The 144,179-nt window shown below is 43.5% G+C and overlaps 6 protein-coding genes and 1 long non-coding RNA gene across 13 annotated transcripts in view; 3 read left to right on the top strand and 4 right to left on the bottom strand.

Annotated features, from left to right (window-relative positions):
• cdh4 (cadherin 4, type 1, R-cadherin (retinal)) overlaps positions 1-23,238 on the bottom strand; it is a 116,949-nt gene extending 93,711 nt beyond the window's left edge. The window contains exons 1-2 of the mRNA XM_047025488.1: positions 23,072-23,238; positions 21,999-22,110 (exon numbers count right to left, since the gene is read on the bottom strand). Coding sequence (XP_046881444.1) covers positions 21,999-22,110; positions 23,072-23,128 — 169 coding nt within the window. The 5' untranslated portion in view covers positions 23,129-23,238. The remainder of the gene's footprint in view (positions 1-21,998; positions 22,111-23,071) is intronic.
• A 22,679-nt stretch (positions 23,239-45,917) lies between these two features.
• On the top strand, positions 45,918-65,091 carry LOC124470693. Its single transcript, XR_006956446.1, has 3 exons — positions 45,918-45,929; positions 49,442-49,445; positions 65,015-65,091. It is a non-coding gene; the product is annotated as an uncharacterized LOC124470693 (long non-coding RNA).
• A 2,894-nt stretch (positions 65,092-67,985) lies between these two features.
• On the top strand, positions 67,986-70,750 carry LOC124471163 (opioid growth factor receptor-like protein 1). Its single transcript, XM_047025533.1, has 8 exons — positions 67,986-68,426; positions 68,534-68,599; positions 68,763-68,789; positions 68,935-68,992; positions 69,076-69,154; positions 69,276-69,342; positions 69,446-69,594; positions 69,685-70,750. Exons 1-8 carry the CDS (start codon positions 68,091-68,093, stop codon positions 70,682-70,684), a joined length of 1,782 nt encoding a protein of 593 aa, XP_046881489.1. The 5' UTR covers positions 67,986-68,090; the 3' UTR covers positions 70,685-70,750.
• A 248-nt stretch (positions 70,751-70,998) lies between these two features.
• Positions 70,999-89,338, bottom strand: LOC124471160 (death-inducer obliterator 1-like). The gene is given in 18 exon segments (XM_047025525.1): positions 70,999-74,773; positions 74,776-75,111; positions 76,219-76,414; positions 76,516-76,605; positions 76,799-76,946; positions 77,157-77,646; positions 77,788-77,947; positions 78,280-78,435; positions 78,624-78,740; positions 79,194-79,353; positions 79,479-80,055; positions 82,442-82,643; positions 83,862-84,128; positions 84,359-84,725; positions 85,087-86,104; positions 86,433-86,548; positions 86,940-87,009; positions 89,217-89,338. Coding segments are annotated over 16 exon segments (7,563 nt in total). The 5' UTR covers positions 86,515-86,548; positions 86,940-87,009; positions 89,217-89,338; the 3' UTR covers positions 70,999-71,576.
• Positions 89,339-89,462: 124 nt separating this feature from the next.
• zmynd8 (zinc finger, MYND-type containing 8) lies at positions 89,463-103,034 on the bottom strand. 7 transcript variants are annotated; one of them, XM_047025526.1, is made up of 21 exons: positions 102,899-103,032; positions 98,605-98,675; positions 98,092-98,246; positions 97,322-97,543; positions 97,030-97,143; positions 96,527-96,592; positions 96,190-96,282; positions 96,012-96,099; positions 95,866-95,921; positions 95,707-95,784; positions 95,488-95,603; positions 94,874-95,370; positions 93,718-93,861; positions 93,348-93,509; positions 92,670-93,200; positions 91,876-92,406; positions 91,560-91,762; positions 91,386-91,466; positions 91,217-91,295; positions 90,895-91,134; positions 89,463-90,761 (listed from the first exon to the last, which is right to left on the bottom strand). In XM_047025526.1, the coding sequence occupies exons 1-21, from the start codon at positions 102,910-102,912 to the stop codon at positions 90,589-90,591; spliced, it is 3,714 nt and encodes a 1,237-aa protein (XP_046881482.1). In that variant the 5' UTR covers positions 102,913-103,032; the 3' UTR covers positions 89,463-90,588. The 7 variants fall into 7 exon arrangements, with proteins under 7 accessions (XP_046881482.1, XP_046881484.1, XP_046881486.1 ...); XM_047025528.1 differs by having other exon boundaries at positions 97,322-97,465; XM_047025530.1 differs by having other exon boundaries at positions 97,327-97,543; positions 102,899-103,020.
• A 3,604-nt stretch (positions 103,035-106,638) lies between these two features.
• ncoa3 (nuclear receptor coactivator 3) lies at positions 106,639-127,984 on the top strand. Its single transcript, XM_047024968.1, has 22 exons — positions 106,639-106,743; positions 118,489-118,593; positions 118,803-118,963; positions 120,401-120,501; positions 120,699-120,873; positions 120,988-121,179; positions 121,310-121,396; positions 121,504-121,647; positions 121,840-121,987; positions 122,443-122,981; positions 123,206-124,242; positions 124,334-124,460; positions 124,546-124,773; positions 124,917-125,129; positions 125,253-125,370; positions 125,465-125,636; positions 125,738-126,067; positions 126,222-126,407; positions 126,543-126,777; positions 126,903-127,092; positions 127,205-127,388; positions 127,550-127,984. Exons 2-22 carry the CDS (start codon positions 118,508-118,510, stop codon positions 127,559-127,561), a joined length of 4,665 nt encoding a protein of 1,554 aa, XP_046880924.1. The 5' UTR covers positions 106,639-106,743; positions 118,489-118,507; the 3' UTR covers positions 127,562-127,984.
• A 3,138-nt stretch (positions 127,985-131,122) lies between these two features.
• On the bottom strand, positions 131,123-132,384 carry id1 (inhibitor of DNA binding 1, HLH protein). The gene is made up of 2 exons (XM_047025226.1): positions 131,873-132,384; positions 131,123-131,653 (listed from the first exon to the last, which is right to left on the bottom strand). Exons 1-2 carry the CDS (start codon positions 132,230-132,232, stop codon positions 131,618-131,620), a joined length of 396 nt encoding a protein of 131 aa, XP_046881182.1. The 5' UTR covers positions 132,233-132,384; the 3' UTR covers positions 131,123-131,617.
• Positions 132,385-144,179: the final 11,795 nt, after the last annotated feature.

The raw sequence follows: 144,179 nt of genomic DNA, 5'->3' as shown, positions 1-144,179 counted from the left end.
TAGAAGACAGGATGATTAATTCCTGTTCGTCATCTCCACTCAACCAGCACATGGGCAATAATGCTCTTCATTTGGCTCGCAGAAATTACAGTGAGCCCAAGTGAGACATTGTCTCTGTATATGGCCATGCCTGGCCAGAGCGCAGCACACTACAGTACATCATTAAATCACTCATTACCAGCAGAGAGGGAGCATCATTTGATCCGAAACCCAGTACTATCCCTCCAAGCAAACAGGTAAGTAGCACAAACACAATTACACAGCGACAATGACTTCAGGGAGGAGGAAATAGGTTTCCACATAGATGACTCATGTGAAACAATCTTGACTACCTGTAGGCTCTACTGTAGCATGATCAACCATGTGTTCCATGGTGCTGTGTAGAGCTGAATGCTTATTGACATTTGAGGAGCAATTAATTGACATTCATTGAATCTATACCTTTCCATTAGGTATAGCATATTGCCCATACATTGAATTAGCACTAGACAAGGAGCAACACTGAGATGGATAAGGACACAAATAGACAGGACTGCTAAATGGTCTTTGTAAACAAATATACTGTCAAACAAGTGAGAGGAATCACTAATATGAGTGGAATGCAGGTGCATCTGTGAGACTCTCTAACTCTGCTCCGAGTGTGTTACATTTTCTCACAGCTCTTCCGAAAAGCTATTTGCCAGAGACGGTGAGATCAAAGAAGAGGGAGCTGATCTCACAGGCACCAGTAGCCATGACAGAGCGGATGAGAGCAGGGGAGTGGGAGAGAGAGAGAGTTACAGAGAACGAGGGAGCGAGCGAGAGCGTAAGGACACTGAGAGGAGGGTTTGACATGCTTAAAGGATTCTATTGTCAAAAAGATGCAGCATGTGTATATAAACATGTCACTTAGCATGATGTGCAAAGGATCAGTGTAATCTACTGGCTTGTCTATGTGTTGAATATATGTCTTATGTGTATACGTCACAGTATTTCATCCACCACTTAGATGAACTGAGACCTTTTAGATTTCAACATTCTAAGCTATGTCAAGCATTTTCATTTGAATTGCATTTACTCTTTAGGGCACATGCTTCCCTGGTTGTTTTTTAGGAATGTTGTCCACTCAAGCAAGGTTAATGCAACACTGTAAGAATTTTGACTCTAAAAGAGTCTATGATGCCCAATAAACTATCCCAACAAACAGAAACACATGCACACACAAAGACACACACACACACACACCAAGGCAAGCCTGCAGAAGTTATTTGTACCTGTATTTCATCCTGTCCTATGGGGCGTTCCCTATCCCTCTATGTAAACAAAACTGACATCCTTTATAAAAGATTTATGAGGCGAAGATGCAAACGATCGAGTGTGAAGTCCCACAGGAACAAGCACTTCCATCTGTGAAGGATCACCTGTTCTTAGGTGGGCTTAAGCACTAGTTCCCTGACAGCGTGCAAACAGGCAAGCAGGCCAGGGGGACACAATAGATGGCTAGATTGGACAATTCAAGAATTGACCCCGTTCTACTGTCATACAGTGGCCGAGTGGCATGAGATACCATGACGTTTCCAGCGAGCCATTGGAGTAGCTGTGGTGTTGGTGAAACATGTGACCCAAGGCTATTGAAAAGTAATTGATAAAAATGCTCTTTGAAGTCGAGGGTTGGGATGGAATAATTCATATATTTCAAATAGGTTTTAACCACGTACCCCCCCCCCCCCCCCCCCCCCCCCCTGGGGTTTTAAATGTGCTTTAAAGATGCTTTGAAAGGAGGTTTCAAAGCAAATGCTACAAATCATCTGAAAAAAACCTTCTGATAAAGGTCACAGGCTAACCTAAAGATACATAGATATTACGTTATTCCCAGTACCACAAGGTAATAGACCCTCACAGTCTACAGTACGTGTTTTGTACTGTTATTGTCATGTGGTAAAAGTACAGTAATTAAGGGTGTAAGCAAGGATGCTATCTAAAAGGATGCTATCCTTTTGGAGACTGCCAAAGTAGTAGGTGAGAGAAGTTTGCAGAGCTGCAGAGGCTTGTAAAGGAGATGGAGGCCAGAGGGATGCTGGCCGAGCCAAAAGCCCGGAACAACCCGCTACATCACCAGGATCTCTGCTGCTGGAACATGAGAATGTTTTACATCAAATCCCAAGGAGTCACCACAGGATCACCCTTCTATGCTCCTTACCCACTGTTCAACTGCAGGTCTGCACTGTTGCACTTGCTAACATGCTCCTCATCGGCCCAGTGGTAGTTAATCAATATGTAGGCTTTTGCTGTGAAAAGTCCCTGAGAGTTACACTGAATTGTATGAAAGACTGAAAGTAAATATTTGATTTGTTGAGATAACTTAAAATCAGTTTTATTTGTGTCACCTATTCAATGTGTTGCATGTGTGTGCGTGTCTGGTATTCAGTACGGGCTTCATAATGAGGTGAGGCTATGTACGATTTACAGAGACATGCTCCTTTTCTGTGATGATTCAGTGTTTTTTTTGTCTCCCATTCACATGTTATTCAAATACTGAACAGAGTTGCCTTGATTGAGCGTGCTCCTGGAGAGGCTCAGTCTCAGCTCCCACAGGAGAGAGGGACTGGAATAATGGGGGGCTTTGTGCAAGAGCCCCCCTCAACCCTTCTCACCCTGCCTCTCTTTCTCCCCCTCCACGCTCCCAGCCTCTCAGGGACCCTCTCATCACCTTCTCCCATCAACCCAGGAGAGAAACACACCCAGGTTCAAAGAGGGGTCACACTTGTCGCGATTATCACATTTTCTATTTGTCTGTATAAAACCTCACATTCACTATCGCCTCTCTCCCCCAGGCTCCTCTGAGCAGACACAATGCCTGCCACTGTCTCCTAGGACAACACATTAACAGAGGCCATGCTGCAATGTAGTCACACACACAGAACAGTCCAGGGGGGTGACAATTCGAATATCAGGGCACATAGTTTCAAACTGCAATTTCTTGCAGTTTCTTATCAGGATTTATTGGAAATCCTATTTTCTCAAGAAGACTGAAGTGACCTGTATCTGAGTAACAATACTGTACTTAAAATACCTAAAAGATCAGACAGAAAAGAAACACAACGTTGAAAGAGCTACAATTATCTTCGTCAGACAAATTGAATTATTTCCAGTGCCAAAATGAAACCTTTATCATTATAAGTCATTACCATCATGGCCCTGCAACAAATGAGAGGGGCTGGGAAGAGACCATTACTGTTCTGTTAATTGATTCATTCAGTCATTTGTCTGTCAAACCTTTGGCCTAACTAGTTTCTGTGGAAGAATTGACAGAAAAAAGAAATCAGACAGGAGAATGGAGAAAAGCTAAGCTTTAAGTAATCACCTGTCAACTCATGTCACATGTGATCTCATGTTCCATATTTGGCCTCATCTGCTTTATCCTCTCCTCCATCTCTCCAATACATCTTTTTCTTCTTTTTTTTGCGTTCAACCCAAACTGCCCCTCCTTATGCCACCAAACTCTTTCACCTCAATCTCCTTTCATACATTGGTACTCCAGCGTCTCTTGTCTTCCTTCGCCTGAAGCTTGTCTTTCTGTTCCCTCCACCCAGCCCCCTTGTATCTGACGGGATCGGAGAGAGACAGAGGGGATATAGTGCAGAGTAATAGCCCTGATGAGTAATAGGCTGAGCCATTGAAACATCGTCTCTCAGTCTAGCTCTCGTTCCCTCGGTTCCACTGGAGCTGCTGACTCAACAGGCCTGGTCACCAATCTCTTAGCCCGCGTCCCGGGGCCCACCCTAAGGTGCTACACTTCCTCAAAAATATCAAATTAAGATGTCGCCATGCATCACAGCTTCTGTTCAAGAGACACTCTCTCACTCGTGCGCTCCCGCTCTCCCTGCTCGCTCGCCCAGACCCCCCCGCAACCCCATTCCACACACACCATACCCAAAGACAAACACACACATTGTTCCTCACCTCATCAGAGAAGCAGAGCTCTGTGAAGGGCAGCCAAGGGGCCTATTTGAGCTCTTTTAAGAATTTGTGTGAGTGCGTGAGCTGTATGTGTATGGATGCTGACTGTTGTATGTGCAAGGGAGAATTTATCAGTATTTCCATTAATCTATGAACATGTTGAACATCTCTCTCAGTTTCTCTGTCCATGTATCTCCTTTTTTTTCATCCTTTGTTTTCGCTAACAGTGTCTTCTTGGTGACATAAACCACCCCATACTGTGAGGGTGGGAGACTGGGGAAGGGCTGTATATAAAGGGAACCATGCAGTGGGAGAACAGGTGCTGCTGCGTAATTACAAACACAGCAAGCTTTTAATTACTCTCCACTATAAACTGTTAATGAACGTGAACCCAATGAAAACGGCACTGTGCTCCCGATGTGTGAATAGCACACACACACACACAGAGTACACAACCTGAAGATGGCTCAGGGTGAGGTTGACTTGTTACTAAGGACGGCTATAAGCTCTTCTTAATGTCCACACACATAACACGAGCTGAACAACCCCATTACACCTTATCCACCCAACCTTCCCTGCAACACCCAACAGGCCCTAAGAGGGCTTGAAATTTAGCTCTTAAAGCAAACGGTTAACAAAAGAACACAGAATATGGTTTCATCAGTTCTTCAGTGGTTCTTTAGTTCATCACGGTCCTCTGTTCAGAGAGGTCAGCTTTCTTTTGCCTCTGTCCGTTTCTACGTTGCAGCCTCTAACCAATACATCAGTGTGTTCCTTCTCCAGACCTGCCATTGCAGGATTGTGCCATGCTGATAGTAGATTTCAAAAGAAAACCCTTGCTATGTTTCTGTTGTGTGTGGTATTGCTTGTTGGTATGTACATATTTATCTTGGTGGAAAGGGAGATAGAATTATCAACAGAGCCAAACTAACCAGCTTATCTTAGGGGGATAATACAGCTGAAAGTATGCCTGCAGAGCCTATCAGCCTGTCTGCCATTCTCTTGTTCTTTCTTTCTTTTCTTTCTTTCTTTTTTTTATCAAAGGCTGTAAATTAGATGAAAGTGGTTATTCATTGTTTTACCTGTGTGAAGATTGTGTGGGACAGAAAACATGTTTGGTCGCCTAGACTGAGAAGATAAGAGTGTCTACGTTAAGGAAAAGTATTTCAGTCTGAGACTTACATTTAGTCATTTAGCAGACGCTCTTATCCAGAGCGACTTACAGTAAGTACAGGGACACCCCCCCCGAGGCAAGTACAGTAGGGTGAAGTGCCTTGCCCAAGGACACAACGTCATTTGGCACGGCGGGGAATTGATCCGGCAACCTTCTGATTACTAGCCCAACTCCCTCACCGCTCAGCCATCTGACTCCGACTTAAATGAACAAATAACTGGACATAGCTTAAACTATATAAAAAGTAATCAGCAAAATGCTGTATGATAAGCGAGACACTGTAGTGAGGAAGACAAGATCATTGTGTCCCAGACAGTCATTCAGTCTGTGAGATGAGAGGATGAGAGGCTGGGATTGGGTCTGTTTCTCTGGGTCTAAACTGCAGGTGCCCGGGGATACAATAGAACCATGCTGTGTTCCACACATTCCTTATGAAGCGGCTGTGAAAGGCCCCCTGCAGCCTGCGTCTCAGTCTGTGTCCTCCTGCTCTGTGTCCTCCTGCTCTGTGTCCTCCTGCTCTGCGTCCTCCTGCTCTGTGTCCTCCTGCTCTGTGTCCTGCTCTGTGTCCTCCTGCTCTGTGTCCTCCTGCTCTGTGTCCTCCTGCTCTGTGTCCTCCTGCTCTGTGTCCTGCTCTGTGTCCTCCTGCTCTGTGTCCTCCTGCTCTGTGTCCTCCTGTGTCCTCTCTGTGTCCTCCTGCTCTGTGTCCTGCTCTGTGTCCTCCTGCTCTGTGTCCTCCTGCTCTGTGTCCTCCTGCTCTGCATCCTGCTCTGTGTCCTCCTGCTCTGTGTCCTCCTGCTCTGTGTCCTCCTGCTCTGTGTCCTCCTGCTCTGTGTCCTCCTGCTCTGTGTCCTCCTGCTCTGCATCCTGCTCTGTGTCCTCCTGCTCTGTGTCCTCCTGCTCTGTGTCCTCCTGCTCTGTGTCCTCCTGCTCTGTGTCCTCCTGCTCTGTGTCCTCCTGCTCTGTGTCCTCCTGCTCTGTGTCCTCCTGCTCTGTGTCCTCCTGCTCTGTGTCCTGCTCTGTGTCCTGCTCTGTGTCCTCCTGCTCTGTGTCCTCCTGCTCTGTGTCCTGCTCTGTGTCCTGCTCTGTCTCCTCCTGCTCTGTGTCCTGCTCTGTGTCCTCCTGCTCTGTGTCCTCCTGCTCTGTGTCCTGCTCTGTCTCCTCCTGCTCTGTGTCCTGCTCTGTGTCCTCCTGCTCTGTGTCCTCCTGCTCTGTGTCCTCCTGCTCTGTGTCCTGCTCTGTGTCCTCCTGCTCTGTCTCCTCCTGCTCTGTGTCCTGCTCTGTGTCCTCCTGCTCTGTCTCCTCCTGCTCTGTGTCCTCCTGCTCTGTCTCCTCCTGCTCTGTGTCCTGCTCTGTGTCCTCCTGCTCTGTGTCCTCCTGCTCTGTGTCCTCCTGCTCTGTGTCCTGCTCTGTGTCCTGCTCTGTGTCCTCCTGCTCTGTGTCCTCCTGCTCTGTGTCCTGCTCTGTGTCCTGCTCTGTCTCCTCCTGCTCTGTGTCCTGCTCTGTCTCCTCCTGCTCTGTGTCCTTGGGGTTCAGTGGTCAGTCATACAGCACAAACAGGCAGGGCATAATGCTGTACAACATCACTGCATCAGAACTGGCCAAACTACAGCAAAGTCTATAGCAATCATATATTTGGGTGCTTTCCGTAGAGAAAAAAGCTATGATTCAGATTTTGGCCACAAATTATTATTATTATTCATTGTAATTGTTTTTGTTCATTGCACCACTGTAGCAAAACAGGACCTCGGTATGGAAACAGGACTGGAATAATATGATTTTTGGAGATGAACTGTATTACCATGACAATGATAACAGAAGGTCCAGTTACTGTAGTGGTTGATGATTGTGGTTGATACAGATTGTGGCAAGTCTTTAAAAGTTTCCCAATTGTTTTTCTCTATTGTTGTAACATGTCTCCATGGCTGGGAAAGCATCATTGCACTTTTGAAGTTGAGAAGACTATATCGGACAATTATGGGCTCTCAATGGAGGAAGTCTGAGAGATGGAGCAGATGGCACAGACAGCACATAGTGGTATTTCACTGTGAATGCTTTCGCTGAAAAAGGAACGCTCTACTGAATGCCAAGCTTAGCGGCAGAGATGGCAGATTGAAGGCCTCCTGCTCTGTGCTTGTCTGGGACAAGCCATTGTTGTGTGTGTGCCCCAATTCCACAGTGACGGGCAAATTCCACTCATTCATTAACGTTGCAAGTGGAGGGACAAGTAACGCTGGAATTCCATTCACTCACTCAGTCACTCGCTTGTGCGCTGCCTGACGTTCCCAAGTTAATGAGAAGTGATTCTGTTGTTCCAGAAAATAAGCAAGAAGAATAGTACAACTGCAGCTAAATTAAATAGTAATGATTTAGAGTTGCATTTACAGAGCCTGTCTAGTTTCAATCGGAATCAACCTTCTTCTCAGAGCAGTGGTGGCTGGATGCGATGGCAGGAGACTTAGCTTGGAATAATATACAAGGGCCAAACAAAAAGCTGGGAGAGTGATGAGCTACTGCGGTGGAATCTAAGCAGAAAATGTGTTGTTTTTGGCCATACAAAAACGGGTTTTAAAATGACAGTTTTGTTTAATCTCAATAAAAAGCTATTCAAAGCAATTGAAATTACACACGTGACTGTAACTACAAATATCGGTAGTAGTGGAATAAGGGCACTGAAAATGTATATACTGTTATTTACACACACATGCCTTTAGTTCTATGGAGGAATTATTATGTAAGATACAGAGAGGAATAGAGAGAGTGGTGTGGGGCACTTAGTGGTGTGTGTACACTTTGGTAGGGTGAGCAGTCATATAGTATGTACCAATAGAATACACTGTAAATGAGAACTGGCTACTGGCTACCCTTGATGCTGCCAAAATTGCACACAGGTTGCATCTCTTGGTTTTTTATTGCCACGACCCCCCCCCCCCCCTCCCTGTGTAGTGGGGGACTGTGTCAGTCCAAAACTAACAGGTCCAGTCCATGGCTTACATTTAGGTGTGTCACTCCACTGTTTGATGATGGTGACTCTCTGAGAGCTCATTGTGACTTTACCCCTCAGGCCAGATGGAGAGTGGCTTAAGTTCGTAATGGGTTTTGACATGCATGTGTTGGAGATTATGCACTCTATAACAACAGTGCTTACTGTAATATCTTAATAATTTAGACCTCTATTCATACTGTAGTTTGAGAACAGACCAATGTGTGGTTGCGTTGAAGAAAGAGTAGGCCGAGTACTGAAAGTGAAAGAGTAGGCTAAGTACTCATCTAAGCATGGTTAGATTAGGACAGTGATGCCATCTGAGGTCCAGGGTGCAGCCCTAGTCTGTGGACCACCTCTGTCTTGGCTCCAGGCTGGCATAAATAATGAAATTGGATGCCAAGACTAGAGTTTCAGCCAAGAGGCCACAACATTCACGCTAATTGACTGATGGAGGCTAATCTAACTAAGTCTATGGATATTTTTTTTGGACTGTGAGTGTCCAAATTCAAGTCATGGGCACGGACTGAAAAGTGCTCCATTTTATCAAACTATGGAGAAGAGAATTGTAATTAATGTGGTTCTCTCTTTGTGTATAGAACCTCTACTCTGCATCTGAGTATGTATGTATGTATGTATGTATGTATGTATGTATGTGTGTGTGTGTGTGTGTGTGCACATGTGTGGGAATGTGCATTAGCATGTGCCTGTGTGTGTGTACCCTGTATTGTGTACATGTTTGTTTTGGAATCCTAAGCCTCCTTGAAGCTAAAACAAGCCAACTGAGCACATCTGAGATCAATCACTAGACCAAGCATGATGGAGAGCCCTGTCAGCAAAAGCTGCTGTGGCCTTGATTCAATAAAGCAAATAAAACTAAGAGGCAGACACATTGCATGGAGGCCCTGGAAAGCCTTGACACACGTAGAATGCCACACAATTGTTTCTTTGAGGAAGGTCCACAGTTAAAAACAAAGAAACGAAAGTGTCTAGAAGACAAAGACAGTTGGCACAAGAAAGGGGCTGAAAGAAGTTTAGGGAGGCTGACAGAAGATGAATTTAGGTTGAGGGAAATAGATAGAGAAAAACGAGAGGGAAGCCAGTGAGGCACGGTGCGACTCCGTTGTTGAACGGCTGAAAGAGAACTCAGTTCTGCCTGGTGCTGTTTCATCGCCGCTCTGTCAGCAGAGCGGCCATATCCTGGTTAGATTGCTGCATGGTCCAACCCTGAGAGAACGGACGGGCCACTAAGTGAACTGCAGCATATTGCAGCACACTGTACACATGATCCAGACACACATATTTTCCTCCACACCATAATCAAGGGAAACCATTACAACACTCCTGTCAGCACTTAACCTTCCTCTCCACTTCAAAGAGCACCCTGCTCTGAGACACTAGGCCTCAGGGGGCCTGTGCCAAGCCCTTGCCCACATCCATCACAAAGAGCACGGTGGGCCAGGGGACCGATTGAGCCAAGTAAGAACTTCCCAGGGTTTCATTTTACTTTATGAACTAGACTAAGTGTACATATGTAAGAGGTGATGAATGGCACATATGCTGTGATGGCTGAAGACAGGACGAGGGCAAAGGTTTGCAGCCCTGAAGTTGCTGGAGGCCCCCGAATCGTGTGAAACATATGCTTCAACTAAGACACAGCCTGAGAAGAGTTATCTCAAGCACAGCCAGGGCATCCTGTCTTCGTGCTTTCCTTTTATGTGGGAGGACATCCTTGACTTCTGCCTTTTCTCTCCTCCGGAAACGTATCTGTGTTATATTCATTTTTTGACCTGAGAAAGCAATTTGCACTTAGCGACCACTATCACGGTTAACATTTGGTGCAGCAAATATATTCCATGACCACCACTATCGTGATGTGTAATCTTTCTTTGCAATTTAACCTTCGGGCCATGGTTGCGAGCAGAATTTTCCTCTCAGGGGCCGGCATGTTGCAAGTTTACATTTCTATTTGTATGATCAAATGGATACATATTCAAGTGAAATAAGAATACATCAGTGTATTCAATGAGCATCGGGACAAATGCTGAATCATTAACACTCAGTGATATTGACGTCATTTGCTGCCACCAATGTATAAGAATAGGTTTCAAGAAAAAACACAAAGCACTACTGTAGGGTGTAGAACCATAGCCTGCAGCCTCACTACCTCTGAAAAGCAAGATCCATCCCCCACTCATAAATCCTTGAGGAATGGAGGCTGCCTGCTCCTCTATGGCAGTATTTACAGAGACAACCTGTATAACCCAGCAGAGTAATAACACTTAATGTGCATTTATTACCCCGCAGGGATGCATTCATTTGCAGATGGAGGTGTAATGCCGACATGCTCACATCCCCCAGGTCTGACCAGGTTTGACCAGGTTTGATCCCATATTTGCAGCTTCCCAATGGCACTTTCATCAGATTCTGTGTATTGCAATTGGTCCTCGCATCCCACCTCACTGACCTGTCACTCAACCTCTTGTCTCTCCTAAGAGCAGAGACAAATGGCACAGCACAGTCATTTGATTGCAAATTTTGGCTAGTTATGGTAGGTAGGTAGAACATCATATAAGTGATCTTGTGAATGTTATGAAAGTTATTTTCTCTATTGGGATCTCTTAAGGTCTAGTCTTTCAAATGCTGTATGTTTACTGCAAAATTTATTTTATTTGAAGAACGTTATTATTTATGAGTCTGTCATGAAAAATAAGAAATTGCGTTAGCTGTCTGGCTGCCATTGTTGTATTGTATTAAGGCAGCGAGATTCAGTGCAGAAAAAAATCTGTTCTGTGTAACGCATTATTTAGTGGATTTTTTTTAAAAGACTTTCTGGGTCCACATACGACCACAGTCACATAATACATACTCTTAGCAACCTGCTCCCAATGCTAGCACCTCATCCCCAGCATAGAGCTGCATGTGAATGGATCCTTGGCCTCATCTGCAGTGCGCCTGAGTCCTGTGGGCTGGCAGGGTTCCAGCCCTCTTCTCTCATTCAGACAATACATAGTCACACATCTCAACGCCTCAACACCACATACAATGTACAATATCATCAATCACTGACCCATCACATAAAGATGATCCAGACACAGCAAAAAAACAAACATTTTTAAAATCTCTTTCAACATTAAAAGTAGCATCCCTGATTTCCATTGGATAAACATCAATGATTACACAAGGTTTCATGATGAAAAGTAAGAAGCAAAGACCAAAGAAAATATTTTGCGAGTTGACTAAATTATATTTCAAAATGTGCTTGAAGTTCACAAAATGCAATGTAAATTTGCCAGTTAGGTGATTTAGGGTGCAAAGGGAAGTAAATAAATAATCCTGATTAATAATTCATCAAAATTCATGTTGCGTTGCCTCTGGCCCTGAGAGGGTTTAGAATGCACATTACTGTACGAAGTCTTTGTGGCAGCTGAGGTAAAACTCTTAAAATCATACATGCATATAACCACAAAAACACACACACACTTCTACACAAATAAGTGACAAAAATATAAAATAAAAATATAGCAAACAGCCACTACCATCGTTTCCACATTTCTCACAGCAGATAAAGTCTATCGAGTGTGAAAAGAAGTTCACACACAGCCACAGGCTGGAAGACCCACAGAGGGAGAGACCAAGAGAGAGGAGGGCTGAGGACTGCAAATTGGATCTAAAAGTCTTCCAAGAAAAAAAGGGGAGGATGGGAGGGAACCCAGAGGGCTGGGAAGAAGGCAGCATGGTACTGGGGAGAGAGGAAGAGAGCAGAGGCAGCATGGTACTGGGGAGAGAGGAAGAGAGCAGAGGCAGCATGGTACTGGGGAGAGAGGAAGAGAGCAGAGGCAGCATGGTACTGGGGAGAGAGGAAGAGAGCAGAGGCAGCTCAAGGCCAGTGGTCCGTGTGACCCGTCCTGATGATGTTTTCCTTTATAGCATTACACCAACAAATGAAATGATCTCCCCTGCTCCATCGAATACACCTCTGTGACACACTGTCCACAGCACAGGGCTGTCGGCACCCGTGCCTGTGTGTGTGTGTTGTGAATTCACGAGACTATAAATTGGAATAATTCAAAAGTTCTTCACGTTGACAGCGCCTTACTACATTTTGAGCAACCATATGAGACATCAGTAATTCATATTTTTTGGAATACAGTAAGTTCACACAATTGAACAACAATAGTTATTGGTAGTGGCATCTTGAGAGATGAACATCTGTACTGCCAGAGGGTAGACAGGCAGTTGAAGACAATACCATGCAACATTTAATAGTGCAGCTGTGAACACAGGACACATTTACTTTCAGTGTGGAGTTCATTCAGTGTTTAATATACATCATCTTTTCTACACATGGCTTCAAGGTTACGAGTCTAAAGCACAAAGGCACAGACGCAAAATCATATACATTATGTAAACAGCACTTCAGCATAATCTACAGCAATTTGATCTGTGCTATACCTCGTCTGCTTCATAATGATGTTGATTATTGGTCATTCACAAAACTGAAATGACCAATCCATGTCCTGTACAGTAACGACTAAGGACTGTATGCATTACACTGCTATGAATAGATTGTACCTTATAGAATGAAGCAATCACCCTTTCTCAAATCCACTCAAATCTTATACTGTACTCCGTTTGAACTGATGTGGAAAGCCATAATGGTGCCTTGTCAGTCACAATCACAAATGTGAGAACATGCTTTTTATCCACCTCCACACATTGTTCCAAACGCACCAGAACCCTGAGGTTTGAGCTGTGTTTGTACGCTGACCAAGAAGCACCTCAGCACAGTAATAATGAGCAACAGGCCTCGTCACGCAACAGCACCAGCACAAGACATGGAGCTGGGGTCAGGGGAGAAGGCTGCTTCAACAGACTTTGAGGTGCTGCAGAAATACGAGAAATGCAAATAAGTTGTGAATCAACATTTAAAATCACAAAGCCCACTGGATGCTCATGGAGGAGGTGATGTTTATTCATAGCAGATGAAAGGTGCTCAAACAGGCCGATAGGGCTGCAGGGCAGCCAGCTCACCTCCTCGCTCCATAATGATGGACTGTTCCAGAGCTGCTGTGAGACATCCCACCTCTTTCTCTTTTATTTGACTAAGGGTCTGTGCTATAGAAGTGACTCCCTGAAAAGAACTACCTGTGGAGTCCTATCAAAAACACAGGGTACAATGTGAAGAGCTCAGTTCCAGCATCTGTTAGGTGTCGCTAAATGATTGCAAACCCAGAGAATACTACAGGTGCTGTCTCTTTGATATAAACCATGTTTCACCTACCTAAGGGGCCTTGTTGACATAATACTCATTTAAAATAGGCACTAAACAATACGATGGCTCTCATCCCCAGCATGCTGCTGTAGCTATTGAAAGCACCTCGGAACATAACCATCCCTCACTTCACCACAGCCCTATTGTAGCTGTAATCATGAAGACACAGGACTATAAGAGTGCCAGTGGGTTTCTTTCAGAGATCAAGTTGCTGTTTATGGCTGTAAGAAGCCTTGTTTATTCCACAGGCGGACTGACTTTCATTGTCTTATTGTTGGGTTGTGGTACAGAGTGCAAACGCTGCCCCCACCCCCTCTGTCGCCCCATAGCTATTACTTTTATCTAAGATTGTATACAGCTAGAAAGAAGAAGAGGGAGAATTATTGGGGGGAGGGGGGGGGGTTATATGGAGAGAGACAGCGATTGAGGGGAAGCAAGCTTCAGGCAGAAAATAAAAACATATGTTATGACTCATCTGAAGGTGTGATCGATGCTACTAGTTTGTGTACGAAATATTGAGGACTTTATTGATTTCTTCCCTCTTTCAAACCTAAGTTAGGTACAGTCTCCCAGAAATGTTTGTTTGCCCATGTGACTCTACGATCTAAAGCGTACGGATGTCAAAAGTCAAATGCAGTAAGCAGGAATGAACAAACAACCAAAACACAAACCACTCTATTTAGTGAGACTGGGGCATGGTAATGATGTTTGTATGTGGTTTCTGTTTGAATGTAGCCCATGGCTATTATAGGCTCATGGGTGATTGCTCTTCCTGTTGCATACCAAACACTTCATCTTCAGGGGGCCAAAGTCCCACACTAAGACACAAAAATAGATTCCATTATCTGCTTTAATTTCTATGTTAGCAGGCTGACTGGGACAATATGGAGGTCAACAAACAGATGATCACACAGAGGAAACCCATTTGGAGGTCAAGGCTAACAGTGTAATGGCAGCATTTAACATTTGCACAGTAATCCACAGGGACCTCTGAGTCTATGTGGAACCGTATGTGTGTATGTGTGTGTCTTTGTGTGTGTTTGTGTGTGCGTGTGTAGGTGTGTGTGTGTGTGTTTGTGTTTGGGACAAATTAATCTTAAAATTGCTAAATGTTTATCAAGTAAACACATCAGTCAGTCGCGCTTTGTTTGGTTGCCATTCTTTCAAGGAAAAAGCTTCACATGGCAGCCAATGTTAGAAGGATGGGGTCGAATGAATCTTAAACTAAACAAACAATGAGAGAATTAATGAGAAATGTATTATCAGTTCCCCATCCTGTGGATATATATTGAGTGTATGTGTTTATATGTGTGTTTGAGGCTGGGGCCAGAATGGGAGAATAGGGCTCGGTGGCTCATTGGGTACAGCGGTGCTATTTGGGCTGAGGTCTTAATGCAGTCGACTGGGTTTGATTGTGATCCAAGCCAATTCCTGCATGTCTTCCCTCTCTTTACCCCTGCCTTTCCTGTCACTCTTTTACTGTCTATGAAAGGAATAAACAGGTTTTTTTAAGTTATGTGAGAACTCTTGACTGAGTTTTGAAATGGATACAAAAGAACATAGGAGTGAAGATGGTCAAGTATGACATAATTTTATGGACAGTGTTGCATTCTAAGCACTCATGGCAATATCTGGTCCCTGAAGAAACTCTTTATTACAACAGCTCAGATCACTGGCACATTGGTATTCTTTGGTTATTGAATGCTGACACATGTACATTTATAAATGGTCTTTCTGTGGAACGATTTAGGAAATATACTTTTCAGTGGATCATATTAAATCTTTCTACAAGCCAGCAATAAACATGTCTGGGGAGGCAAAAGTTTCCTTTCAAACCAAATTTTATTGTAAGAAAGAGCAACAAAAATGTTTCCACCATGAGACCAAAACAAGATTAAATGCACCGGCTCCCCCTAAATTCAAATCGGAGCTTCATAGAGGAACATAAACCCCTAACCAAACAGAACCCATCAATGGGTGGACCGGTGCTCATGCATAATGCAAAAGAGAGGGGTGAGATTCAAATTAAATAGCTAGCAATGAGGAGGCAAGGAAATAGTTCTCAGTGGTAGGGATCCACACACTGCATATATATGTGTGAGTAAATTACACACAGCAAGCTTTAAATATCAAAATATACAGCAAATTGATACAATCAAATTCAAAAACAGCACAGCCATGGGAGGTGCAATTTCTCTTCTCTTATGGCACGCTGAAACCTTGCACCTTTTCCAAGAACCAAAAACCTTTGCCAAGGCCAATCAAAACTGTTGTGAAACCAACTGGTTTCTTTTTTAACCTTGTACATTGCTAAATGTTACTGAAGATGCTTTGGTTGCTTGGCAAACAGTAAACAAGTCCTCAAGGCAAATCATTTGAAAGCAAAATGTGGAAGTAAAGTACTTTGGTTTAGACTAACAAAACAGATGGTCAGGTTGAGTAAAGCAAAGGAGAAGATAATGCTCTGAAAAGAACAATCTAACAAAACGGAGACAGCAATTGTATCTATCCACCACAACCGGCAAAGCCCAAAAAGTGGTATTGATATGAAAAACACAAATACCTTCTAGTTGTAGGCATTGGAAATACTGAATGAAGATGGTAAAATACTTCCCCTCTTTATAGGTATTGTATTTGATGAACACGTCTGTAAGTTCTCCCTCACGTGGAGCTCAGAAAGTACACTAAGAGGTCTGCCCAGAGCCCCCCTCTCATCAGAACCCCTCTCTCCCATGCCTATCCTTTACTCGCTAATGAGGCATGAGATTGACAGCTGGATTACAGGGATGGTTTGTAATCCTTTAATTTCTCCATTTAAGATAAGGAGCGCTGCCTCCTCTTCCTGTGGCTCATGTCAGTCTCTTTCTTTTTCTTTCTTTCTACATCCTCCTTTTTCTCTCATTCATTCTCCGTCTCTGTCCCCCTCATGCATATGCTAAGATAAAAAGCAATTGATGACAACATGATTACAAGCACACAAACACTGTGGTGCAGAAGACACAGAAGTCACAAAACAGTGTGACACACTACAGTATGCCCACAGACCCCAATGGTGAGTACACACAAACACACATGCAGTACCTAACCGAAATAAATACCCAAACTATAAAAAACTATAGATGACTAACTGCAAATTATAATAGATCAGAGATGAACAAGACCATGATGAGACCAGCGACAAAAGACCGGCAGTTCTGTGATTAGGGACAGTCAGGGCACTTTGTTATGTTAAAAGGCAATTTGAAAGTTTAGTATTTTAATTAATGAGAAACAAAACCCTATGGTTAGAGAAATGCATACTACACACACTGGCTCTCCAGAGATGTATCTAGCACTGGCTCAGAGAAGTAAATGTGTTGAGCACAGCAAGACGTAAATCATTTTGATTGGGCGATGTTTTCAGCTCCTCCAGATCTGGTGACTGGGGATATGAGTGCTGGGAAACACGGGGGTAAAGTGGCAGTACAAGGTCAAAACGCCTCCACCATAACTCACCAATAAAGCGAGACGGCATGGAACCTCGAATCCCTGACTCGGTATGGAGAAGGAATCAACCCTGCTGTATCTCCAGGTCCATATGTCTCTTTAGGGTACAGTTCAGTGTCTCTTAAACTGTATGGTAAGACCACAGCACAGCTCACAAACCAGTAGCTGTTAAAATGTCAATAGTTATGAATTTGTCAATAGTTCAATAGTCATTCGTAACTAATGTCCTTCCAACCAACCTGCTGACTGGAGCTTCAGGAAGTCAGGGTTGAGAGACTACTGTAAAGTAAGCAAGTAAGTAAATGTTATTTATAAAGTACACTCTCAACACATCGAGGCTGACCGAGGTGCCGAACAAAAGTACTATATATTATAGTCGTGCCAAACTCACCGGTGGCACTACCACCCGTGAGTTTTCAAGTGAAGGCATTGAAGGCCTGAAAGAAGAAAGCGTGTCTCCTTTCAGCTCCTTTTATAACCAAAAAAGTACAAGGTGATGTAACTGTAATCGGTTTAATAATCCATAACATTACATGAAAGCATAGATAATAGACACATTGTGAATAAACAGTCTAAGTCAGTGTAACTTCCACCCTTTCACATGGAGCCTCAATTTGTATTCAGATGCATGTAAATCCTGGGGCTTAAGGAAGGGTAGCACGTTAGTAATGAACTGGTTGATTCAGGTTTACACACTGTTAAGAGGTGAAACAGAGGTGAAACAGAGGTTTCCAAGCAGTAAAATGATTCATTTCTGGATCACAAAAAAAGCGAGTCTTTCAGGACTTAAACTGGACCTGCGATCATTAGAGTGCACCCAGATGTAACATTCTCACACACATTGATTGTGAGAGGATAGTCAATTAAGAAAAGGTTTTCATCAACATTGCAAATAGCATTCATGGATTACAAGCTTCAACAACCAACAAACACTTTAAAGGAAGAAATCTAAAGTTGTCAGCACTGGTGACTGTATATAGACAAGCATTGACAGTTGTAATAAATTGTTAACTTGTAGGCATCTGAATACTCACAATATTGGGTTCAATTCAGGGCAGTTAATCATACCATTAGACAACTATCTATGTGAGCATGTCTGTGTAAAACATGGGCAAGTAACCACTTTGATCAAGCACATCCTCTTCATCACAAATAACAACATATTAACAGTTGTGTGTGAACTTTTTTAAAGGATTTCAAAAGCATTCTTTTAGGTTGTCATTTGTATTTTTTTGAGTGGGGCTTTTGAGGCTCTTCACACAATCGTACAACTAAATACAAAAATACTATTTGTTTATAAATCTTTCTAAAAGTCAGCACAGCCATGTGGATATCTAGAGGTATACAGTGAGTGAGTGATCTGATTTCCCTGTATAGTCGGACCTCACTGTGGCTATTATGTTAGGTATGGTGGTGTTACATAGCGTAGACATTCAATGGGCCCTTCAATGTTTTTGCTGACAGCTATGGCCCCCTAACTTCTCTACCTCTAGAGAAAGAAAATAAGTGAGAAACCATTGTGTGTACTGTGTATGCATCTTGGGTGGCTCGGATGATGGAATAGGCTCACAGTGGATGTCATGTTGTAGGGAGTTTGAGGCATATAGGGCCGAGTCTAGCGTTTGTATGGAGAGGAGATAAAGAGAAATGAGGTGGCTCATCATCAGTACCTGTATTCTATCAGCTCCCCACAGACAGCCAGTCCTGGGTGGAGAGATGAAAGGCTCTCCGGAGGACAAGAGAAACAGAGTGAGTCGAAGGGAAAATGGCATCCTGCTTATCAAACGCCTAGAATCGTAATCCCCTTTTCCCAGGGTTTTGGACATACTTATAAGAGAGCCGCTGCCTTGGAGAGAGAGGAGGAGTCTGAGATTCTGTACAGTACAGCACACACCAGCGAGGCTGTTTAAACAAGATAGGACTTTCTGTTGGATATTTTCTAATATGATTGGGTCAGTTGGGTCTGAACTGCTAAGTCAGGTGCTCGATGACTGATGAATCTTACCGGACTTATACCAAATCAGATAACATCAGCATTTGAGTGTAAATCACTGTATGGTCATCTGTACAAGGAACAAACCAAGGAGACCGTGCTCTCTGACAACCCTAAGCAGTAAAGGGGCAATTATATGAAATAAAAGCCTTAAGGGGATGGATTGAAATAAAATATAGAATAGATACTGTATCTACTGTAAAAAGAGAGCCAATCCTGTTTTTCCACAGGGTATGGACACTAAGAGGTCAGCTCCTTCAAAGAAACACAAGAAAAACACAAAGTTTGGATATCAAAACAAGAGTATTCTGTTTGAAAGGATTGAGAAATGCATGTTGAAGTTCACAAAGCACTGGCTTCAATAAAAAAGTACGCTTGTCCACAGAACTGACACTTCACTTGCGGTGCTGTCACTAAAACCAAGTTGTCATGGCCTCTTTCTTGTCACCCATCATGTAGAAGACTTCTATTCCTTTCTTTGGGTCCTGTTATGTCCAAGAATCTAAGGCAATCAACACAACTTTTGAATTCCATATAAAAGTTACCCCTAACTTTAACATGAAATAGCATGGAGCCACAAGCACTAACCTAACGTGTCACATAAAATGTATGTTGCCCATCTCTGGCTCACCTCTCTAGCTCTAACATGTGAGGGGCAAAGGGTAAAACTCTTCACCAAAGTCTTTTTGAATACCAGCTGACAGCTACTTTTAGAGCAGCTATCCTGAAGGAACTACAGTTCAATCTCTTTGTGCTCTACCCCCTTCTCCTGCCCACGTTCCTGGGTGTCTGTTCCAGCTCTTAGACCGAGGTGATGGTTTACACAGCGATGTGCAATCACCGGAATATCCCTTTTCATGGCCTATCTGGCCACAACAGGGATCTGCACGGAATGGGGGCTATGTCTCAGGCCGCCTGCTTGCCAGCCTGCTAAAGATTTTGCTCCAACTCCCTGCTAACACAGAGAGAATCCTCTCCATAGAAGCATGAACTAATTCATCCTGTTAAACTTCGGGCGGCCCAGGGATTTGCTAAACATTAGCTAAACAAAGGCCTTTTATTGCGACCATAAACTTGCAGCGTAACAGCCTATTTAACCTATAAGGCAATAGATATGACCTACAGAATTGAATAATCAATCCAATAAAGCGTAAGGATGACCTTCTGATGCTTTCAGATACGTATCTGAAAATATAACTAGACAAATCAGGTCTGAGGCCATTATGTTCTAAACAGGAAGTGAGGTCAGGAATAATAGGATCAAATCCATTGAGGCAGAGGTAAGGTCCAACACCTACGCATAACCCGTAACACAGTAGTGTATGCAGCCAAATCTGACTTCCATCTCATTATCCTACCCGTCAGAACCTTAGGACCATAAAAGGCAAACACTATAAGTCCACTGATTGCTATCCACATGAACGACCGCCACACTGCACCTGCTACAGCAGTGCTCAGTAGTGCTCTTAGACAGCTTTGCTGTGTGACTTGGGCTTCAGTGGTCAAACAAATATCTAGCACTTTTGCAACAATTCTCCCTCATCTCTCTGGCTTTCATTTGTTTCCTTGACAATGACGGTTCTGGGTTATGCACTCTGTGTTGTTAGTATGAAAGGGTTTCTCCCCTCCCTCTGTCAGGCCGGCCACTGCACATTAATCATGGCATGACGACTTAAGCTGCTGATGCTGATATCCCTCAGAGTGGCCAGTAGGGAGGACAGCACAGCACACAGATTGATTTTCAGAAAAAGCACACAGACAAGCATAGGAGGATCCAATGTAACATTAATATCACAGCAATGGTTGCTGGACAATGTTGACCAAATCAAAAGTATAGAGTGGTGAAAAGAAATACTACTGTAGCTTGAAGAGATGGGAGCCTCACCTTGCACAAGCGCTCATACACAGTAGCACACGTACACCAAACACACACACACACATACACACACATTCCCCCGCCCAAACACACATATGCACACGTGTCACACATATACACATCAAACACACCGACACAAACACATACACAAACACCAAGGCTCGGTAGATGGCCTATCTGCCCAGATGCATCACATTCTGTCAACATTGTTTTTGGCTTGGGTCACTGAGGACACCATAGCCAATTTCCAGACAGGCAGAAATCTTCAACCCCATGCCTTCAGGCAAAGTAGCTCCCTATTGACTGCATGTGCATCCTTGTCTGCCTCCTAAGTAACAAAATAACCACCAGAATAATACACTTGTTTTGCTTTCAGCCTAAATCTTTTTTGAAAAGCACAATGATAGAATCATTCCCTCAGAAAATAATTTTCACAACAGCAAAGAGAGACTGAGTTTTGGGGCCACTAACAATTTACTGATCGAGAGTATAACCTGTGTTCACAACCTTTGTCACATTTTCTTTCAGCATTTTCAATTATAAGAATTTGAACATTGACATGTAATATTCAGTGTGGTTTGATGTATCAAGAAGTCAAAAAAAGCAGTTTGTGTTTTTTCACAAATCCCTATTAGATTTCCAGACTATGCTGAGGTTTGTTGGAAAACAGCATCATTTGACATTGCTGAAGAGCGGCCACACAATAGACATGCTGGCTGCACTGAAAAGAAATGGAGCGAATGAAAAGAGAATTGAATTCTCAGAAAAATATAGAGAATAAAGAGGAAAAACGTATTAAGGAAGATATTGGGAATAAAATAAAAGCTTTCGGCTCCTGGTCGCAAACACACAGAGCAGGAGATACACAGACCATTTAAATTACTCTGCTTTGGTGAGCCTCCTGCTTAAAGAACCATTTATTGAAGAAGAAAAAGAAAAATAATTCTGCATAAGCCGCTAAATAGGGGAGCTATGATTGAAAAAGGAATTCATTCGATGGACCTCTTTCATGTTGTTTAGATGAAAGTATTACATGGTATCCCAGGTGATCCGAGTTATCATAGATGGAACCCATTACATCACACATCACCTCATATGCTCTAATCTTATACTTAAGTTTTTTTCTGTCACAATGCATGCTCTGACCTTCTTAAATGGTGATAGAGTTCTGATCTATAATATCTCAGCCCCTCCACACACACGCTCTGGTTGGCTTGCGTCTATGGAAGTAGAGAAGCCTGGTCAATAGATGAGCCCCGCAGCCTCTGTGCTTACCTTTGAGAATGCTGTGGCCTCGCAGTACATCCCTAGAGACAATCACTGTGTAGAAGCTCTCAGAGAAGCCTGGTCTGCAAAGGGGTTTGGGCGGCTGGCCTGCCTTCATCCCCTGAGGAAATACAAGCAGGGCTGTTAAGCATTGGCAAATTGACTTCGGCCACAGGGCAACAGGATGATCTTGCAGGCTTCCAGACTGTTATTGAACCTGGGAGTCCTGAGAAGTGACGGGAGTAGACGATTTGCTTTCGATAAAAACTGGTGCAAATGGGTTATAGTATTTTCTAGTGCATCACACAGAGATAGCTGCTCCAGTGGCTACTAGTTTATTGTAGTGGAGTGTTGTTTGCATAGATGCACTTATACTTTTCTACATGGATGATGATGATAATGTTGATGATGGGAGTGATGAAATGATAGGATCGTAATTTTGCAAGAATCAAGGAGGATCACCATCACAACCAACTTTTGTTGCGTGAAAAATGTAAGAATTAATCTTTTATCTCAGCGTTTCTCTTAGTCTGCATAAGATTGTGCAATCGGGTAAGCTATTATTTGCAACAACAACAAAAAGATAACCTCTCGAAATAAACAAGAAGTTTATGGTTTTGTTAGAATCCAGTGTCTGAAGCGTGCATAGGTGCTTCAGGTGAAATGTACAATAATCTGAAGAAATAACATCTAAACGTTCGTTAAATTCGTAGTGACCAACTGAAAGAATGTCTTGAAACCTTTGACTAAATCCTCTGCAATATTAGAACGCATAGGACAGCTGCACATCAGTCATTATAATACCGTTCAAAACGTTTATTGTTGAGTTCATTTCCTTGTTCACTGACTACAATAATAATAGTCATACGTCTTATTAAAATGTAATGATAGATCAATCCTTGTTTAATTTTATGTAAAATGTTACAATGCTCTCATGTTGCCTATAGCGCATTGCCACTGCAGGGTAAAGTCATCACCGCCACATTTCAGCACCATACACAGCACAGCAAAGCCCATGTAACGACCACACTTGAGTAGCCTACTACCAGTTTTCAATTAACAAAATTAATAACTGATCTTACCAAAGATGTGCCCATAAGTAAGGCAAAAGCCAATATAACAACGCAGCCAACATTCATTTTTGCAACCCGTCAGGATAAGGGACGGAGACTGAACCAACTCGCCTTCCACGCCAAATAGTTATTCCAGGAGCCCTCTTTTTCTACAAGCAGATTAAGCGCAGCGAATCTACACCGTCCCCACTTGTCTAGCGCAGAAGTGCCGCTGAACTGGGGGTGCTGTACTCTGTACTAAGAAGCCGGTGCTTATGGGGTGTCAGCGTCATTACAACTCCTCCTACTGCACGGAGGAGAATGCGTATGTAGTCACTATAGCTCTCTCCCAAGCTCGTGTAGCTCTCCATCAACTTCGGTTAAGATCATGCTTCAAAAGCATGGAAGAATAACATGTCAGACAGAAGACGTTGGAGTTCTATTTCCATTTTAGAAGGTGTTTAGCATTGTTTTTCTTAACGAGTCTTACCTCGGTTACGTTTCTTGTACCACTGATCTGACGTAGACGACAAAAAATGTAATTACTGCTGCAGTTTTGGATTAATGGATTAAACAGTATTTAACTTTTGTAGATGTAATATAGGTATAGTAGTTCTAAGTAGGACTCAAAATGTTACATTTGCACAAGAACATTTATTACTAGTAAGCAATGTCTCACTGGCAATAAGAATTGAATCCCATCAATCAGGAAATGACAGTACAAGAGCAGCCATCATTTTACAGCACAGCTTTCTGTTACATAGCTTCTATCTTAGCCATTCCATTTGTTCATTCATACACTAAACATACAGTCCAATAGACACCTTACAGCATGTTCTCTAGCAATGAATCAATGGTCCTATGTCATTCATTTATCTTATGATAGCTATGTTCATTAGATTTAGCCGGATATGATGGTCTTGAATGACTGTTCAAACTCCACAACAGGAAGTCTTGATTGATGCCCAGCTTTTTAAATAAAAGCCACATGTTTTGGTCCATGTTATTCTATTCCAATGTGAGAATAAAACTGTCCGCAGGGGCAGCAGTGTGCTTCAATCTTCCTACTGTCCTTCAGGCCTGGCAGGATGCCCATTCTGATGAAAGATAATCAGTACCTGAATAATAACACTGGCCTGTAAAGTCACATCCTAGCTTTATACAGTTCCTTACTGGGTTCCACATCCTTTATGGAGATAGACTGTGTACAATTAGCAGGACCTGAGAGGGAGAGAGTTCCATCAACTTCCATCAACAGGTAAGGTGCAGGAGACAATATAATACTGCAATGTTCAACTCTAAAACTGTAGACAGACTGATCTAAAAGGTGTTTTCAGATATACGTACAGCAATAACAACAACAAAATGAAAGCAGGAGCACATGTCTGGTTATAACAAATAATGATGCCAAAAGTAGTTTTTATCTCTTAAGTCATAAAGGTTTTAAAGTGACTTTGGAAAGATGGTTAAGGGCCCATCTTGTTTAGCCTATGTACACATCAGGGACTTCTCGGTCTGCTGCTGTTCCATTCGCAAAAGGAATGTTCCAGAGCACAGGCCTATTGAACAGAACAAAACTGAAATACTAGTCTTCCTCTGCAGAACAAATACAATGATATTCATGAAATTATTGTTTTGCTGAATTACAACCCAAAGCACAGCCAGACTGAATCACTGCTCAATAGATTCTGTTGCTGCGAGGTACTCTGTCTGTTTCGGAACGCAAGTAAATTATTCCACTCGAGCATTGAGCATTTGCCTAATAAAAATACCATCTGGACACTTGAAGTGAATTGGTTGAAGGCCATGTTGAATTATTAAACAAATCTCACCAAATGGGTCCCAGTTCACTTTTTAAAAAGGGAAATAAGTTATGGGCACCATACCTTAGAGTGAAAATGTTTTTTCTCTTTCAAACCGTTTGATTGCCAAGTAGTTTTTTTTGCAGAACTATTTTTCTCTCAATTTTATTGCAGTAAGTTGGACACCAGGCTGTTGTTATGGCCATCTTCTGAGAGTGCACAATACATGATAAAGCAGCAATCATTCAAATGCCTGAGGCTTGTTCAAAGGTAGAAGTAGACTCAAACACTTCAATGAAGGTAGTCTTTAAAATCTTCACGTTACACAAACTAAATATTTACCACATACAGTACATAGGCTCCCACTTATCTATTTTGTCTGTAGCCACAGCATATGGTACAAAAATGTACTGGCTCTTTATGTAGTTTTGAAAAGTGGGTTTCTGTATTGATTGTCGATATGAAAGCTTAAGGTGCTAACCTCCCCTATGTAGCTTACTCAGATGTCAGCAATACATAAAACCAAACAGATAACCACTATAAACATCATTCAGTAAATATTGATACAGTAGTAGGGGATTTATCATTGACAGACATTCTCAAAAAACATGTTCATGCTTGAGAAGAAATATTGACAATTATAATGAAATAATTTCTCATTTATTGTTTACTCTGGTGCTGATTAAGTGATATGGTAAGTATAGGTAATATACTGTAAGTGATAATGTCCAGTGTTCTACTATGTTTAATACTACACTATACAGTAGAGCAACACAATGCTTTTACACAATATTTTACACTGTGCCCAAAGCAATCTTTGAAATCTCAAACAGCAAGAAGAAAAGGATTTGGTAGTAGGTCAACTTTTAAGTGTGGATAACCATGGCTATCAGCCATAAGTAACATTGCAAGTCAGCAGGATGTTCTCCATTCAGGGGAGAAAGAGCATCATTCTCCCCAGCCTTTTGACTACAGTTTCAATATACAATAATTGCTTGATAGCCCTATGAGGGACTGACAGTGATGTATGATGTCGTTTGATTTTCATTTGAACCATAACATTAGAATCTACTCCGCTTAATTAACCTTTCTGTCTGTTTCCACTTGGTGGGGTTTCTTTGGCGCATGAAGGAAAAGGCAAGCACTGCCACTGCCTCAACTTATTAAACATACAATTTACACTCTCTGAGGTAATCTTCGCACAACTTGACATTTGTTTTATAGAGGTGTGGAGATATGAGAGAGAACACACAGTATATGTCCAACTGCACATTTTTTGAGTCATGAATAAACATTTATTTTCAAGTTTATTTTTGCCTTTTGAATGGGCTGTTGAATGCAGCCTTAGCCAAGTGTGACCACGGACTGTAAGTACCGTACGTGTGTTAGTTGTTGTGTCCAACAAAGTATGCATTTGAAAGCACTCTTTGGACTTGAGGCATTGCACATGCTATTCTGAATGGGAAACTGATTCAGGAATAATACAGCTTACTTTTTTAAATGAAAATGCAAACACAGCATTTACATGACTGCATAGTATACTTGGATATGGGGAGGATTAATTAATAAAAGATGCAGTCTTGAGGGGGGTTCTGTTCAATAACAGCAATGGCACAAGTTCTGTCTTACAAAAAATGCAATAACGCACAAAACTGTCATGTGAATAATTCAGAGGCAGAATGCATAAATAGTGGATTAAGCTTGATTTAATTATGTCTGTGTGAAAGCCAAGCGTGGCATTAAACAAACAAACGCAGGCAACCGGAATGAAATGCCACCGTGCCCAAGTGGAGAGAGCAGGCAGAGGAGCCAGGAGCAGGTTTCTACTGAGATCAAACAGCACACACAGGCAGACCCACACCAGCGGCTCAGCACTGGTCACCCTGCAGTACTAGTTCAGGAAGCTCCAGGTGTAGCATTGTACTCTTCATTATTTCATCAAATATGTCAGCAGCGGACTAACATCTCCTGGAGTTTGTCAGCAGTGTAGCAATGTGGCCTGTATTGATTTTTGATGGTCTAATTTTAGAGAGGGAATAAAGCACATAGCATGTACAGAATAATAGTCCTGCCACCCAAATCCTGCTTTGAAAATTGAGGAGTAAAGGGGGCCTTACACTTTCTTAAAATCTATCATGGACACATACCAGTATCCCTGAATAGGGTGTCCATTGTTTAGGCTAGGTCTTTTTACTAATCCTTTATTTTGACAGACTTGTTTATTGGGTCATGAAAACAAATGTAGTCTCATTTAGCAAGAAACAGTAACAAATTAACTGAATACAGAGCTATTCTCCTGGCTATGGAATTCAATAAAAAGAATGAACAATAATCTCAGTCCCTAATGTACCTCCTCTAAATCACAGGTCGTGAGTCCAGGCCGCATGCAGACTTGGCAGCCAGACTAGAAACACCCTTTGAATCCTGAGCCATCATCTTTCACCACAACAGACTTCTGAAAGCAAACTGGTGTTCTCACACCTGAAACCTTGGAGAGAAAAATCGATGCTTTTCACAAGCAACAAACGTTGAGCGAAAGCAGTGTGATGGGCATAATGCCTTCAAAGATGGGATTCAGACAATAGGATTCATGCTAACGTAGATTTTGTTTGATGGTTAGACATTTGTGGATTATAGTCATATTATTATCCAAAGGGCCGCTGTTGCCTTCCTTGATGCAGTGTTCAACGTGGTAATCTGGAAATTGATGGCTTCGTGTCCCGAGAGCAGCCATCATCTCCTTGTTCTCAGGCAGCATGTCTCATTGGCTAGACTGTTAAAACTCTATCTGTGGCTGGGTGTCATACATCTTGGCCTATTTGAATTAGCACTGCCCTCTGTGTCTCCTTCCAGGTATAGATATGAAATATTGACTGCTCTCATCTGGGGGGGCCCCTTCAGCTATTTCATGACCAAAGTGCTGGCACAGCAAAGTGGAAAGGGAAGGAAGGAAGGATAGAAAGAGAGAGAGAGCAGCTGGGAGAAACAGAGAAATAAAGGGCAGCAGGCAGAGAAAGAGATTGTGTCATATGAGATATTGGGTAGGCGAGGTTGTGGAACATGGTATAGAGGTTGAATTAATGAAAATGTTACGGAGAAGGTAATGAATGATTCAACTACAGACAAATAAAAGTTGAGAGAAAACAGAAAGAGACTCTAGCTGGTGATTTTAATTAGAAAGTGAACAAGGCAGTTAATTGTCTACAGTAATTACACTGCGGTCCTTGTGTGTATGAGGGAAAAATAGCACAGCATCAAGTCTCAACATCCCAAACACAAACAGGAAGCACAGTGGCTGTGTAACAATTCTGGGAAAACATACACCTCTGTCATTAAGATCTTAAGGCTATGAATAACTGTGTAGGACACTTTCTTTTTCCCATTGCACATTGCATGACATAAAGGGTATACCATGATATACTCCCCACAATGGTGGGAGAATAAAACATGAAAACACAGTATGTTTCTATGCAAAAAGATGGACTACAATGGAGGAAGAAATAGAAAGAAATAGATATTGATGTGACTCATTTATCCGAGAAGATGCAAATCATATAGAGTAAACGACGGAGAGTAAACAATATCCCTTAAATAGGACGGAATCATTTCACTGTTATCGGTTTAACGTTTGATGGAAGGTGCTCATTTTGCAGTAGCTTCAAGACAAATGGACAGAATATTGTTTGGGATTTGGATGATCAAATTCAAAGCATATCAGATTCAGTATAGAAGTATTTGCACATCAAATATGCAAAGAAAACTTCTCTCACACTTAGTCCTCTCTGGGGTTTACTGATAGAATCCCTCCTGTTTCCAAATATGGTGTTGGTTAATGTAGCAGTAAAAAACAGTTTCTCTCTGGTGGCAGGCAGATGAGACAGGAGGGTTTACTTCACATGTTGGAGGGTCCATGTGAAGAGCTGTAATGGTATCATTGCTCTAATTCTGTGACAAGTGTTTTATGAAAAACAGATTTAAATCTAAGCTGGGAGACATTCACAGGGCAGATGGACTCCGGCTGAAAGTTCAAGTAGGATCAACACTGAAGATTCTCTTGGTGTCGCTGTGAATTGCACAAGAAATCGTGTGGATGGGATATGTTCAATATCCCATGTCCTTGCGTTATTAGTTAGCCACAGATTTGTGTAGAATATACCAACAGTCACCCAACTGCAGTCTCCAACCAAAGAGGAAATAGGATGCAGAGATTGCCAGCTCACCATATGGTAACTGTCATGTCCAGTCGATGTTGATATTTGTGTGTGTGTGTGTATATGTATGTGTGAGTGTGTCGGTGTGTGTGTGTGTGAGCGTATGTAAGCAGTGTGCATCTCTGCTTTCAAGTATGCACAAGTTGCTCCCTGTAAAATATGGAGTGCCGGTGTGAGGCATGTTTGAAAGCTGTGCTGTTCTGTTCTGTGCTGTGTTTAGCTGTGCAGGTGGAGCAGCATGGGAACAGTGAGAGGGGAGCATTCATTACCTGTCCCTCCTGAGGGCTGCCCGCTGCAGCCAGGGCTTGTCCCTTTCAAGGCTGCTCTGGCCTGACCCGCTGTCTGCTGTTTATGGAGACATCACTTCATTAGCTCTGGACTGTGCTGGACACACATAAGGCCGCACCATCTGCTCCCTGTGCCTGTCCAAGGTTAAATATCCTCCCAGCTAGGAAGAAAGGAAGGGGGGAAATAGATTACATTAGCAGGCCACGGAAGAAGAAAGAGGACAGTGCATTTTCTTTGTTTATTTTATTCATTTTTATTTTATACAAGGTCAAGTTGAAAATAGTTTAAAGACCACAAATGTTTTGCCAACAGTCTAACAGAGATAACTTTTAAGTACAATATGCTAGAGTACATGAAAGCATCACTTTGGATTTTCCGAGGGGGCCTATTCGCGTGTCTCTGCATGTGTGTTGGACAGATGTGTGTGTGTGAGTGCCTGTGGAAACACATTAAATACACGGAAAAAACATTAAAAGATTTACACTGATGTGTTTAATGCACCACTTAGTCAAAACAATTTACCTTGTTTTTGAAAAGACCACCTTCTCTGCCAATGATGTTTGGGAGTAAGTCAGCTTTAAAGCCAAGGCGGGCGTGCCCTCCTTGGCATGGGTAATTGAGATCAACTCATATCCTGCCTGCCTCTGACTACCACCCTTGTACCCAGGTCACCTCAGAGACGAGGGGATTGGCTAACGCAACTAATTGCCTTCCTTGGCGCTGATGACTGGTTCCATTAGTGGGGGCATGATCCCTCCCAGGAGCCCTGATGCAGAGGAGCAATTAAAAATGGCAGAGAAATCCAACTCAACAAATGGTGCTTTGGTGAAAGCAGTGCATTAGTGGAGATAATAGGGGGACAGTAAGATATCCTTTACGAAGATGATTTGGCTTAGAAATAACAGCTGTACTTCAACGTTTACGAAACATTCATACACTTTTCGTCCCGGCACATCTCAGTAGTTTTCTTCTCGACAACAGACAGTTGAGCTGAGAGAGAATGTGTTCTATTTCTTGCTGCGTGAACAGCCGTCCTAACACCTCATATTTGTACAGCATCAAGGAACCTTCACTGTAATCACATGTTCTCAATGGAAAGCATCACATATTCATGGCCATTCCCCAGAAGGGGTGTGAGAGATCAAACATCACATTTAGTCTGATTGAGGGTCATTTAACTGTCTCGGTTGGACTCAAAGGAGTTGAGGGTTATGTCCCGAGAGACAAAGCCTTTAGCCTGCTTCTCCAGTGCCATGCATCATAATGTCTGGATATCCTCTGTCATCCCAGGCCTCATTAGAAAGACATCCATGACAACTGTCTAATCACTATTGACTAGAGTGCATGTGCCATGACATGCATGTGTTAGTGTGTGTGTGTGTGTGTGTGCTCACATTTGGGGGATATGTGTGAATGTGGGTGCATGTGTTAAAAGGATAGCACTTTTCCAACCTCTTACATTCTCACAGCAATCGCAGATCTCCCAACCAATCTCCATTTACATGCAAAGCAATTACAAGAAGGCTGAGGGAGGTGTTTCATTCCAGAGCAGAAACAAAGGAAGGCAGAGTAATGTTTCCCTGTGAACGGGAGGCGTTGAATGGAAGTGCACTGAGGCAGAGCACAATAGGAGTGTCGTAGGCTTGCCCTCTTAGATAATACAAACCATTTCCTATACAGGACATGCACCATACAGACTGGCACCTGCCACAGCAGTCATGCTGCAATAGTAAAGGACAGTAGCCCTAGTCCTAGTATAAACACAATCTGAAACACCACCTTCTGTCTACTCCTACACCTGTGTCAATGCTGAAAAATACATAATTGGTATAGCTCAGAACGCTATTCAAAGACAGAAAACAAAAGTCAACAATTTGATCAATCCACGTCATTTTGTGCTGAAAATGTAATCTTATTTGTCTCCTGCATTTCTCCACACCCAGCACTACCACCAACCTACACGTAAAGAGAGAAATGTCTCCTTCAATAAAAAAAATGCAGGCAGGATGTCTGACATATATTGGGGTAGCAGCAGCGATGGATTTGGACGGTGGAGGCAGGGGTTCAGGTCAGGGAGCAGTCTGGAGGAAATGAGCAGAGACAGGAGTTGCACTGTGGTGAGCCCGTGACACCGCCTGGCCGCCTGTCAGTACGGGTCTGCTGCCTGTCAACCAGCACCAGGAGATGGGACAGGCAGGGGGTGGGAGTGAAGGTGAGGGATGGAGTTGAGAGGGGAAGGTTTGTGTGTGAATGTGTTTGTGTGCGTGAGGGGGAGGGGGAGGGGGGGGAGGGGGGGATGGGCATGAGCCACCCCAGAGGGTTTAAAACACAGCCATGCAGTCCAATGTTTTACACACATCGAAAAACATGATTTATTTTGTGCCATTACCATACAATACAACAGTGGATGAAGGCTGAAAGCTGACCTAAGTTGCATGTCAGTCAAACATCAAACAGCCCAGCCTTTCCCTCTGTCTAGATGAATATGCTGACAGCGTGTTCAGTATGCCTGAACTTAACTGGAGAGGCAGCCTAGTTGGAAAGGTGAGGAAACTTGGCATGTCCTGTATCCTGTTTGAGGCTTCCACGAATCCAAGCTCTTAAATCACTTTCAGCTGCATAACGCACACACGCATTAATATTAATACCGGATATTTGCAGCACACGCAAGAGGAAGACCAAACATGTTTGCAACTGAAACACACATGCACATACACAAGCATGCAGTAAATCGTCGAAGCAAAAACTCCCACACGTGTCACGTGCTGGATCTCTGAGTGGGGGCTGAGGTCATGGCTGCTTTACAGGAAGGTGAGACAGGGGACACCCTGTCAGAGTCCTGTAACACCACAACCCTGACAGCACCACAAGCTCAGATGGAAGACGTCACCCCCCCCCCCCCCCCCCACCCCACCCCCCCACACTCACACCGCCTCTCACACATACGATCCCTGACCTCTGCAGTGTGACTGGGGGGAGATGGCTGGTATTGCTGAGCCAGGCAAGAGCTGTCGGAGGGATGCATCCACAAACACTTGACAGGAAAATAGTTGAGATGTGAGCCCCATGATGCAACCAGAGCGCTGGGGTGAACATTTCAATTCATGTGATTCAGCGGACCGAGCAGAAACAAAGACTTGTTGAAGAAAGAAGACCCTCAATATGTCCAAAACTCTCTGCTCTGTTACAGTACTGCTTCACTGCATTCTACTGTGCTGCCATACTTTATTGTCATGCTGGTATCTTACAAACACTTCTTAGACCTTGGAGCTGTATTTTTTAAGATGAACCTGAACACTTTTTATACAAAGCTGTGTGTAGCAATTGGTCAATAAGAGCAATGAAACTCATGCTATCCATTCCCACATCCACAGTTGGGTGAAGGTGGTCCATCCATACAAACTAGAGTAGGATGCAGTGTAATCACTGCTAGTTAAGCATTGATTGATGAGGTGCAATCAGATTCCCACGCTGCAGTGTGGACCACCCCAAGGTGAATGTGGAAATCATTTTCATATTGTGAAATGTATACCCACTCCCATCTCTGAATGCCTTTTCCTTTACAGCAGACATAATCAAATTGACCTGATGAATCAGTGGTTGTCATGTAACTAGGTCTTGATGGTGTTTACCCTCTCTGTCTGCGGAACAGAGAATTGGTAATGGGCAGTGAGTTATGGCGATAATAACCCAGACTCCCTATAATAAGGTAATCAATTCAATCTGCTGTCAATTGGCCTGGATTATCGCTCCATCTTCGTTCCCTATAGGGTGCGCCATAATTGAAGGTTTCTGCGATTATTGACTTAGGTTGAGTAAACATCTGTTTGGTAATATTTTTTGCTGAGTGCGTCCATTCATTATGGTTGGGGCCGATTAACAGAGTGCGCATTCAAAGAAATATATCGGAATCCACTTTGTTTTCAGAGCTCAGATGAGTAATGACAAGTCCACTGCCTCTCAACAACAAGGTTGATTCACTTCCATTTCAACTCACTTGCTCTGTGCGTCCGTATCCGGTTATTTGAACTCTCGGAAATGCTGGAATCAACCGTCTGCCCTTTCTCATACATTGCATAAAACAAACACAGGAGCACACACAGCTCAGTCAATTGATTATCAGTGTTTGAGAGGGAATGGTTCACAGTCTGACACAGAGGATGGAGGCAGGCAATGAACATGAATCCAGCTGGGCCATTAGGGACCAGAGCTGCCTCCCTTGTCAGTGTAAATACTGTACAGCTCAGCCGGAGGAGAGCAAGTGGAGTGATTCACTGTCAGAGAAAGCTTTGTGGACATGAACATTTTCCAGAGAAAGAAAAGGGAGACAGAGAGAGTGTGATATTCTCTCCAACTTCCCAGTGGGGTAATGTATCTCTCTGTGAGGAGTAGGAAAGTAGAAGCCAGTGAATAGGTCCAGGCCAGGCTATTGATCAGCGTCTTGAGTAGCCTGATTTTCAGGATATCGATGCCGACATGTAGCCTCAGAATTAAATTTAAAGTGCTGTCAGCCATTGGTTCTTCATGCTATCAACTCTGTAATTATTTGGCCTTCAAAATATTTCAAAAAGAAAAATCCATACTATACATATTGATATAAATACTCTGGATTATACTTTCCTTTCAAAATCATTCTGCGAGTAGGGCATGAGGCCCTATTAACATCACAAGGTCAAACTGAACTTTTTCATCATAACTCTGCAGAAATGAATGCTCAGTTTAAGAATTCTCGATGAGTTTGAAAAGGGCAGAGTGTATTTTTTGGAGCCCGAACATGGCAGGAGTTTTCTTTAACATCATTATAAAAACTGTCTGTAGCTGTTACATCACACCATTCTTCCCCTCTTGAATAATACAGTGTCTCACAGTTAAAAAATGGTCCGGATAACATAATTATGTTCCTATAGACCCAAGGCTGTGAGTTCAACACAAGGTGCCTCTGGTTAAGAGGTGATTTAAAAGTACCGACCCAGAATGAATGGACCAACTTCTACCTTTTAATGAAGCGGGGGACTTTGCCATGTGGCATACAAACCCTTAACTAATGACAGCCTACTGCTCAGTTTGTATTTGTCAAAACAAATGATCTGGATGGAATAATGGAAACAAAGGGCTAGGCTAATGACAAGGCCCTTCATCTCCCCAACGCAATGATTGTCCATTTTGTTGCTCCACACTATTGTGCTGTAGGGTTGCTAAGAGCAGGGTTATCCATATTCATATCAAGTCTGAATAAAAGCATGAACTTATCTGCCTTCAAGCATTTGAATATTGAGTAGCCTTCTCTCATTTCTTTCTGGGACAGGCTCTTGAGATGAAAGGTAAGAGAAGGACCAGGCCTGGCCTGGTCAACTGATTTTAAAATGCTGATATGCATCCCTTGCCTTTGAAAATCAATGTTTAGCTCTCATGAGGAGCTCCTTTAAAAAAAGAATTCTTCTATTTGTCACCAAGCACTGAACCTTCAACAATATTTATTATTAGGATATGGGGCAATATTGTCGACAACTTAACCTATTTACATTTTATAATTGATCACGAGAGGCACAGATGAGAGGACAAATTCTCACAGCACAGATGGAGTGAGAAAGCCTTTAGCCTTTGCAAAAGATACAAGACGGAACATTTAGAGAACATGAACATGTTGTAAAATGGGTAGAGTTTCCTTAAAAAACGACAAACCAAATCTGTGTACGGTGTATGAAGAGGTGTATGAAGAGAACTGTTTTGTGAGAGGATGAAGATGAGTAGAAGTCGAGTGAAGGAAGGTGATTAGAACCCCTGCTGAAGACGCTGGCTGTACAGTGTGTTCAGTGAGTCCACTCTGCACCATTCTGAGAATGCAGCTGCGAGAACGTTTTTAGCATGGATGCCTGGCATTCTGGCGCCTCTGAATAATCCATCCCTCAGCAGCAAGTAAGACTGAGAGCCTGGTTCATCTATTGCTTGGAAGGGAGAGAACCTCCAATCTGGGATTTCCTTAAAGACCATGCTGGCAGGCAGGGTGGTGCAGAGCCAGGCTGCCTGTATACCAGGGCATAGGGTCAGAAGAGGCCTCACAGTGTTGGTCCAGATAATTAACACATGCTGTCTTCCCCCTCAGGCTAGGACCACACCTAGCCTTGGTTATTCTCCCTGATGAAAGTGGTTCGTGTGTGTGTACAGTCCTTAATAAGGTCACATTTTGACCTCCTTTACAGGTGCTTAGCAACAGCCAACCCTGACCCATTGAGTCCGACACCCTGTACTCCCTCCTGGGAACAGCAGATGAGACGAAACACAGGGCTGTTCTGACACACCAGACCACCACCAGTCTGTTCATGTTCCCCAAGCACATTTGTAGAAGCACACATATTCTGGACATTCTTCCAAGAAGTGGGTTTTACCCATTCATCTTCCACAACAGCAATATGGCAGAACAATAACATGGGTGAATTGGGGACTCACAGTGACCCTGAGGGCTGTTTATTAAGAAAGGAAAAACCAAGGTAAACAAAGGCACTTTGAGCTAACTCTGTGTCCTCAAAGTCTCAGGCTTCCAGTCATCAGTCACATGTTATCCAAAAGGGCTCCACTATGCAGCTTGTTAGGTCTTGATGGGGATACACAAGTGCATGGGCTGTGTTCGACTAGGGTTCTGTGGGAGCCGTTCTATGGTGCTGAGAGGCCCGTGGGCTGGCCCTCCTCTGCAGCAGGAGCTGGTGACGCTGACTGTGGTACTGAGACGACCACAGATTGGGCATGCTCCACGTTGTGCTTTGGTGGGCTGCAGACCGGTGGCCGAGATGTCAACTCCAAACATTTGAGTGTTCTCTGTTCCCTTGGTGCCTTGCGTCAAAACGTCCATCCTTCGTTCAGAGATCCAGCCTGGCAGGTCAATCTCTTTGCCCTCCAGAATCCAGTCCAAAGAGACTTGATCACCTTGCATTGCTACAGCTTAAGATGCTTTGAGTTCTCAGCAACATTAACATTACAGTTAATCATCTGATTTAGCATGGTTCTAAGTTCAAGAATGAAGTCTACTGTGTATTGTCTTATTAAGAATCAATGAATAATTCATCACAATTTTTTTTACTGTATTTCCTATTCTCAGAAGTAATTTAAACATTTTGAGTGACTTTAAGACCTTAAGTATTAATCTGCCTTTCTAAGATTTATTTGTCGAGTTTCTGACAGCTAGATTAGATTAACGACATGTTTTAGGCGAATAAATACAATTGTGCGTACTCTGGCAAACTTTGGAACACTTCATCAATTTATATCCCTTTTAAAGTTGTATGTGGATGTTTTATTATAATTTGAGGGAACATTGTGTTATGAGTCATTTTCAGTGTGTCTTTATCTGACTGAACTCTGAGAAACAGTTTAGTTCCTCATTTGATTGGGGGAAGAGAATAATTAATCTCCTTTAGGGCTAAAGAGTCTGGATACTCCCAACATCTTTCCAGAGCTCCAGACTATCATCAGATAAATAATGGAAAGCGTTCTCAAGGAAGATAGAAAACGAAAGCCCTTTGATTTCCAGAATGACCAGACTGAGGTACGTTACATACAGTTTAGGAAGGTCTTCTGTAAGTCACAGCAACACAATCTCATTGTATTATATTGAATAGACTATATCAAGTCATCCATCATTCTCTCTGTCTGAAGAATAGTTTTAATGCCCTGTGTCAGTGTCTAGTTGCCAAGGGTGATCTTATTCTTCACTATGAGCAGTTACTGTGGTGAACATTAATTTACCACAATTCTTCTGAATTAAGGAGGAACCCTCTCTCTGCCACTAGTGTTGTTGTGAACATGAGAGTCTGTCTGAGTGAACTGATTAAAGGAAATGGATGGGAGGGGGCTTCACCTCAGGAATTGCTCTGGAGTTGGGGAGTGTGACTGAGTTTATAGTTTTCCGTTCCATTATGAATTGGGAGGCAGAGAATACATGCATTGAAGTTTAAGAGAGTTTTACTGTAACTCATTTAAACCAAACTGTTATAGGTGAATCTAACAGGCCTGTCTCTCTCTTTCTCTCTCTCTCTCTCTCTCTCTCTCTCTCTCTCTCTCTCTCTCTCTCTCTCTCTCTCTCACACACACACACACACACACACACACACACACACACACACACACACACACACACACACACATACTCTTACACACACACCTGCAATTGCATTAATGATCAAGCACTGCATGAACAAATGTGTCTCTTCTGGGTATCACCAGGAAGTCCCAGGTGTATTTGTGACAAGGCATTCAAACTCAGTAAAGTCCCTACGTAGGTAACTGTGCTCTAGGTCAAATATAGACAAAAGATCTCAACTCTTTTGAGATGGACAGTATCTAACAGACCTAACAGGCAAGCCCAATGGTGCTATGTGCACCAATTACAGGCTGCACTGACAGCTGCCATCTGACACCGTTTCACCTGGACAAGGAACACTGACGTACCAAGCACCACACATGTTGGGGTCATGTAATCTCTATGGTAGATGGATGTTTCTCTAATCAGACTGATTTATAATACGTGATGAAACTGCAAATAGATTGTACTGTCCCTGACAGCAAACACATTTTTCTAACGTTGTGTTGAAGCATGGCAAACAAAGTCCTAGTTGATATTTTTCAAACTTTTTACAAAACATACCTCTTTTTCCTAAATGGGCCATCAGTGGACTTAGTCATTTATTACAGATGTCATTTCTGTGCCCTCAGAAAGGCAACTGTAGAGCCAAGACTCGACAGGAGGGATGGATCACTGGTTATTATTTTTTCACAATATTAATTGTGTCGCTCTGCACCCCACCAGAATCAATCCATCTGTGAGGAGTACATTAAATAAAGAGTAGGTTATACCTTGGAACCAACCCGGCTAATGTTCCCCAGTATTATGCACAGACATTAGTCTTCTCAGCAGACAGCTTGTCCTGCCAGTGAATGGCTCTCCGGAGTTCAACAGCGCTTAAAAAACATTCATTCACTCATGGCTAGAGCTGCATGTCTGCTTCCACTCTTTCTAAATGGCCATATCATTATCAGGGATGAGGGATATTTTTCCACACCTCTGTTGGCAAGTGTTTTGTTTATGTGCAGAGTTGAAAATGCTAGCTCCGCATTTTTGGTGATGGATTAAAGCTTGCAATGGAGAGAGTGACATTTCTGACACTCAATGACAAATGACTCATTTAATAAGAAGTGTTCGTTAGAGGTTGTTAGGACTTCTGGTGTCATTCCATTTCTCTGTTAGAAATGTATCAAATGAAAATGGGCCTATCACCTTTACAGCACAGCATCGTGAAGACAAAGATGGTGACACAATGTTTGGAATAGTGCGAGTTCTTCATATGGAGTGTGCATGCCTTCCCTCTGATGTGTCATGGCTCCTTGTTATGGCTCCATAATATACCCTCTGTTCACTTTTTAAAATAAAGCAACATCTACTTCAAGCTCAAGGCTAATTCCAGGTTTGTTGACCCTCCACCCTCACCTCAATATTTATACCACAACTGACTTCCAGTATGCCAATTACCCAATAGATGATGTCAGAGGCAGAGATGGAACTGCGCTAGCTTATGACCACATTGAACCTGAACTGACATCAGCCTCTCACAGGTAAGGTTATAAGCATACTCAATATTTCATTTAAACAGGCTGACCTCAGCTGCTATGGTTTAACATGCAGGCCCTGTGCTCCACGAGGGCTCCACTGGTCTATTACAGGAGCCAGTCGGTCACTGAAACAACAGACATTGTTCTCATATTAAACAGTGATCCACCCCTGCACACCAGGTGAGTGCATTTGTTATTCGGAGGACTGCCACATGGCAGGCATGGCAGACCACCAAAACAACAACACCCAAATGGTGAATTGAGCTTGCAGAATGTTGGAAATATTTCGTCTATAAAAGCTCTTGTTGGTGGTGTGACTGAGTCACAAACATCAGAGAGCCAGAGTACCTTCTGGTCTTGCCCCAGAAATGCCCTGGAGAGGGAACAGATATAGCGCTTTCTGATCTCCCTCTATGGAAACTAATGTACTACTACATAAACATGAGGGGACTATCTATCCACAATGCATAAACCTGGTCTGACGTGAAGAAAAATAGACTTGCATTTCTCTCTCCTACCCTCACCCTCACGCCCCAAACTGTGTCTGGTTTATTAGTAGACTGCAGAAGTCAATTTCCATGTCATTTAGGGCATGGCTTAGGGACGAGTGGCAGACTGGCAGTCAAAGGTGTAAAATCTGTCCTTATCTCCCCACCACACACACAGTTCATCTTCCCGCATATTTATAACCCACTCTGCTGCCATTTACTGCAAAATTCAGACCATAAGATTGGCACACTGTATTTCAAAAATATTGAACAAACAAAGATCCTTTTTATGTTGTTGGCTTACATTAAGAGTCAAACTGCAGACTGCATGGAGGTGCAAGAGAGCAGAAGTTAGGTGTATATTGAAATGTCTCCATTAATGTACCGAACATAATGTAAAGTCATTATCATAGCAAGCAGCAACACATTTCAAAGCTTCATGTGCCTATCTACGGATATTAAAAGAAGTGAGTAGGATGATTATGTTCATCATCATAATGACTCTTGGTTAGATGAAAACCCAGGAGATGAGTGGGCTGTACCATTCAATTGACCAAAAGCAAACATACAGTCACTGCCAATCATTTTTTGTAATAGCAAGGGAATTCAAAACACTGGAAAAAGAGTTGTAGAGGGCGGGAACCATTTAGGTACTCTACTGGACGTCAAAGAATCGGAAGTCGTATTTCATGGTTTTTATACCGACACACATTTAATAGCCTGAAACACATAAGCCCACATCTTGTTAATTTGGACTAAAGGGATCTGAAGCTGAGAGGGTTTAGAGAATTGTATAGAGGGTGTGTTTCATCGCCAACACATGATGGGGACAATTTTAACTTGTGGGGACATTTTCATGGTAATCACAACTTCAAGTTGTGGTGTCAAATGGCTGAGCGGTGAGGGAGTCGGACTAGTAATCCGAAGGTTGCCGGATAGATTCCCCGCCGTGCCAAATGACATTGTGTCCTTGGGCAAGGCACTTCAATATGTTGCCTCGGGGGGAATGTCCCTGTACTTACTGTAAGTCGCTCTGGATAAGAGCGTCTGCTAAATGTAAATGTAAGTTGTTTTTCTAAGTGGTTTTAGGTGGTTGTAGGTGGTTGTAGGTGGTTTAGGGTTAGTGTTAGAATTACATTAAAGGTTGGGGTGAAGAGTTCATTATCTCACTTGCTTTCTCACTCCAAAAAATACATGTCTGCTTGGCCCTCTGGGCTTCCGTAGTATACAGCCGATTGCAAAAAATAGATAAGAACAATTGCCTTTGCAGGACACAACTGTAAGAGCACACATCTCCAGCTACACTACATGCAAATGCAAAACTTCAAAATCATATATTTTGCACATCACAAGGGGCTTCGGCAGTGCGTTTGTAATGGCATTACACAGATAGCAGCAAGGTGAAATTAGCTGACAGTCAATCAAAGAGAAGACAGAGGTGTTTTTAATCACTTAAAACCCTGCATTGCAACAGACAGGATGAGAAGGAATTTAATTTATCCTCTTTATCTCTGATTAGCTTTTCCTCTTGTCTATTTTTATAAGGCAATTACATGTATATGTTTGTCAGATACATACAGTAGGTATATAGATATACTCTATGTATAAAATAAATATTTCAACATTTACTACAGTATCTCCTTATACCCTTCCACCCTGTCTCCCACCCCAGCCTTTGCCTGAGGTGTGAGAAACAAGATCCAGAGCATTTTCAAGGTCACTGTCACATAAGATACACTTCACACAGTCTGAAGAGTCTTACGTTTCTCTGGGAGTGCAGAGATACAAGGGCAAGATTTAACTATGTTCGAGTCCTACTATAAACAACATATCAAATGGTGAAGAAAGTCGAAGATATTGATAGCTTGGCCTTCTGGGGCTTTGTGCTTGCAGCCAGCAGCAGCAGTTTTCAGAGACCATGGTCTCTCCTTTCAGTTGGAGAGTGAAGCAACTCTGATTGCAACTCTGTGCAATGTTCACAAAAAACAAAATGAAAAATGCAGACAATTAAATCAGAGTCAAGAGTCACTAAGCACAGAAGTACAACATATTAACCATAACTTTACAGGACAGAAGTTAGGATAATGCCATGCCCATTTTTCACATCAAAATATGTCAATATCAAATTGCTACTCTACTCAGAATATTGCAAATGTAGAAGCACTTAAAAACTACATTAATAAGACCTTAACCTAAGATAATGGTGATCTATTAAACAAATGACAAGACCTCAATTAGGATATCTTATTCGTAGACTTAATACTTCTTTCCTTAATTAAAGCCTTTTGTGCAGAAGGAGGAATGGTTTTGGGCAAGAAGAGGCATACGTCAGAAGGAGGATTATGAAGATCTAACATGGGAGAGGTAAAGGTGCTTAACTGTGGAATTATAGCTGAAATTAGTTTTTAATCTTTCAGTTAATGTTGGGGAAATGTGAGGACCTTAGATGGCTGACAGAGCAAATTACTTAAACACTTGGGAAAGAATAAGACACCTGCTGGAAAGGCTCCCAGAGAGATCTACATCAGGTCTCACATGAGTTTTTGTTCAACAAGAAATTGATCAGAAAATGTATCTCATTCTGAAAACCAAACTTTTTTGGTTAAACATGGATGAGGTCTTTGTGTTACAATAGAGACAGTTTCAGATAATGTCACAGAAACATGCTGTCAAATTCAAGACCTTCCAAAGACCGGACCAGCACAATCCCCATTACGCTGACACCAGTATCCTTTACAATAGTTTATACCTTACGCAATTAATTCTATAAGCTGTTCACATTCACTCCGGAACATTTACGTTTTTGTATTATATCACATAAAAGTGCTATGTTCAAACGTGTCATTAAAAGCTGAACTTCTAATGTATACTAAACACCTTACTGCTCATTGTGTGATTGCGGTTGCAAAGACATGAATGTTACTGGGAGAAACAAGTCAAATGGATTGTGTCCTTTTAACTCAATGGAGACTTTCAGAAAGAGGGATCCTACAATTGCAACTCCCCATGGTATTTCTTTATTACAGTGAGTCTGATAGCATCTTTAATTCCATTTAAAAAGGTTTATGTGTCCATCATAAAGTGTTCTCTTGTGGGTTTAATTATTGCGGAAGATAAGGAATGTTATTCGCAAGAGAGCAGGGACAAAGGCCCCAGAGAAATTCATTTTTTTAAACACTAGCAGTGGCCTTTGTCAGATAAAGTCATTTTTATTACTAATCTCTGGTGACATCACTTCCTGAAACATGTATAGATTTGCTTTATCTGTGGTCATCTACCCACAAGTTACAACAGAGCTCCAGCATCTTGTGTGATCCCAACACAATGGATTATTAAGGAGGAAATGGAATCCAGTGACATTGCATGTTATGGTGGTGGTTGGGACAGTAGTCATTTTTACAGTTCTGGATCATTGTTTCACATTGATGTCCAAATGTGGAAAAGGTCAAGGTTAACTGATTGTAGTTGCATGGTTGACCAACCAGGACCAAGCCTCTCACTTCTCAATTACATTTGGAGACCTCCCCTACTTAATTCTTCAACTAGCATAAAAACGTCTACCACTCAAACCTTAGGCTATGTAATTAAATTTCTTTTTGGTTTTAGTGGGGAAGTTATTGCACTAGAGTGGTTGTAGTTTCTATTTATCTATGCAGAGCACATGTATGTATTGTAATGTTACAGAGCAATTAATGTCAACATATGTCAACACTTGTTGAAGTGAAACGCTGTAAGGCCTTTCAGCTGTATGAAAAGAGTACTGTTCTTTCATTCTTTGTTGATGTCCAGATGGCATTTTCAAACCCACTCTACCTTTACATGGTCAGAGAACTTGGTCCCCTCTCTATGTCCCTCAGGCACAGTCACCTTTTGACTATATTGAACCAGGCCACAAATTGCTTTGTCAACCATAAAATTACTCTCCATTCATATTCAGTTCAGTTAGTTGGAAATGTCCCCCATAGCCAACACATTTGAGTTATATAGTTAATATCTTCTTTAAATAAGTCTTCTTTGTATCTTTCCATTCTTCTCTTTTAAGGAGTGTGTTAGTTTAAGAAAGAAAAATAAAGTTTTTAAACTTGAAATGTGTTTTGTTATCCATCCTCATCTCCAAGGTAACCTTTCTCACTGTCACACAATCGCTGTGTCATGTAAACTATGATTGCATATTTTCCCCATACAATACATACAGCACAATTAACTATGTTAGCTGAGCATGGCATCAGTCATAGCTACAAATACTGACAGTAACTTTATTACTCCACTCAATGAACAATGTTTCATTAATGGCCTTGTAATAAGATTACTTTTATCTCCATTAAGCCCATCCATCTTTGCCCTCCCATGTGAGTCAGTGTGAGCCGTCATTGGGTGTGTGGATTCTGCTCTCAGAAACATGTCCAAGCATGCGTGCAGGAACTTCCCACCAACACTGCTCATTTGGAAAAATCATCCCCAGGATCAAAGATTTGTTTGGTGTGCGGAGCTTTATAGATGTCTTTGATTTAAAGAGGTACTTGCAAGCCCTAAAACATCTCAGAACAAAATATGTTCGTTTTTAAAGAGGGACAACAATGTCTGCACAGTTTGTCTAGACAGAGCCATGACCCTTGCGTGTCCAATCATAGAGTATGTGGAGGGTTACTTCAGATGTACAAGGTTAGTGAATTCCCTGCTTTCTTGACTACTCCAGAGCTCATGCTGTGGCTCTGGCCTGGATTGGAGGCGTAGATGTCCGTCCGTCCTCCAGAGGTTTCCTTCGGCATCAATTCAGGCAGTTTGACTGTGGCTCAGTGGGATACTGGACTCTGTCTCCAAGGTAAAACCATTAAAAACAATGACAGACCCCTCCCCTTCTTTCTCTGCATCAGTCAGCATCCTGACACTGGTACCACAGATTGATCTTTTTTTCATGTGGGCCTGACAGCAGCAGGGCGCACTTGTTTAACAAGGGGCATCCTGGCCACCAATAAAAAACATATTTTTCTGCCTCAAGACGCCTCAAGGGAGAGAGCTGTGGTATATATTAGCTATAATGTGTTTTTAAAGGCCCAATTTGTAGACCCCAGTGTGGGGATTTATAGAAGACTCCTGGCATTAATTATTCCAAAACAATTTGATAGATCTGATTATTCATTCTGGGACATGAGCTTGCTTACTGCAGAGACGTCTTGTAAAGGTTGGATTTATCATGTTGACATTTGGCTATAGCTCTCCTCTTCTCTCTCCTCCGGTCGTCTCTCTTTCTTTTTGTCTCTATCACTCTCTTTCTCTGCCTTGTTTGCTGTCTTTCTCTCTCTTTCTATACAGTTGTTCAAATCTCTACTCTTTTGGGGCTTTCTGGCTTTGAAAGAGACAGAATACACAAATGCCCTTTCCGTCTGTCCTCCATCTATTTCCCATTGAGCAAAAAAAAAAAAAAAAAATTGGATTTTGTAAGAGATCACACAAACATGCTTTACGTCCACACACAAGTACAGGCATTGCCTGTCAGCCAGAATCAGCCACAGTGGGTTCTCTCAGCTGATGTACTTTGCACGGCGTACCACGCAAATGAAAGGTCAGGCTCATCAACATCCATCTCTTACTCCAACAGAAGAGCTTTTTCCCAGTGTGTGCAGAAGAAGAGAGAGAGGAAGAGCTCAAACCGATTAACGGTCCAACACATTAAAGAAGGTTCAACCCCTCAATCTGTCCAATTCATTGCAATTTTATGAACTGTCAGTTGGGTTATAAATACATGGCTCACATACATCCATACATCTGCCAGATCTGACTACTTCTGCCAAGGCTCCTCACAGAACTTTCCATGAAACTGTGGAGCAGCGCAGCAGCTAGCTGTGCAGCTGGATCCCTATGAACCTGCAGTTTGAAGTGTGCTCTAGATGCTGAGCCATCAGAAATGAAGAGTTGATACATTACTACTTAACCCTTGACATTGTGTAAGAAACCCCGGTCTGACTCCAGTTTATTAAACCTGAAGCCTGAATCTCAGTATGACTTTAATTGAGTTGACCGGTCACTCAAAAATACCCCATAAAGTACCATAAAAATGCTGCCTTTATACAGTATGGACAGCATATGTTGTGACAAGTAACCTTGAGTATGAATTTAGTTCTACCTCTGCTGTCCTCAAGAACCTCTATGAGGCTCTGTCTTGGGTTGGTGTCGTTTATGAACCTAGCTAGTAGACAGAATATCCCCCAGGGTGCCTCATTACTGTTGTTCCAGAGATGCAGAAACTAAAAACCCCTCGGAGGTGGTTTATTAATCCCACGCACGCCTCTACATCAAGTCCTATGTGTTTTGTTCAGTCAGATAAACAAAAAGAAATGGAATCAAGTCATCATACAGTAGATATCTTTAATGCCTTAGGCTCTCTGTAGGGGTATTCCAAAAGCATTTTCATCAAGAAATCCTTTCAAAGACAGGGGATCAGGACAGATGATAATCACCAAAGAATTATGGGAAAAGAAACAATGGTACCCACGTTTTAGTCAAAGTCAAGGAGCGATTAAACTGGCTGATGGAAAGCGTCCCACATGAGCGGACGTGTCAGAACCTGAGAAAGTTTGCTATCAGAGTAATGGGCCAGATATTCCTCTCCCTCGCTCCTCTCCTCCGCACCGCTAAGCTCTGCTCAATTAATCCAGCAGCTCTTAATGACCCTCGAAGGTGACTGGCTAGATAAGTACAATTACACTGGAAACAGGGGTGTTGCCAATTAGGCTTCAAGGCTCCCTCCCTCTCCTGCAGAGTGGCTGGCTGCATCCCACAGGGTCAGCCTGTTTGTGACTTCATTAGCCAGTGTCTAAAAATGGGAGAAGAACGCAGGCTGGCCCAGCTAGCCCCTCTGGTACAGTGTTCATGATCAAAAAGAGAGGTTTGGGCTTTGATGAGAGCACATCTTGGAAGTATGTGACAGAAGTCACTGTTTAGAAAGGGGTAAGACAGTATGTGTTGTTGTTTTGGGCTGTATGATTCACATACTAATCTAATTAGGTTCCTGTTTTGTTCTACATGTATGGCATAATAATAATGTTTGTCCCATGGGAAATCCCTTAATCTCTTCTTCACACCTGTACAGTAGATGATGATTATGGCTATCAGGATGATGATAAGAATGAAAAGGATGATAACGATGATGATGAGCATGATAATGATGGGGATGAGTATAGCTCAGCATAGAGCATTTGTCTGACAGAGCCAGAGGTCACAGGTTTAACTCCTCCTCTGCATGTTGTCTTGCTATCTCTCTCTCACCTTTGGCATGCTGTCCAATGCTGGTTGTTAGTTTGAGGATTTTTAATGGGAGTTCCTACTAAACTGCTAGCATTACATGCTTAATGACAACCCCCTCGATGAAGACGTCTGAGTCACTTGTTGTCAGCCAGGACAGGCGATGTGAGTAATGGGTGTAACTAATGCTGGTTGGCATCTCCCACTTTGGTCCCTCCCTGCCATCTGTCCCCTGCCACCCCTTGGGTGCACCGGGGCGCTCACAGCAGGTCTCGGTAATCACACATGCACTCCCTGGCAGCCAAACAACAGAATCCACACACTTCTCTAGTGATGCTGCCACAGCTGTGCTGTATACCGTGGTGCCACTGCCACTGAACGGAATGAAAGACAGTAATCTGAATGTGGTCACCTTCAGAGTCCAGGTTAGTGACTGAGTTTGGTAATGATAGAATGCTGAGTTCCAATGCAGAAAATGACTAGGAGCTGAAGTTTGCTCGTGTTCCCTGAATCAAAAATTCGAAATTTAATTCTGTAACAATTCTCAATTTGTGCTCTGAGCTGCAGGAGAAGGGAAGAACAACATGTATCTGTGGTCAGTGTGTTATGGGCTGGCTTTAGATAAGGTGGAGCATCCTGAAACTCATTACTGGTGCCTTAAAATGGCCCCTTAAGCCAAGTGAATACCTCAAAGTGTCTTCACAAGTGGGTTTACATACAGTAGAAGTATATCCATATTCCTTATGTTTTTTGTGTAGTTTGGATACTTTCTTTGTTGCCACTGTCCATGAGGGTTTTAGGTGTGTAGTTCTTAATGGATGGTTTCATGAGATAAGTAATGGGAAAGATAGAAAAGCAAACTGTCCCAAGTATGTACATGGTGACCTTTTTGTGTAAATTGCTAATTTGAATACATTTGAAACCACATTCATACAAGATTTGTTAGATATCATTATTTTGAAGCAATTGAGGTGCTCTTCTTCATACTTATCAGTAATGGAACTGTTTCATATTTTTAAATCCAATACACCCAAATTCTGACAGAATGTGTCAATAACTTGACTACACATAGTTGTTTGTCTGACAGTAAAGCATAAAACGTACCCATGGATCTCTACATGGAGAGACACAGGATCATCGTGTTTTTCCTTTAAGGAGGTCCTAGATTTGTATAACAGGCATAATTCCAAAAAATGTATGTGTATTATTGATGCCTCTTAAGCCTTTATCGTGTAAATCATGAGAAGCAATTCTACAAATTGCACAACAGAGGGGTTCCCAAATATCTATGAGAATCTTGGCTTTTTGGTATGCTCATCAGTCAATGTATGTGAAATGGGGTAACTCTATGTCTGCCCCATTCAATGTAAGCAATGGAGTTAGGCAGGGAAGCATGTTATCTCCCTTTCTTTGAAATATTCATGTGGATGATCTATCAAAGCTGCTAAACAACTGTGGAACAGGCTGTATGGTTGGGAACACCATTATCAACCACCTGACGTACGCTGATGATCTGGTGATTCTTTGTCCATATAATGCTGGCCTTCAACAGTTACTAAGGGTCTGCTCCCAATATGGCTCAGACTTTGACATTAAGTACAATTCTCAGAAGAGTAATATTATGATTGCTAGAAGCACAGAGGACAATAAACTGTCATTTCTTGCTTTCTTTCTGTCTGGTATTGTCCTCAATGTGGCATATAATGATGGCATGAGGCTCCTGCTTAAAATGCCACGATGGAGCAGTGCAAGCCAAATGTCTGTAAGTGTTGATGTATCTACCTGTCCTGCTGTACTCAGGAATCTCATGTACAGATGTACTGTATGTGTAGGTTAACTGAGTCATTCAACAGCATCATTGCAACACTAGTGAACCCCGCAATGAGTGCGGTTAGGTTCATTTCGAGATTGTGGAACTATTGGCGTTTTAGTCTATACGCTAATATCTAAACATTCATTTTGTGTATTTTTGAACTCTGACTGTTGTAGTCAATTCTTATTGTATTTGTTGTATCTTGTATTTGTATGTCTTTTGCTATGTTTTGTATTGTGCTATGGACCGTTTTTTGTGTGTCTGGAATAAATAATTAATAATCCCTACATTACTGTAAGTGGATCCTCGATTATTCCTAGTTGAAAATGTATTAGGTGTGTTGTTCTCAGAGAGTCATTTGAAACCATCTAGGTGGGTATGTTGTTAACCATCAGATTTGCCAGGGACGGCTGCATCAGCGTCAGCCTGCCTCCTGGTCATTAGTGGAGATTTGGCAGTAGCCTTTCTGATGGAGTTACTATTCATTGTCTCTTATACCGTTTAAACAGGCCTGGATCAAGCATGGTTGGAAGAAAGAAACGTGAAAGTGAACCTTACTCTTGGGATTCATTTGAACTGTTGTCTTTGATAAGTAGATCTGTTTTACCCATGTGATTATCTTGTTATAATGGCATTGTCTGTGGGTGGGATATACTGTATATATTAGGCATGAAAGTGGACATTTTGTACTCAAAGTTGATGTGTTAGAAGCAGCGACCAACAGGGCCACATTGTGATGGCTCGGCTGACTCAGGGCATCTCCAGAACTGCAGCACTTGGGTTGCTCCCGGTCTGCAGTGGTCCGAGGAAAAGCGGGGAACCGGCGACTGGGTCATGGTTCACTGATGCACGTGGGGAGCAAAGACTGGCCCGTGTGGATCTGATCCAACAGATGTGTTACTGTCGCTCAAATGAATGAAAAAGTTAATGCTGGTTCTGGTAGAAAGGTGTCAAAGCACAGTGCATTGCAGTTTGTTGCGTATGGAGCTGCGTAACCGCAGACTAGTCAGGTTGCCCATGCTTACCCCTGTCCACTGCTGAAAGTGCCTACAATGGGCATGTGAGCATCAGAAATGGACCAAGGAGCAATAGAAGAGGGTGGCCTGGTCTGATGATTCACGTTTCCTTTAACATCACGTGGATGGCCAAGTGGATGTGCGTCGTTTACCTGGGGAGCACATGGCACCAGGATGCACTACAGAAAAATACAAGCCGGTGGAGGCAGAGTGATGCTTTGGCCAATGTTCTGCTGGAAAACTTCAGGTCTTGCCATTCATGTGGATGTTACTTTGACACATATCACCTACCTGGGCAATGTTGCAGACCATGTACACTCTTTCATGGAAATGGTATTCCCTAATGGCAGTGGCATCTTTCAGCAGGATAAAGCATCCTACCACAAAGTACATATCTTTCAAGAATGGTTTGAGGAGCAGATCAACTAGTTCCAGGTGTTGACTTGGCTTCCATATTTCCCAGATCTCAATTCAATTGAGCACATGTGGGATGTGCTGGACGAACAAGTCTGATCCATGGAGGCTCCACCCTGCAACTTACAGTCATAGTGCCAGATACCACCTTCAGATGTCTAGAGGATTCCATGCCTCAATGGGTCAGGGCTGTTTTGGCTGCAAAAGGGGGAACTACACAATATTAAGCAAGTGGTCATAATGTGATGGCTGATCTGTGTTTTCTGGATCACCTTGGACTTGAAGGTCATTATTTATGTCATGACATTTGGTTTTGCCCATGCCCAAGGCAGGTATGAAAGGCCTTATCCGATGTTTTGGCCAAGGCCATCAAAGACCAACTTTTAAACATATCCTCGTCTCATGGTCCATATGCAGGTCATGTCTGTCAAGCCAGAAATAAGCATTTTTGGGCACATTCAATTGTATCCATAACTGTTAAAGAAATACTTCACCTCTATTATGAAAACGACATTTGTGTTTATGGTTACCTTTAAGAAACCTCTCAACATGTGTCAGAAATATTAATCTATCAAGCATTGCACAGTCAGTCGGTGAACAAGTTTAAGAAAGCTTTATTGCTTGTGGCCGGCCCACAAGGAGACAAAAACATCACACGCCATTGTGCTACAAAGTTTGTCTGGTTCACAAGTCTTCAAGTAAGACTATATATTGGTGAGAAGTCTCCTCCCCTGCATATCAGCTGTCAATATGATCGATCCCAGAAACAGAGTGCGCGTGCACGTGGAAACTTACAGAGTTCTCTGACCCTAGGCTTGACCATATGATTCACTCAGCACAGATAAGGTTAACACATTTATTTCACTTCTAGCATACTAATGGTCAACCTAGGTCAGTTTGTCTGTGTAAGCCTCGTGTCATCTATAGATCATGTGGGGAGAGGGTTCTCTGCTGGCAAGGAATGCTGAACACAGAATCATTCTTATTACAGGATAACAGTTACATCTTCAATTTTTCCAACAACATGACCCACATAATCATGTTCGTATCTGAAAATGTCCATAATAATTCTGCTTTCAACGCATTCCGCTTGCTACATATATTAGCTTAATTAATTAGACGAATTAGTCCCATGAAAGCATCAAAGAAACGTGTGATTCAGTGAAATGTACAAATCAGATTAACCAAAATGTATTCCTTTATAATCTAATAAATGGAGTACTTGGATTGTGCAATTTGCTTATCAAATCATTGAATCACTTGATACTTCATACTATATCTTGATGAACATATAAGCTCTGGAGAAAAAACATGTTATGCACTTTTTATAGGGACTGCCACTGTATCATTGTGACGCATGACATTCAAGTGGGTGGTCTTGTCTCTTTGGCTCCCCCTACTGACTGTGTATTTTAAAAAGCCATGCTAAGCATATTAAATTATACAGAAGTGACAGTGTTGCAACAGGCTTGATCTAAGTAAAATGCTACTGATACACTCATTCTGAAATACAAGGATAGGATTTCATGTAGAACTTACCCTTCCATGGACCAATTTAAACAAGGCGGGACATGAAGTCATGAATGATTGATCCAGCTCAGACCCTAGGTTCAGCCAAAGTTTAACTGAAGGGAATAATTGAGTCCTGTTAAACATGATTTAAACAGTGGGCATGCTTGGTAGAAGTGTTTGGGCCCTGAAGCTGCATCCACAGCTATCATTGGTGTGTTTTTTCAGTAACACTAACCCTATCCCTCCAGTCAAGGGCTGCTGCTGGTGATAAGGAGATTGCAGGGCCAGACCTTATGACTGACATCCTCCCTCCATCACCACTTGCATTTCCCTGCTTTACGAAGAGACATCAGGATGCACTGGCCTAAGGCAGGTAGCTCCTCTCCACTTCATTCCACCTCAACGATTCTCTCATCTATGAGCTCTCTCCTCTTATCCCCCCTTCTCGCTCTCTTTCGCTGTCTAGCCCTTTTTTTGTCTGTCTTTCTGTAATTCTCTCTTTCAATCTTTCTTTTTCTCTCCATAACTTATCTGTTCTTCCATTCCCACTTTTGAACGTAAGTTTGGACGTTGAGGGTGATGGCTGTCCTTCCCCACATCTACCAAATAAAATGTTATCGAACTTAATTAATAAAGTTAATGAATTGCAAATTGTAAAAATACAGTGGAAAATACAGCAATACAACATCAATTAAAAAAATATACATTAATAAATTATACTTAAAATAAATACATTTAGAAGGATTACTGTAAGAGAAAGCTATGGTAAAAAGGACTAAGCTAAAAAAAACTGACAGGCAACAAATGAAGGGCCTTTGGGAAAGGTGAGATGTGTGCTCTCCTTCTGGTTTTAGTTAGCTCATGTGCTGCCACTTCATCTGTAGCATTAAAGCTGACATGAATTCAATCAATTCATTGAACTAGCGTTTCAAAATAAGAGTATATCATTGGGAGATAAATAGTTGTCCAGTTGTGTGTCATTGGCATTGCTATGAAAATGAAGCTCATGTTTTCTGATATTTCCCAGTGGCAGCAGAAGACTCAACACTGGTACCAGAATGAAACCTTAAAGAACCTCACACATTATGCTATAGATTTAGCCAAGGAGTGATCACCTATGCAGACAAAATAGTCTCGGCTGAACAGCTAACATTTCGGTGTTTGAATACTAAATACTCAATAATTTTACTTTTGTACTGTACCAAGTTTTCAATTGGCCTGAAACTGTTTAGCACTGGAGGATACATGATACTTTTATTTTGAAGAGGTTTCATAATAGTTTTCAGTGCCAGGGAGAAAAAACCCGTCAGCAGGGAGTGATTTATAATGTGTTTACAAACCACCAGACCCCTGGTCTAGGGAGACAGCCATTGTTGTGGTTTGAGAAAAGAAAGTTCTTCAGTTTCCTGTCTACATTCTTTTCTAGATTTTCAATATATTTTCAGCATTATGGTATTTTTCAACTGCATGTCATAACAGCAAAAATATACAATCAAATTGACTTTTCTTCAGTAACGTGATTCAAATTTGAATCACTCTGAATTGCTACCTAGTCAAAATGAAATGAAAAATGTAATATTGTGTCACATTGTGTGCCCCCAAAGAGGTGCCAGACTTGAATTGAATACAAGCTGTTGCAGACCACTCTGAGCTTTAACTTGTCCCATCATGTGTCCTCTCCAACATTACCTGCCATTTTTGTAAATTCACCTGCGCTGCATGAGTCACAGCTCACTAGCCACTTGTTGAATTGTGTGCAGTTTACATAAGGACCAGAAATCTTTTACAGCCCTAAGAAAACAATGAGAGTGCTAATTGAGCACCACCTTGTCAGCACACTGAATTAATGAGCCATTCTTACAGGGGTTGAGATGCTAAACACTGTCAACAAGATTATGCGTGAGAATGTACTGTAACTCATAGAGACTCTAGCTTTCTGTTCTACGTAACAGGACAGGCACGGTCAGAAGAGAGAGAAAGACAGGTACACATGAAGGCTATTCTCATTCTGCTTAAATTGATGCAAGAAGCTGAACGTTGCTTACTAATTAGCCTAATCATCCCCAAGGCCCCCTGAGGACTAATTGTGCCTTAATGAGGAAATTATGTTAAGGAACAGGTCTTTACATAAGTATTAAGTCGAACACAAGATGCACTCAATTTAGAAATGTGTATGTCTTTGTTTTTGTAGTTGTGTTTTGAGTCTTTTGTTACTCATAACTAGTCTGCAAAGAGCCTAGCTGTGGTTACAGTAGAGAAGTAAGTGTCTGTGGTGAGGGAGGGGTGGGTGGGGTCACATTTAATTGTTTTCCGAGTTCGGCACGTGGGGTTTATTATGCATACACCAGTTCCTGGTGACAATAAACAAAAAATCTGAAAGCTGATTCATGAAAAATATATGCAATACAACACACAATCTATATGACTATGATATATGACTATGCAATACAACACATGACTTATATGACTATAATATATGACCATGCAATACAACACATGATTTAAAAATGGTATTGATTAGTTTAAAGCAAAGATTTATTCAAGAAAATAAATCTTTGCACACACATTTGTTATATATACATTACACAGTAACAGTAATTACATTCTGAATTACTCAAAATGATAGATATTTGAACCATTAGGCTTTTAACTGCTTTAATTAAGTTTTTCTATTAACTCCTCAATCCATCACTAAACTATTTACAGTATGAGCAATATGCCATAATACAAATAGAAAGCTAATGCTGTTAGAATATAATAATTTCTTAAATCACTATTGGCCTCAATTACTTTTCACTGTAATCACCATCGTGTGTTTCAACCACACTTTCACAAGCGTGTTTCACTTCTCAGATTGGGTTTTTGTTGCTTAAATCTACACTTTACTGACAAAATGCGCGAAATAATGGACCATAGGGCACAATGAAAAAATCTGGTCTGCCAAAGACTTAGATACTCAAAACCATGGACACACAAAGACACCACACACACACACATGCCCACACACACACGCCCACACACACACCACTATCAGTGTTTACCAGGTTTAGGCAGCCAGTGTCACTAATAAGATTCATCGGAGCTGAATAGCCTAATGGGCAGCTTCTCATTATAGCCAGATATAATAAGGAACAGTCACCAGCAGACTGGGCATCATTAGACCTGTGGGTGGAAAACTAGTCTTGGGTCATAACCTCTCCATTTTTACACAGCTCACCACCTCGGTGCTGCTTTCAAATGATCTGATAACTACCTGAATTTCTCTATTTTGAAGCGCACTACTGTAAACTAACATGCCTGTGCATTTTAGGAGAATTTTTCTTTTTCAAACTAAATACTGAATACCACTAATGGGATTGTTGTCCAAAGCAGATTCAGATGACTGTAAGCAGATTCAGACCCTTAGTGTACTGATTAAAAGCCAATGGCTCATTTTAATGTATTTTCGGTTGGATGAGCTCAGAATGTCATTTAAACAAACCTTTTGCACTAGAGACTGACAGTATTTTTGTATGCAGCATAATTAATGAATGTTGACTGATATTAAAGTCTCTCCTGTTTTTTCCTTGACAAAGCTGTGTTCCAGTCTTACAGGTAGCAGACATGGTTGTTATGGTGTTTACAGTCTCCTGTTGGTTCTCTACCATGGCTAAATAAACTGCTTCTGTGTCCTCACTCTCAATCACTTATAAATCTACCCTTCAAGATGTCCCAAAAGTATTATCATAGACATTTTTACTAATTTAAAATAAACTTAGCTACTTGTGGTATTAGTTTTATAGCTCAACAATTGTCACAGTGCCCAAGGAGACATCAGTTACTATATAACTATGTAAAATATGTAGTAACAGCATTGTAATCATATAGGTACATTGGCTCATTGCCCCCAGACAAAAAAACAACAACATTCAATTATATAGTTATTAGGAGATCATGTCTATTTATAACGACACCTTTTCTCTTGCATTCGAAATGTTTTCTTTCAGTTTAGCAATCTAGCAATTCTTTAATTTAATCTTTCATCCCCAACATGTTTCACATATACTAAATGCCATATCAATGGCTCTAACGTTTTTACCCTAAATAGACATTGCCATTATGTAAACAAGAAACTGCTAAATGATAATACAAAGAGCATTTGTACATGTCCTGGGGCTGGTGCTCCTGGGTAGCTGATAGCATCCCTGAATGGGCTGAAATGGATGTGGCCAGGCTGGCTCCGGTGCTGCTCCTTCTCCATGCCAAATAACTGAGCTCGTACAGTGAAGTTTGTCTCATAACAAATTGGAGTAAAAGCCGGATTCTGGATTGTAGCTAGTAGGAGCCATGGCTGCTGCCCCATTCAGCTGTGCCATAGACTTGTGAACAGGGCAGCAGATGGCCCACTCCTCTCCCTAATGTCCCCCTCGTGTCTAACAGAGCTGCTGTCTTACAAATCTATCCATGAACTTTTTATTGGTCCTTTCATTGTTTCCTATTCCTGCTCAGTCTGGCCCTCTGGTTGAGATCGATTAAGGAAAAAGCCACGCTCAATTTATTATTATTCCCTTTTTTCCCCTTGACAGCTCAAAGAAATAGACTTTTCCCAACCACTAAAGCCAATTCATGTCCAAACAGATGTGCCATGTCGTGAGCTAAGCTTTGCCGCAGGGTTGAGCAGGCTAAATCTAATCTCCTCAACAGAATTACATTTTCATCATCAAGGCCCCATACCTGTTCACCTACTCAGCCCACAGGGAGAACGCAATTTTGGTTAATTTTACATTGACAATGCAGTGCATTGTTTCCAAACACTACTTGAACACCTGAGCCTGGAGAACAGCAGGACATTTGCCACGTACAGCTAAATTATTCTTACAAACAAACAATGAAATCCAGTTTGAATTGACTCTCAACATGAAATACCAACATGCAAATCAGCCTCTTCGTCTTGTCTTGGCCTATAAATACTGTGTTGTCAAACCATCAGAAGATATCTTGGAGTGCTTGGTGTTTCCACTCCACGCTCCCTGTTGTAATGTGTTTATGTAAAATGGCGGTGGAGATACAAACACAGGGGACTAATATACCTGAGGCAAAAGTAAGACTTTACACTTGAAAGTGAACTGCATTACTTATGCATTAGGTATGCCAGCCTCTCTTTGAAGAATCAAAAACATTCATATTTTTCCACCAAGTTGGTAAAATATAATATACAGATAAAATCAATTATTAATGTGTAAATGTTTATTTGACTTCAGAAACTAGCATAGCAAAGGTTTTAATGTGATGAAAATGTTCCTGCAAAAGCCATGCAAAAACAATAAACTACTATAAGAGACATTATTTTCAAGTTAAGAACAATATTTTCAAGTTTTGTTAACCCTGGTTGACTCCATGGCATTTTGGAATAACAAGTCGGGCCTCTGTATTGTGCATGCATGTCTAAGCTGTAAGGATTACTGATGCTCTGTTGTCCATTCTTGGTGCAAACCATTGGTAGGAAAGATAAGGGAGTGTATAATGCAACTAAATACCAATGATGGAAGTTTGCAGATAGAGTGACCCAGTTGGCCATAACAAGGCTATTTCAGTCAGCTAGAGAGTTCAATTTTTCCGTAATGTTTCGTTCCACAATTCATCTCTGACACATAAATTGTATTTGAGCCGGATCTTTTAAGGGCTAAAGTGAAGTCCCTCCTCTGCGATGTCAAATGACCTCTGGAACAATTTGATTATGATGTTCAGCTGACAGACAGATTTATCATGGAAGTGGTGCCGTGTAATGGATACAGTATGAGCACTTCTCTGGCGACATTGTAGGAAGGGGGATATAGCAAGGGACGGGCGGGGTAGGGAAACGGAACCAATGATCGACATGAAGGCTCGAAGGCTCTGGTAAGTAATCCATTTACAGCTTGGCAAATGCTAACGGGTGACTGATCATACACTCACTGAGACACTTGTGAAGGTAAACATGAAGGATGCCTTTAGAATCATTATGATATCTTTACTGCACTAATGGTAAATCTTTCTCTGAAGTGTGAAGTTTACCTACATTAGGTAACTCAACAGTCATTAAAAGACTAGGGGTTTTTTTCTTCCAGAATGACTGTTGGGTTGAAATGCAACCCCTACTATTTTACAGATAATCAGATGACTTTCCTAAGCATTACCTAGGTATGGAAACACCAATGCCCTGTCAAACGAGTGGCAGGATATGCATATTCCCAGGAGCTCATTTCCAGCCATTTAGAATTAAATGAGACTTGGTGGAGTTGAATCGAGGCTACATCCTTCAGCCATCTCTCCTGACAGTTATTTTATTATGTGTTGCAGGGATTGACGTGGTCGTTTGAAATAGTGACGGACACCTCTGATGTTTGTTGGGAGACCACTGTAAATACTTTTAGGGTTAGGGTTATTGGATAGGGTTAGATTCAAAGATTTAGCTGAGGTAAACAATAAAGACTAGGGTTTGAATGAAAAACAAACAGCATGGATTTAATATTTATTTATATCCTTATATGTGCCAAACCAAACAGTTGGCGAAAATAAATAGTTTTCTTTTGTTAACATCTGGTAATTCTGTAAGAAGATTATCCAGTATCATAGTGTACATGCTTGAAAGGTAATTTATGACTCAAGATGACCTTTCGGCAAATGATCAATTAATGTCTTTCCATGCTTGTATTCAGCCCTTTCAATAATATTGGATCAATACAAACTGAATTATGTTCCCAGATTGTAATTTTATTTACAAAAAGAAAAGAACAGGCAATAAGAGAGGATCCATGTCTGTGTCCATCAGACTTTGCAGACATTGGATGTCAACAAGTAGAATAGGAACACTGATTGGCTGGCTTGAAATATTCATGGTGTCCTTTGCAAATTATGTAGAGAGGCTGTTAAAATTCTTAAGAATTCCTGTCCATAAGGACTAAGATAAGAACCGCTTGCACTTCTGAACCAAATCTTTGAGGGCATCAATTACATAACATATGACAGAGAGTGCCACTCTTAACTAGTGTGTAATTTGGTTTGAAATCCCGATTGTATCTTAATGATTCATAAAAGGATTCCCCAGTGAATAGACAATCGTAATATTTCTTTATCTAATGAGCGTATTCCTAAGTTGCGCACAGGAGTGGGGGGTTTTCAGATGTCAGTAACATTCAACTTGGAAATCCTCTTACACGACTGTGTTGTTATTTTAAGATATCCTCATCATGAATCTTATAATAAGAGAGATTGCACTCTGCATTTGAGAATATGTCTTTAGATAATTAAAATGGTATTCATGAAGAAAGATATTCTGTCTGTGAGCATGCTTTCATAAAATGAAGCTGCCATTACGTTTTACAGATTTGACAACTATGCAAATCAATACCAGTCCATAATCTAAAACATATTTCATAGTTGAAATACGTCAGCCATCTACAGATGAATCATTACCCTGTTTGAAATAATTTTACAGTTGACATTTCAGCGGGTGTCATAAAGAGGACCTTCATTACATTCATCATCAACATTCTGTTATCAAAGCTGTCCACCTGTGGATTGTTTACATTCACAAATGTATCATAGATTTGTCATAGATCACGGCAAACATGGTGCAAATAATTGAAGTCATAAACATTACCGTTTTTATTTCCAAAGATCTTATTATCTTACAGTACTTTCAGCGAAGAGTGCGAAGAGTACGAAGAGTACCGTGAAACGTATTTCAAATGTAGGATAAACGGTACTTTAATATAAATCATAAAATTGTGAGCTCAGTTTGGAAAACTATATTTGTAAACATACACATGTACATACAGTCTCTTTGAATCTGGAATAAAATGATTACTCTAAATCTGATTGCGGATGTTTGTGAGAACCATGCTCCTGTTTCTTGTACCCCACCAGTCTGTCTCCCCCTCTGTTGTAGTGCTGACACGGTAGCCGCAGATTTGAGTCCCAGTGTAGCAGAGTGATCAATACATTGGGACTCATTCGGACCTGCAAACAGCAGTGTGAAACAGGCCCTGTTCAAACTCCACAGAATTGCCTGTTCAGGGTAAAATCAGTCAATTAAGTCCAACAGAAAATGTTCAAGATATTGATTTAACAAGCTGAAATGTGTCCTTTCAGCAATACTATGGGTCAAATATGCACTGAACTCATGTTTTTGAATCAATAGAATAGGATTGCAGCAATATCTGTAGTCCTTCTCAAGGACCTTGGAGATGGAGTGTGACTATTAGAGCCTCAGTGCATGGTTGTCTGTGCCTGTGTTTGTGCATGCATGGGTACATGTGTAGGCTTCTGAATGTGTGTAAGAAGAGACCATGCTCTTGATGTCTCACTCCATTTTCAAACATACCCAAATAAGCACAACCAATAGTAGTAGAGATAGCGGTATCCAGAAACATCCATGGGTATACATGCCTGACACTGACAATGATGCCAATGCAATAAACTGCAAATTGCGCAAACTGCAAAAAGCACTTGATTCATACTGACCCTGGAAAATTGCTAATTTATTTAAGAGAGCAGGACTTGAGGGTGGACAAGCAGAGCATATGATTAAGTGATTTATGCACTGCTGTTTACTCTCTTCCAAGCCTACTACATACCACACAGACTTGTGCTAATGAGCATCTCTGTCAGTGTGAGACAGATCTAAGCCTGTGCAAACTTTAATGTTAAAGTTTATCTGTCTCAGACAATGCTCCAGGCCGCTACCCAAGCTCAGACTGAGGTGTTCATTCAGGAGGGAATTCTGCCCCTTATCTCTCGTCAGAGGGCTATCATACGATAGTTTATATCTCACAGTTGTACCATGACACGGTAGATAATTCCATTTTACTTACAAACACTGGCTTTTTTTGTCCATCTGGAAAAAGGAACATTTGTTTGCACCTTACCAGATCTTCAGTCCAATGTATTTGTGGTACTCATACAGGATGCAAAAAGGCTAACCGTTAGCATGTATGTGAATCCCCATCAATCACGTTATTTGATGTTCTACCCAAAGTTAGTTCAGACCATTGTTTATATGAAGGAGGCCTGTGTGTGTAAAAAAAAGCCCTTTCCTTTGTCTTGCCCGCTCTGTAATTGATCAAATGGGATCTGATTCTGGAAGATTACTGCCTAGGGGCAGCTCTGTAGACCAGTTGGGGAGGCTTTGTGGTGAAAAGGTCAGCAGATTGCTGGAGTTAGAGCATGAAAGAAGGATTCCACTATGTTTACTGGAGGACAACAGAACCCCGGCTCCCTGGTGGGCAGTACTCAACTGTGTGAGATGAAAGAATGTGAGCATATATTTTTATTTTGTCACATGTATGAGGCAGTTTCCAAATCCTTAGGATATTCTGCAGAGCTCAAAACAATATCTTGTGTTTTCCAGTAGTCTCAGTAGTTTTTTGTGTTTGAGAGGAAAACAGATTCACATTTATATTTTCTCTCTCACCCCCATATTTATATTACAGTTATCTCTATTCCACTCTATCCCTCATCCTCATTACAGTAATAGTAAATACCAAACCACTTCCTTACCTTGTGAATTAGTAAGACGTTCATTGTTAAGATTTCTTTTTACATTTGAATGACTTTTCTTCATTCAGTACTGTACATGACTGGGTAAACTCACATACTGTAAATTCAATTGACCACTACGTCTGTCTGTTATTTTTATTTTTCAATTAAATAATATGAAGTAATGGCCCAAGAGACTGAAAAAGAACAATTGAGGCCTAGACTTATCAATGACATACAGTTCATATGTTTTGTGACATCTCTAAATGAAATGATAAATTACTTACTTGGGTTCAAGTATGTGTATGTGGGTTTTTGTGTTATAGCCTTGTGATTCATGCACATAGACAATTTAAAGATTGTGGTTCCTGTTGGTGTATCAGCTAAAACACCATACCCAAAACACACAACATGGAATACAATGCAACAATAAGTAAAATAAATGTTTCCCTTTTATACAGAGCATTTATGAACCCAAATGCAATTCTACATATGATGAGCAAGTTAATAATGATGTGGCAGCAGTATCATATTCATCACACACACGTCACTCAGTTCATCGTTGAGCTGAAAGAATGAAGAAGGGTAAGAAAAACAATAATGTTCCTGAGGTCTAAATTGTGTTTGCTGATAGCGCTATCGCTTGACTGGATGTTGATGGATATTACTTTCCATGCCATTCCCCAGGCAAGCACAGCCTTTTGAAATGAGCGATTGTGTGATGCTCCTCTTAAACTAGTTCAGCATGGCATCATTCATCATCCGCTCCTCTGCCAGTAGGGAGCTGTGAAGTCCCCAAGTCTGTAAGTCGCTATGGGGTTACATGGAGAGACGTTTCTAATGAATCTTACAGTGCCACAGTTTTCATCCAATACCACTCTGATCCATATCTGAAACATTCTCTCAAACTTCAGACAACATGAAAAATCAAATTTGCTTTTGTATTTTGAAAAATGCATTAATAAACAGTACTGGTGCAGAGCTTACTGCACTACTGATTGTATGTGGCACAAAGGAGAATACAAGTATGTATTTAATATGTACAGTGTTTTTAGATGTGTTTGGATCATCCCTGGTATGTCATATTGTTATTTTGATGTACAGAGAGGTGCTCTAAGCGTGCAAGAGAGGTTAGGACAACCAGTCACCACACAAGGACAACTCCAGGGTAATGACTTTTTATTTAATCACATCTCCAAGGGTTCCACAACCAGGCTTTTTCTAGGGATGGCACATTTACACATACAAGATTTGTAGAGAAGGTCTGAAACCTTACGACAAAGAGTGGTACAGAGCATGTGTAAAATCTGTGATTTACATACAATCATGGCCAAAAGTATTGTCAATGACAAACATTTTGTGTTTCGCTACGTTTTGTGCTTCAGTTGTTGTGGTGTTGATTCATACTGTTTCAGGATTATTGTGCAGATTGATCAAATGCATTTGGAATAAGAAATTTGGCTCCAATCATGATAGTATACTAAATGATATACTATAGGCAAGTGTTGGTGAGATGCTGAAGCCTTTCCTCTGAGAATAAGTAAAGAAACAAGAATCACATGTGTATTACTTCTCTGGTACCTTAAAAAAAATGTGTCTTAAATGACTGCAAATGACGATGTGACATCAAAAGTGTTCTTTTTGTCTCTTTGTTGTTGCGCCCTCTTTTTCCCAAAGTGTTATTGCTAATGAGCACGACCCTGTGGAAAGCTTGCTCTGCTATCGAACAGAACAGCAGCAACGTGGGATCCTGACAGTTGACAGAGAGAGAAAGATAAATGGAATAGAACAGAACTGCAGTATGCTGAATAATTTAGTGCAGAGTCCCCAGCAAAGATCTGACTACTCCCTCGTTTAGGAAGATTAACAGAGGCGACAAATCATTCTGGTGTCAATCTTTTCACACTTTCCTATGAAGTAAAACTATGAATAATTCTCCTTTCATATCTCCAACAGCAGTCATTCTTTATGTGGGCCCCTTCTTTCTCATCCCTCTGCTTTATTTTTCAAAAAATAAAAAAGAGAGAACTGCATTTGTTATCCTATGGACTGAGGGCCTGTGCTTTCATTAATTGTATCTCTAAGCTGTTCTTATCTCCCTCATTCAAATTCTGCCAACGCAGCAACTTTGGAAACAGTTATTTAGAGAACATAATTTGTACTGGCCCTTGATCTACATATGATGATAAAACATGGAGCTTACAAGGCAGAAGATGAGTGTCTTTACCAGTGTTGAGTAAAATAAGAGTTGAAATTATACCATGACCTCACAGAAACCACTGACACTCTCTTAAAGGGTGTCTTAAAAGAAGTTACAAGTCCTAGACTTCCCTAAAACAATGGGGTATTGTCCTCTGTAACATCCTTTTAGAGAGCATATCTTGACTTAATGTGTAAATCAAGCACACACCACCTCCATGATGGCACTGTACTGGTGCAGTCCTAGTATCCTTAGGAGGCCATAGATCTCTGTAAAGATAGCACAGCATCAATCTTTATGGGCTGCTGTCCTCCATCATGGCCACAATTACACATCCAAGGCTAAAGATCAAAGTTTTTTTTCTGAGCATAACTTCACCTCTTTCTCCTCCCTCCATCTCCTGGCCTCTCACTGCTGTGAGATATGATGTGAGGCCGCTGTGTGTACAGAGAGGCTGGCTAATTGCGGAGCAGTGCACCTGAGGAGTTGAGGGATAAACATCGAGCCCTCTAATTCCACCTCCTTTCGTTTCCTCTCTCTCATAGGAGAGGCTGGTGTGCTGAAAATGATTTGCCTGGAAGCCTTGTTTTTATCCATGCTCATCAGCAGTCATGGCACTATTTACAGTTTTACTCCTTAGCTTAAATAATAATATGTAATAATCCACTGTATGTACATTTACATGCAAAGCGGTTGTGTATTTGTTGTCTAATCATGTTGTACACATAAATTAATTTAAATATGTTTACAAATAACATGTTCAAACAGCGATTTCAAAAGCAGATGCTTTCCTTTGTACTTTCTCCTCTTAGATAACAATGGACACTCTTGTAACACATGCTATGTAAATTCCTTAGATAAGGTTTTTACTAGCAGTTGCTTTTGAAAGGAAAAACATTTGTTTGCTTTATTGTTATTAAGCTTTAGTCAGTTTAATTATATCTCCTATTTGTCTTTACAAAATATTTTTCGAATAATGTACCTTGATTAAGGAATAATTGGAGATAGCATTAAGGACATTATTTAATTCACTACAATTATCCAAGCAGAGTGGTCTTTTTGACACGCATTCATTACAGGAACCTGTGACTGATTGAAGAAGACATCTACATAGAAAAAAGAATGCACTCTGTGCTCCTAGAAAGAAGCTCCAAATTACCCAGCACGGAAAACTAATAAGTAATTACCCCATGAACTTGTATTAACACCAGTTTTTCCCCCCCTCAATTAAACACTTTTAAAGAGTAAGTTTACCCACCATTTGTAACAAGTACAGCTACATTGTCTTCTCTGGACTGTTTTCTTGACTCCCAGTCTTACAAACAATACATAATAAATGCAAATATTACATTAAATAATCCTGTAAAGCCTAGATTAAATTCAAAATGTAACTACGTTAATGTTAAGTCCAGTGCTGTGACTAGTGTCCAGATGAGAAAAGTGACATGGGTATTAATCACAGCATTGGAGCTGATTGCTTGTTAAGAGGACCACTGGAAAGATTACATGAAATGTCTTCTTGAAAACACAGCGTGGTTTTCTGTTAAGGGATCATTCATGTATTGATTACAGTTTTTCTCGATTGGTTACACACATTTTCTGAAGGCATACCTCGTACTCTCAGAACTCTACACACAAATCAAAAAACACACACACAATTAGCAAAACTCCTCACTTCTCCTGCAAAATGAAACTTTACATTCAAAAAAATGTTATTTCATCTCAAAATTGTATTTTGTTTTCAAATGACACACACAAACCATCATAGGTATAGACATTCATAAGAACCAGTTGAACACCAATGTGCTCAATGTAAAACACTTCTCCTCCATTCATCATGAAAACAGGGCTCACTTTGTCAAAACACAACACACAATTCACAGAACTAGACACACAAGTAGCAGAACACCTCCAATCTTTTGCAAAATGAAACACTTTGTTCAAAACTATACAATCATGTATAAAAAACAGTTTCTGTCACCGTATGCGACCCACATGGTTCATAAAATTGGACTCTGTTTGAACCAGTTACACACAAAATTTATGTTAAACACTTTTACACTAACTATTATTTTCCAATGATATAACCTGCTTGATTTTGTCAGAGATATTGTTCCAGTATAGTACGTACAAGTACATGAATGTTGACCAAAATACAAGTACATGAATATGTTGACCAAACACAACACACAAGACCAGTCCTGCACACTGCTGAAAACATTGACTGTATTTTTCCACATTGTCTACGTAAAGGTTGCATTTTCTGCCGAAAATCAGAACATATTTCAAATCAAATACTATAGTAGGTTACATAGTAGACAGTACAGAATTGTAGTTTTCACCTGTGCTCCTGTCAAAATGTCAAAATTACTGTTGCAACAGTATATCTGCTGAGGTTGGGCTGAACTCTCTGCCCAGCCTCTTTCAATGTTGCCCTATGGTTCACAACATGGTCAACCAATGTTCAATGTTGTTTGAATTTCATTAGATACTGTAAATGTGTCCTTATTCTTCCACGGCCTCCAGGTCTACCTCTCCCTCTCCCTACCTTCTTCCACGGGCTACCCCTCTCATCCTACCTCTCCCTATTCCTCTTCCTGCAACATTGTCTTTCATTTTTGATGAGAAACAGTTACACTGACCTGTTGCCTTTTCTTAGTGCTTACACCTGATTTAGCAGAATTGGTTCAGGGGGTCGGTGCATAAGTTACATGTTGTGGTCATTGTGTCTCAAGTACCAGTATTTGCGTGTAAACAATTGAGAAAAACTGTAATAGATTGTATGTGCACACAAGAGCCAGGTGAAATAAGCTAGCACCTTTTCAATGCAACAGGGTTTTTAGAAGTGCACTGTCTCTACCTGCTGGGTTCAGTCTGCAACTGCACTTTGTGTTGAATGAATAATATAATCTCTTTATCTTGCTTTTGTTCATACCTGCACACATGCAAACACACATACGCGCACATAATGTGACACACCTGTTAGCGTCACAGAAGAACAAACTGTTGGTCTTTAAGTACTGTAAAGCTGCTAATTCTGCACGACAACTTCATTTTATACCATCATTACCCTTGTTCACTGGTAAGGCATTTGATCTCTTTGAGATGATAGCCATGGAGCATTTGCAATATCAATTGAGTACTTATTGAAATGAGTTCATAGCTGTCATCCACAACAAATACTGCACTTATTGTATGCCACCCACTGGTGCATCGGAATTTTTTTGTTGCATCATTTACCACAGCTCATTGTTTTTGTTCAAAAATATCCACTTAAATTGGTGTTACTGTAAACTGTAGGTATATGTATTTGACAAAAATATGTTTATTTTCTATTTCCAGCACTTCTGACATGATGCAATGATTAGCTTTGATTCAAGAATATTTTCATACATCAGATGAACCATTTAGAAGTTTCAGCTCCTATCTTACATTTTATGCTGGTTGAACTGGCTTCCAAGATATATTTCATGAGGCATATTAAATAATCTGTCTTGTAGAGAATGCAAAAGTTAAAAATGTCTAGTCTTGGTTCTACGCTTTGCATCTGCTTCAAGAGATCACTGTTGGGTGAGACATGAGAAACACAGCAGTGTCATAAGATGGTCATTATATGGAAGAAAATAATTCAAGGACGTGTCATTCAAACTCTTAGGCCTCCCTGACTCAACTGTTTGATCTAATATTACGTAACAAGAAAAAAGCACCAGTCAACTCAACTCAACTCAAAAGACTTGGTAGACAAAAGAAAACCACTGAAGTGTGTGACCAAAGAATATGTTTTATTTTGAAACAACCTGACCACGGCACACCAGATGAATAACATGTTCCAGTATGTAGACATAAATTTGTCGAAGCATAAGTTATACAGCCACAATACGACCTACACAAAGAAGAAACCTAAAACTGTTTGTTGCTAATGGTGGGGTCTGCAACTCAATGTAACAATTGGTGTTCTAAAAAGTACACAAAGCAATGGAACAAATGCCTCTTTTGGCTCAATTGACCATTTTCACCTTCCTGTTTTTGCCTGTGTTTCTCTTTTGTAGCATGCAAGCAAGGTGTGTCATCATTGCTTGATTCTTAGAGCAACGATGCCCTCTGCTGTAAGAAAAAGAAGGAACCTTTCTAAATGGAATAGTCTGAGCCCCGGCCCCCAGCACAGTAGCAATGCATTAACACAAAGCAGTCAGTCTGGCAACAAGGGGCTTACCTAGGAAGGGGTCAGATGGCTGAGCAGTGTGGGAATCAGGCTATTAATCAGAAGGTTGCCGGTTCGAATCGCTGGCGGGGCCGTGTGTCCTTGGGCAAGGCACTTCACCCTACTTGGCTCGGGGGGATTGTCCCTGTACTCACTGTAAGTCGCTCTGGATAAGAGTGTCTGCTAAATGACTAAATGTAAATGAAATGTAGGTACCTGCAGATGAAAGTCACTGTGCTCCTTCGCTGGGGAGGGCAGAAGGTTGGTGCAACTCCATTGACAGGGAAAGAATAAAACGGCTATTTTACCCATGGAGGCCTTGACCCTGGCTCCTCTATTTCTATTGTACCTCAGACCTCCTAACAGTCTCTTCAGAGAACAACACAGTAACCCCTGCTCTGGCGAGCGTTCATCTTCTGCAGGTCCACAAAGTCCCAAAAATCGATGGCAGTGTGGGGGATGAAACAGTAGTACTAGGCATGGAAGAATGTGTACCCATCCAAGTGAGAGAAGGCAGATGCTCCAACACAATGGGTGTTCAGGCAGGACAGGAGACCCACTGCGACCAAGTAGCTTACTGCTTGTTGTCGCAACACAACGATGGGTCGTTGTGACCCGAGACAGCACAGGGGTTGAGTCAGCTATTCTTGTAACGCTCTTTTTCAGGGAAGCGAAAGTGAAACCGCTGTAGCCTACCTTTTTAACGCCCCTGTGAGAAACCGCCAGAAGAACTCAAAACTATTACCGACGTAGTCTTTACATTCATGCTTAGGAAACTTTATCAAAAAATGCCGCTAAAAACAATTGGTAAAATGCTTCAATGGATTTACCGTCGTACATTTCCTTATGTGAATGTAATCTGGATTTGTTTACTATTTGTCCCAAGACGTTTGTTTGAGGCCATCACCGGGGCTTTATCAGAGGACACTGACCATGATTGCAAAGAAACAAACGATCAGCTTGACGTCGCATGCTCTACAACAAGAAATGACAATTACCAAATCGAAGAAACTGATGAGTTCTACTGTGAGTATGACTCAACTTGGGAGACAAACTCAAGCGGAACCATAGAGACCAGTCGTCAAATAAGGCATCACCGAGTACGTATGCTCTGTTTTTCTATAGCCAATAGGCCTAATACAAATAAAAAAAATAAAGATGGTATGCCAGGCTAGGCCTGTAGCCTAACCCATGTTGTGTGCTTCAGTCATTTAGGTTTAACCGTTTCAGAGCGGCATCTAGAGATATGCAAAACTACAGACATGATTATCCAGTAAGTAAAAATCACCAAGATAATGTGTTCCAAGCCTAGTCTGTTTAATGATAGCTGTCTGACAATTTACCAGGGATAGGGTTCTGCTTCCAGATTATATTTTACTCATTAGGCCTGCAACTTCCATTCATGACACTGGTGTATGATTTTTGCATTTCATTAGGAACAGAACACAGGGAATCATCAACAAGTAGGCAAATCCTCTTTTCTTGCATTTGATTGGTCACTACTATTGGTTAATAAGAAGTCAATGACATTATTATATTTTGTAAAGGCAGGATCACAATTATATTGACTCTGATAGCCTTACTGATTTTTATTAATTTTTTTACCAGGAGAATGCGACTCCAAATTTAGATTTCTACCTGGGAAAGAGGTGTTCCCTCCCAGATGGTATGCTTTAATAATTTATTGATATTGTTGAATCCAAATTTCAGTTACAATTTGATAAGGCTGTGAACTTTTGACCTTTCCAGAATTTACCATCGAGGAGGTTCATAACTACTGGTTTGGAGATTACCAACGACTGGAAAGAGTTCACTCCTTCATTCAATGGTAAGCTTTTTTTGTTCAAATTTGCATGCAAAACCATGAATCACAAAAGGAACCAAACATTCACTTTAATCCTCTGCTAATAATAAGGCATATTAATAAAAATAACATTTTCTTGATTTAGGTTGTTTCCACTTCAAGAACCAGGGATGAATTGGCAAGCCATTGAACTTACCAAGAAGGAAATTCAGGTGAGTTTGAGAATGTTTCTGTTAAGAAGTAAAGTAACAAATCTTTGAAAAAGAACTTCAGGATTTGCCAATGTTAATAATTTATAATGTGTTCCCCTGTCAGGCTTTTAGGAAAAATCCGAAAGCAAAGAAAAATCTACTTGAATCGTACAAGCTTATGTTGGATTTCTATGGTTTAGAACTATCAAATGAGACAACCGGGGAGGTCAAGAAATCACTCAAGTGGCAAGAGAGATTCAAAAACCTTAACAGGTAACAATGCTTACAATCGCTTATGACAATTAATTCAATGTTTACACAGATAAAAGATAATGGATGCTTCCTGTGTCATTGTCCTGACAGAAACACACACAACAACCTGCGCATTACCAGAATCCTCAAGTGTCTGGGTACTCTGGGGTACAGCCACTACCAGGCTCCTCTCGTCCACTTCTTCCTGAAGGAGACACTGGTCCATCATCATCTTCCTGATGTCAAGGAGAGTGTGCTAAGCTACTTCCTGTTCACAGTCCTCGATAAGTTCAAGCGTAGGGAATTAATTCAGTATGCTTATGAACACTTTGATGAAAGTGAGTTTGTTTGGTGCCCCAAAAAGATCCAGATGGAATGGAGTAAGGGAAAGGAAAACAGATCTGTTGCCGTGTGTAATCAAAAGACTGAAGAAAGTAGACAACCAGAAGCTGACTATTCAGATGATGACAAGACAGACCATGTGACCCAAGCAAGTACAGTTTATCAAAAAAGTCACCCAAGCAGACAGCCAGCATTGGACTATTCAGCTGATGAGGAAGAGAATAATGAAGATCAAGCTAATGTAAACTTCAAGCAAGCAAGTACCGTTTATCAAACAAGTCACCCAAGCAGACAGCCAGCAGGGGACTATTTAAGTGATGACAAAGAGAATAATGAAGATCAAGCTAAGGGAGACCATGGACATTCACCTAACAACACAGACAGACCAGGTACCAAAGTGATTTTAAGTGCCTCATCTACCGACAACAATGGCCAAAACACTGCTGGTAAATATACAGACTTGTCAACCAATTTGGATGCAAAACAAGCAAGTAAATATGAACATAGTAGTGGACAGGAGCATTCACCTGGGAACCACTCAATAGATCCATCAGACTTCAATGTGAATCCAAGTGCCTCATCTACCATCAACAGTGGCCAGAAGACTGAGGGTGAAAAGCCAGATGAGTCACATGCTGACATACTGAACCACGTACAGACGATCCAGAGTAACCCAAGCGTCCAAGATTCAAATATAGAGAGGAGCAATTCTGAAATGCAGTTGATCACGGCTTCTAGTCAGCCTGATGAGAGAGGTGAGCTGCACTAAAGGATCTGCTGAGACTCTCACTGTCGAGATCTCCCACTGAAGAAAACATGTTCTACGAGGTCTGTCTCTGCAGCCCAGTCAGGATACTAGAGCAACATGATTTACATTGAATAATTCTTCATCTGAATAGTTTGTATTGCTTTAAAAGTTGTAATGTTATAGGCAACTGATTCTGCTATTTTTTGCCATTGTAATAGTCAATGTATAGTAATCATTTCAAATGTCTGGCACAGTTACCTTGATTTCACAACCTCTCAGTTTTGTAATTCAATAGAAATGTATACAAAAATAAACTGACTTCAGGTGACAAAATGTTCATGGTATTTTCATGAAGGTTTATTAATAAGCAAGATTTCAACAAAATTAGGACAGACTTCAATGACAACGGCCAATGATTTATTCTGACTATACAACTTTTTTGTAGTTAACTGCTGAACACGCACATACACTGTATTGTCTGATGACAGAATAGATTACTCCATTTCCTATATACTCACATAATCCAAACCCTATGGCTTATAATTTCTACACTTAGAAAAGTCATTAAAACATAGCAGTATATACACAAATACATTCATATTACATTTGTGATGGTAAGACGGTCAACGGTTACTTTGATGCTATTCTTATAAAAGAGTTGTAACGTGAGAACAGTATATGTAATATTAACAGTATCACATCCTAAACTTAAATTACATCTGAACAGTTTCTTCAAAATGGAGAATTCATAAAATATTAGTGGAAAAAAAGATACAAAACTTAGACCTTTCAACTACAGTTGAAGGGTCTCAAGTTATACAATAATATCTTGTAGAAAAAAGGGGTTAATTTACAGTTATGAATGAAGTGGACATCGAATACCTTTAATTTACAGTCCAGGGGAAAAAACAGATTAGTTTTTGTCATTCTCCATTTCCACAGATTTCTCACTTGCTTTTGTGGTATCGTGTTTAACATCTTTTTTATCTTCTCTCTTTTCTTTGCTTCTGCTCCTATCCCGGCGGTCCCGGTCTTTGTCCCTGTCCCGGTCCCTGTCCCTGTCCCTGTCCCTAGCTCGGTCTTTCCCACGCTCTCGGTCTCTGCTCCTGGAGCGCTCCCTTCTCCGCTCCCTGGGGTCTTTGTCTCGTTCCCGCTCTCGGTCCCTGATGTCTTTGTCTTTGTCTCGTTCCCGCTCTCTTTCCTTGTCTCTCTCACGGTCTCTGATCCTCGCTCTGTCTCGGTCGTGGTCTCTCCTGTCAGGTTCCCTCTCCCTCCCTCTGTCCCTGTCCCTTTCACGGTCTCGGTCTCTTTCTCTGTCACGCCTCTTTTCAGGCTCTGACTCCCGGTGACGGTCTCCGTCTGGTTCCCTGTGTCTGTCTCCATCTCGACCTTTGCTGCGCTCTCTTTCCCGATCTCTATCCTTGCTTTTATCCCACTCTCGCTCACGGCTCCAGCGCTTCCCCTGGCTTCGGTCCCACGGCCTGCCTCCATGTGGGCCAGACTCTCTGTCCCTTCTCCGGTCCTCTGAGACATCCCTCTGTCTTTCTTCAGACAGTCGCGAGGATGCAGTGATAGGCTCCCGCTCTCGATGGCCACCCTCAAAGCGGCTGGACCTTTCGCCACTGCGAGGCTCTGAGCCCTCTCTGGCTGAGGCGCTCCTCCTCCTCAGGCTAGGCGAGTGTCTGCGCCAGTGTTCATCCCTGTGGGGATCTGGACTGTGGCCTCCCATGCGACTTGGTAGAGGTATCGGACCCTCTGAAGGTGTAGGGAGCAGAGGCCCACTATGACGTCCTGGTCTCAAGTCATCTGGATGACTGTCAAGGCGGTACCGCTGGGGCCCAGCAAAATGCTGGGGGGGTGGGCCCCTGTTGTCCTGAGGAGGACCACCCCGCGGGTCATCGTAAGACCCTCTGTGAGTTGGGGGTGGTGGAGAGGGTGCTCTATACTGGCCATGCTGCTGGAAGCGCTGTCCACTGATTTCTGCAAGGGGTGGTGGACCTCTTCTTCCCTCATACTGGTTGGGTGGAGGCCCCCTGTAAGGTGGGCCTGGTGGAGGGGCCTGGTTATCTTTGTATGATCCCTGGTGGTGGTCCATGCCCTGTTTATAAGATCCTGCACCATCTTTGTTGTACTGATCCATAGCCCCTCTGGGTGGATCCATCATGGGAGCCTGGGACACCTGCTCTCCAAATTGAGAGGGTGGAACACCCCTGGGTCCAGAGAAGTGAGGAGGTGGCACTCTACTGTCAAAGTGGCCAAGTGGTGGCCCTGTGAAGGGGGGAGGGGGGCCTCCAGGTCCAGGGTAATTAAATCTTGGAGGTGGTCCACTAAATCTTGGTGGGGGTAATGCATTTTGTCCGTCATAATTGGGTGGGGGTAGGCCAGGAGGGGGACCTTGTTGTCCAATGTGTTGGGGGGGCATGGAGCCCATAGGGGGATCAAATATCTGAGAGCGAGGTCTCGGCCCCACTGGAGGGAATGGATGTGGGAGTCCTCTTGGTGGCATTATGTTCTGAGGATGAGGCCCAGGATGTGGTGGCTGCTGTGACCCACCCCACTGGTTTGGATAGAGAGGATAACCTCCTGGAGGTGGGCCATACTGAGACTGGCTGCCTTCACCTTGCATGGGTGGAGGACCATGAATTTGAGGAACCTGTATGGGTGGTGGAAGACCCTGCATAGGGGGTGGGCCGCACATTGGATGGAGTCCCTGCATGGGTGGAGGAACAGACATGGGTGGAGGCCCAAGCATACGAGGTGGTCCCTGCAAGTGCGGGGGTCCAAGCTGAGGAGGGAAACTGTTTGGCGACAGAGTGTCGGGGGCACCTCTATAGTCACTGTGAAAGCTTGATGTTGTTACATGTGACATGTGGGAAGAATGACTGTCACCCAGACCACTACTAACATGGCTCATGTTTTGACTGAGTACGGGAATTTTGGATGCCGTGGTAGATGTGTCATTAGTAGATGCATCATAGTAGGAAATAGAGTTGGACTCTTGACTGTTCTGCTCATAATTAGAGATCTCGCCTACTTTTAGGATGCTGGCAGCATTCGGCCAAATACTGTACTTGTCCATCTCGTTCTCCACCTTGGTCGGCTCAATTTCTTCGGTTTTCAGTTTTCGATCTTCCATGTAGTTGACTTCCATGTCAGGTTCCATCTGCTCTCCTAATAAGGGAATGGAAACCTCGGTTTCGTCTGACTCCAAGAAGGGGAGCTCCTCTGTCATCCCTTCCTCTTGTGACAGAGGTGTTTCGGACTGTTGGACAGCAGGCGGTGGCGGCGGCGGCGGCGGCGGTGGTGGTGAGGGGGTCTCTGAGACGTGAGCTGGCATTTCTTCCTTCTCTCCAGAGTCTGTCGTGTGTCTCCTGCTGGCTGCTGCCTGTCGAGGATCACGGCTCTGTCGGGGGTCCCTTTTCTGGTTGATCAAAGGGGTGACTGACGATTTCACCAACTCTTCAACCTTTTTACCCAGCTGCAAAAGCTGGCTGTTGGCCAGTAAGGAGGGCTGTGCCATTAAGGAATCCGAGACGGAGGTGCCAGCTGGCCCTGCGGTCGATCTTTGTTGGCGAATTGATTCTTCCTGCTCCTCAAGCTGTCTTTTCTGTTCTTCAATCTGTTTATTGAGATTGTCCAACATTTTCTGCGGATTCGTCCCACCTGTGGTTTCAATTTCAGGTGTGGCCTTAGCTTGACCAGGCGCCTCCGTCTTAACTTCCTCAAATATAGTGTCATCTTCTGGGTCATATGCGACATCATCCACCTCAGTGAACGGCCCCTCAGAGTTCTTGCTGACCACTTTGGCTGTGTCAACAGTTCTCTTCGATGCTGTGTAGCCCATGCTGGGGTCATACTCCTCTTCTGGGTCATACGGCCGGTCATCCTCGTCTTTCTCTCTAGGCTTCTCTTTAAAAATCTGTCCAAACTGCTGAACAATAGGATCTAGGAGTGTAGCAGGGGCAACTGAACCCTCTCCCCCTTGATCAGGAGAGAGGGAGGCCTCAGAGTCCTGCTTTTTCTTTCCAAAGAGAGTCTTGAGAATGGTCTGCAGTGGGGTGGCAGTAGCAGAGGAGGCTGCAGAACTAGTGGAGGATGGGGAGTCTTTGCTGTTGGGGTGGCTACAGCAGGAGCTTTGACAGAGGAGAGGAAAGACAAAACTGATGAGGTGGCTTGAGAAGTGGAGAAAGTCTCTGAGGAACTCGGAGCAGGTGGGGATCTTGGAGGGGTTGTACTGAAGGGAATCTCCTGGCTGAAGCGTGCACCTTTCTCTACTTTAGCCTCTGCTTTGACAGAGGTGGTTACTTTTGGAAGGCCGCCATCATCCTGACTTCTGGTTTGGATCTTCGAACGTTTCTCTTCACCCTCCAAGGAAGCTCCAGGGCGCTTCCTGTCCTTCTGGCAAATCACAAGGCCAAGGAGGAGGTTGGGGCGGGCTGGCTCCAGTCCTACAAGACAGGAAAACACAGAGGCATATGGATATAATTAATATTTGTGTGAATTGTGCAACTGGTCTGCATTTCAATTGTAATATTTTTTTATATAGTTAAATGAGAGCTTGTTTCAAAGAGTGAACATCAAATCATTTAAATGACAATAGCTTTCACTGAAGGTATTCACAGTAGCAATCCACTGAAATATCAGTTTCACTGAACAAAAATGATCAAAGGCTTTGCAGGTTAAGTTAAGAGTGTTCTATAAAGAAATATTTATCTGAGTATGCACTGGTCACTATACAAACAAGAACCTGTAGAAAACAACAATCAAGTTCGAACAAATATTTGGGATCCCCAGTTTTACAATGTTCTTTTTATTTGGTTTTGTAATAGTGTTTCTGTTTTTCATATGGAGTATTGTTTAATTGCTGATGTGTAAAAGGTAAATAACACTGATAAGAGATTGTAATGCTGCAACATGGTTAGGTCCATCTTCATTGCCAAGGCTTTCAGGACCGGCCTCTCCGATGATGACTTACCACTTCCCTCCAAGCAAACAGCACTTGACAAATAAGGGCCAGGTTGGGGGCTGATCCTGTACCTTCAAGTCACGTAGACTGCTCTACTAGTAAAGCGCCTCCGGTTGCAGTGTGAAACTTCTTTGGTGTGGTAAATAATCCCCCCTACTCATGTAACATTCAAGTCCACCACACTGGTTACAAAGTTGAGCATAAAAACAATAAACTGAGACTAGCAACTAAGGCTGCACCAACCTGCGATGCACAACATCCTTTATTAAAAAACGGACATGTGATACAAGATCAGAACACAGAGAATATACAGTGGGCACAATATGAATACAGAGGGGTATTACAGGTAAGATCATTAAGGTATATGAGCGCCCCCTATAGTGCACACTACAGATCACATTCCTGAAACAAGCTCTCATTTCACATATAAAAAGTGGTTTCAACCATATCCCACAAACCCCCTGGGAATACTTACCATGTTGGAAAATCACTTGCTTACTTTAAATGTTTTCTTAGTGACAGATTAAACCAGAATTCACTGTGCAAGTGTGGCCGTGAGTCATCCTATAGTCTCCCTACAAATTCTTACCTGGCCCATCGAAGGGTAAAAGTTTGGAGGGGAGCGGGTCCTTGGAGCTCAGGGGGATGAGGTAGAGGTCTTTGATGCGGCGGTTGTTGTTGGCGACCACTCCAAAGCGTTTCCTACTGCTAAAATAAGAGAACAGAGAGACATAGGCCACCTCCTCTTCCTCTGTAGCGGGGTGGAAACGAATCAGGCACAACTCCTGTGAAAGAGAGAGGGAAAGAGCAGGAGGAAAGAGGTGACTTTGGTGTATTAGGAGAGGGGAGTAAGGATTTCAGAATGACAGAAATTGGTCAAACATACCTTGGACAGAGACGTCTTGAGTTTCCCAACGTAGTCCCACACTGTGGTGGGGGATATCCGGCCCCCAATGTGGATGGTGTCTGGCAGATCCTACAGCGGTTTGACTATGTTACTAATCAAAAGTCTCAATGAAGTAAGCGTTGGAATACCAATGTGTTCTGCATAACTCCAAACATGTGACACTCTAACATGGGTTTGAGACCAATCATAAACTGTCCTAGAGATTTTGTTCTCAGACTTCATTCCAAAAATTCAATTTTTGACAACAGTGTGAATAACCAACCTCCTTCAGGTACTCGAAGGATCCAGAGACCAGGTAAGCCTTGGTGACAAACTTAGCAACAGTATGCATGTTGATAAATCCTTTCCATATCATCTCCTGGCCAGACAGGAAGAGAGCAGTCTCTCCCTCTGGAGGAGCCTCCGATGCACTGAATGGAACAAAACAATATTCTTCACCTAAAGGTCACTTAAACATTTAATCAAAGGAATGTCTTTGCATCTTACAGTGACAGGGATAACAATAATAATCTAAAACCTGTTCAAGAGCACCTCGTAGTTTATGAATAGAACATCTTATAAAATCTAGGACGGCTAATCAATTTGACCATACTATATTAATGAAGTTTGTGATTAAACACCTTGTTTCAGCTGAACCATATATCCTGGTGTCCCCTGAGGCAGTGGCTTTTTGCAGGACAGCTTTGGTGATGGAGGGCGGGGGAGCTGGGGGCATGGGCAGAGGCCCTTTTAGGACCACCTCTACAGCCAGAGGCACCGCAGCAACAGGTAGCTCTTCTGAGATGGGGGCCGCCATGGAGAAGTCCTGTGCAGTGTGGGTGACGGTCACAGCAGAGCTGTGCCTGGCCATGCGGGGGTCTCTGCGGGTGATGCTGACAGAGGAAATGGTGGGCGTGGTGCTGAGAGGTGTTTGAGGGGGAGGAGCCAGGCTATGCATGTCCTCCTGAGGGGGCGGGGGCTCAGGCACGGGGGGCTCAGCGCTGGGGTAGAGGGTTGGAGTGACTTCACCTGAGGAGGACCTGGAGGAACGTAGTTCCTGTCTGGGCCTAACCTCTGGCTTCTTGGAAAGCTTGGCTTTCTTTGCTGCTGGCTCATCCTCAGCTTTCTGGCCTGGACGGTACAAAAAGGTTATGAACAAAAGAGTTGAGTACAATTACAGCAATTTTACATTGCATGAAACTGAAAAGGTTTCAGGTACACAAAGATTTGAAATGTATGCGATTCACAAACATACAAAAAAAATAACATTACCTGTGCAGATCTTACAGTTGAGGTCAAATAAGTGGGCTCTGTGCTCAGCTGTCGTATCTTTAAGCATGCTGCTAAAGATATCTGGCATTGCACTGCCACTGGTGGCAACACTGGAGTCCTGAGCAGAGCCTGAGGGAACGGAACTAGACTCCTCCTGTTCCTGAGAACGGATGAACCAGTTAAATGACTGCCCTTCATAGGACTCCCAATCAGAGTCCATTCATCACAATCTCACTGTTTACAACAACAAGAAACCTGATCTGGTTTCTGACCAATTATAAATTGTGTGAAATTGTGCGGATTAAAGCATTGCAGTAGGCTTCAGTAGCAAAATGGGACATAAGCGAATAGGAAAGTTTGGCAAAAGTGTTAATCTGGAAATTGCACATTGTTGTTCTGAATTCTACGTCTGATCTTGCAAAAGTTAAAGCTCCAGGAAAAAGTGCCTTGAGAGGGAAAAAGAAACGGAGAGAAAGAAGAGCCACCACTTACTGCAGCAGAAGCCATGCGAGGAGACGGGGAGGTGGCAGGGATACATACATCTCCGTCAGACATTGGTGGGGCATCCTCCGTGTCCACATAAGGATGAGCCGTCTCATTCCTGTGGCCTGCTCTGGCATGCCCAGCCTGGGGCCGGGCGTTAGGAGTCTGTATAGGCAGAAACAATATCCATGTTAGAGAATTCTACAGGAGACCCCAGTACAAAATTGTACTGAGGAATGTGTTGATTATGTTGAACAGGAATGGAATACAAGTCAATGATCCATATTTGTTTGCTTTAACAGAGACACTCACAAATGACTGAATGCCTTCATGCAGAGCAGGAACATAGTTACCTCTGAGTTGTCAGGCTTTCGCCACTCTGAGATCTCCTTGGAAAGAAGCTCCTCAGCACTCAGTCTCACTAGTCTAAAGGGACTGACCTCCCCCCAGACCACCCTGTAGAACAGACCCTATGGAGATACATGGCATGTGTTCATTTGTCCTATTAAAACAGGGTTCATTTACTGAATACATTTTCAAGTATTACAATTTAACACAGCATTTTACTGCAACCAATATTACATTCTCCTGAGCTAGCAGCAAGTTTAAAAAATGTGCTCTCTACACAGAGCTTTTACATACAAAAATACTCATAGTATGGTTTCAGTAGGCTTTATTGCACTTAAGTGCATTACAGCATGTCAAATCATACATGTTTTGTTAAGTCTGCCTCCACGCCAGAGTAATTAGCTTTCCTAATGACGCAGCACTCTGAAAAAAGCTCACCGGCCAGGAAACATGCAAAATCAAAAGTCACATTAGCCTGTGGTAGGTAGATGCATTGACAGCATTTACTCAACAGATAAATGATGAACAAATATATTTACATATTAACACAGATTGCAAAAACTTTGTGGACTGACCTTGTTTTTGGGGTCTTTCAGATTGAACATGAGGGACCTATACTTGTTCTTGTACTTGCTGTCAGTGTTAAGGCACAGGTTGAACATCTCCTTTTCAATGGTAACAGCCAGTTTCCCCACCTCGCTCTCAGACATATTCAAATCATCACTGTCACTCACCCTGAAAGGGAACAACAATTAACAATTAAATCATGGCAGAGCTCATTTTTAGTTGAAGTGACCGGCATTATAATTAGCATTAGCACGTTGTTCCCTTCACCATCATCATCATCATCATCAGCTCACCTCTTAAAGAGGATGTCTGTGAGTGAGCGGCGGATGTTCTGTCTCATCTGGTTGTTGGGTGGAGGCAGAGAGGGCATGGAGGGCAGGGTGGGGGCTGAAGCAGCAGGCTGGGGAGGCCTGGGGGAGGACGACTGGGTCTGACTGGAGGGGGCTGAGGAGCTAGATGTCTGGGCTCTGGAAGAAGAGGAGTGGTTGGAGGCCAGGGTGTCCTTCTGCTGTGGTTGCTTCTTAGGGATGGTGAAGGTGGACTTTGTGACTCTCAAAGCTCCTGTGATGTGAACAGGACCGGGGGATGAGGTAGACGGAGCAGGGCCAGTTGAAGAGCCAGGTTTCTTGGACTTTAACGTTTTACTAGGGGGAGTCAATCGTTTCTTGGATGACTTGGTACTGCTGATTGGAGATGAAGCCCTCTTGCCCTTGGTGGCCATCTTGGATTCTTTAGGACGGGGGGACTTTTTGGTTCCTTTGGGTGGTGTGGTGGATTCACTGGGTTTCTTCTCCAGAGGAGCAGGATCCTTTTTGTTCTGTTCCTCATCACTCTCCTGTCCCTCATCACTCTCCTGGTCCTCTTTGGAACCTGGGTAAACAAGATACAAGTACATATGAATACCACAAGCGGTGGACCTTCAAAAGCAGTCAAGTGAACAAGTTACAAATGCATATCTTCAACTTGGAGTATAAGGCATACAAGCACATGTAATGGGAAAGTTAGACTAAATTCACATTTACTTCACACACAGGATCAAAGACGAAGGAGCATTGGACACCTTGTTGGATGAGGAAATGTGTTTCATGTTTTGATATTTTTACACAAATCTATACGTTCAGTGAGCTAATCATATACACAAAGGATCAGAGCAACATCAAAAAAGGACAACTTAACTTTCCATTTATTTTGGAGATGTGAATAAACCATGTGATAAGGAGCCATCATCCCACCACTGTAGCTCCTCTGTGTTCTTCAACATTTAAACAGTTTTGCACCACATATTATCAAATGCAACAGGCTTTCTGTCAATCCCTGCAGGCTGTCAATTTCATGGACTGTGCTTGGAGGATAATGGGAGGGGCAACTCATTCTCCATAATGCCTTAAGGATGGACCAAATATTCCATTTTTTCCTACAACACTAGACCACCAAATAATTTTAAGGCTTCACTGATTTATCTTAAAAGCAAGATAATGAGTGCAACACAACTTTGTGAAGTGCACCTTGAGACAAATGCAGAATAATAAGATGTACATTTTAAAAGCTTTTAAAAACTCTTAAACTGACACATGGACCGAATCAAACTCTTCTCTACACTGCAGATAATAAAACTGCATTGTATCTCACCACAGATGTTTTCACTTAATTTCAACAGAATTAATTGAATCTGCAGTAACACCCATCAAAACAGAAATGTTTATCAAAACATTGCATGAGGACTTCCCATGCAAGTCAACTACAACCAATACGTCACAGCTGTTGGATCACTGAAATGGCCATAATTCCGTAGGTGTACAACTTGCATACACCTCAATAAAGGCAAACAAGATGAACCTTTAAACAAAAGTGGAATACAAGTTATATGACAGAGCCGGCACCTGGATCCTCTCTGCACACCTCGACAGAACTCAACCTGCTCTTACCCACACTATGGTTGAATCCACTGATGTGTTGGACAGGCTTAATGAAGATATAGCATGAATATTCATGTAGCTCAAAACAAAGACAACACAATTACTATTGCCTTAAACCTTTGTTGTCCTGAATAATAACAGGAAACACATTTTCCTCTTTGTTCAAAAACACAAGCAAGTTTTCCTGCCAAGTACAACTGGATCTGTTATGTGTCACTACTGTCAATCTTCCTTGCTCTGAATTTGTGTGCATTTTAGTCTTCAACTCCAGTCTTTCAATCTTCTCCCGACGTCTTCCTACACTTCCTTGTAGCTGCTTCAGCTGGTCTCAATTTCCTAAAGTGTGGACTCCCTGTCCCAGATGGTCACCGTCTGTGGGCTTCAGGGTCTTGCATCCTTTTGGACCGTGTAGAGAAGTGGCATATGCATCCTGATATTCAGTGACCAGGATAACCCCAGTTGTCACAATGTGAACACCCCTCACATAATTAATCAAGGCATACAACAATCAGTCATATCACCTTTTATTTTATCGTAAGAGGTAATTTCCCAGGATGTGGGATTCATGACATTCAATATGAATAAGGATGATCAAAACTCCAGCTTGTTTTTCACAAAGCTAGCAGTTAATGCTTTGCATTTTATGCTGAACAGGTTTACACCTGAATTTGTCAGCACAATGCGAGCTATATTGCTTCATAGGCTCATGTAAATCCATGGATAAAAAGTCACAGAGACCTACCTGCTGGTGAGAGATGGCACGGTCTTCAGACCAACGGCTGAGTTTGAGATCAGGATGTGGACAGACCCCCCCCCCTCCCCCCTCCACATGGGCACAGACACTGAATCCTCTCAGTGACAGGATACACTCATATGGCATAGCCACAGCAAACTAGCAAGGATGCATCTTTCAGCCATGAATGACCTCTTCCTTCTGATCCTGCATCCATTAGCAGCTCAATATTTCAAATCGAAGGCATTTCAACTGATTTGTATTGTACTTACCTTTATATAGCTATGATCATACCATACTTACCCACTCAGTAGCCTAAATACAACTTCTGATCATTACTGAATCAAGTTCAAACTTTTGCTGACCTGACAGCCTGAATACACATTTTCCACACCACGTCTTTTTCATAAGAGCCCTTCTCACAGATTATTTAACTATGGCATGTGTTGGCCTGGCAAGGCCACATTCATAACATAAAAAACAATGTAATTTCGTACACAAAGCCCAATGCATATAATGGTCACCTTGCTTGCTTGACAATGCCCTATAGTGCGAAAAGAAGTCATGGTTAAGCTTGGATTATCAAGACCTTCAAAGAGATACATACACGCTTTGTTTAAAACTGTTGATATGGGTGTAGTCTTTTCTGGCGTTACTGCATTGTAATTATGGTCGCTGGACCAGGAAGATGTGGCAGGTGGTGGTGGATGCTCCTCTGCAAGCTCATCTTCATCAGAGTCTTCATCCTTACTTTCAGACTCCTCTTCAGTTGTCTTCTTGCTGGCCTTCTTTCCTGTGGCACCACTCTTCTGGGCAGACAAAGCACACATACATTCAATTAGAGCCATTTGAGAAGTGGTTTGATATTAACATTAGGGGTCATGATTAATTAATGATACATTGGTTTGACAAAACATCATATTAAGCTTAACATGCTGATATAATTAGGCTTATGTTAAAGGGTGAGGGGGTGGGGAGTAATACTTTGCCATATTTAGATAGTTTCTTTCATTTTGGTTTATATTGACCACCCAATAAACTTTTCAGTTGTGACTTATCTTACACAGTCAAAGGCGATATTTGTCAACGTCTCATTCATTATTGTATTGGCAAGATAAAAAATACATGTTATGACAAAGAATGTTAACAGAGCAATGATTGTTAATTTAAATTACAATAAATTAAGAACATTTACGAAAACAACCCTAATCCATCAAGGTGTTAATGGATACATATCCCTTTAGAATGTTAAGGTATAAAAGCTATGGATAAGAGTTATCTATGTTATTTGAAGGATCAAACGAGAAGTTAGTTCAAGTTGCTAAGGTTCAACTTAATATTCAAGTTAATTTCAAGTTAAGATCATTCATGTCCCAAAGTCACTTCTCTTGCATGATGTGGTCTCCTTTACAAACCATAACCATCAGTAAACTACTATGCACTACTGACAAATTCTAAACCCTTCATAAAAAATGGGAATTGACTCAGCCAAACAAATTCCAACATGCAAAAACATTTCAGTAGTTCAGACAAAATATGTTCACCAACAGTCAACAACTATCGTGCCATAGACTCCTAATTAATCTTTGCTATACGTGGACCATTTGTCAATTGCTGGCTTGCCATCATTCTTATTTTAACTATTAATCCTAAGGATGTGACACAATGGAAGGACAAGCGTCAATAAAATGAGATTTTATATTTTAAGCACAGTTGAGCCTTAGATTTCCTTGGTCCTTTGCACTATAGGCAAAGTATCTCCCCTCTGCACTCCTGATGTTCTTTGTTGACGATGGGTCGCTGAGATGCTGGACCGTCAATATGACTAACTGTCCTTCTTGCAGAGGCACAACATGACAACACAAAATCATGCTACAATACAATCAATATCAATTGAGATGTAATGACTTGAGAACAGATTCCACTTTGACACATTTCTGAAGGGGGGGGTTCAGTTTAGTGACCTTAATGTAGATGGTGTACATAATTTACACAAGTTAGACTGATCTGCAAGATCCCTATAGTACCTTAGGCGTTGACTTGCAAGGCTTCTCCTTCTGGGCTTTCGGTTTGTCCTTGTCTTTCTGCTTTGGCTCCTTCACATCTGTGATGGACTTCATGGCTGCAGCTGCATGCCTCAGGATACAGTCATTGCCACAATAGACAGAGTCTGGCTGGGCATTCTTCTCACAGCCAGGTCCAATGCATTTAGGCAGAGAAGAACCGTCCTCGGCCTTCACCACCGTCAAAGCAGGTGTCTCTGGAGCCGCCTTCACAGTGGGCTGCAGTGCGGCCTACTCGCAAAAGGTTTCAAAAAGATAATTGAAAGTACAGATGAAGACTAAGTTTGACATTCTGGGTCAGAGGTCGCTAGTGATAGGAATGAATTATATTCTCTAAAACTTGTGTAGGATTTGATTTGTCGCAAAAAAACTTGACCAATTCTTATACCACTTACAATACCTTCAGACGTTAATGAAACTGTGTGCATAAAACCCTACTGGGGGGCGAAAACACAACGTACCGGCTGAAAGATCTTGATCTTCTTTTTCCCACTAGGGTTTGTGGCTTTCTCTATCCTCCCTTTGATCCCCATGTCATCCCCAGCTTTCTCTTCTGTCCCAGCCGCGCTGGCGGATGAGGGGGCAGCCACAGTAGGGCTCAAGGATGAGCTGTTCTCTTCTTTACAGGTCCCAGCTCCCGCAGAGGCTTTCAGTTTCCCGTTCTCGGTGGCGGGGACAGCAGCCTTGGCAGTGTGGCTCTTCTTGGCACTGCAGTTGGGGCAGACGTAGTCCTCCCCATTCCGCTCCATCAGACGCCCGCGAGCCTCGGTGATACCCACACAGTCACCGTGGAACCACTCTTCACAGCGGTCGCAGCAGATCATGAACCTGGGCACAGAAAAGGGCACAGGGTAATACAGTGGAGTGGCAGACAAGACAGACCCACCAACTTCAATAGAAGGTGCTGGAGGTTTCAAAGCCAAGTCACTGATATCTGCATTGGTACAACAGACTTGTTGAGCCTTTGTTTAAAGACAATTTTATACCTGAGGATGGACATTAAGTAACACGTTTTTTTCATTGAATTTGACCAGCTGGCTAATCCTTCCATTTCAAATCAACCAGCAAGTCATAGATGTCATTTCAATCAGTGAATCAGCAGTCAACATCAAAGCCTTTCCCAAAAGCTGAGGAGCCAATTTACGCAACTTAATGACATATCAAATTGTGAATAAATGAAAGTGCCAACCGTTTGTTGTGTTTCTGTCGACAGATGCAGTAAAGTGCATTAGGGTCATATCCTCCTTCTTCATCCGAGTCACTGGATGACGACGACGAGGAGGTGGTGGTGGTATCCTCATCTTCCTCTTCAGAGTCATCTTCCTCCTGGGGCTTTAGGGACTTTGGACCAGGTTTGGCTTTCGCTTCTCTCTTGATTGAAGTCGAACTTTGACTGGCTGCCATCACAGGAGATCTGCTTGATGTACGCTTTCCGCTAGTCACTGTGGGCTTCTTGTTCTCCTCTTCGTCCGTTTTCTCTTTATTCTCAACCTCCACTTCAATCTCTTTCTGGCCCAATTCCTGATTTTTCGGAGCCTCCGCTTGATCCTCTACGTCTCCATCTCCCTCTGTGGGACTAGGCTTCTCAGGTTCCATCTCCTCATTCTCATCTTGGTCTTTTAGCTGACCCGGAGTCTTGGACTGAGGCTTCTTTGGGGTATCTCCACCGCCACCCTCTTCATTGTCATTCTCTGAGCTGGCGTCATCTTTGACTAAGCCGCCTCCCCCCTTCTTACCTCGACCCCCTTTGGCCTTCCCAGTGACTTTCTTCCTGCTTCCGCTCCTCGTCCTCACTTCGGGGGACTCGCACTTGTCGTCCACGGACTTCACGTCAGCGCTGCCGTCAAAGCTGGCCTCCGACGCAGTCTCTGCATCAGTGGGAGTTTGTGAAGGGGGGTCCCCACCCTCGAGGCTGGCAGGCCCACTCCTCCTCCCAGCTCTCTTTGTGGTGAGCAGGAACTCCTCCAGCTTGTCCGTGCGTTTGGCCTGCCTCCCACTGCGGCGTACAGGCCCTCGGCCCTCCTGGCTCTCGGGGGCCGCCTCTGCCGGCATGTCTCGCTTGGCGATGGTAGTCCGTCTGAAACCCCAGGTCTTCCTAAACTCACTTGAGGCCTTGACAGATTTCTCTGTTTCCTCTAGCTGTACCTCAGGAACATGATCACTCTCCTGCTCTCCTTTTATCTGTTTGTTATGCTCCTCTGTGGTTGCTGTTGATAAAATCAACACCATGTTAACAGAAATGGAATGGTTTAGTGGAGATAACAGTTATACAAATGTTATATCATACGCAACACCAATAAACACAAAAACATTTAAACCCCTTCTTCTAGACACTAGGCTTACGGTCAGGGCTACACTGTAATCCTGGATGCAAGTAGAACAAAGTGATTCTCGTTTGTATTGATCATTTTGCTCCTACTTTAAGCACAACCAAATGAACTTTAGGTAGCCAAGGATCCATTGGTGCAGTTTTGTCTGCAAAACGTGAGTCGAAGCAGCACCTCTGATTAGTGAAATGAAACTTGTCTGAGGTACCTTGAGAGCTGTTATCCAAAGGATCCTGACTCTGCTCTGGCTCGGGAGCTACAGAGAGCTCAGGGCTCACACTCTCCTCCATAGATGGAGTCACTCACTACTTTGAAACAGAATATCTACAGTTAAGAGAAGAGCACACGAGACAAGCTGGGAGTTACGCTTGCGGTTTTAACAGACATGAAGTATGCCATTACAAATGAGTTCTCCAAATTACGTGAAAGTTACTTGGAGTGCAAAGAAATCCCATTTTAAATTCTACACTATGTCTGTGGTAGCAAATGCTCCCTCTTCCTTATACCATTGCCCATTAGATGTTGCCAGTTTAAGAAGGCATTCCGTGTTACACAATTATTATTATATTTGAGCACTTCAGACTCCAGCCCAGATCATGTAAACATCAAACTCCTGAATCCATGTCAAATTATTGCAATAATACTGACTTTGGGAAATTGATACAGAACATACAATTACTAAAAATTTTACTTAAAATAAACATGACATTTGTACCTGCAGCTCTAATGGTGGATTGCTTAGATGAGAAATGGCTTGGTCTCCTCTAGATACTAGGATACCGGACCTACAAATTAGACAATGCAACAGGTCAGAGCAAGGGCTGAGGAGTGCAGGTTTTACTTCTAACAAGCAAGGGTACCAAGCTCTTGGCGCCATGAATGTGAAAATGATTAGCAAAATGTGTCACCATAAGAAATAACTACATACGTTTATTCAATAGCACTTCCAGCAAACTCATTTTGGATAACCTGTTAAGTAAAGAGGCTTTCACTTGGTTTATTTGATTATTAGTTTGTATATACTGCTATGTTCACACTGCAAACCTTAGTGCTCAATTCAGATTAACGGCTCAGATTTGTTTTGGGATATTCACACGTGTGGCCAATATAAGATTCCAGTGCGAACTGGTCACGGTCCTGACCCAGCGGCGCAAAAGAATAACAATGAGGTCACACGCAGCTCGCTGGCCATTTCTTCATATACGCTTTCAGAAAAGGGGGGGGAAACGGCTCCGAGTCATATGAGTACATATAAATAAATAAGCCCCTTTTACGTGTGTCCTAAAAATGGTTACGCCTGGGCTCCAAACTTAACTTGAGCTTTTCTTTTGCGTCCGTCTTTCCGCGGAGTAAAATCTGTAAACAGTCTATGGTCAAATCCGCCAGCGGCCATTTTGAAAATGTACGGAGTCAAACAAACACACAGGATTGCATAAAACGATAGGCATAGTCCAAACACGCATCAGTGTGAACCAGTAGTGTCCGTTTTATTTCGTAAATCCCTTTCGAAACAATCCCTTTACAAGTCATGCGTATACACATTGACTTGGAGCACAACAATCAATTTAATTACCGAAAAGTTACAAGCTACAGTACTGGAATTGCATGGCACCGTTTCGTCAATGCTTGAGTGATACAGTAAACATCGAAATGCAAAAAGCCCAAAAAGCCATGCAGGTGGAGGATTACGTTTCAGAATATATAGTTCAGTAGGCATATGTCCGTTAAGCGAGTTTATGACAAACATAACTAACTCATTGTGCTAGGACAATCTAACATGACTTGCGTCAGCCAAACTAGCTCAACTAACTGGTCGCGACGTTCGTTTAAGGATGGCTTGTTTGCACTTACTTAGCTAGGCCTGCATAACAGTGTTGACTTAGAGGATATGCTAGCTTTAATAAGCTAGAATCACAGTAGGTGTGTAACTGAGCATTATTAATACAATGTGTAGCGTATCCATGTACGCAAGGTTGTCGGCCCACTTCGTTAGCCAGTAAGCTCCACACGGCGGACTGGATGCGGCCTTAACAGTACATCGTAGTAGTAGTAGTGATGTGTCCCACAAAGGCGATACATACAAGTAGATATTTAGCTTGCAAGTAATGGTCAAATGGTCACGGGATGGTTAGCTGCATGATACTGCAAGCAATCTTCTCATGTGTTCATCGTCGATCCGTTTACAATGCTAGCTATAATTAGTGCTATGTGGTTGAAGACATGGCAAATGAGCCACAAGAAAGCGTTTTGCTAGACTGCAATAATGCAGGGTTGAATAGTTACTGCTTTCTTGCTAGCTAGCTTCTACAGTACTTGAAAATAGTTGAAAACAAAATTGAGTACGCTGCCAAACTACTCGGATTAACATAGTTATATGATGCTGTAACCACTATTTTACACGTGCAATGAAGATTGGCTGTACGGGAGGATGATCAATCACGTAGCTAAACTCACAAAACTTGGTTTGAACGCTAACCAAGTAGTTAGTACTAGGTTAATCATGTCAAGTGTCCAGTACTGTACAGTAACACGAAATGTGTGGCTGGCCTTTCTAACGTTTCAAGTTTACGTCGTTAGCTCTTAAGACGTCGTTGGATTCTTCTCAAAGCTAGCTAGCTCTAGCACTATGCCTGACGTCGACTGACTTGCTCAAAAAAAGACATCTGGTTTCAAACTTCGTCAATTACTCACGAGTGATTCTTAATAGCATGGTCAGTTATTTACACTACGTAGGTTAACTACATTTGCATCGCATTTCATTTCGAAGGACTAACACGAGCTTCCAGCAAAACGGGTAATAGTACTGTGGGGTTATTTGCTACGCCGTGCCACGCTTCGCGACTGCCATTTCTAGGTGCTGTCTGCAGCCTAGCTACCGATTCGTGTCTTAACAGCTAGCAAGCAATCTATTGTAGGTAACATTCAAAACTTTAATGCAAAGTATCAATTATTATTGAAAAACATTTATTCTGGAAAATATAAACTCGCCCACCTTATATAAAAATCGACGGTATTTTGCGTTCTTGACAGTCGGTCAATCCTCCATGTTCATGGCCTTGCGTTTTCGTTGTTGGGCTAACCTTTTGCGCGAGCTTCAAGAACAAATGGCTGACCCGTTCGCGTCACCTAGTTACGCGAGAGTTGTAATGCGCTCCCGTGCCTATAGCGCCCATGCAGGCGAGGAAGGGAAAAGCAATGCGTTTTCGACAATTCGGCAGGGTAACGAAGAAACGGTTTGTTGGTTACAAGACCAAAACGTTTTATTTTTGTTCAGAATATAGGCTAAACAGACTTAAATGCTGGTCAACAAGAAATATATGGGTTCAACTTTCTATACAGAACAGGGAAAAGCAATCATTCCAGTTTACAATAGTATGTTTTTTGTATGTATATTATTTATTAGCTTGGATAGTTTTGTAGTCTTTTAACTGGTTCTGTCCGGGCTAATAATTATATATGGCAGGAACATAATAAGGAAGCCTACAAAGACCACTTTGATTTTTTTTTAGCACCATTGTTCTATTTTTGTGCTTTGTATTCCTTATTTACTGCCCATACAAAAAAATATACAGAACACACAAATATAGGCTATATATATATTATATATATATAATCTTTTTTGTTGCTGTTGCTAAATTATGAATTCATTTTACAATGCCACTAATGTAAAATGAAATGGTAAAGACATCAAGGGTTGATACCCAGTCATACAGGCACTGGAAACCTAATTGAATTGTGATTCGGGAGAGATTGAGGACAACATTCTAAATAGAATTGAACACATCAGTAGAATCATAAATAAATTAACTTACAAAATGATCAAGGCAATTCACAGACATTTGAGGCAACATTCATCTGAAGCCATCTTCTCTGGTCCATCACAATTAGATTTCTTATTCATCAGTCTTTATATCAAACTGTAACTATGTTACATAGTACCAAAAACAGTTGTGTTCATCATAAAAGGACAAACAGCACAAGATAAACTTTTATATACAGATCAGCTATTGATGCCTGTTTTTTTGCCATGTAAGGCCATCTCTATATACTTTGCCACACTTAAATTATTTCTAAGTGTTACCAGACGAGACAGATACATGTGTTGTTTTTTTATCTGTAGTTTGCAGAGAGTCAGATCATACAGGTAATGGGGGAAACAATGACAGTAATTAAAGGAGAAGAGGTTCAGGTTATCTGTGAGAAACTTAAAGAAAAACAAAGAATAAAAAAACATTTTGAATTCCTTCAGAGCAGCAGTTTAGTAGTAATGCTACAGGAACTGATCCATGTAGTGAAGAAGGTGTCTATAGTTCTATATTACAATTCAAGTGCAGCTTCTCAGTGTTGGGGTAGAGAATTGGGGGTTAGGAAAGACTAACAGTGACATTGTCTTTGCTCTTTTCCATGTCAGAGTCTCTATCTGTAGGTGCACTTGCCTGCTTTTCTTTGGGAGAGGTCTGCCCACTGCTTGACTGTCCTCCTTTGTTTGAAGTGTTGGCTGTGGACTCAGACTCAGGGTCCTGTTGCGGGGCTGTTGCTGAGAAATTGGAAGAGGACAAAGAAATTCATAGAAATGCTGACACTAGGCCAGGTTGAATTCCTAGTCAATATATTTCAAGGTTGACATGAGGTGACTCAGGTCATTGTGCCGAGCAGTGGTGTAATGTTACCTGACTGAGTGCATGACTTCATGTGTTCAGGCCAATGGGCTTGCTGACAGGGATAGTCACAGTAGCTGGTGTTCCAGCAGCAGTAGAAGATGGCCTCTTTCCTGCAGTTGGCACACCACTGCTTCTTCTTGGTCTCATCCACAGCCTGCTGTTTTTCTACCTCCATCTGCTTCTTCACCTCTGCCACCAAACGCTCCCCCTCCTGCTCAAGACTCTGCCTCATTTCTGCCATTGTCAACTCTGCACATAAATACAGTAACAACCCATTGTCAACTACATGAATAGATTTGAGCAGGAAATGTGTACATAAACATATTGTTACCTAAATTGTGCTTCATTTCAGACAACTCCTGCTGATGTAACCACTGTAGTTTTTCAATTTCAATTCTCAGCCGTCTAATCTGTGACAAAGAGAAAGGAACACCCATTCAATGGCAGAAGTCACTATGAGGTTGATAATATTTACAGTTGGTTATCAGTCAGATACATACCTCTGCTATTGTGTTCCCTGAAGTGCTTTTGGACAGGTCATTGTAGATCTCAGTCACTGTCCCTTTAATTGCATCCATTATCTGGATAACATTATGCAATTAAGTGAAGGTTCCAAAGTCTGTATATCTAAACATTGACACGGTTAGCTTCCTGGCCCTAAAAACTATACTCACTTTGTTAGTATACTTGGCAATGTCTGATGCTACATCTGCAGAGGTAGTGGGGATCTGGAAGTCTCCAGTCACAGGGGAAGAGGAAGAGGAGGCAGGTGTACCTGACCCTGGGACTGCCATTATAGCCACAGAGGCTGGGCTACTGGTAACCAGGGTAACTGCCGAGGTGGATGTACTGAGTGGATTGTCCTTCTGCTGGACAGCTACACACATTTTGATTACATGGTTTTATGTATTCATTTGCAATGCTGATTTCATACTTGCCAACATGAAAATGCATGTTGAAAAATATAGTTTGAATCCAATTTTACCGTACCTTTCACAGCCTGTCGGGTCTGATAACGCATGCTTTGTGATGGCTGCTGGACTGAAACTGATAATGATGGTGTTGTTCCAGTGGCTTGGGTTGGGGGCAAGGTTTGTGCCTGCAGTTGGCTCGCCGGCACTTGCCCCAGCACTGGTGTCTGCACAGGTGTAGTAGCTGGCGTCTGGTTCTGCTGCTGCCGCTGCACTTTCTGCATATGCCATTTCTGTGAGGAAGTCTGGAACTTGGTGGTTGGGCTCCATACCACAGCCCTTTGGACCACAGGGACTGTCTCCCTAGGCAGCAGGGGGCGCTGTTTCTTCACTGCTGTGGTGGTGGAGTTGGAGGGGGCTGGAGTTGTAGTTAGGGTTGTGTTGAGAAGGGTGGCCGGGCTGATGGTAGTGGGAGCAGTAGTCGTGAAGGAGACCATGTTGAGGGGTATGGCCATAGAAGACTGAAAAGACTCTTTGACACTGGATGATGCAGAGGGGCTTGCATTGTTTTGGGACGAGGTAAGGGCACTTACAGGGGTGGCAATTTTACCTACAAAAAATAATAATAATACCAATTATTAACCTCTGGCAATACAATACATGTGTATTAATTACAATATGGCTACACAGTAATACTTACAGTATCAACATTGTAGTTACATAAAAACTGCTATGTAGTTATACCTTTTATACTTAAGCATTTCGGTTGGGTACAATACTAGTTTTGGTAAAGCACAACCTTTTACTGAGCCTTTGCAACATCCACTTAACCAAAATACTGTGTCCAGCAGAGAGTGTCCAGCAGAGACTTACCCTCAGTTTTAATGGCTGGAGGGTCTTTAGCAGCAGTAGTGTCTTTCCTGTTTCTCTTCCTCTCCTTGCCTCCCTGGTCCTCCCCCAGATCGATCACCAGCTCCCTCTCAGAGTCTGAGTCCTCCACAGGTGCGGGCTGCCTGACTTCTTCCTTCACTTGGAGCTTTTCTCTGGGGACAAGAATGGGTGGAGCAGCTTTGGATTTCTCTACTGGATCTTTATCTAAGTCTATGCTCTGTTTTTCTTTAGATGAGGGTTCTGTGACAATAGCTGGTGCTACTGTATCCCCCATGGTGGATGTTACTGCGGCTAAGCCTTCAGGCTTGCACTCCTTGTCTTGGCTGGGAGATTGTTGGTCCTTGACTGCTCGCTTCTTCTCACACTTCTCAGCAACCATGGTGTCCTGGCTCTCTTTAACCTTCTGCTCCTCATCACTAGCATACTCACTGTCGCTAAACTCTGATTTGTCAGAGTCCTCGGAATCACTGTGTTCAACTCCCTTGTACACATCCTCAGATATCTCATCTATGCCTGTAAACAGCAAGGGGTGATGCAGTAGGTCAGGAATGATGAGTCAAACAAAACCTAAAATGTACAATTAGGCAGTAAAATGAAGATAGATAAAATCTAAAGATTTAACGGTATCATAATGTATGATTTTATCTCATCATGACTCACCTAACTGGGCCTTGCAGCTTTCTATGGTTTTGTCCAAGTTGAGCTGAAACCGACTTCTGATTTGTCTCTTGGGTGAGGTTAGGATAGGCGACGCCCCCTGCTGCTGCTGCTGCTGCACAGTCTCACTAAGCTCCTTCAAGTCCATCTCTGCTTTACTACGATCTGACACATACGAAGAGACAGCAATCCCACAACTAACTGCCACGTCATCCTTGATGAATATATATATACCCCCTATATGTAGTCCTTATACTGTCTACTCTGTATACATTAATTAACATATATAAATGTATTTTCAAGATGAGCTTTGTGCATGATCGTTGTTGAGGACTGTGCTTTGGTGGCATGTGTAGAAACTTGAGACACTCACCCAGGTTGAGGTTGAGTATACTTCCTGTGGTAACAGTCTTTTCCTGTTTAGGGGTGATTGGCAGGGAAGGGCCCTGAGAATGTAAGGGTTTAGGGCTGTCCATAGCACTGCCTGTGGCAGCATGCCGAGTTGAAGCAGGGGATGCTGAAGGAAGAATTGCATTCTTTAAGCCAGGCTCTTGTTTAATAATTCAATCTATGAATGTGTAGTCGAAGGTCCAACTGCAATTGACACTACTGTAAGCTCTGGTGCATGTCCACTGGAAGCGAATCAGTAGTAGTACAGCAGAGCCATCATCGGTTGGCGTGTCTTAAGGTTCAAATGCAGTTGGTTGTCCATCACTGACAAGTGTCGTGAATTGTTATAGTTATCGCAGATGTTACAGTTGTAATTCATATCGTTGGCGTGGCCAGATGTGCAGACTTCTGTCAGACAAGGTTTAGGTTTATGTATTTAGTCATGTATTGTAATAATAGTAGAGCTAGTGCCAGACGTCCCAACCTGCAAAATCTTATTTCAGGGAGGTTACTGTATGCAGCTCCCCACCCACCGACCCAATACAGTTTGTTATTTCTCTACATGGCTCTGGTTATTATTATTTCACCAACCGTCTCTGGAGGAGGGGATCCCTCATTGAATTGCTCCTCCCAAGGTTTCTTCAATTTTTTCTCCTCTAGTGAGTTTTTCTGGGAGTTTTTCCTTGTCTTCCTTGAGGGTTTAGGCTGGTTGAGGGGCAGTTCTATGGGCGTATGTGAAGCCCTCTGTGACGTGCTTGCGTGTAAAAAGGGCTATACAAATAAATTTGGATTTGATTTGGTTATTATGACCACTACAGAGCTTGTTTTCTCTCTACATGACTGGTTATTATGACTGTGTGCTGAAGATAGACAGTTTAAGAGGACGAAAGGTTGCTACTGTACTTTATGAAAAACATTCAGATTGGCTGCCGTCCCACAAATTCGATCCTCATTTGAATAAAGCCCCCTCCCCCCAAAAATTTTTTTGCCCGTCAATCCCACAATGCACCACGCAAGCCGTTCGCTTCAATGAAAATGAATGGGAAAGCGTCACTTAATTAACTTTGCGCCAGTGGACATGCACCATAGGTTTACTAGGAGGGTTGTTGATGAGTCTGTTAAGTTGCTGTTTGGTTTACCTGTACAGTCCATGGACTCCTCCCCCGCGCTGAAGTGGCTGCTGGCTGCTTTAGCCTGACCTTTCTCTGGTGTGTCCTGCTCCCCATCAGAGCCTGTGTGAGCAGAGGAGTTGGTGCTCATAGGGGAACGGGGCATGTCCGTCAGAGATATCCTCCGCCCAGAACTTCCTCCCATCCCTGCCACTGACATCATACTCCTGGCCAAGGGCATCTTGGGGGATGCAGTCATGTCAAAGCTGAACTTAATCTTCTCCTGCTTCTCTGGTCGGATGGAGCCAGATGAGGGGTTGCCCGTGTCTAGGAGCATCTGGTACTGGTTGTCGGGGGTATAAGGTGTCCTGAAGAGGGCATAGTTGAAGACTCCAAACTTCCTCCTCATGTTCTCCACGTAGACTTCCATCTCTTGCATCGCACTGTTGAAAATACTCTTGGTCTTCTTGACAGAGAAGGGGATTTCTTTGGACATGAGATAGCAGTTGTTTAACGGGACCCACGCCCTGCAGGGTTATGATAAAGACCATCATATTAACAAACAAAACAGAGACAATGCTGCAAAGTAATTAAAGCATAAAATACAGTCTTTTACAGATGACTTAAGTACAAAAATGTCTTGCCTGTCATGTTGCCCAAAGAAGCGAGCATCCACTTGGCCATCTTTGTCACGCAGAGCTTTGGCTGGCCAGAAAGGAAATCCCTTCAGCTTGGCCCATACCAGTGGATGTGGATTACTCTATAAAAAGACAACATAAAGACTGATTTGTGACAATATATGTATAGGAATAGAAGTGACCATAACATTTGATTGTATTATAGATGTAAGTAACTGAGCTTACACATGGCTCACAGAACCAGTTTTCTCTCTTCTGACAAGCTGAGAGATAGCACTCAGGACACACCTCGATTTCATTCATCTGGAGGAAAAGTTGAAAAAGACATGACTGTCAATTCTTATACAGTCTTAGGAACCTTCGTTTAAAGACAAAATCACTTACCTCATGTTCGCAGATTTTCACTATGACTTTAGCCGTGGCTGTAAGCTTGTGATTGCCTAAAACAAGGTCATGAAAATGTGTGACTTGGACACATCTTCAATCAACATTTGCAACAACAAAAAAACCTTTAAAACAAGGACACTAACCTCCATTATATATTATACAGTTATGTAAAATCCATTTTACATCTGCCAAAAAGGCCTCTGTGCAACCGTACATTTTCTTCTTTATGTTCTGGAGCAAGCAAGAGAGGAAGTTAGAGAATAACAATTTGTGTTTTGTAACAATAGCTTAAACCTTTACTGTCACAAGAGACCATTTTACCCTCTCTAATGTGCACAGGTCCATTGGGTGGAATATGTACTCAGCATAGTCTGGATGTTGTTCAAGAGACACAGGTTTCTGAAAGGGCTCCGTCTGGATAAAAGAGTACACAGAAGAGATACACACCCAAAACATCAACCTTCATATTCTCAACACTGTTGTAACTCATTGCACAACCACCACAACACACAACACATATTAGCAACCCAGGACAGACAACACCAACTAAAATCTCTAACAGTCAAGCAGGACCCCAATCCATACAAGAGGAGGGGGAAAAAAGACAAAGGGGGTAAAAAATGGTGGGTTCTTTCTGTTAGTGTGTTGGATTGATTACCCAATTAAAAGCCTTTCTCTGCGTGGCGGCTGCATGGGGGGAGTGAGATGACGAACGGGGTTGGTCCTGAAAAAGAGTATAAGATGGGGAACTGCATCCTCACCACAGTCTGCACCCTCAGAATGGTTTCTGTCCTCATTTTCTGTGCTGGAAGACTGCTTTAAAAACATACCTGTGGCGGTTTAGAATTCCCAGTTCCCAAGTTTAGCTAGCATCATAAACCAAAATATACTTCACAGTCTGAATGATGTGAAGCTGTTATTTTGGTAGGGTGCAGCTATGAACTTGAGTAGTATAGTGGCAAAAGCATGAGAACATAATGTCTATGAAGGCCATTCATTTGCGCTTGTGTATTTCTAAACCAATCAATGAAATAATTTGAGAAGATAAAAGGGTGGGACACAGTTTGGATGGGAAAATGACCAATCAAGGCCTGCAGAAGATTGAAGTCAAAAGGGCAGAACTGATCAGTCAAAAAATAGGGGAAGGGTCAGTGCACTTACACCTGGCTGTTTCATCTTCTGGAGGGCAAACTTCAGCAGGTAAGACAGTTGTTCTATAGTGAGCATCATCATGGCTTTACTCTGAGTCTCTATGCACTCTGCAACTGTTATTTTCTGAAAGAGGAGAATAACAGGCTGTCAACTTTAACCGTCCAGACCATTTCGTACAATGCTCCTCATAACCTCTTGAATTTCTTTTCTTCAGGACATTTACACCACAGTCCCAACTCTTTGAGAAAACAGGCTAGCTCTTTTGGTTTCCGGCTCACTGCACATACATACAAACGAGTACCTCACACTCTGGGCAGAACCAGTCGCCTTCTGGCTCAGCTGGCAATTTGAGGCACTTGGCGTGGTACACCCTGGGGCAGAGCTCACAGCAGAGCACCTGGCCCTCGCGGTGGCACAGCCAGCAGTAGAAATCATTCCTGCCGTCCTGCGGTACAACATCAACAGGGTCTGTGGTGAGTGCTGGCTGCTTCACATAGTAAAAGGGACCATGTCTTAGCTCTGACTGAAATGCAGGCAAAAGAAACACAAGATTAGGGGAGTCAAAATCAGCCATGAAATTACATGAGCAACACAGCATGTATACAAATCAACATTAGGCAATAAAGATACTGTGCTAAATGTTGGCAAGTGAAGAGGACCATTAGTTGGTATTGTCCTGCATACAGTATGCAGTGAAAGGAAATCATAACTCCAGATATCACCAGGTCAAAATAATCTTTTGAATTGCCTTCAAGATCACTTGGTGATTATATCAGCAGTCTGACATTTTGTGTACACACACTATCATTTTGTGTGGTCAGTGGGTTGAGTCTGGACTTAAGCTTTCACTGCTAGGTGCAAACATTCAGTTCACACTGGAACTCAAATAGACTAACAATACACTTATAAGGAATCACTTCACTCGTATCATCATTCATGTTATCACTTGACAGCCACAAGGTAAAATTAGGCTGTCATTTTACACCATACAAAAGTCCATGATAACAGAGCCTCTAGCTGTCCAGCAGCCTAGGTATGGGGGGGAGCTGGGGGAGAAGGTGGGAGCTGCACCTGGTCTTTGCTGCTGCTGACTGCTCCAGGTTTTCTTTTCTTTTTCATGGGGCTGGGAGAGGTCTCAGCTGGGGAGTGGCCGTTGGATGAGTGAGGGGGGCTGTTGGAGACTTTACGTTTCTGGGCTGGCCGCTCTGCTGACCCAGGGTCTGAAACTGCAGCCAGGGCAAAGGTCACATACTGCACAAGGGTATGCTCAGGGTGGTAGATGTATTATTAAATACATCATATGTACATTCTGATGAACAGAACAGCAGATTTTCGAAAAACATTTTCAAACATCTTTTCAGATGTTTGAAAAGGGTTAGAAGAGAGTGGAACCATAGTGGGAAAGCCGTTGGAAACAGACAAAGCACATTAGCCTCCATTGTGGGTCCTGGTGCTCAACTCTCTCAGTTCTCTACACCCACACTCAACAGGAAACACATCTGAACCCCTTTCACCGTCATCATATAGGGTTTATTACATACATCATATACTGTTGTACAAAACAAGAACATAGCAGTGTCTCACCTTTGGATCTTGTTGAAATCTCCATCCCCTCCACAGCATCCGACTCAGTCTTCACCTCCTCCTCAGCCACACTGACGCAGAGAAAAATAGGCACTGTCAATGCGCTGCTAACAACCATGACAGCACCTCCGCTATGGATGCCTTATGTAACATTCTTTGATCAGCTACAAGGCTACTGTGGCTTTCCAGGGTTCAGTCAGCCTGACTTTGTCTTTAGAAACAGCTGACACCAGCTCCACTATTGATATAAGACATATGAAATGAAACGCCGACTGAAAGATCGAATGTAGGTCAGACGTGTTGGACAAATGAACGGCACCTTCTTTGGTTTGATTTTCATATGAGAGACATTGCTGTCTCTCTGTAAATGTATATAACTGACAAATGTCAGATAGACTTTCAGCCTTCCAACAATAGGATTCTTCTCTAGTGACGGTGCATTCTGCCTGCAGGCAAACTGTCTAAACCAATACTGACAGGACACAGACCCTCGCTGTTGACTTGTGGACAGATTTATCATAAATCAACAGGATACAGGACGTGAGAGCAGCTCTCTTACTGTAGCAAGAGTGTGGATTGTTCCTCTTTAGCAATGTCTGGTAAAGCTTTGTGCTAATGTTAAGGGTTCCAAAGTGTCTGAGCATTAAGAATTATGGGGGCAAAGGTCACTAAACTCTTGCAATTGTGTCTCCAAAACACCATCCTGTAAATCCCTTAGATCATGTGGTAAGCAGTTATACTTGGGATAAATGATCCAATCTACAGCATGACACCGCATGACAGTTAAATTAGGTAACATTACCTAACATGTCAGCCCAGCAAAAATTATACCTATGGTAACAACATTGTAGTTACATAGACACCTTATTATGGTTTTGAGGAACAAGTTCTTACACAGTTCAAACTTGGTATGGATAAGGTTGGGCTTCCCAGGGTAATTGAATGTTAACATTGTAAACATTCACTTGTTTTGGTACCAAAACCTTCAACTGCCCCTTTACAACGTTCACTTACTGCTACACCTCCCCCATATTGTGCCCCCACTTTTTCACTTTTGTGATAACACTTAGTAACTTTTAAATACATAGGGGTTGCTGTACCTGCAATGTTTTACTATAGGTATTGCTATGTAGTTACATAATGTAGGCCTAACCTTAATATATAGTGTTGTCAAAGTTCTGTATGTACTGTAGGCCTAACCACACCCACAACATAGACTTTGTAAGGACCATAATCCTGCAATAATATAATCGACAAGTTAAGTTAAGGTTGAACCCAGGGGGCAACAGAGAACCATTGGCTGTAACATAATGTTTTGTCATAATTTTCTACATATGTAACTTCCTCCATTCACTTAGCCTTATAAAGAAAAACAGCCACATAGATAGGCAGTGTCTATCTTGTGGACAACCAAAAGGCTCTTTTTATGTTGACATCCAAGCCTAGGTTTACCCCATATCAGCCCTAGATGGACCAAGAAGGTTTGATTTTCAGCCAGTCTTATGTCAATACTGAAAGCCATTTTCTCTGACGCCACAGCAGATGCAACAGTCTCACACAGAAGACGGTTTCTTTTCCAGCAGCATTTTATTTTAGCTGAAAATTAGAATGAAAGACCACTATACAAAGACAGCAGCTCACTTTACAAACGTAATATTCAGCCTTTTGCTGCTAGTGTCTGTCCCCCCCCCCGTACACCCCCCCATCTATCCCTCTATCACAAAGGTAGAAAATGACAGCTTTACGAAGAGAACATTTGGAGGGTTGGAGAACAGGGTAATGGCTTTACTGGCCTCCACCTCACATCAAGCCAGTACAGATTTTGTTCCTCACCAAGATCGTTCCCTCCCCAGGCCAGGAGAACAGAGGGAGAGACAGAGAGGACCAGAGAATCACACAAAAACCAATGCCTTCAAGACCTTCAAGATCAAGACCTTTTCAGACTGAAAACATACATTCACTTCATGCACACATTGATATAGTCCTAGTCCACACCTCTTTGACATAACAACCATGCCTTTACGTAGGAAATTGACAGCATACCTTTTCTTTATGCACAGACAGTAAGATTCTTCAGTCTTTTTTAATTTCTCTCTCTTTTTTTTAAATTAGGCCGGTGGGGGATGAGGACAAAGATGGGTGCAGAATTTTCCAGAAGGGCCTGCTCTCCCTGCTGCTCGCTCTGCGATTGTCAATCTTTAACCTCAGCTGTGTGCTGCCGATTGGTTTGAGCACCAAACGGAGGTGCCTGATTGGGTGCTGGGCTCTGTGTGCCACACAGGCTCTCTTCTCCCCTCTCTCCTCAGACACAGTGCTGCAATGCAGAGAGGATTTAACCTCACTATCACTAAAACCCCTGGAAAGAGTCCCCGACTCCCTCAGTGCCCATACAGACCACACTAACTGTGTGCCTTTTCTCAAACATGGAGGATGCATTTACACAGGCTGAGAGGGAGCAGATTAGATTCCCTCCCCTTCTCTCCATGGCTCTCAGGCAGTGTGTAGCATCCATTTTGAAGACGTTCTCTCCCTGCCTGCTGCTCACACAAAACACAGAGCACACGGCTCCAGTCGCACTGCTCTGGAGAGCACACAGCTTACCAGTAGAACCGCTCACAGGAATGCAGGAAGTCGAGGCCTTAACACAGAGCACAAAGGCAGGGCTGAAAATGTCACAGGCCTCCCAATCAAAATGGACGTGGTTTCCAGACCACGCAGCAGATAGGTTTCCCTCACTAAAGCTGTTTCTGCTGGTGTTATTACATATTATCACGTAAATCTATCTTCGGCTACTTAGAATATTATCATTTCAGTGAGATACTATGATTAATCCTACAACTATTATTGCCATGAAAAAAATATTTTGTAACCAACAGGAGAACAAATGTGATTGTCTAAAAGGTAATTTTTTGTTTTTTGTTTAAGCCAAACAGTACAGTATGGTGAATTATTTCAATCCACAGCCCAGCTAAAATGGATTGGATACAGTGTTACTTCTCTGTGTACATCATGCCTGGATGTCTTAAAGCATAGCCGAGCAGATTGAGCTGCACCATCAACAGTCCTAACACCAGAGTGGAATGAAAGGATTATGGGCATTACTAAACGTCATTCACTAAAACAGCAGTGGATACAAAGCTCTGGGCCAGAATCAATGTTAAAACTTGTGTCTACTCGAAACAATATAAATATGATAATGTAACTAATTCTAAACTAACATTAGGCATACAAATGAAGCCATGCACTGATTATTGCTACAATTACAAATCTGCATTGGGTGCATTAGGTGATTTCTCACAGACAGACGTCATAAAGGCCAGTAGGGAAATAGCCTTGTTGTAGTCTACTAGGCCTACATGAATATTACAAGTAGCATGTTCTGCTCTAACTTGACCGAGTGTTAAGATAGAAAACCTGGATATTTCTGTGCAGATGATTTTGGTCTGTCTAGTGGTCTCTGAGCAGTAGTCCTTGCTCTCCCTGTCAGGCCTCACAAACACCCAGTGTCTGGAGTTGATATGCAGAATGGGGAAGCTCCCTGAAATGGCTGCCATCCACAGCAGGGAACACCATAAGGCATGTTTTCCTACTAGGGGCTGGTCCCAAATCAAGAGCAGTTCAGAATGTTAATAAACATGGTTGTTTAAGCCCAGACAAAACCTGCTTAATAAACAGGCATGCAAACTCCAAAAACCTTCATGCTGAAGAACGAAGAACTATAGTATACATTTCATAGTCCAGTAAGCTATCAGCAGATTTTTATGTCAGGCATATGTCCTACTTTACAGCCCTGCCATGAGAGCCCTGCTGTAATGCAATTCTCAGGCCTAAATTTGATATTGCTGTCATTTTAACATCTGATCATTTGACTTGGAAATCCCCTTTCATATTTTCTGTCCACCAGTTTCAGGCTTCTCCCTTCCTTGCCAGCCATTTTCAAAACACAGGCCTGTGACAGTCACATACAACCTTCCCCACACTTCCAAATATAGCTGTGCAATACAAGTATAACCTATATATTAAGCTGCCATTTAGCAGTGATGTCATCTGGCAGTTACTGTAGCTTGTCTGAACCACCAATATGTGACCAGAGCCCTCAAGTCAGAGCAGAGACAGCAGCTGGACTGGGCTGTGCTGTATACTGCTTTCCTGCCAGGCTTCACTGTTGAGCTGAAGGGACAAGGAGGCTCTCTCTACCCCCTCTGTCTGCTAGACAAACCTGTATTATTGAGGCAAAGATCACACACAGTAGCCGGTATCAAAGAGGAAGTGAAATAATGAAAATCAGGCTTACCTCTGTGGATGCATGGCTAACAAACTCAGTGTGTTTGGTCAATGCTTGTTAAAACATGGAGGACAGTCAGCCCTCACCCTGCTCAGAGCAAAGCCACGGCTCTCCAGGCTGGAAGATCGGCTGCCCTGATAGAAGCCACGCAGTGAGTGGCCTGCTCTCGGTGGAGGGATGTAAGGCTGCATTTGATTGGCTGGGACATTTCCTGGCTACTAATCTTTTGTTCCGCACAAGCAGGCAGAAGTGCTGTGGACATAGAGGGAGAGAAGCTAGGCCCAAACTATTCCTCAAACTGATCTGCAAAGGCAAAAACACATTGCTCTACGGGTATATGTGATTCAGTTTTATCTGACACAAATCTGTTCATAACGGAATGTCTTTGGACCGGTCTATTATATGAGAGAAGGCCTTTCTTTTACAAATCCCAGTCTGAGGTCTCAGCTTCAGGCTGGGAAAGTGTTTTCTTTTAAAACGGGGACACAAAATACAAGTAGAAAGACTTTGCAGAAGACTTTGAGGTTTCTTGGAAACGAGACTTGGAACATATATCGGCAAATATTCTACGATCCCACAAACATTGAGCTGACTGCTTGATGTTTGTCTAGACAGCAATTGTCTTTTTTTGTTAACAAAGATCAACTCACCTGAGACTAGCCTATGAAATAAACTCACTCTGGAAAACATATACTTGACACAGCCTACGAGGCTAAACAGGCCACATAATTTGAAATGTTTTCATGTGAGATGAAAATAAGTTTAATGGGTAGTAAAACCATATGATTCAACAGAGGCCAGGAACCCCCCTACCCCGAGATATGGAATGCTTTTTCTGTTTAGGCTACTTCACTCACAGTTATTCTGGCAGGCCCGATGTCATGAACGCGTTGCTGCCTCCCACTGGTAAATGTAAAACAAGCTATAGTCTCAATGGAAAATGGAAGCTTTGTTGACATACGGGTTTTATAGTACAATACAACAGCGACCTCGTGTGATAATGAGGCACGTTATCAAATATATAATATTTAACCTGTGCAGCGCAAATAATAAATGAACGATGCAATGCCAGCGTACTGCGTAGGCTATTCTGATTTTTGAAACCAATAAACTAGCCTACTGAAAGTTGGCTAGCAGGGGTAGGGATAAGCTTCGTTTTTGGACCAAAACATTTATCCAAGTGATAACAAAAACGAAATGAACTTTGAGGCCACCGGGTTATCGTAAAAACAAGCGCAATTTTGCAATTTGCGACCATTGACCATGTAGGCCTACAATTTGATGTATTAACTGGCCATCCGACAGAGCTAAAAACAAAACAAACGTAGATGCCTTGTGTGTGTGGCCACCGTCATTATTCCACTAGATGGCATCTAGAGATTCTGCGTATTTGCCAAATCCTGCTGCCAGAGGCTACTACTGGGATACATGGTATTCAAATGAAAGGATGAGCAGGGAAATGTATTGAAACCTAAATGTGGTTGCTATTGAAAGATAAAATATCATTGTGTAAACCTGCTCAGACATAACGCACCACCTTGTGAATACAAGTTAGGCTACAACATGTAGAACCACAATTTCTAATTTAGTTTAAAAATTCAAGAAAATATCAGTGCCTAATTAAAAAGCACATTAATATGGCAAACAAAATAAGCTTTTGACTTGCCACCATAAAGCCTCATCCAAGCCACGTCAGGATATTGCTTGTATGTGTAGCCTATGTAGGCTATGTGTGCTGTCCCTTGTATCTTTACCATATAAGAACTAGAATTGTATTAGTGAACTGACTGGACTGGACTGCATTTGTATTAGTATTAGATTAGGTCTGTGGTTTTGCACCAACTGTTGAGGGTTATTGGCAATACCTTAACTCCATATAAAAGATTAAACAATGCATTATCCTAGTCGTTGTCTAAGCACCATTCTCAATCAGTGTTGGCAAGACTGGGTGGAACTGAATGAAAACTTAAGGGTGTCACCCTGTCTCTTTAGACCTGAAATTGTAACTATGTCGTGTTTCTCTCCTTGTCAGTATTTATTGAAAATTGAATCTAAAAGCAATTAAGTGGGGGATGGGTCACAAGTAAATGAGTAAAGAGGCCGGGGAATGGTTGATTTCAGGTAAATCAATCTGAATACTTTAATGATTATGGGGCTATCTCCTGTCCTTTCAAACTGTTATCTCCTGTTCTTTCAAACTGAAGAGGCAAAGTGGGAAGGGGGTTGGGATAGTGGGAAGCATCTCACACTCACACTGACATAGGGGGAGGTCAGTTTGCGGTCTGTGGTGGGGGATGGAGAGCAAACAGAGGGCCATGGGCCCCCTTAGGTCTCTATGGAATGTAACTGAGGCTCGTCCTCACACACTCAAGAACACAACATAGCAAAGCATGTGAATGCATAAGAACACTCTGGTGTTGGCTGTTATGACCTCTGCTGAACACAGCCATATTTGCTTGATATGGCCTCCTGCTTCGAAGTAGTTTGTGCAAGCTACAGAACGAAGTAAAATTCTTATGATCTAAATTTAATTGTTAAAACATGTTGTGTCTTCAGTCACTTACTTTTAATTGTAAGTAATATAGTTGTATATCATTGCTAAATAACACACATTTACAGATAATGTGCTAATAAGTAGGCTGTACATTTTCAGCTGATGTATCCAAAGAGGCAGAGGCAATGAACTTCAGGACTTACTCAACAACAACTCTCTATTCTTCAAATAAGCTGTCCTTTTAAACTTTTTGAGGGCCCATTACACCCCATTTGTCTGATGTTAGGGTTTTACCTAAATATTTTTTGTTTTGGAGGGGAAAGGCAAGCAGCTATTGACCAAGTACACAGCCACTTGTATTCTAATCTATTCTCTCCTCTCTCCCCCTCCCCCTCTTCCCTTCTCTGCCTTTCCTCCATTTAAGCCCTGACTCCCTCCCCAACAGTTTAAATTCTACACTGGTGTGCCTGAGAGATCACCATGGAGACAGGTTCTACACCATCTTCAGTGGCTCTTCTACTGAGAGCAGTTGTGGTCTACTGGCTATCAACTAAATACTGTTAGACACCATTTTACACTGTGCCCCTGCTATATCTGGCTGGTGTGTAAAGCTTTACCTACATGTTTAGTATCCCCCACATGACAGACGACTCCCCTTGGTGTTGTCTGGTTGTAATGGTGAGGTTTGAGAAAATGCAGGCATGACTGGGAATGCATTTGAATCATGTGTTCCAATAATCCTGCTCAAAATATTTAATCAGTCTACCATGTTATCTACATTGAGCAATTGTATCTGTATGGATGATTCCCTTATGGCTATGAAATGCACATGAAAGGAGTCCAGTAATGTTGGCCATATCAAAGATAATATCAGTCATAGTAAAGGTAGCGTGTGCAAAAACAAGATGAGTATATCTACATTAAATTAAACGTTGTAACCTACTTATTGTATCTGTCAGAAATGTTATAAACCTAATGTAATACTCTTTAATGGTATGTACTATTGTAGTCGTACTCCATCAAGTTTTATATTAACCATACATTATTAATATGTCCCCTTACTGACCGTGTCATACGCAAAAGGACTATATATATTGTTGAACGCTGTACATTTCTCAGTTTTTGGTAATCTTGTGCCTGTAGTCTATGTGTACAGCGCCACAACCAACTGCTATGGGATGGAAGAGCAACACGACTACATTACCCAGAACGCAATTCGGTTTATTACACATTGGCCTCTTGCGCTTTTAGGAGTGTTTCCCAGAGTCCCATTTAAACAAATACAGTACTGAAGATGGCGGAGAGTTAATGGGGGCAAAAAGAAACTGGTGTAGCATACTAAATGAATGCATGGAAACGGGTGAGTTATCTAAAACTTGGACAATTATTATTTGCCGAAACCTCTTATGTATACCACGATGGAAATTATACGTGGCATTTCCTTGGACTGGTGTTGTAAGCGTTACTTAAAACCACTGTAATACAGCTAACCCACCTTGTGGTTCCGCGCGTGCCTCTTCCTTTATTTTGGAGTGTATTTCAAAGTATGTTGATGGTGCTAGAGTGTATGGCACTTCGGTTGCTGATGTGCAGTCCAGGTTTGGACATCAGCTCTATTGCTGTAAAGTTTGACATAGGGTAAATGTGGCTACTCGGAAACAGTTCTGTCTCGAGAGGCTACGTCTCTAGTTTTTTTTGTTAGTTTGCGAACGTGCGTTAACTTTTTATTTTAGTGAGTTTAATGCAGACATTAGTAAAAAAAAAAATACAGCATCTACCATTGTATCCCGATGTGTAGCCCGTTGTGCTAAATATCTTTTTACATTGCATAGCTTCTTTAAACCGTGTGTTGATGTGATACAATTGCAAATGAAACTGCATTGGTAACATACACTTGCACTGGTTGGCTTGAGCTAGACAGCGACTCGGTACGCGTGCCATAGACAGAATCTACACATTTGCTATTATTTATGGCTCACCCGTGGTAGGTTAAGTGGCTAAATGTACGGTGGATACAATGACCCACCACCACCAAGCACCAGCCCACAGCAAATAAGCGAGCTCGACCAAGACATAACTATTTTAAGAGTTGCGAGTTCAAAACATATTAGACGCCAATTGTTCATGCGAATGGGTAGAATATGGCGTGTGGTTCTAACTCTCACTCTGCGTGTTGGGAAGGAAGGTGTTGTTCACAATATGAGCCATGATCCATATGTCACCGAGATCACCCCTTGATAAACCTTGTTTGCATGCCGTGGGTTTATTGAGATAGCAATGGAACGTTCGTTGAGAACTTGTTCAGTCTCTGTGTAGACAACATGTGAGTTGAGTCATGCCATTTGAATTTAAATGTTTAGTGGTAGGTGTGCGGCATGGGTCAATATATTGCTGTCATATATGAACCTAGGAGTTTGAGGGCAGAATATAAGTCACACTTAAACACAACGCAGAAGTCTAACTTTGTTGTATTTCAAAGTTCCATGTGAAAAAATAAACATGTAGTCACCTGAGAAATCCTAATAATATCTGGGATCTCAGCCATAATCAAATAAAGTAGTATGTTTAGTTTGGTTAATGGGTTGTTGGGCTGTGACAGGCAACTGAACTGTTCTTTAGAGGCTTATCAAATACCCTCCATTGCTGTCTTGGTCTCTGTTTGTTGTATCTGTAGGTGTTTGAGGGTGTAAGTGCAGATGCGCAGATTCTTGGCAAACAGAGCCCCCTCTCCCATCCCCCTTTCTCTATTCCTTTATCTGTTCTTCTCCTTTCTCTCTCACACTGGGTGTCAGGCTGTGTTAACAATGAATCAATCTTTGGGGGATTCTTTGACTGCAGATGGGGTAAAGAAGTGACTTGGATGCTGGGCTTTGTCCATGTGTCGCTGTGTTCTTTAACTTATTAACTTATCACTTTTTCTTATGGGAGTGAGCACAACTGTTTTGTCTGTGTTTTTGTGTCAGTGTTATTAGCCACCAGACCTGTAAAGCTATTTGTTTGATTTCATGTTTGTCCTAAATCATCCGAAACCCCAAAATATTGTGTTTTCCCATGTCTCACCACTTGAAAGTTTAGCCACTTTCATACCGTTTTTGTAAACAAGGACAATCTGTAATAGGGATACATGGATGCCTGATCACCTTTTGAACCCCTATCTTTGTCAAGCTGCATTTTTGTTCTATTGATGTTTGAATAGATGGCATTCTTTAAGCATGTCATCAGTGCTGTATGTATATGAGATAGAGGGAATGCGTAGGGCAAAACATTTGGTTTTGTTACGTCTTTCTTTCGATGGTCATGAGATAAGAGAAAGGTATTCGTGTGGCAGATTAATGAAAATAGGTCTTGGCTAAGGGAGAGCTGAGCTGAAAGGAAGGTTGATTGTTTTTCAAACTGAAATATGATTCTGTGCCAAACCATGCACCTTTTGGTTGGACATGAGGTGGACAGGGGGCTGGACTTAGATAAAGCTAGCAGGCACCTTTTTTCAAATGAATAATGGATCTAGAACTTAGTCTCCCAGAAATATCATGTTGTACTAGTATTCTTTTTTCTTTTAAATGTGTAAAGCATGGTCCATGTCTCTATGACAACACGGTCCTGCGTGTGAAGCTCAAGGTCAGTCATGTGATCATAGTAAACTTTGTGCCGTTAGGGTGCACGTGTCATAAACCTGAGGAGACAGAAGTCCAACAGGTTCTGAACTTGACGGGAGAGGTACTTTGCCACTGATAAAATATTCAGGATTACATTCTTTTAGAAAGAGAGAGTAAAAGCAGACGAGTAAGAAGTAGGGTGCAAAGGAACTGGTTTGTTTACATCTCCTCAGTTCATGTAGTAAGCAGACAGGATATAATTGCATTTACAAATACAATTCTCTCATTCGCCTTTTCTTCAACTCTAAGGTAATACTCAATAGCAGGAGTAGTTCAGCCATATGTGAACCATACACACTTGAGCCAAACGGGCAGCCTGAAGTAATCATTGCACCCAATTCCAATTTATAACTAGCAAGACTTTGGAACAGTTAGCTCTCTGTGCTCACTGCTAGTTGGATGAAGGAAGGAATGGTTTATTAGAGCAAGGGGCCAGTTCCCCAACCCCCACCTCCTCTTTCACTTTCTCTCCCTTGGCTGAAGAATGCTCATAAAAGGGGTTCACCTGAACAAGCCAACGGGAGGGCAACTCCTTCACTTGGATTTGTTACCATTGTAAAATGTTAGCAAGATCTTGTTTGTGTTTTGTTTAGGGCCTCCTTTTATAAAGTTAGGCAGGGAAAAAAAGGAAAAAAGGGGGAAAAAATGTTTGGTTCGTGAGTTAAACGTTGCCAGATGCTTTCTCTGTCAGTCAGGGAGTGAACATTGGGGGGGGGAGGGGGGGGGAGACCATGCCAGTTGTGGATGAACTTCTCAACTGTTACAGAGCCACCTTGCTTTCATTCTGTGCTGCTCTCCTCCCTTCTTCTTGCCCACCCCCTTCCTGCCCTGTGATTGCCCTGCCTCCACCCCTCCACATCTCAGAGGAAAGTTTAGTCTTGAGTGACACAGTATTTTAGTCTTAAGAGACCTGGTCTGTTCTGACTCAACTAGCGAGCAGACCCTGATTTACTACAGTCTGCCTAATTTGTTGTCATCTTAATTTTTCTGTAATATCTTATGCAGAGTGTGGCTGGCCATAAACATGTTTTTGGTTATGTTTGTGTGTGTGTGTGGGGTGGGTATTTCATGGCTCCAGAGTCTCATATTAGCATAGTCAAGAAATGCTGTAAACTGGCATGCAGAACTACCAAATACTAAGCACCGTGACACCACTGCATCCCTGCTTCTCACTTGCCATGTTCGTCTGTGAGTTGAACAACAGTACTCCTCATACTGTTGTTCACAGTAGAGCAATTCAGGACATTTGGCAACAGTCTACAGGCACCTTGACATTCCAAATTGTTTTCTCTTTAGTTCGCAAGTGAGGTTCTAAATGGCTCAGCTATTATTTTAGAAAGTAATGCAGTTGAATGTCTTAATATCATCAATAAGTTAGTAGAGCATTAACGCTCTTGCTCTGTTCATCAAACCATATGAAGGAATACACTGATGTCCAGACAGTTCAATGACAGGCCTTTTTATGCAATTAAAGGCCTATTGGACTGTTTTAAATAGCTTGTAATCATCTTCCAGAGCATTCAATGCTGGGAAGTGACTTTTCAGCTATGTACTAATGCACTTCGTAATCATCCAAGTTGCAGATACTCCTACATACTGGTAGTAAGGTAAAGTGCATCTGCAGTGAGTGTAACACTGCATAAAAGTGGTGCTGGCCTGCAGTTCCCTGATGTGGCTCCTGTTGCTTGGTTCCGAGGGTCCTGATTAGCAGTACAAGGTTAATCACGCTGCACATAATGCAGTCTGGAGCGCCAGAGAGGCAAAATCAACTCCACATTTGGATTAACAAAGTGGTATGTGTGTGCGTGTGGATTAAAATCGAGGTGTGTGTGGGGAGCAAGCTCCGGCTATGAGAGGATGCACGGGTATTCTGCTCCCAGCATGGTAGCTCCTCCTTCCATGTATCTCTCCTTTTCAAAATGGGGCTTTGTGACCCTGGATCCAGCCTGTCCTCATAAGTCATTTAAACACGCTTTTAATAGTGTTACCCAGAATCTGGGTGGCATGTGGTGTGATAGACGCAGGAAGTTTCAGGGTGTATCGGGGAGAGGAAGAGAACATTCCTCCTGAAGTCGGAATGTTAGTGTTATTGAGCTTTCTTCATGAGCTCTGTTTTTAGCTGTGAGAAATTGCACACTTGAACTTAAAAATCCATCTTTTCCATTCTGTTAAAGCTGATTTTACAAACCCCATTAGATTGCCTTAATTCTATATATTTAACTGAATCACACTTTTAAGAGGCAGTCATATAAAACTTAGGTTCTAAGGAAAACATCTGATAATTGAGCCTACTTTTGTGAGGAGCAGTGCTGATGTGATGAGGGGTTATTTAATTTAAATATTATTTTAAAGTTTTGCTAGAAATGCAGTCTTCTTGCATTTCTTAACACAAGAAATTAGCTTGCTGGAAAAAAGGAGTTATTGAAAAAAGGAAGGCCGTTGGGGGAGCAGCATTGAAACTGGCGTCAGACTCTCTTGACTGGAATTCTTTGCTGGGGTCATAGTTCAGCTGCTGCAGTGTAGTGCTGTGATTGGCTGAGGAAAGGTGAAATTAAAACCACAGTAAACTTTTGACCCTGCAGGAGCTCTGTAGGAACGCCCAGCTCTGGCGTGGAACAGAGCCCGCTCTCTTCCTGTGTTTACGCCAGCGATCCAGGAGGAGGGAACAGGAGAGAGAGAGAGGGGAGGGAAATCTGTAAAAATGCACTGTGGCTTGAAAATGAAGGATGGCTTTTCAGCTGAGGAGCACAGCTCTTAGATGAATGGAATTGAGGATTGTTTGTGTAATAGGTTTGAATTGATCAGTTAAAAAATATATATATTCTCAAGTCGAGAATCAACTTGAGATGCCATTACCTTTTATATGTTTCTTGTTTCTGATATGTTTAGTGTTTTCTGAAGGGGTAGAATGGAGGCAGACAAATAAAAGGCTGTTTGGTCATTGATTAATGAGCCAATTTACATAATATTATCAGCGTGTGATCACAGGCTCACACTTTGCATCATCCCCTGCCTTGGTCTTCTCTCGTCTGCAAGATGTTGTTTGTGTTTGTGTGTGGTTTTGTGTAACAAATCATATCCTGCCAGCACTGTCCTTCGGATCATGTTGTTATGGGGGCAACAGTGGTGTGTATGTGTGTGTGCATGCGTTCAGTGTGTGCCTGCGTGGGTCCTGTCTTTCGTGTCTCTGTTCTTTGTCTGTGCTAATGATGGATAGCAGTTACTCCTGCAGAACTCTTCTTTTCTCCCTACTCTGCCCACACGCACCCCCACCCACACACACACACACACAGACGCGCGCACACACTCACCCGCACACACAAACACACACACACAGTAGAATCTGTCATCTCTTTGTCTTCACATCCATTTATTTTCTCTGGTTCTCCTCCACTCTGCATTTTTTTGGCGAGAAATAGCCGATGCCAGAGGAGGACACAGCAACTTGAGAGAAATGTCAGTGTCAAAACTAGAAGTAGTTAATAACAATACCGTGTTTATTATCTTAAGGAGAATATTTAGGCAGCATGTAAGGGTCTTCCAGCAGGATTGCCATAGGAGTACAGTCACAGTTCTACACTACACTCAGGAGTCTAGTCAGGATAGTCATTCCTTGGACTGCAGACAGCAGGGAAAAAAACATTATTTTTCTCTCTCCAAATGCTTTTCTTAAGTAAGGGCTTCACTGGAATTTGAAGCTGCCACTGTGCTTCAGGATGGATAATAGAGGCTTTCTTAGACTTTTACTGCTCAGCTTTTTAGAAGTCTACACATGTACACACATGCTTAGCATATGTCTTCTGTCCTGCACTTCAGACTGTTGTCCTTTGGCTGTCTCTGTCTCATCAATATGTTTTCTATCTCACTCTCTTTTTAGTGGAATTGCACCTCATCTTTTCAATTGTGGCTGAACATTGTCAGCCCAGCTAAACCTGGCTACAACCTAGCATAGAATCTGACACCAGCCCTGAAGGGTGTTGACGGCTAACTTGTCTGAGCTGCTATTGTCCTGAAACTTTCAAATAGCTTCAAGTGTGCTCTGTGGGAGGTGTGGCTCTTCTGTGAAGAAAACAGGAAGTAATTTTGGCCTTTTGTTTCCTATTGCACTTGATGTCTGAACACCAGTAGATGCTTCTTTGTGTCTTGTCTAATTTCTGTATACTGAAATTAGATATAAACTATAGGGGTGAGGTGTATGGCTAACTGATGGATTGGTCAAAAGCAATGAATAGGCCTTATAGGCCACTTGCTTTCAGTGACTGTTTTAAGACAGTTTTAGTTGTTTCATCTCTTACCTCTCCTTTCCCGTAAGCGGGGGAAGCCTTGTTGTAAAGGGATAGCCAGTAGTGTAGTCTGTGTGTCAGAGGGTTTCATTTTGTGAGAGAATGTGTCTGTGATCTTTGTTTTGGGCGGGACATGTTTGTTATTTGGCCTGCTTTCCCAGAGCTCAGATTACTGGCTTTATTTCAGGCTCTGCTGGAATGTCCTCGCTATTCTGGTCCTGACTCACTGACTTTACAACTCCACAGCTCCTGTTCCTCCTCCTCTACACTTTTCTTCCTCTTATGTTCCTTCTATCCTCTTTTGCACCCCCTCCATATTATTGTTGTTGTTGTTGTTGTTTGCATTTTTTTTTTCTGTGTCAGGATCTCACTTTAGTGTGTAATTTCTATTTCACCCACAAGTATATTGAGCAAATTTGCCCACAGTTGGATTTGTTGAAAAGTGGAATGAAAACGACTTGTTGTAAATGGTTAACTAGAGGAAGGACACAATCTACCTTAGTCTCTCTCTCTGTCTGTTTCTGTCTCTCTTTTCATTATTCAGCTTTAGCTCAGTGCTGCCAGGATGTGTGTGTGTGTGTGGCAGGATGACCTACAGGCATACACACTGATGAGCCAAAACATTATTACCACTCACTGTGAAGTGAATAAAGTTACAGAAAATGTTCATGATGGTTACGGGAGGAATGTGTCCCAACAGTGCATCCCTCCCTGCTGCATGACGGGTTGCGTAGCCGTGGATGACCCTGTCAGAACTGGACATAGGAGCAGTGGAAGGAGGATGCATGGTCCGATGAGTCCTGTTTTCTTTAACATCACGTGGTTGGCTGTGTACTTTTGGGGTGTTTACCTGGGGTAGTGGTGGCACCAGGATGCACTGTGGGAAGACGAGAAGTCGGTGGAGGGAGTGTGGTGCTCTATGCAGTGTCCTTCTGGGAAACCCTGGGTCCAGCCTTTCATGTGGATGTGACTTTGACATGTGGCACCTACCTAAACCCAGTTTTAGGTCAGATACACCCTTACATGGCAGTGGTGTTCCCTGATGCAGTGTTTCCCACAGATTAGAAATCTAATTGTGGCAGGGAGGGGTGGGAGTTGTCAGACCGGGGGGGGGGGTCGTAATAATTCCTTTGTTAATAATTAGTTACACAATAATTTGTTACATTACATATTAATCCAAAATGATTCACACCTTCACAAAATTAACAACAACTAACATATCATTTCTGTATTATGCATGTAGCAACGCTAGTGCTAAACAACTATTTAACTGGTCGGCTCCATGACGCCGGGTAAGTAGCTAGCTCTTGAGACTTCTCACCAAAAAAACGAAGGGGAAACTTCGAGTACTGTAAGTCGCTCTGGATAAGAGCGTCTGCTAAATGAGTAAATGCAAATGTGAGTAAGGTACCTAGCGAAAAGTAGCCTCAACTTTCCTCGACTTTTAGCTACGGCACTAATGCTGAAGGCTCGCTGATATAGCTGTCGGTCTCACTAGAACGGCATATGTATGCATTGTTGCATACATATGCTGTATGCATATGTGAGAAAGACGCATGAGTGACAGAGAGACGGAGGGAGAGCAGGGGAAAGGAAATGCAGCTGAACGAATACGCTGCATGTTTTAACCTAAATAGCGATAAAAAAAAATGTTTTACGAAACGCAATGTGTGGTTGATTCTGTGGCGCACCGCCACAAATTAGTCTATGTGTGGGAAACACTGCTGATGGCAGTGACCTCTTTCAGCAGGATCATGCACCCTGCCACACTGCACGTTATTCAGGAGGGGTTCCATGAACAGGATGGAGTTTTCAAGGTGTTTGCTTGGCCACCAAATTCCCAAGATCTTCTTAATGTGATTGAACATCTGTGGGATGTGCTGGACCAACAAGGCTGAAACACTGCGGCACAGCCTCGCACCTTACAGGACTTGAAGGCTCTGTGACGTTTGAGGTCAAAGATAGCATAGAGCTCCTTCAGGGGTCTTTTAGAGTCTCTGCCTCAGTGGGTCGGTGCCGTTTTGGCAGCACACGTTGGTCCAACTGCACCTGAGGCAGGTGGTCTTAATGTTTTGATTCATCAGTGTACATCTACATATCAGCAATCGTGTGTGTGTGTGTGCGTGAAAACAGGAGATCAACCTATGAATAGTGAGTGTGTTATCTGAGGATAAGTAGGAAATCTGGTGGCTATTAGCAGCATGAGAGTGTTCAGCTGATCAAAATGAGGTGGGATAGGAGCAGGAACACAGAATATGCAAATATGGTGGATTGGTGGCCACATTTCCAGGAAGAGGAAGTAGTGACGCAAAAGGGGACAGCATGAGCGGACACAAACAGGATGCCATCTTCTGTGCCATCCTGCTTATTTTTTTTGAAATATCTTTCCGATGAAGTTAGATTAAATTTAGATTAGATTTGAACAGGTCAGTAAACAGTTTATGAAGTCTAGCTATAGTGTAAGGCTAGACTACGGTTGGTAGTGTGGCCAAGTGTGTGAACTGGTGGATTTCCAGATGTGTTGGCACTCAGTCATTAACCAACCCATTGTCTTTGTCTGTCAGCTCATTGTGGAGGGACTTGCTTCTGGAACAGTATTCTGCAAATGTTTCAATCACTTCAAATGTAGCTGTTTACCTGACAGGGTACAACAACAAACCTTTCCCATCTCTGGGCAAGTTTCACATAGTCAGAAGTGGCTGGTTCTGGAACATTTGCATAATGCCAGGCCTGTCATGACTCATCTAAGTTGGGCTGCTGTTCAAAGCGCATCTCAAAGGGAAGTTGAGTGTTTTTTGGTTATCTTCCAGTTTTAGGTGCTCTTGGCTGACTTACTAAAATGTTTGTCAACTCTTGGTAGAAGTCAAGTTTGATGAAGACATAATTAAATGGATCACCGGGAATATCTGTGTTCGATTCCAAGGCAGCCATATTTATGACTATGTCCTAGCAATGATTAGCAGCCTATTTGTGAGCAATGCAAATCCCAAAAGGAAACCTTTACCTGTTATAGCCTACTCACAAACCTTAGTCTCGCTCATTCCTTCTCCTCAAATAGAATGTAGAGATGACAGTTCCTCAGGCTGGTACCTTGTTCTGCCTCAGTCCTTACCGTCTCAACTGCACTCATCACCCCTGTGTTTGTCTGTTGCGGAATGTGAAGCTGAACGAGGTTTGATGTCACCCTCTCTCCTGCTGCTAATGTGAACAGGCAGAGGAAGAGGGAGGGAGAGAGAGACGTAAAGAGGGAGAGATGGGGGAAGAGACACGGGGGGGGAAAAGAGATGAGGAGAAGGGAGAATGAGAGAGCAAAGCAGACAGAGGGAGAGAGAGCAGTTAAAAGAGAGAGAGAGCGAGGAGTGTTGAAAATGAGACTGACGGAGAGCTTGCAGTGGAGATTAATGGCCATGAGCGAGTCGGAGAGTTTGTGTTCTGGTCGTCTGCACGTCCATGCCTGCAGTTAGGAGACGAAAATAAGTACTCCCATCCGCTCTGCACTTTTCCACTCTGGAACGATGAGCTCATCAGGGCCTAACAGGAGTGTTTGTATGTGCACACTTCAGAGTTTATGAAAGAGAGTGCATTTCCCGACCAGAATCTAGTCTGTGTCTTCCTAACCCTTTTCTAAATGTTGTTTTGGGGGCAATATGCGTCAAAGCATGTCTTCTTTTTTTTCGTATTTTTTTTTACCGTAGAATAGACTTTATGACTTGAACAATCAACTGGGATGGGAAGGGAAAGAGCAGTGACCTTCGAAGCTGCCGGCAGTGGTTTCCTGTGGCCTGAGACCTAAAGGGGTCACAGATGGGACAAGGCCAGAACAGGAAACCAAGGGCAGGGTCTCGACACTGCAGCAAGAAGGGGCTGGAGGGGAGGAGGTGTGTGTGGAGCAGATGTGTGGGACACCGGAGCAGATATACACTATTGAGAAGTGAGATGAGTGAATTAGGTAAGAGAAGAATGGGATAAAGCAAAGCATTTATGTCTCACAGTAGTACAGTGGCTTCTGGGTAAAAAAAACAACAACAAAATGCATGCCTTGTCTGAGACGATGCCGAACTTCACAATTGTACATCTGTACATAACGAGGCATCGTATGGTTCGGCCCGGGCCCCTGTGGTGTTCATCTTTGATGGACAGGATGACAAAGGAGGGTTTGTGACAATGGAGCCTGTACAAAGGAAAATAAGATGCTCACAGAAATGCTCCACTTACTTAGTATTCCTAAAAGCCATGGGCCTGGTATAGACATGCATGGTACAGAGTCAGCCTTTGGATAACCGGTTCAACAAGATTCACACCTTCTCTGTGCCAGTAGCTACATGCCTGAGCATGTTAGCGTTCAGAGAGCGCGCTATGTGTGTGTGTGTGTCTGTGTGTGCTTTGTTGTCGGAGTAGTAGCAGGAGCAGGGAGGCAGGCAGGCAGGCAGCTTTAGCAGCCAGCTGAACGCCGAATGACCCATTCCCCCCGAGGCTCTAAATCACTACATCATCATCAGTCTCTCCTCACTCTGGAACAGATGAGATCTCCCTCCCATTGGAGCCGTGCGTAACCACGGGGCCCTACCAAGGCTCCGTCTGAAGCTTCAGTTTTGGGGTTGGATTAAAATGAGGGGGTCTTATCTAACTAAGGTCAGAAGTCGTGAATGCTTGGTTATAACATTCAGAAATAGAATATTCTAGGAAAGGGTACACGTATATGTATACTGTAGCCTACTCATACGCTTATTCTCCCTTCATTCTTTTGTTGTTAACTTGTCACTTATATTACTGTAGCACGTTTTGTACATGTTTATCCTGGGCTTGAACTGTATCTGACCAAAGAAAATTCCATAGGTATGGACCAACAAACCTGTTTCAGATTCTGATGTCATCGACTGTAGAATTTAAACTAATCAGGGAGTCACCAGGAATGTTGTTCAGCAATAACGGTCAGTTGCTGATCAGATGTCTTGGTCTTTTCAGTCATGGTACAGCTGCCTTGTTAGCTAACTCGGCTATATTGACTATTTAGTAGTAGTACAACATTTAAGGTGTCTCTAAAGATGTCAGACGGATTTTTGTGATGTATCCACTTTCAATGTGTGCTGAAACTGGATAGCGGTCCATTTCCTCTTCCTGGAAACTGCGGTTGCTTGTCTAAACAGTGTCTGTGTGTCACCCTAGGTGCTGATATGCGCTGAGGATGAGTGGAGTAGGGGAGAACACGCTGGAGTCACTGGGCGCCGACCGGAAACGCAAAGTTTCCACCTGTGACACGCCAGGCCTGGGGTGAGTCGTCACGTTGGCGTGGGAGCTCTATGGAGACCGTCTGTCTGCACTGATTGTCCCTGTCCCTCTGCCTGTTCCCGAGCCGTGTCCTCTCCCTTGAGCGATGCCAGGATCTGGACTTGGCCGCAAACGGCTCGTTTAAAAAAAGGGGGGTGGGGGGGTGCAAACAGGGGTTGCCATGGTGACGTGTCTGACGATGTCCCTTGCAGGTGTGACAAGCGCCGGAGGGAGCAGGAGAGCAAGTACATCGAGGAGCTGGCGGAGCTGATCTCGGCCAACCTCAGCAGCATCGACAGCTTCAACGTGAAGCCCGACAAGTGTGCCATCCTCAAGGAGACGGTGCGGCAGATCCGACAGATCAAGGAGCAGGGTGAGTAGGATCCCCCTGCACGATCACCCTCCCACTGACTGGCTCGGTTTTCTCACTGGAGGGTCGCTGCCTTCGGATCACATGGGGAAACGTAATGGCGCGTGTCGAGGGGTTTCTGGTTCTATTTGCTGACTAGAAGCATGCAGTCAGGCAGTGCTTCCGTGTTCAGGGCAGGTCACGGCCAGGCTGCGCCGCCTGCCCTTGGCCTGGCTGTTTGCGTAGACGAGGGTGGCGGAACAGCAGTAATTGAGCTGTAGCTGTGCCAGGAAGGAGGGGGTGTAGGCGAGGGGCGTTCCAGCTCAAGGCTGTATACGGCTGGCCAGCCTCATCTGCTCCAGGAAGAGTGATGACACTTTAAGAGGATGGACCGCTGGGCGACATCCTGACATCAGGGATCCATCCTGAAAATCGCAACCCGGTACCCCTATACTTGCGTTACCTCTCCATGACACTATCTAAAATGGATGTGTAGATAAAAAGATGGTATGGATTCTACCTGGCCTTCTAATGTGGATGCATGCTGCTCCTGTTGTATTGCTACTGACATGTCTGCACTTTTCACAGAGGCTATCTGGGGGTAAGGGGAGATGGAGGGTACAGAGGTATCTGGAATCCGCCCAATGGGCCACAGCTGGATGATGCTTTTGCTCCAAGGGCTGTGCAGCCACGTTGCCATAGCTACAGGAAGTGAATGAGGAGGCTCTCAAGCACCTATATTCTCCCTCTTCTTCCTTTCTCCTCCTCCTTTACTCCTTCGGTGTTTCCCCAGCGTCCCTTTGTTCTCATACGACACAGGGAGCCGTCTGACAGTCACTGCTCTTTTCAGTTGGAAGAAGTTGAATTGAATTTTCTTCCTGCCCGATATTAAATGTGATTCAAACCTCATTCAAAATGGAGTAGGATTTTAGTATTGAAAAAGAATGCCATGCTGCCACCTGGTGGTGATTCTGAGTATCGTTGCCTTTTATTCATGTAGTGGTGGCTTGTATCCAAAGTGACTTAAATGCAGTGCACATAGATAGAACAGCAGAAATTCCAGGATCAGAAATGCTAGTTGTGACAGGATTTCAGTAGGCAGAGTCAAGGAATAGTCTGTATTTACCAGGCACAGTGCAAAGTAACGTCTCAACTACAATATTACATTTGATTATTATTATTATTAATAATAATGATAGATTTTATTTAAGGCACCTTTCTTGGCACTCAAGGACACCGTACAGGGGTACACAAGACATTAAAAGCAGCAAAATTACCGCTGATTACCTTTAAGTGATACATAATTGTGTTAAACTAATATTTTATCGAGCTTTTTTGTAATTTTATTGAATAAAAGTTTTTTTGGTTTTGTTTTAGTTTTCTCTAGAAACGCATGACTGAATGTGATTTTCAGAGTGTCTGTTGTGTACTGATAGATGTTTTGGGGTCTTTGTTGTTTAGGAAAGAGCTCTTGCAGTGATGATGATGTCCAGAAGGCAGACGTGTCCTCTACGGGCCCCGGGGTCATCGACAAGGACCATCTGGGGCCGCTGCTACTACAGGTTAGCCTGGGGACAATACCGGGGTCAAAGGGCAATCAAATTAGGCTGACTTCCTTATGTTGGGACATGTAGTCTTCAGTGGGTTACATGTAGGCCACATTTTTAAATGGGCTTTTAATGTGTGGTTTGGTAAAGGTCATTTTCGGTGTAGGTAATAAGCTTGAGTTAATCTGTCCTTCTTTTCTACATGCTTCCAGGCCCTGGATGGGTTTCTGTTTGTGGTGAACTGGGAGGGCAGCATCGTGTTTGTATCTGACAACGTGACCCAGTACCTGCAGTACAAACAGGAGGAGCTCATCAACACCAACGTCTACAACATCCTCCACGAGCAAGACAGGGAGGAGCTGCACAAAAACCTGCCCAAGACCAACGGTGAGACACACCTAATTACACACGCACACACACACACACACATACACACACTCTTTCATTTCCACCTATTCTAGAAGTAGCTAATGAAAGGCTTCTCCTCCACTTCTGGTCCAGTTCCCAATGGGGGGTCGTGGGGCGGCGAGGCCCCGCGGCAGAAAAGCCACACCTTCAACTGCCGCATGCTGGTGAAGTACGGTCACGGGCAGAGCCATGGGCCGTCAGAGGAGGGGCCCAGGGGCCAGCGCTACGAGACCATGCAGTGTTTTGCCCTCACTCAGCCCCGGGCCATGATGGAGGAGGGCGAAGGTACGGAGACAAACAACTCTGAACATTCACTTTCTTCAAACGATTTAGGGATCAAACCGTCATACTCAATACTGCGTCGGAGATATTTTCTTTGCCGAGGAGCACTGACTAGACTTTTGTGTGTTCTCAGACCTGCAGTCGTGCATGATCTGCGTGGCTCGGAGGATCACGGCTGTGGAGAGGACAGAGAGGTTCAGTACTCGCCATGAGATCTCAGGTAACGCCGCCCTGCCGCCAGCACCGCCCCACAGGCACACAGTCTGGAGCTGGAGCCAAACTGAGCCAGCTTCCCCCTGACGTCCCCGTGTGTCGTCCCGCTCCTAGGGAAGCTGATAGAGATTGAGCAGCAGGGTTCCCTCCACACCACCATGCGGCCCGGATGGGAGGACCTGGTCAGGCGCTGTATGCAGATGTTCCTCCATCGCAGCGAGGGCCAGCCCTGGTCCTACAAGCGCCACTACCAGGAGGGTACGGTGCTTTTTTAGACACGGTGTCCTCTCTGGTTCTCTACTACAATATTAGCTTGTCTAAAATACCTCCATCTTTTCTGTGTAGACCTATACTGGGAACATTCAAATGAAAAACAGATGTATGTATATTAGTGGTTGGTTTGATATGTGTGTGAATCTGAACAGACTTGTTCGTCTCTGTCTCCTCCAGCCTTCCTTCACGGTCATGCAGAGACGCCGCTCTACCGCTTCTCCCTGTCTGACGGCACCCCGGTCACGGCTCAGACCAAGAGCGACCTCTGCCGCAACCCCAACTCCAGCGAGCCGCCCACCTTCCTCTCCACTCACCTGCTACAGAGGTGAGCCCACACAGCTCCTCCACCACACAGCTCCTCCACCACACAGCTCCACCACACAGCTCAACCACACAGCTCCTCCACCACACAGCTCCACCACACAGCTCCTCCACCACACAGCTCCACCACACAGCTCCTCCACCACACAGCTCCACCACACAGCTCCTCCACCACACAGCTCCTCCACCACACAGCTCCTCCACCACACAGCTCCTCCACCACACAGCTCCACCACCACACAGCTCCTCCACCACACAGCTCCTCCACCACACAGCTCCTCCACCACACAGCTCCTCCACCACACAGCTCCACCACCACACAGCTCCTCCACCACACAGCTCCACCACACAGGCCCACCACACAGCCACACCAAGAGGACTAATGACATGCTTTTAAGTTTGCCGTTGTGATTACGTTTATAGAATAGCGTTTATAGAATATTTTTTGCCTGGTTTTAGGGAGCCAAATGGATTTCGCAACAACCAGGGGGTGGGCATGAGGCCCCAGGCCATGGGGGTCAACAACCCTAATGCCCAGTCCAACATGGGCCCCTCTGGAGGCATGCCTATGGGCATGAACAGGGGCTATGCCATGGGTGAACAAGGCCACATGGGACAGAGAGGGGCTCCCCCTTATGGAGGAGGCAACAGGATGAATCAGATGAGCCCAATGCACCAGATGAATCCAATGCATCAGATGAATCAGATGAATAACATTAATCAGATGAATAACATGAGTCAGATGAATTCCATGAATCAAATGAACTCGATGCATCCAATGAACTCTCAGATGAACTCCATGAGTCCAATGAATCAGATGAGCCACCATGGCATGCACCACCAGCAGCATCAAGGTCAGTTCCACGGAGGGGGCTATGGACTGGGGATGAACAGTCCCACCCAGAGCAGCCCAGGGATGAACGCCCCCCAGCACATCATGGGCTCTCCCAGGGTCAGAGGCAGCCCCAAAACAGGAGCCGGGCCCTTCTCACCTGGAGGTAGGCTCTTTGAAAACGTCCTCGTATCACACACACTGTCATTCTAGAATGTCCAAACACTTGATCCTGTTAAATGTAAACCAAAATTAAAGTAGTTGCTTTCAAATAAGTGAATAACTTACTTGTTCATAACTTAAACTGGCTTGTTTACGTAAAATGAAATCCTTTTTATAATATAATAACGTTGTGTTGTTCCATTGTGTGCTTGCACGTGTGTTTTTCAGGCATGCATTCTCCCATGAGTTCCAGTCACCCAGGTGGTTCAGGGTCGGGGGGCTCAGGGGGGAGCACCACCTTCTCCAGTAGCTCCCTCAACGCTCTGCAGGCCATCAGTGAGGGGGTGGGCACCTCCCTGCCCTCCTCGCTCCCCTCAGCTCTCACCTCGCCTCCACTACACAAGCCCGACAGCTCCCCTAGCATAAACTCCACTCAGCAGAACCAGAGCCAGGTCCAGTCCCAGGGTGGGCCTTGTAAGCCAGGACCCTTAGCCCACTCGGACTCTAAGAGCCCAGGCAGCTCCCTGGGCAGTGCTGGGGAGCAGCTTTCTCAACAGCACCCGCACACCCCGACCACAGAGGGGCCAGACAAGCCCGACAGCCAGGCCGGCAGAGAGGGGGCTCAGCCCGGGGGCGAGCCGAGCCGGCGCGTCCCTGACGCCAAGAGCCACAAGAAGCTCCTGCAGCTCCTCACCTCCCCAACAGACGAGCTGGTGCAGCCTAACCCCACCCCTGGCTCAGGCTCCATCCCCATGGGGGCTGAGGGGAAGGATGGGCTGGCCTGTGTCACCAGCCCCTCCTCCACAGGCGTGTCCTCTTCCACCAATGGGGTTTGTCCCCAGGGCCTGGGGGTTGCGGTGTCTTCCACAGGGGCAGCGGGAAACTTCGCCAACCAGTCCTTGCAGGAGAAACACAAGATCCTCCACAAGCTGCTGCAGAATGGCAACACCCCAGATGAGGTGGCCCGCATCACGGCAGAAGCCACGGGGAAGGCTCCCCTGGGCCAGGAGGCTGGAGGGCTGGAGGCTGGGACGGGAGGGTCCAGGGGGGCTGATGTGAAGCAGGAGCAGCACAGCCCCAAGAAGGAGAAGACCCACGCCCTCCTCCACTACCTCCTCAACAAAGACGACTCGAAAGATGGCTCTGAGGTCAAGCCAAAGCTGGAGGAGCTGGAGGGGAGGGGCCTCCAAGGAGCAGGCTCAGGCATCACCTCCTCCGACCCCCACTTCCTGGAGGGGAAGGTCAAAACCGAACCACCTGATGAGGTAGGGATATGTAAAAAACAAACATTGTTTTGTTTTACTTATTGTATAAAGTGTACTATGTAGATCTGCTAACAAACTCTCCTTCTTTCAGTTGGAAACCCTGGAGACCATCCTGGGGCGCCCTAGGAACCCCAGCTCAGGGTTCTATCCCGAGCCAGACGCCAGAGCAGGAAAGGAAGTGGGCACCAAGCTGGGGAACACCCCAGACAGTCTGCATGGTACACAGATTAACAGCCAGCAAACTACACACCCTAGTTCCTGTTTATGCTTGCCTGCTGTTAATCCCTGTCTGGTCTGTTCCAGATGGGGAGAGAGGTCCCATGGGCCCAGGCCAGAGAGGAGCCTATCAAAGAGCTCTCTCTGTGGATGCCAAGCCTGTGGGCGGGGCAGGAACCGGTCTGGCAGGGAGGAGGAACGTTCCTTGTCCCACTCTGGTCAAACTGGAGAACATGGAGAGCCCCGTCCGACCTGGCATGACCAACGGTTTCCCTGGAGGCGTGGGTCTGTGTCCACCACGGGGCGGCGCCACAAGTAACTTGTTATTAACTTCCTTCCAATGACACACTGCCTAAATGGAGGGTGTTGAGTGTTTTGATGGGTTTGTTTCGGTCTAGTCTTGATGGAGGCCAGGGAACGGCACAGACACCTCTCCTCCTTTCTGTGTGTCCCCTCAGGAGGCATGGGTAGAGGCATGGGGATGCCACAGCGCTCCCCCATGGCAGGGCCAGGGGACTGGGGGATGTCCAGGTCCAGTGCCAGTCCTTTGGGGCCCCAAGGGCACCCCGCCATGGGCCGCCCCGGTATGGTTGGAGGGCCCATGATGAACAGGTCCAACAGTGTTCCTGCCAACCCCCGATCTATTCTGCAGCAGCAGCTCATGGAAATGGGTACGTAGAGCTGGTGTTGGTGTGTTTATTTTAGTGTCATCACGGGGTCACTAGCGTTTTGTGTATTTTCAAGTCTTCAGCACCGAATGTGTATACTGATTATGTATGATCATTGCCCTGTAGGTTCCAATGAGGTCAACATGGTTATGAGTCCCTTCGGTGGGCAGGGGCCCCCGCCCCATTCACCTTCCTGGCCCGACAGTTCAGGGGGCATGGACAGACCACAGAGCAACACCAGCAGGTAGACGAACCCTGTTCATGTTCACGTACAGAAAGATCCCCTCACCGTCTGACACGGGGGAGTTCCCTAACCCGTCTGTGCTGCTGTGTGCCAGGGGCCATGTTGGGAACCCCCTGGATGAGCTGCTAGTGCCCCCCTCCACCAGCGAGGGGCAGAGTGACGAGCGGGCGCTGCTGGACCAGCTCGACTGTCTGCTCAACAACGCTGATGTCATCGCCCTGGAGGAGATTGACCGCGCCCTGGGCATCCCAGACCTCGTGGGCCAGGTGACATACTAAAAAGCGGCGACTATAAAAAGACGACACTGGGTCGTCAAATCCATAGTGAACATGCTGGGTCTCCTGCTGAATGTCCTGTCCCTCCCCAGACCTCCCCAGGCCCGGAGCAGCGCCAGCGGCCCCCCTCAGAGTCCTTCCCTGGGCCAGACTCCTCCGTAGGGATGGAGCAGAAGGCCATGTATAGTCAGGGCTACCCCGGCCCCCCCTCCATGGGCATGCAGCCTGCCTATGGCGGAAACCCCATGCAGGGCCAGTCCCCTGCAGGCTTTAACCCTATGATGAACCAGATGGGCCAGCCTGGGGGCTTTCCAGGCATGGGTGGCATGGGTCACCCTCGATCCAACATGATGAGGCCTCGCATGATAACTGCCACCAAGCCTCTCAGACAGCATCTACAGCAGAGGCTGCACGGACAGCAGGTATACGCACACACACACACACACACACAAATACTCACACATGCACACCGCAGGAGGGGGTGCATGCACTGTATAGATGGCGCACAAGCATTTAATCGGATGGATTTTCACTAGAGGATACATTGTAGATGACATAGTTCCTTCTCCCTTGCAGTTTATGAACCAAACCCGTCAAGGCATGCCAATCAAGATGGAAAACAACCCAGGAGGGAACCCTGCCATGAGGCCTGGCATGCAGCCTGGCATACAGCCTGGTATGCAGCCTGGCATGCAGCCTGGCATGCAGCCTGGCATACAGCCTGGAATGCAGCCTGGAATGCAGCCTGGAATGGCTGGCCAGGTGGGCACCTAATACACCCTTCCTATGTGCATTATGATATCACTGTGTGGTACAGTGGCAGGCATCACAGCATAACATTTTACTGGTGAACTCTTGGCATGTACTTTAACATGTTGGGTGTGTTTCCCCCCCCAGCCGGGCTTCCTGAATGCCCAGATGATGGCTCAGCGTAACCGGGAGATGCACATGAGGAGGCAGAGGATAATGATGCTCATGCACCAGCAGCAGCAGCAGCAGCAGCAGCAGGGGGCAGCAGCGGGCTTCAGCCCTCCTCCCAATGTGACAGCTCCAACAGGCATGGATAGCCCCATGGCAGGACCCCCCATAAACCAGCCAGGGCAGCAGACTTTCAACTATGGAGCCAACTATGGTGAGCTGAGCTCCCCTTCCAGCGTCATTAACAAGGCTAATGGTGTATTTGATAATTACCTCCGAAGTTTGGTTTTGTGTTGGATGCTAATTCATGCTGTCTCATCTCCATGGCTGTGCTTATAGGAATGAACCAGCAGGGGGAACCCTCTTTTATGAGCACAGGCAACAGCCAGCCCAACACCATGATGCCAGGCAGAATGGGAGGGCCTCAGAATCCTATGATACAAGGCATGCAGGGGAATCCCCAGGGTGCCAATATGTACCAGTCTGCTGACATGAAGAGTTGGGCACACGGCGGTGTGCCGAGAAACAAGTAAGTTTGATTAGCACCAAGCACTACTGTATACACTAACTCAGTGACTGAACCATGTGACTGTCGATGGCTTGGCAAATGTTGAAAATAATGTTGCTTCTGTGTGTCTCAGTTCATACCCCCAGCAGCAGTTCTCCCAGCAGGGAAACCAGGGCCAGTTTGGATCCATGATGATGAATGGTTCTATGGGCACTCCAGGACCAGTTAGTGGGGCTGGAGGACAAATGGGCCAGATGCAGGGGCAAATGGGCATGAACTCCATGGGAATGGGCCGAATGCCTATGGGAACTGATCAGGTAACCTATCGATCAGATTAACTACTGAAAAATGAATCATTTTGAGCACTCTGAATAGCTAATGATTGTTATGAAGCTGCCAAATATTGTAGATAACTTTTTATCATCCCATCGACGGCTATTGTTTCATTAATTTCAACCCCACGTTCTGTGTTTTGCAGAAGTATTGCTGAGAAAGTGTGCCAGCAGTGAAAGCTCTCACCAAGGAGGCAGCAGAGACTGGGCATCTCCAGAAGTGAGAGCTGCAGCCAGGAGACAGCCAGGAGACAGCCAGGAGACAGCCAGGAGACAGCCAGGAGACAGCCAGGAGACAGCCAGGAGACAGCCAGGAGACAGCCAGGAGACAGCCAGGCCCTGGGAGAGCACACAGCCCAGGACCTGCTCCTCACCTTCGACCTGTGTAGAGGACATCCACTCAAAACATGCCACCACAGGGACAAGGCTTGGGACTAACCCATGAATCCCCCCTTCATGCATCATGTTTACCTCTGGACTGATCGATCACATGGAGAGGCCCTTCTTTCCCTGCCTGTGTGTGTGAGTGAGAGTGAGAGTGAGAGTGAGAGTGAGAGTGAGAGTGAGAGTGAGAGAGAGAGAGAGAGAGAGAGAGAGAGAGAGAGAGAGAGAGAGAGAGAGAGAGAGAGAGAGAGAGAGAGAGAGAGAGAGAGAGAGAGAGAGAGAGAGAGAGAGAGAGAGAGAGAGAGAGAGAGAGAGAGAGAGCGAGCCCTGGACATATTTGTGCAGTTACAGCATTACTGCTGAGAGGTGGAATCATGGTACAACTAAGTATAGCTGCACTTTACCAGATGGCTTCTATGTAAAAGGATTGTTGCAATATTTCTATTCTTTACAGCCTTATTAGAGATTTGATGCCTTTATTGATGCATTTCAATGCGTTTATTTTATCCTTTGAATGCGCCTCATTTTAACAGAAATCATTGGAAACCCTTAGCACAGGTTATTTCTATATTATGCAGATTTAAGCAATACATCTCGCCTCTTTGCTTCATACTGAACCTGAGCATTATAACCCCATAACAAGCAGATGGTACTGCAGTATTAGATCACAGGCAAAGATTTCCTGTGACTCGTATGTGAATTGGAATTGTAAATATGCTTCAATTGTATTGTAAATGCTTTTTATAGATAACTTCTTTTTGCACAGACTATACAACTAGGTCATATTCTAACTGTCTCATAGGTCAATACTGTTTTGGAGTTTCTTTGAACTTCTTAAACAAATGTTGCAGGTGTGTGGGTCTCCCCTTGTGTTTGTGGTAACTCTGCATATATATGCTTTTTGGGAAGGGGTGGATATAATAATGCATTTCTCTTTGAATAGGCACTTTCTAATGAGTATCTGACGGTATACGCTTTCTAATTATCAAAGATTTTGATGGTGGTGATGATTGAAACGAACTCATTTAGGACAGTTGTGTGTGTGAGAGAGGGAGATTGGGTGTGTAGGCATTTGTGGGTGTTACTAGCACATAGCAAACAGAATGATTTTTAAGTTATCGACAGGGGAGTCGCTTCCCTCAATAGCTTTTGCAAAAGCTTTTTTCTTTTCTTTTTTTTTCTTTGACTGTTATTCTTGACTCAGAGAAATTGACCCTACATGCGCAGTCCAAAGATATTTTTCTAGTTATTTGCTGTATAGTTTTCAAGGATGTACAGTAGGTGTACGTTTTTGTCTGTTTAATGTATGCTGATAAATTTCAGTCATAAATTTTGGATTGGGCACACCAGTTTTACACATATGACAGGGAAATCTAACTGCAAGTTTAAATATCAATATGGTTGAACCGTGCGTTCAGCTGTTGTAGAAGAATAACTATGGAATGAAAATCTGTTTAGACATATCAATATATCTCTTGCATTTTTAAAGAAAAGATTGATTTGTGTCCAGTTTGATTTTATTTGGAAATTTAATGTGTTTTATTTTATTATAATTTTTACATCAAAACGTTTCAGCTAGTTATTCAGTATCTTCCCCCACTATTTGTTCTTTTTTGAGTTGTGGAAAGAAGTGTTCTTTCATTTTACAGGATGTATATTACATACGCTTTCTTGATGTCTATATCGTTGTAAATACAAATTTCTATTTAAACACTTATGACTTCAACTGTTTTGATTCCATCACACATGATGTATTTAATCATTTTGCCAATTTCCACATTTGTTTCCTTTTTCAGTATGAAAAATCAGTCTAATCAATTTCTGCAGTGACTCTTAGGTTTGTGTCATGAGATACTGTTAACAGAAGGTGGCGCACTTCGCTGCAGCTTTTCGCTATGTGTGGCTATATTAGATCGAGCCATCTTTGACGTTATTAAACGGTAACATAAGTGTTTTATGACAATAGTGTTGATCAATTGATACATGAGTTTTTTCTGTCCTCTGATTGTAATGAGAATCCTGCAAATCCTTGTGAAAAACTGCTTCCCTCCTAATGACCACATTCATGCACTAATCAGACAGACTGAAGGGCACCAAGTCGGGCCACCTTCACACAGACAGACATATCGTTCCAGAAGCGCTATGGTATTCTGTTTTGGGGAATTTGGGGGGAACAATTCCAAATAAAACAAGTTACTTGTGGAATGGTATGCCTGTGCAACGGCCTAAAAGTCAAATGTGTTGCTATCAAAATACCCATCCAGTCCACAATTTTGAACGATAATTTGGAAAATGTTGCCATTCTCTGAAAATGTTACTTTACGGAAAATAAAAGGGCTTAATTGTAGCTTCGGCCTAATCATTAGACGCAACATAATTGACAAAGTCTAGAATGTATTTCCATACACAAAATAGTAAAACATGGCATATATATCGCACAAGTGATTCGTTCTTCGGTTGAGTAAGTTTATAACCGCGTGTAAAAAAAACTTAATAAAATAGTAGGCATAAGTTTATATCTACTGTACTGTGTGGGAATTCTATAACAGAGAGTAAGACTCTTTCTTGGCAGCCTTCCCGGCCCATCTGCGGCCTGGCTCGTGGATTACTGTTTGTTAATGTTTCAATCAGCTGTGTGTTGAGGAATGTGGAGCTATTTAACCTGAACTTCCCCAGGTGTGCCGAGGCGCCGCTCAGTCTGGGCCCCGCCGCCCTCCCCTGCCCTTGGCACAAAGCTATCACACAAACACAATCACACACTGGCCGTGCCTCAGAACGCCGGGGCTGCAGCTGTGCGCATCGCACCGCAGGGAAATGGGAAAAACATTGCACCAGGGAGACAGAATAAATCTTAAAACGAATTGCCTTCCAAACTGATTTAACCCATGGTTTGCCAAAGACAAACGTCGTAGAGGATTTGTTTAGAAAGTGACTGAAACAACACGATTGACTGACACTTTTATAAGAATGTTCAGCCTTATATAGGCTACATTAATTGGGACGATTTAAATAATAGTAGGCTACGTGTTTGTCTGAAATGATTATAAATCTTCTCTATTTTGTTCTCTGAATCACTATCAATTATCAAAGACTGGTCTGAACAGTTTCGAGATAAGCTACCCCATGAATGGCTACCCCATAGAAATGTAATATGTTAACACCCGTTGACTATCCTACTGGTTAAACATGCCAGCGACTGTCATGTCACTAATTAAGGGTTTTAAACTGTTTGTGTATGGTGAAAATTACTTTGATGTATAGCCTTGTATAGGTCATTATTCAGACTGTAGCCTACTTCATCAAGTCTAGGCCTACTAAAATAGTAAAAGGCAGTGTTCAAAATAATTGTCTTGTTTTAATAAAAACACCAATAAAGTACATTGTAAGAAAACAATATCTTTCACATAATGTGGCATTGTAATATACAATACAGTTTGTCGCTCAGGAATCTGAGAAATGTATTTTTTTCTTTAACAAAATTTCGAAATTTCTACATGTTTTACAGAATACAAAAACTTGACAGAAATGTTAACTTTCTTAAGAAACTCTACAAGCAACAAGCAAAGCTGGTTGCACTGGTAGCCTATCTGCCATGGTCCCCGGCTAACCCAGTCTATTTTGGACATCACTCGTCTCCAAGCCACCTCTGGTAAATCGAAGGCCTGGAATGACAGTTCCTCTTCACCAGAGCATGTCCATTGAATGCATTTTCTAGTATGGGAGTCTGCAACTTCCCTACTCAGTTCAAGGTTTTGACGTGGTCGAATGGCCCATCAGGTAACCTGAAGTTGGTGCTCGCTATGGAATGATGGGGGAGATGTTCCCTTGGTTTAACGGCACATTATTCTGTCATCCGAACATCCACTCTGCAAAGGAAAAGGGAAAACTTGTTAGATCAGTTTACCCTCGGTAGAATAGTCAAGAGAAAACACGTTGAGCGCAAACAATTTACAGGACTTTACACACGTATACAACCAACTCACATCTACTGACTAATAAGAGTTCATACAGTGATGATAACAACATGAGCGGGACACTGTTGCTAATTATACAATGAATACATAACAGGTATGTAGGCAATTTACCTCAGAGATGCTGGCAAGTTCTGCATTCAGAGTGGTCAGTGGCGTGCGTGGCATGCTGTTCCCCAAATGCTGGCGACTTTTCTCAGGCTCGTCCAACTCAACCTGCAGATCCCAGATGTAGTCTATGACGTGCTGGAGAATCTCCACCTTGCTTGCCTTTTTGTTTGTGGGCAGTGTGGGTACAAGCTCTTTCAGTTTGCTGTAGCAGCTATTCATATCTTGCAGGAAGACGGTCATCTGCTCGTCCAGCAGCGGGATCTTGCACTTAGAGATGGCTAGGCTCTGGTCAGACAGGCATCGCACCATGTCCTCGCCGCCAACCTTGCTCTTCAATGCGCAGGTAGATCCGACCACTTTCATTTTGATGCAGAAGATGTAGTTTCCAACGAAAAAGATTGCTGTGCGTAAAATATAGACTTAAGGTTGCCTCTTAGTTGTCTTCGCTGATTATTTTAAGTTACTTGCAGCGGAATGTTGACAGTTCCTCAACAGCAACGTGACTCTACCTCCTCAGCTTTATACAAGACTCGGGACTTGGGGGCGTTTCCGAAAAATTCCTGTTTGCCGAAAGAAGCCAATGACATGGTTGCATTTGCACTAGAAGGATGGTTCACAACTGTTCTTTTAACCAATAGGAACACCAAGCTGGTTATCAGGATTTACAATCTGTTTGGGGGATGGCGTTACAAATGGAAACAAATGTGTGTCTTTTACGGGTGATATGTGGGAATCCAGCTGTCCATGGCTTGGGGACTCTGCAGGTGTAGAGTGCCCGGGGACAGTCAGGGGCTGGTGTGTGTATGGGTATGAGCTGTGTGAATGTGTGTGGGATGAGAGGACATGAATAGAATGAATGGTTAATGATAATAACCATAGCGCCCTAGATTTGCCGCATACCATTATAAATGGCACCACAGATGTAAATGACAATGGATTAAAAAAAAAATAAGGAATGCAATTAGAATGGATAATTACGGGGCTGGGTAACCTCCATTCATAGTGATTCTTATTCAAGTTAATATTTGAAGAACATCAGTTCATTTAAGGAAAATCACGATAAGCAAGTTTCGCATATCAAAATAAGTCAGAAGAAATAGTTTAACATGAGAAATTGCAGCGGGAAAAAAATGTATACTTAAGATTTTATTTTCAGATTAATGACAGACATGTCATATATTCTAGCCTAAATGTCTGTTTCAGAAAGGCCAAATCAAAAGTTTTGTTTAAACTTTTACATTACACTTTTAAGTACAGACTCTCTTTTTCCTTTCGTAAAGGAAGCCCCTGTGAGCAACTTCACGGATTCCTTCACATGTTCTCCGTGTGTGCTCAGCCTTGTGTGCACATTGAAATTGCATTGCTCTGTTCTGAATCTTCCCCCAGATTGTCCAAACAAGCCGAAGCAGACTGGCAGGCGCCAGCGCCGTGACGTCACCCATTCATCCGAGCTTTGACGCCTGTCAGCCTGGCGCCGCGCGGGCGGTCTCCATGGAGACCTTAAACAACAGGCTCGCTCTCCCCCATTCACCTGCATAGCGCGCAAACCCTGAGAACAAACTGGCTTCGGAGATCATCATTCATTTATCACCTTAAATCACTCTGATGAGATTACCGCCCCGCGCACCTGCAAACGGCTATTGTCACCATCTAACTCTCGTATCTTTAACAAATAGAAAGCGAGAGGGGCAAGAGAGAATTGAAAACATATAGGCTACTACATTGAACACAAATGCAGGATTATAACTTGCAGCATTCCTCCACATGAAACTATGTTTATTCAACGTGTCCCATGTAATTAGACAGTCAAAATGCATTGTCTTTAGATCTTGAATAAAAGTACTTTTAAGTAAAAAAAAAAAAGAAAAGAAAAAAAGAAGTGGTTTCCATGCATTTATTCATAATTGTATTGTATGTTTTTATTAAGTGTTTTTTTTTGTCTTGTGAATTTATCATTAAAAAAACATTTTATTTAAGCCTATTTAAATACCTCAAATACCTCCTTAATGAAGGTGTGTTAATCTGAGTTAAATGTCTTTCAACGTGAATTAATGTAATTCCATGTGAGAGGCCCTTAACGTACCAATAATAACAACTGCAGCTAGTAACAAAGTTTACTACTAGGAACTCTTTCTAGTTGTTGCACTACCCCGTAAAAACTTTGGACTTTCTTTTTTATTTTTTACCCTCTGTCCTGGGTTGCAGCTGACAGGGCAGAGGGAGGGCCGGGTGGGCAGAACAATAGGAGTGCGGTGCAGGGATTGTGGGAGAGAATCTAGGCTGGAGCCACAGTGTCTGGAGCGCCCCTCCACTCCCCTCATCCAGCTTTTGTTCAGCTGCAAAAGCTATCAGCACTTCCTACTGACACCAACAATAACTCTACACAGCTGGGCCCTTTTTAGCCTGTTTACAGCACATCAAGGCAAGGGGAGAGAGGGGAGAGAGGGGAAAGAGAAGGAAGAAGCAGTGGAGGGAAAAGAAAAGTGAAACATATTAGCTCCTGATTTTAACTGACAGAATGGTAGACCCCCCACCCCCAACCCCAGCAAGCTCAACATCCTAAATTCAGCAAATATTCATTATATATTGTCATGCATACTGCTAACTCTAGATATATTTCAATTATTAAAATAAATTGCTAAATCGTATGAGGTAGGACACCCTATGTGTCTCACCTGTGTTGCTATGACAATAGGTTGCTTAATTAATTGGCAATGTTGTTGTAATCTATAATACATCACTCAAACAGGTAAAATGCGTTGTTTGCTATTTGTCAGTATGAACACACCTTAAAAACTATTGTTTTGTGTCTTGCCAGCATTCAACAGTATCTTTTGTCCCTGTTTATCTTTTTTTTTTCTCAAAAGGGAAGTCTATTGCTAATACGCCCTCTTTATCACCAGAGAAAATAGATCCGCTAAAGCATAGCACAGGAAGCAGTTAAAGGAAAAGTTGGTGCAGGACTTTGTTCAGAGGAAACATTCCAGCACTGTTTAAACACTTTTGCTGCTGTTACTACCACTCTGTCACAATAGGTAGTTCACATTTTACTTCCTGCAACATGAAAGCACCACAATTGTTATAATAACAAGAGAAGTGGAATATACAGTCAAATATCAGGGAAAGATGCATATAAAAAAATCTTACTTGGTAAGATTCTCACACACACACACACACACACACAAACACACCTTTCTCAGTGTGTATCTCCCCGCAGCTGTGGGATGAGTTTCCAGTTCCGAGTCTGGCTCTTCCTGTTTGTACGATAAAGATCACACCTGTGTGCAGGTGTGTGAACAGCCAGTCATCCCCATATGGCACTGGGATGTGGTGTCAGGTACAGACATTCAGCCTCTATGTGGCAAGATGCTATAAAGAACTATAATTCATCTGACATGGACTAAAGCGATTAGGACATCACTGGGTTGCGAAATGAACAACAAAAAAGGTTCAATTGAGACAAAAGAGGTTAGGCTCAGTCTGTCATTGCTGCATCCCAAATGGCTCTGTTATTACTGCCCCTTATCCCCCCACTTAACTCATCTGTCTGGCCTGGCCCAGCCCGCAGTCTCCCTGGGGATATGGTGGTGTCTAATGAGCGAGGGCATGGGGAATCACATCCTGTGGGATGACAGGGCGCTCAGGATCACAAATGTGTCATCAGCAGCTCTGTCCTGCTGGAGCCCTACACACATATGGCTCTTTCTCCCCTCGACTGCAATACCCAGAGAAACAGGATCTGGGGGGGGGGGGGGGGGGGGGCATATGAGTCTAATAGTGAGAAAGTGCCGGTTCTCTAAAGAGATCCTTGAAGCCTAACAGGTGTCCAGTCTGTGTCCTTGGCCCTGGAAGATGGCTGCCCTCTCCCAGGGAAAGGACACTCACAGGGAGGCCAGTTCAGGCTCTCCACTGTAGCAGCAGCAGCTTGTGTGTGCATTCACCAAACCCCAACTACCACCCCCCACCCCCGACCCCCTCTCGGCCATCTCCCTCCGCCTGGTTCCCACACACACTATCAAAGCCCTTTAATGGCTTCTAATTAGCTCCCCATCTGCTGGTGACAGCGCACTGGTGGCATGCTAAAGCACCCATTGAGAGCATGGGCATTGTGCTCTGGAATACTTTCCACTCCAATGGCAATTGCCTGGAGAGAGAGCTTTAGCCAGGGGGTGAGGGAGGGTGGGGCTTTGGGGTGTTCTACGGTCAGGGTTTGGGGGAGGGCAGGGGTGGAGGGAAACACAATGGAAGACAGTGTTACGGGTTGTTGCAAATCTAATAACGTTGGAGTCCTTTCCGTCCTGGGAACCCCACTTCCAGCCCCCACCCTTCTCTTACCTTTCTTACCCTCCATGGCAAACATCTCTTCAAAGTGATGTTGTACACAAGATTCAACTGATAATATGATGTCATGCTAAAAGTGAAAGACAACATTTGGGCTGACAAATCTCATGGGTTTGTCCATTGTGCCATAAAGCGCCATAGCTTTATCCATATAGCCTTTGACACAGGATGACCAATAGGTCATCAATGTGTCAATCCTCCTCTTTCGAAACTGTACCTTAATGAGGCCCACTCATTAACAGAGCCTCCAATAGGCTCCTATCAGTGAAAGAGCTTGTGTTGTCTGTAAGAGCCGCTCCCAGCCAGCAGAGCCCAGGTCCAGCAGTGTCCGTTAGGGGGGACCAGCTGTTCACAGCTGGGCAGCGGGAGGACATGTATGGGGGCCAGGGCCCAGTGCTGCTAGCCAGCTGTCACCACCAGCAGGGAGGGAGATAGAGGGCAAACAAAGTGCTGCTGGAAAACCATCAGCTCCACCATGCTCATCTGCCTCTCTGCAGCTTCCGACTCCACACCTCTTACCACCACTCTGGACTTGGCCAGAGGACTGAGAGTGGGTTATTGCTTTCCCCTGACATCATTGGCATCACATGAAACTGAAACATCCCTTCATGGAATTTAAATCATGAAGGCAGTTTCTTCTGTATAGGTCAAATACCTTTTTAAAGGACATTTTTACTTAGAATTCCGTAGCATTTTTATACAAGTTCATGCAAACTTTTTTTATTAATAACATGTATTATATCGATGTGAAATCACAGCTGTTCACAGATAGGGTATTTGATTTGTTGTGGAGCCTGTGTGCATTCTCTTGTTTGTATGTAAGTGAGTGTGTGTGAGACGAATGGTCAGTCACCTGACCTCTCTCCCTGCCCCACACACACACACATCCCCACAGCTGCATAGAGGCGTTCAGTCAGCACGGCCAGGGGACATGGGAGCCAAAGCCTAAAGATGGAGCCTGGACGGTGGCAGCTGGGGAGCTGACAAAGCCCCATTCACAAGCCCCAGTCCTGGGGACAATGGTTGGGCCAGGCTGAGCCCTCTCCTCTGCTGTTCCACCCTAAGATTAATACTTCAGATGGGCTTCCCGGTGGCAGGCTGGGCTAAAAGGAGAGCCCTCCTGTTTGTCACTGGGCATTGTGTAAGTCGCCTGAGAACCAACCTCTTGGATGGGCTTGACAAATGAGAGCCACCATTGACAGTGAACAGATTGGTCCCGCCACTTTTGTTTTGATTGTGGCGTGGGTATAATCAGGTTATTTGGACCTTGGGAGTTTCACTCTCCTGAGGCTCTTGAAACATGCTCCACCTTGATGCAATAGCTTGTGATTGGGCGATGATGAGCATGCACCCTTGGCTTCTCAAGTTTCCCCTCTTCTCATCAAAGCTGATTGGAACAAACTCTATAGTTAAGGTTAGGTTAGGTTTTCAGGGGTGTGGGAATCCTTAAATCCATTCATGCTCCCTCTCAGCATGAAAGCGGCGCAGGTGCAACAGGTGTGTGTGTGTATTCTCCCTCCCATCAATAGGCCTACATTGTTATTGTTTTGTTGTCAATGATGACTTCCTCCTCCACCTGACCTGAATAAAGTGTTAAAAGGAACACCCCCAGTGAGGGAAGTACAGTAACCAGAGACATTGTGAGGTGTGTCAGGTGGTGCAATGCGGGCAGCCTCCGCAGGCTTAGCAGGGCCCCTCCCTCCCCTTCTCTTGCCCAGGGAGGGGAGCGCAGGTGTTTAGCCCCCAGCTAATTATCATTTCAAGTGAGACTGAAGGAGTGCCTCCCTTTTCCCTCCCGCCCCGCCTCCATACCGGGAACGGGAGGTGTCGACTAAGTACGCACCGTCAGCCGCACACCTGTGCTCCCAGGAAGCATGCTCCCCTGGTCAGATCAGTCCACATGAACAGAGAAAAGGTTCCATCGTGGAATTCTACCTCTGATATCTTTCGTTCTGTACATGTTAGGCGCTCAACCTGTGGTGAGTGTTTGAAAAAGGGTTTAAAGTTTCTTTTAGAATTGTGAAAATGGTTTGAAATCCCAGTATTGATAATAGTATTTCTATGATCTAAGATACTGAATCATGATACTAATTCTATTTTGACTCCAGATCCAGGAAAGCCAGCTCATGCAGTTTTTTCTTTCCTTACACCCATCTGTCCTGTCTGTACATGTGTTTGACAGTGTGTTGTCCCTAAGGAATGTTCCCTTTATATAAACATAGACCCCCCCCCCCTCCCACCACCACCACCCCAGTCCCTGTTTGTCTCCTTCGGCATGGGACGATGCTCTTGTCGTTCCCACGTCATGTGCGGAGGGAGGCACACTCAGCCAAGACACCGCCCTGCTTCTCACACAGGGCCCACTTACAGGAATCTGCCTGTGCGAGACTTGAACGCGGCAGAAGGTGCCCTACTTTTAGACTTCATTCTTCTCCCTGGGATTGTTTCAGGGAGTTAACAAAAGAGAAGTTGAGGGTGTGTGTGGGTCAGCAGGGGTGTATGAGTGAGTGTGTGTGTGTGTGTGTGTCTGGGTTCCACACGCCTGTGTGTTTGCGTGCATGCTTGTGTGTGTAACTGTGCGACTGTGTGCACGTGAGGGGAGGGCAGAGGGATTATAAAGAGGAAGTGAATGGGAAGTACACACTCAGTGACAGAATGAGAGGGAGACATTCCTTCGCAGCCCCTCTCGTCCTCCCCTCTCCTGCCCCCTCCCCTCCTCTCCCCTCCTCTATATCGCTGGGCCCTGGGAAAATCAAACAGGTGGTTTGGGCCTGGCAGGAAAGCTGGCTGGGCCCGGGGTGGGCAGGACTACAGGCTGCTGGGGGCTATCAAAAGCTCTTAGGCCCAGCTTTAGGCCAGCGCTCTGAATGGCCCTTGGCTTCATTATCATGTGAATTCTGGGAACTGCCCTGGGCCCCCAGTAACACCAGTGAGTTGCCCATATGGCGTTCGCTTGGCAACTAGGGAAATCTTGTCACCCCCCCCCCTTCCCTTGTGCACCCCTCCCTGCGCTACCCCTCCATTCCAGCACTTGTGATATCAAAGGGGGACAAGGAGGAGAGGGACACAGAGAGGGGCCCAAGCCCAGTGGCTCCCCCTGGCCCTCTCCTGGGGGGGCTGGACCACACAGAGTACCAGTGGACCGGCCTTGGGACCTGTGATGCTGCAGCCTGGAGGGCACCTCAGGCTATTGAACCCCATTGGTGGGTTGAACGATGGAATTAGGTCTCATCCTAATTCTCTGAGTATTAGCATTTATTAAGTGTTTAATATATGACAAATAGAGACGTTTCAACCCCTCTCTTAGATGAGGGGGGCGTCCGTAATCAATAGGAAGTCAGAGAATGGCTTTTATTCGTCGTCGTCGTCGTCATCTGCCGCTTGTCCGGGGATCGGGTTGCGGGGGCATCGACCTAAGCAGGGAGGCCCAGACTTCCCTCCCCCCGGCCACTTCCGCCAGCTCTTCCTGGGGGACCCCAAGGCGTTCCCAGGCCAGCTGAGAGACATAGTCCCTCCAGCGTGTCCTGGGTCTTCCCCGGGGCCTCTTCCCAGTGGGACGTGCCCGGAACACCTCACCAGGGAGGCGTCCAGGAGGCATCCTAATCAGATGCCCGAGCCACCTCAGCTGGCTCCTCTCGACGCGGAGGAGCAGCGGTTCTACTCTGAGCCCCTCCCGGATGACCAAGCTTCTCACCCTATCTCTAAGGGAGAGCCCGGACACCCTACGGAGAAAGCTCATTTCGGCCGCTTGTATTCGCGATCTCGTTCTTTCGGTCACTACCCATAGTTCGTGACCATAGGTGAGGGTAGGAACGTAGATCGACTGGTAAATAGAGAGCTTCGCCTTTCGACTCAGCTCCTTCTTCACCACGACGGACCGATGCAGAGCCCGCATCACTGCGGACGCCGCACCGATCCGCCTGTCGACCTCGCGCTCCATTCTTCCCTCACTCGTGAACAAGACCCCGAGATACTTGAACTCCTCCGCTTGGTTCAGGATCTCCTCCCCGACCCGGAGATGGCACTCCACCCTTTTCCGGTCGATTACCATGGCCTCAGATTTGGAGGTGCTGATTCGCATCCCAGCCACTTCACATTCGGTTGCGAACCGCTCCAGTGAGAGCTGAAGGTCACGGCCCGATGAAGCCAACAGGACCACATCATCCGCAAAAAGCAGCGACCCGATCCTGAGGTCACCAAACCGGACCCCCTCAACACCCTGGCTGCGCCTAGAAATTCTGTCCATATAGGTAATGAACAGAATCGGTGACATAGGGCAGCCCTGGCGGAGTCCAACCCTCACCGGAAACAAGTTCGACTTACTACCGGCAATGCGGACCAAACTCTGGCACCGGTCGTACAGGGACCGGACAGCCCCGATCAGGAAATCCGGTACCCCGTACTCTCGGAGCACCCCCCACATGAGCCCCCGAGGGACACGGTCGAACGCCTTTTCCAAATCCACAAAACATGTGTAGACTGGTTGGGCGAACTCCCATGTACCCTCCAGGACTCCGCGGAGGGTATAAAGCTGGTCCACTGTCCAACCACATTGCTCCTCCTGAATCCGAGGTTCGACAATCCGACGGACCCTCCTCTCCAGGACCCCTGAATAGACTTTCCCAGGGAGGCTGAGGAGTGTGATCCCCCTAAAGTTGGAGCACACCCTCCGGTCCCCCTTTTTAAAGAGGGGAACCACCACCCCGGTCTGCCAGTCCAGAGGCACTGTCCCCGATGTCCACGCGATGTTGCAGAGTTGCAGATGGCTTTTATTATTATCCATAATCTTGCTGGGACAGATTGTTTTTTAAATTACACAACAGGACCAGTGGAGCTTGTAAGCAAAACCTGTCAGTCATTACACATGGATATGCGTCCAATTCATAACATCATGGGTTTTATTAATGATATTACTCAAACAATGTGTTTATAATAAACCTACCCACACTGTAGACACACATTTCTTCCCTCTGTGAATCATCAAATCATTTTTTTGGGCAGTGCTGGGAGACACAAGAGAGAAGACCTCACCAATAACAGCATGACAAGTGAATGCTGTTGCTAGGGCCTCTTGTGAGCGAACGGCCAGGAAATGTGTGAGCAGTGGGTTATATCTACCAAATGATCTCATGGTGATGAAGAGAGCAGGACTGGGATCTATCCCGCATTGTTCATTGTAATGGACAGTGTGTGTGTGTGTGTGTGTGTGTGTGTTGGCTTACCTCAATGCTTGCACCTGTGAGGAAAAGAGGCATGGAAAACATAAGGAGAGATAGAGTGAAAAAGAGAGGAAGAGAAAGAGAGAGGGGGTGGGGGTGGGGGGGGTTTAAGTGTAATCCTGGTTCTGAAGTACTCTCCTAGTGACTCATGCTCTTGCACATGAAGCGATTCACTCCCTCTGCAGCTGTGTGAGCCACATGTGCAATACTGTTTCACAACATCTTTACTGTCCTTGAAAATTCCTTTTTTTTTTACTCTCCACTCCTTCCCTCCCCTCATCCTCACTGTTCTTCCCCTGCTGGCTCGCTTACAGCAGCCTGACTGGGGAGCAGGTGCAGGAGTTACTCATACACCTCTTCCCCGAAAGGACCCAATCTGTGTGAGGTGTTAGTCAGCCAATGGAGTCTTGAGGTATTACCACACAAACCTGTCACCCATAGGTATGTGTTGTCATTTGCCTGCCCATCCAAGCCGTAATACAAGAAGTAATCACTTTGGTGATGCTGTCAACACAGACTGTAGATACTGCGTGACTCAGCAGTTTGGTTTTCCACGTGTGCACGCTTGACAGAAAGTCACGCAGAGGCTCTGTTAGTCTCTGGCGTATGTGCACACGTCAGTGTGTGTGTCCACGTGTGCATTCTGGACCAGTCCCTTACTGACCCAGGGGAGAGTCTTTCAGCTGCCTCCCAAGATGACGTGTGTGTCGGCTGTGAGTCATTACACAGCTGCCCCCTGACTCCCACCCTGGAGGAGGAAACCTAGTCAGCCCTGGTGGCTGTAGGCCAGTTATACCAGACTAAAAACCTTTAGTTAGACCAGGCTACAGGGCAGTCAGCTCAGGCTAAATACCAGTTAGACCAGGGTAAAGACCAGGTTACAGACTAGGTAGAGCAGGCTAAATACCAGTTAGACCAGGCTCAAGACCAAGCTATAGGTCAGTCCCTGCAGGTGCTGTTTACAGCTTGAAAACAAATGGAAGTTGAAGTGTGATATTCTCTACATTTGTATATTACACTCATCATCCACTCTGTCCCATAACAATTACAAAGGCATACAAAGAAATACTGACTGTGTTTGGTGTGTGTATGTTTTCATCATGGCATGGTATACCATATACCATATAGTATACCATAACAAACATCTTTTGCTGAATTTGCACTCAATGTCGTGTCCGAAGGATTAAATCCTCCAAAAGCCATCCTGCCAAAATGTCCAAAAAGAGAAAGTGAGAGAAAGAGAAGAGGCCTCGAATGGAGTGGGATGAGAGTTGAGTGAGGAACGAGTGAGTGAGTGAAAGAATGAGAAAATGAGAGGGAAAGACAGCGTGGATTCTTTTCTGTGGGGCCTAAAGACATGTTTCCCTCAGATGTTGGCTCTTCTTCAGATGCTAATGCTGCTTCTTCTATTCCCAAACCGGCCTTAGCATAACAATGCAGTGGAAGTGAAAGAGCTAAACCTCTGCTTTCTTTAGGCAGCCAAAGCTGGGCTTTTTTTGTGGCCTAATGCCCTTCTCTCTTTGTGTAGCCAGTGAAAGCTCTCTGGAATGGTATGGCAAGGTGATCACAGAGTTAACGTAGAATGAGACTGAAACAACACATAGGCCAAAAACATATCGGTTAAGTCATTACAGCTAAAGAAATTGTCAAATATTTCCACTGTCTATTAGCTGAAAGCAAGCACTCTCACTGAGAATATGATGTGTTCAAACATTATCAGCTTTTGTTTTTAAAGCTGCACTAAATTATGTCTATTTGACTGCTCCAACCCAAATGTTATGACTGTACGTCCCACACTGGCTCCAGAAAGCCAATCTTACATCTGACATTCAGTTACAAGCTGAAAAAATTGGGGGGATGAACTACAGACTGACCTTGATGAGTCCTAAAAGATTATGTTGTCAGTTCTGATATCAAATGAAGAGACAGCTGTTTCCTCGGTTATCATTCGTTTTTTAAACAGGTGAGCCTTCAGACAGGGTGAGTGATAAAGGACAAGATAAAGATGTTTTCTGGATGTCCTTGGAGCTTTGTATGATCTCTGAAGCTGAAACGAGGACTGTTTGACGTTTTAGATTGTTTCTAAATAAGTGTTCAAGTGCACTGGACTGATAAGTCAAACAAGTAGGAGAAAATCATCACTAAATGGAAAAAGATGAGTAAGAGAAGTAAGATTGTTTTGTGCGGATAAGACTGAAACGCCTGCAGTGAAATCTCTCCATGATGTCTGAACTTTGACACAGGTCAGGAAACCCCAAACGAGGCTTCATCTGTTGTTCCTGTTGCCCCATGATAACAATTGTTGCTTAAGTACCCCACAATTAGCAGTGTTTATCCCATTAACACCTCTCCTGTTTCCCCCTCTCCCTCTGTCCCTCAGGCCCCCCTCTCTATGCAGATCAGCTCTGAGTCCAGGTGCACCACAGAGGAAGTTAGCACCTCTCCGTCTTTGCAGACAGTCTATTGACATGCAAAATGGCAGGTTTAGTCGGTGAATGTGTGAACACAGGTGTGTATGAGGCAGAGAGAGATGAGAGACTGCAGTCTCTAAAACGTTAGAGTGCCTAAGACTTTCAGCGTTGCAGAATACTTGACTGTGCTTTTCCCTTATAAGAGTGGAAAGCAGGAAACAAAGAGTATTGTAATAAGCAACTAGAGTGCAGAGAGGACTTAATTTTAGCCTACAGAAATGTGTTTACTAAATGTGTGTGATGTGTAGGTTGAGAGGATGTTGGTGGTGGCACACTATG

This window comes from Hypomesus transpacificus, chromosome 9 (genome assembly GCF_021917145.1).
Source record: "Hypomesus transpacificus isolate Combined female chromosome 9, fHypTra1, whole genome shotgun sequence".
Lineage (NCBI taxonomy): Eukaryota > Metazoa > Chordata > Actinopteri > Osmeriformes > Osmeridae > Hypomesus > Hypomesus transpacificus.
This window is presented reverse-complemented; position numbering and strand designations above follow the sequence as displayed.

Bases quoted from the DNA above. Each gene is read 5' to 3' on its own strand.
- LOC124471163 (XM_047025533.1), top strand. From the start codon at position 68,091: ATGCTTAGGAAACTTTATCAAAAAATGCCGCTAAAAACAATTGGTAAA. The intron at 68,427-68,533 runs GTACGTATGCTC...TGTGTGCTTCAG, and splicing joins GTCAAATAAGGCATCACCGA to TCATTTAGGTTTAACCGTTT. The intron at 69,155-69,275 runs GTAAGCTTTTTT...TTCTTGATTTAG, and splicing joins GTTCACTCCTTCATTCAATG to GTTGTTTCCACTTCAAGAAC.
- zmynd8 (XM_047025526.1), bottom strand. The intron at 95,604-95,706 runs GTAAGCTCAGTT...GTCTTTTTATAG, and splicing joins ACTGGTTCTGTGAGCCATGT to AGTAATCCACATCCACTGGT. The intron at 95,371-95,487 runs GCAAGACATTTT...ATAACCCTGCAG, and splicing joins TTCTTTGGGCAACATGACAG to GGCGTGGGTCCCGTTAAACA.
- ncoa3 (XM_047024968.1), top strand. From the start codon at position 118,508: ATGAGTGGAGTAGGGGAGAACACGCTGGAGTCACTGGGCGCCGACCGG. The intron at 121,397-121,503 runs GTAACGCCGCCC...TCCCGCTCCTAG, and splicing joins TACTCGCCATGAGATCTCAG to GGAAGCTGATAGAGATTGAG. The intron at 126,068-126,221 runs GTATACGCACAC...TCTCCCTTGCAG, and splicing joins AGAGGCTGCACGGACAGCAG to TTTATGAACCAAACCCGTCA.
- id1 (XM_047025226.1), bottom strand. From the start codon at position 132,232: ATGAAAGTGGTCGGATCTACCTGCGCATTGAAGAGCAAGGTTGGCGGC. The intron at 131,654-131,872 runs GTAAATTGCCTA...TTTCCTTTGCAG, and splicing joins AACTTGCCAGCATCTCTGAG to AGTGGATGTTCGGATGACAG.